This window comes from Lissotriton vulgaris, chromosome 12 (genome assembly GCF_964263255.1).
Source record: "Lissotriton vulgaris chromosome 12, aLisVul1.2, whole genome shotgun sequence".
NCBI classification, from domain to species: domain Eukaryota; kingdom Metazoa; phylum Chordata; class Amphibia; order Caudata; family Salamandridae; genus Lissotriton; species Lissotriton vulgaris.
Genome location: NC_141700.1, coordinates 783,574,321 through 783,714,574, shown reverse-complemented (window position 1 = coordinate 783,714,574; position 140,254 = coordinate 783,574,321). Strand labels below are relative to the sequence as shown.

General features: G+C 43.7%; 1 pseudogene; it reads left to right on the top strand.

Moving 5' to 3' along the window:
* Positions 1–40,352: 40,352 nt before the first annotated feature.
* LOC147678710 (phospholipid scramblase family member 5-like) lies at positions 40,353–131,378 on the top strand (annotated as a pseudogene).
* Positions 131,379–140,254: the final 8,876 nt, after the last annotated feature.

Genomic DNA, 140,254 nt, shown 5'->3' with positions numbered 1-140,254 from the left:
CCCACAATCGGGCAGGAGTGAGTATGCCCCGGGCCTGTACGTTGTAAGCACTCAGCAGTGGCTCTGTTGTGGCATCCATGATTCACAGGCAATGAAATTGGGGAGAGGAGTTGGTCTAATGGCAAGGGCGGTCGACCACGAATCTGGGGAACTGGGTTCGCGTCTCAGCAATGAGCTGAATATCCTTTGATTCTGGGCAAATCACTTAGGTTGCAGATGTATCATCTGTTTTTTTTGTCGCAAACGCTGCGATTCGCAAAAAAGCAGCGTTTGCGACAAAAAAATCAGCAAATGCGATGTATGAAGAAAATCGCATCGCAAAATTTGCGATTCCTTAATTTTGCGCAAGCATTTAAGGAATCGCAAAAAGCGATTCCTTAAATGCTATGTAAGAAGCAATCAAGTTTTGCGATTTCACAATAAGAAATTGCAAATTACCACCAACTTGTAGTTGGTGGTAATTTGCGATTTGTTTTACAAATGCACTTTTTGGCATTTGTAAAGGTGCCATGTGGTGCGGTATGTGCGCCATATGCGCGCACATGTAAATTTCAGGGGTGCAGCAGGGTGTCCTTAAGAAACCCTTGCACCCTTGAAATTATTCTCAAATTGCGATTAGCAAATTGCGAATCGCAAATTGAGAATAACTTCCCATTCCTTTCTATGGGCCTCCTGGCCCATAGAAATGAATGGGAGAATATTCCTTAATTGCGATTCGCAATTTGCTAATCGCAATTAAGGAATATTAAGAAATCGCTGAAAAATTGTGATTTTCTACATACATGCCATTTTGCAATTCTCAAATAGCGATTCTCAAAAAAATCGCTATTTGAGAATCGCAAACATGGATGTTGATACATCTGCCCCCAGATCTCCCCGTGCCTAACAGAAAAAAAGGAATGTGTCCTCATGTAAGGTAGCTGGTGCTATATAAAGCACTCTGATACCTGATTCGGTCAAGTTCACACTATATAAAACTGTTAAAGAAAAAAAAATTACTCGTATTACATGCGCTCTGTGGTATGAATAGGACACTTTACCACGCACACTTCTACTCCGCGTGCCATCACCCCACAGTTTTTACACCGCAAAATCTTTTACGACGCAGGGCTTTCCAACTCAATCCATTACAGGGCAATTTACTATTCTAACTCCACCGGGGCGTTACTTTGGGGAATGCGCTCTAATAGTTTGCGGTGTAAAGCCCTGCGTTGTAAAAGATTTTGCGGTGTAAAAAATGCAGGGTAATGGCACGCGGAGTAACGCATAGGGGGTAAAGGATGATTCCCCTGTGGTACACATACGCTGCTGCAACTCACTGCAGCACATCCGTTCAAATCCCAGCAAAGGATGAGCCTTTTAATCGAGCCAAAAGAATAGTGACTGTGTTTCCGACACAACCGCCCTACCCAGGCGCGGAGCCGCCGAAGTCTCTGCCACCTCTGATAATGCGGCGTCTTCTCTATATATAGAATCTGCTTTCCTTTCCTGCTACAACCTCTATGAGACGCTGTCTGCAAAGACACTTGGAACAAGCTTATTATAGATTTTGGGAAAGTTTCTCACATATTATCGGATATTTCTCAAATGAGGCAAAGTTATGCAGGGCCGGCTCTAGGCTCATGGTGGCCCTGGGCAAGGAGCGTAGGTAGGGGGCCCGGAAGAGGGGGTCCGGGCGGGGCAGAGCGCGCAGGCCAGTAAAGAGGGGAGGGGGCCAGGGTGTTTAGAAGTGGAACAGAGGCGGAGGCCGCCAAATCCCTGCCAGGGGCCACCACGCAAATATGTATCCATCCTCAGAGGATTAATATATTAAGGATATATATTGGTGTGGTGGCCCCTGGGGTGTGGTGGCCCTGTGCAGGTGCACAGATTGCACATGCCTAAAGCCGGCCCTGAGTTATGTATGTGGTATTGTATACAGGCACCTAGCCAACGTCAGCAGAGAGCTGCACATAGTCATTATTAATCAGCAATAAAAAAAAATCTTCGCGTAAACTAAAGGTTTTAAGCAACATAACGTCAGTGGCTGACACAGGCGTGGTACATGTACAGGCATGCACATATTTACACGAGAACATACCAATATTCTAGCGTGCATTCGACAGAAACAAATGTAAGGTCACATTTATGAACATATAAAGAAACTAAAGACAGACACACATGCAAATGCACTTTTTCTAAACATGTATGAATCAATGAATAGACATGTTAAGGGTGGGGGCATGATCTAAAAAATGGGGAACCAGTATTATATCATATTTAGGGCTCCCGGTTTTACGATATTTATTTTTTTAACATTTCCATCTGTATTTATCCATATTTATTTTTTGCCCATCTTATGGTATTTATCTATATTTATTTTGTGTTTTTTTGAACATGTGGAGTCATAAAATTGTATATTTCCACATTTATTTAACTGAGAACATGCACTCATACTTTGTTGTGAGTCACGTTTTACCAAATTAAGCAGCCAAAAATAGCAAACCACTACACTTTCAGGTAAATATAAGCATTATAATACAAATATATGTTACCATGCACCTGCATGTAGGGAAATCTCAAGCTATATTTAGCTTCCCATGCTGCTTATCTGCTCAGCTGTTGTCCAAGTAATCACGAAAAACAGCATGGAGAGTCACCCACAAGAAGCAGACTGTTCTGCATTTTTCCTCTTTTAAAAATAAATACAGGCAGGAAACGCTTTGTTTTCTGTCTGTAATTATCTGTAAAAATCCGTAAAAACTGAAAGGAGCCTTAATCATATCCCAGCCTCGCACATCGTGTGAGTGTGCGCACATTTCTTAATCTGTCTGGAACCCTGAAACAAGGGAATGTGTCGCATGGCCAGTGTCTCTTTAAAGCGCTCAAATGTCCTTGGACTAGGTTCTCGGGAAAATACAAAGAAACAGCAAAATAAATGAACATCTAGTGCACATATATCATAGGAGCATGCTCACTCTTCTAGGAGCTGCACCACAGGCCCTCTCCCTGCACGTTGCAGATACTGCAGGGATGGTAAGGAGAGTCGTGGGTGTCCCCTGCTGGTCATCTCCAGTACTGTCACCATACAATGAGATTCCATAGCTTGCTTCACTTTGATAGGACTCTAAATATTGGCTAGGCGAAGAGTGGGGGCTTTGATGGTAGAGTCTGCAATGCCATCTTCAGCAACTATGCAGATGCCACATGGTGATCACGTAGCGCTTCCCCCGCTCCTTGTGTAATGCATACTCGAAGCGCTACGAGTCCCCAATGCTCATTTTGCAGTTTTATATTTTCAGAGGTTTTATACAGCCCCGTAGGTAAATATGTTAACAGAGAAGGAATTGTAGGAACAAAACTTTAGGAGAGAAGACACACACTCACTATGAAAGTCTTTAATTAAGGGGGTGTACTAATGAAAATACAGGGTAGACACCAGTGACTACACATCGCTATGAAATGTTATAATTTCTGCATGTGTGTCTTGTTCATCCAGCCCTGGTTTTACCCTTCGCATTCGGGTAATAGTAGTTTTTCTTTCATCATGATAATGCAGGACTAGTAGAAAGTGAAGTAATAAACAACCGGGGGGTCATTTATGAGCCCTTGCGTCAGTTTTGCGCCGCCGGTGCGTCCCTTTTTGTGACGCACCAGCGGCGTACAAAATGCGCCTTGTTGCGCCATATTTAAAAAGTGACGCATCTAGGTAGATGCGTCACTTTTTAAACCCCTGCGCCATATTATACCTGCGTCAGGTATAATGTATGCAGAGGGGGCGTTCCCCCGCAAAAAGCCTCGTAATAGTGACGCAGTGAAATCTATGAGACTTCAGTGCGTCACTTTTAGGATGCTGTTGCGTCAAAATCTTGCACCTGCCTCACAGCAGGCGTAAGACTGACGCAAGCCCTTTCACATGGGGCTTTCCCCATGTGAAAGGACGCATTGCTGGAGTTGCGTCACTTTTGTGACACACTCCAGCAATGCGTCACTTTTGCGCTTACAGATACGTCAGAAATACTGACGTATCTGTAAGTCCTTGTTTTCACGCAGCGATGCGTCACTTTTCATAAATGAGGCCCCAGATCTGTAAACTCTCACACACTGCAGCTCATTTCTAGGGATATGGGAACTCGATCATCTCAGAGGAGCAGTGGCCCATGGGGTGAAGCAGAGGCGTAACAAACACCCTGCAGCCCCCAGGGTGGGGGGAGGGCCCAGTCTTCAGTAGATTTAATTACATGAATGGCGCATTCTCTCTGGTGTTTGTCCGTGGGGTACTTGCTGACTGGTCCTACACATGGGATCAGGTTTGCCTTTGACAGGTATGGTTTAGTGGGGTGCATAGTGTAAATTAATGTTGGCGTGAGGAAACAAAACTCAGACCCTTTGCACATTTAATATTGTGTGCATCATGCAGAGGATGAAAAGTAGCAGGAACGGCTTTGATGCCGTAGAGGCCAGCAAGAACTGTTTTGGGGTGGTCAGTTGAAGAGATTGTTTAACATGTTTTAAACTACCAGAGTGGCATTGGGGAGGGCAGCAGCAGAACGGCTCTGTCTTTACTGGTAGGCAGTGGCTAGATGGGGACCCGCCATCAGTCTTTCTGTCGGTGGTGGACAGGGGAGCAGTGGGCGGCGGTCACGGGTTCACAGTGACATCCGAGGGGTGGTTTTAAAGGCGAGCGGAAAAACATAACTGCAGGTTTCGTAGGAGTGAGAGTAGAGTTAATGGATCCGTTAGTAGCAGGCATAAAGACAGTGGTTTGTGTTTGGAGGTGGTTAAATGAGCGGGCTTCGCTTGAAGGTGGGTCATCAAGTAGAAGGATGTGTTTGGTGGGCTGGCTGAGGCAGTGTTATGTTACTTTGCTGGAGGGTCCAGCAGCAGTATTTACTTATAAATGTAAATCGCCCTATGAAAGAGCAGATGTGACCAATGGAGGAACGAGAGTCCCTTTTTATGGCTGGGATGAGCCCCTGCAGTATGGCGGGTTGCTGGCCTGAGAGCTCTTGACTGACGTGGAGAATGGGGGGCCCTCTCTATGTACTTTGCAGGGGGGCCCCCTCAAGTTTCGCTATGTCAGCCCACATTCACGGAACAACACACGTCACAAAGCCATCAAGGTTGACACACAGAGAAAAAATATCCCCATACTCCCCCTTTTCAAAGACCTCACCCACCTTTCCCCCATCCGTTCTTGCAAACGGCGCGGGCAAGTGAAGTCAGCTACGGGGACGCCGGATGTGCATGGATCTTAAAATCATCATTAAAAGATCAGCCAGTCAAGGTTTTATCTTTTGCTTGTGGCCTGGTATATACCACTGGACAAGCAGGACTACATGCCCCAAAATGCAACCTTATCTGACAATGAGCTACTAACGTGGGAGTCACCATTAGTTCTTCCTTTGGCTTTAAACTCCTGACAGAGCAGAGCTTCTGAAATGCAAGTCTCTTGCCTTCCTTATGTCTCCTTTACCTTGTACGTCTGTGCCAAAAACAAGTGACAGCTCTTTACTTGCAGACCACACGAGGTGCCCTTCCTGGTTTTAAGTTCTGCTTGTGCTTTGCGTGGGAGAGCCAGGCAGTGTGCTGTTTTCAACCTGCTTGTCATTATACAACCAAACTTGGCCTCCAGTGTAACCCTTCCTAACCCAGTGATGGTTGTCCAAGGCAATGGCCCTGTTAGCATCTGGCTGACCCTCAAATGGCGCATCTGGCCAATATGTCTCAAAATCAAAACTGACATCAAGCATTAAATCGTTCTAGAATGTCCATTGCTAGTGATTATTGCAATACAGAACTGGGCAAAAAGACCTGTTTTTAATCCTTTATACTGAATGCTTATTTGCATATGATAGAAAATGCATGTATTATCTAAATGATGTCACTGTGCAATAATCACCAAGTTCTTCAGAAACCACCCAGCTGGTTACACTTTAGAACCAAACTGAAACAAAAATGGCGAATTTGCTCTTGAAGTAATCAGTCAATTATCCTCAATCATTTAAAAACACTTTCATCTTATCGAATATAACCGATCCTTGTGAAGTAATCAGACACCAGATTTGAATTCATCTTCAAGTCATCAAGAACAAACTCATCTTGTGATGTTATCAGTAACCCTGGGCGTAGTTCGCGTAGCCGCACTCCGCGAGCTACGCGAAGATGCACTTGCACTCCGCGAACTACGCATAACTCCGCGAACATGCGTAGTAGCTTGCTTGACCTGTTCGCGAGCCGTTTTTCATCTTCGGGAGCGCTGTGGAACTCTGGAACTTGCTCGACACCACATCTCCAGACGTCGCCTTCCTCACGGAAACATGGATGAATGCCTCCTCAGCGCCCGACATCGCCGTCGCCATCCCGTATACAAGATCACCCGGAGAGACCGCGTCAACCAGACAGGAGGAGGCATCGCCATAGTCCACAAGAACACCATCCGCATCACGACCAACTCAGACAACAGCCTCACAGCCGCCGAACATCTTCACTTCCAGATATACACTGACCCAAAGACCACACTCAGAGGCACCCTCATCTACAGACCCCCAGGACCTCGCACACAATTCAGCGAAGACATCGCAGACTTCATCAGCCCGCACGCCCTCGCCTCCGCTGACTACATCCTCCTAGGGGACCTCAACTTCCACCTGGAGAACAACAACGACAACAACAGCACCACCCTGCTGGACAACCTCGCCAACCACGGACTCAAGCAACTGGGGAACACCCCCACCCACTACTTCGGACACACGCTTGACCCAGTCTTCTCCTCCAGCAAGTACATCTCCTTCAGCCACTCCACCGGACTCCACTGGACAGACCACAGCTGCGTCCACTTCAGCTTCAGAAAAACCACGACTCACCACCACCCGCAACAGGTTCCCAGCAGGAGCTGGAACAAGATCACCACCGACCAGCTCACCACTTCACTGAGCCAGAACCCTCCCGCCAGCTCAACGGACCCCAACCAAACAGCCAACAACCTCACACAGTGGATCACCAACTGCGCTGACGACCTTGCACTTCTGAAAAACCATCCCAGCAGGCCCGGCAGCAAGAAAGCCTCCTGGTTCAACAACGACCTCAAGAACTCCAAGAACTGCCATACCCTCGAGAAAGCCTGGCGAAAAAACCTAACTACAGACAACATGACTACCCTCAAGCACGCCACCCGCTAACACCACCAGCTGATCCACACCACCAAGAAGACAGCATTCAAGGAACGTCTCGACAACAACACACACAACAGCAAGAAACTCTTCAGCATCGTCAAAGAGCTCTCCAACCCCAGCGCCGGAAACAACGACATCACTCCCTCGCAAGACCACCGAACCGACACCCCCCACGACCACCCTCCGCGACTGGACCCCGGTCAGCACCGAAGACACCATCCACACGATGAACACCATCCACTCCGGATCACCAACCGACCCATGCCCCCACCACGTCTTCAACAAGGCCGACTCGGTCATCGCACCCCAACTCCGGGACATCATCAACTGCTCCCTCAGCACCGCCACCTTCCCGGAGAGCTGGAAGCATGCAGAACTCAGCGCCCTCCTGAAGAAACCATCAGCGGACCCCGCCGACCTCACGAACTACCGCCCCATCTCGCTCCTCCCCTTTCCTGCCAAAGTCATCGAGAAGACCGTCAACAGACAGCTTGCTGCCTTCCTCGAGACGAACGGATCCCTCGACCACTCGCAATCCAGCATCCGCGCCCACCACAGCACCGAGACTGCCCTCATAGCAGCCACTGACGACATCCGAGCCCTGCTCGACAACGGGGAAACAGCGGCCCTCATCCTCCTGGACCTCTCCACAGCATTCGATACTGTCTGCCACCGCACCCTAGTGCAGCGCCTCAGCAACATCGGAATCCAAGAGAAGGCACTTGAGTGGATCATCTCGTTCCTCACCGGAAGAACCCAGAGAGTCTGTCTCCCCCGTACAGATCCAAGGCCACCGAAGTCATCTGCGGCGTACCACAAGGATCATCACTCAGCCCCACCCTCTTCAACGTCTACATGAGCCCCCTTGCAGCCATCGTACGCCAACACAACCTCAACATCATCTCCTACACCGACGACACCCAGCTGATCCTCTTCCTCACCAATGACCCAGCCACCGCCAGAACTAACCTACACGAAGGGATGAAAGACGTAGCCGAGTGGATGAGGAACAGCCGACTGAAACTGAACTCAGACAAGACGGAACGGAAGTCCTCATCCTTGGATCATCACCCTCGGCCTGGGACAACTCCTGGTGGCCCCCTGCCCTGGGCAGCGCACCGAAACCAACGGACCACGCACGCAACCTGGTCTCCTCCCTCTCGATGACCAGACAAGTCAACGCCGTCTCATCATCATGCTTCAACATCCTACGCATGATCCGAAAGATCTTTCGATGGCTCCCCACCGAAACCAAGGAAGATGGCCACACAGGCACTCGTTACCAGCCTACTAGACTTCGGAACACCCTCTATACCGGAACCACAGCCAAACTCCAGAAAAGACTCCAACGCATCCAGAACGCCTCCGCCCGACTCATCTTGGACATCCCCCGACACAGCCACATCTCGGACACCTGAGAGACCTTCACTGGCTCCCCATCAGCAAGAGAATCACGTTACAACTCCTCAACCACGCACACAAGGCCCTCAACGACCTGGGCCCCAGGTACCTCAACAACCGCCTGACCTTCTACACTCCCACCCGCCAGCTAGGATCGACCAGCCACGCCCTCGCCGCCGTGCCACGCATCCGAAGATCCACCATGGGAGGAAGATCCTTCTCCTACCTGGCAGCCAAGACTTGGAACTCCCTCCCCATCCACCTCCGCCTGACTCAAGACCACCTCTGCTTCAGTAAGCAACTCAAGACATGGCTGTTCGAGCAGTAGCGGACCCCCCTCCCCCAAGCGCCTTGAGACCCTCTGGGTGAGTAGCGTGCTATACAAATATCCTGATTGATTGATTGATTGATTGCCTGCATGCTATGGATGTGTAGCGCGCGAAGTTACCCATGAGGTTTGTCCCGCCCGCTCGCGTCCCCTTATTTCCGGTCACTACTAACGTGTTCGCGAGTTATTCTGTGCCAGATTGCAGTTTCTGCGTGTTCGGCAACTCGATCTTACCGACAAGCATCCTCGCGCACGCGAAAATGCTATTGAGCGCGCGAGAACTACGCTACGCAGCAGTTTGCGGAGTATTCGACAACTTCGCGTTCTCCGCGGAGCGCGGAGTTGCCGAAACTCCGCAAACTCCGTGAACGGAGCGTAGTTCTTCGCCCAGGGTTAGTTATCAGACACTCATTTTCAAGTCATCCTCAAATCATCTGGCACAAGTTTCGACGCTTTGCTGATGATGTCAAGGGCTTGATAATGTCTGATAATGTGAAAATGACTTCCAATGTAGTTGGATGATCATCCGATGACTCTGGGATGGGTTCTAAAGTAATCCTGTTTGGCAGCATTGCAAACATCCTTTGAAGAGCCAGCCCCTGGAGTCCAGCTGTTCGGGACAGCACTTGGAGATGGTGACTACTGTCATGTTGTGAGGACACTAGGACCCTGCAGGATAGAGTTCTCCCAGCTCTACAGTCAGGACAATGGACCACACTTCCTGCCCCCGGGTTTGAACAGGAAGTGAGGGAGGACCAGGGGATTCTTTTGCTGGGGAGTACAGGCGGAGTCAGGGGCCCCAGAAGTAGAAGAACAATTGTGAAGGAGAGGGCATAAATAATAAAATGCAGGTTAATAAGGGGTCTGCCTTGGTGTGGTCACTTACCTGTGTTTCCTAATAGTACCATCAAGGGTAATGTTATGGGGATGAACATTAAACTTGCAGCCGAATGGCAAGTACAGTGTGGTGTGTTCCAGTGCACCAACCTGACCCACTTGATCTGCTGCTGAGCCTGTGTCAGCGATCACACGTGAGGTTCTCCTTTAACCATGAAGACATCCACAAGCCAAGCTATTGGCTTCCAAGAAATGCCACTCAATGATATTCCCCTGAACTTCTGTTACGTTTTACCTAGAATAGACCATTGATGATGCTTTGATTTGTTTACAGTGGGTTTAGAAGCCACTATTGCTTACCATTGGTTGGTTTCATTACCACTCTCATTTATTTGATACCTATTGGTCAGCTGCCGTAGGCTTCCATCCTATTTATGTGTTTGTCCCTCCCCTGGAGCATAGAAGCATTACTTGTGTCCTTTAAATTCTCATGTCTTTAGGTCCTACTTGTTAGGTCCCGCCTAGCGATGCAGCACATGTGCTGTCCCATGGCGAGCTTTACTGTTGCCGATTTTTCTTCCGAAAAGATGACATGAGAGGTGCACTTGCCCGGACAGGAGATGTGCACGCGTAAGATGTGCTGGCATGGCGCGCTTCCACTTTTTTTTTGCATTGCATTCTGCTGAGTTCTCCGGCTGTCTCTTTTAATTACTGCATCTTAGCAGAGCACGCGCATGGCGCGCTTTCACTTTCCCTCCCTCGCCCGTTGGCTACAGATCATCTTGGAAGCGCACTCCCTTCCCCCGATCTCCCTCCTGCTTTCAGACCGCAATTTTACAGCCTCTGCAGTTTGCATATCTCCGGGCTCTCATGGCCCCATTGCAGTTCCGTTTTGGTCAACCAAGTTACGGGGGAATTGCATATTTAGACTATGATCCCAGCAATTCACTGAAAAACCTCTCAGAACTGTCCCCTCTTAGGTTGTTGTCAGCGAATCCCTCTCATTTTGTGATAGAAGTCTTCGTGACTTTCTTTCTCCCCATTGACTCTTAATATTGAATCAATTAAGGCATCCATCCCTTATAAATGTTTCTTGCAGCCTGAACTGCATTACTCAAAGTGATATGATAAGGCCAGCGCTAGCCACGTCATATCGCTTGGAGAAAAAAAAACTTTAAGCTATGCTGCACGGCAGCCAGGCTGCTGTACAACATGGCAACAAACATTGACACAGCCAATACCTCGTGTATGATGCTTGTTTACGCTTCTCAAGTGCAATCGCTATATTTAGTTTCCCAGTTACTCCTCCCCAGAGCATCTGAATCTTGCCAGAGACACATGCTATTGTCTTTACCGTACACACAGGCACACTAAAGTCCAAACACTAAGAGGTCCACATATTTAGTAATTTCCAACTTTTTGAGAGCACTGAACATCACCTTTCGGTCCTTTCTGAGCACTGATAATGAGACAGTCCTGGAGCTCTATCATGATCAGCATGGCTGGCACAGCGCAGAGCCAAGTGCTTGTTTTCATCTGCTTGCAGTGTGTAAAGTGGATTCATTTAATGCAATATTTGTTTGGATTAGTGCTTTATTTTCAAACAATGCAGCTTGGAAACTATGGGAAACGTTTACAGCTTTCTTGTTCTGAGCTGCCCTTTTTGAAAGAAATCATTGATTTAGGGATATATTGTAGAAAATTAATTCACTTTACACACTACAGGTGCCTAACAAGCATTGGCAATTCTAATAGGCCAGGTTTATCAATGCATAGTCAAATAGACCTAAAAATCCATGTATGTTCATGACTGCCTTCCTTCCATCTGTGCTGCTTCTTGGGGAAAACCCATACATTATCTAGTTATCTGAGGCACTTTGAAAACATTACAATGGCATGTGTGTGCCCCTGAATGTTCAAGCTCATGCAGCTGGATAGGTAAATTAAGTTACCACAGCTATGTAGGGGGCAAGCACTTTTGTTGTGGAAGCACACGACTTCTGCCCAATCAGAATGTGTACTCCTTGCTCACAGCATGTGGACGGAGCCAAAGCCCCACACCTGATGACTCTCGCATAATTCTCTGGTGACAGCTGCTCTGCCAAGCCAGACCATATAAACATGTGCTGGGCTCAGGCCCGTAGCCAGAAATGTACTTTAGGGGTGCATGGCCCTCAGCTATGGCCAAACATTTAAAGATGTGCACTATACACGTGTATTCTTTAGCAAATACTTGTAGGGAAAAGATATAGTATGCAGGTTTTTAAGGCACAGGAATCAGCTTTATGGCGCTTAGGAATCGCCTGTGGCAGCACATGTGCTGCATGCGCTCTTGCTTGCGAGAGATATTGTATACAATTAGGGACTTGCAGCCCGCCCCTTGCTTAACATTTGTTGGGTGTATTGTCACTCTTATTTGCTGTCTTCTAATTGGCCAGCGAGTGCTGGCTTCACTTCCGCTTCTTTTGAATGGAGCATGAACCAAGTAACGATTGCTTCAGCTTGATTGCTGTCCTACGGCTGATCATGCTGTGAATGAGGCCCTTCTTCCCCGTCAGACTTGTTGAACCTCTTGCCATTTGTAGCTATATGTACTATGCCACACACACATCAAGGATGCCCTTTTCTCCTTTGAAATGGATGTTTATTGTGACGTTACTTGTTTTTATTGTGACAACAGATGTTATCTGCTTCCAAATGTATTTTCCATAAGACACTGAAATGGGTGCAATTGCTTTCTTTATGTGATAGGATGTTTTGCTAAATGTAATCTGTTTTCTTTTTCACACATAGAGAGATTAACTGATTCACTCAGAATCACAGGGGTGTTGTTCTGACTCTCAACTAGCATTGGCAAAGCCAATAGAGCTCACATTTGAGACTCTTTGCTCTGCCATTACCTTTTGTTCATGCTGAGCAGCATGGGCATTACTGACTTGCGCAATGATTTGTAGCCATGCTGTGCATCTTCGTGGCTGTTGTGCAGCTTGGACAAAAATAATAATAAAAGAAAATGACTGTGATCCAACTAGCGCTCGCTAATGAACTTTTTTTAAAAAGTGTGTCATCCCTGACTGCATCATAGCACTTTTTAAATTAGTTTTAGCCACACTGCAAAGCATCCGCACTGCTGTACGGCATGGCTACATACCATTGCCAAAGCCAGTAGCTCTCATAGATGATACATATTGACTTTGCCTGTGCTTGTTTTATTATTGATGTGATTGGATCTACTACTGAATATCGAACACCAGAATATCAAGGACAGAATATCGAAAGATTTACTGTTCCTACCTCCACATCTATGTACCATGAAGATATATATAATGTGTTGGTACATATACGTGGAGTAGGTTATAGACAGAGCCACTGGAATTATGCGATTGGGTGGCTGCTGCTTTTCTTGCATAGTTTTGGACCTGCCGCATTTGCCACATAATTCATCGTCTGCTGCATAATCTGCAGATTTAAACAAAAAAATAGTTTCTAGCTCAACAGTTAAAATGTTACTAAAATCACAGTGATACGTGCTGCCGCGTTGTAATCTTCGGTTTTTGAGCTGGAGGTTGTGAGGCGGGGGTTGAGAGCCACAGGTTGTGAGCTGGAGGTTGTGAGCTGATGGTTGTGAACCGGGTGTGTGAGACGGGAGTTGAGAGCTGGGGTTTTGTGAGCTGGAGTTTGTGATCTGGAGTTTGTGATCTGGGAGTTGTCAGCCGGGAGTTGTGAGCTGGAGTTTATGAGCTGGGAGTTGTCAGCTGTGAGTTGTGAGCTGGAGTTTATGAGCTGGAGGTTGTGACTCGCGAGTTGGAGCCACAGGTTGTGAAATGGAGTATGTGAGCTGATGGTTGTGAACTGGTGGTGTGAGCCGGAAGTTGTGAGCTGGCGGTTGTGAGCCAGGATTGTGAGAAAGGGGCTTTTACTCTGTGTTATGAGCTGGAATTTGTGAGCTTGGACTTGTGAGCTGTGTTTGGTAAATGGAGGTTGTGAGCCGGGGTTGTGAACTGGAGTTGGTGAACTTGCAAAGATTTCCAAAGACCTTTGCGAAGGGATGAAAGGAGGACACCTAAACTTGATGAACCCCTTTCAACGAACCTTACTATTTCCACAGGCGTGGGCCCTGTGCATGCACCAGGCAGTTGGTGGTTTCATCAGGAGCAAATGGGCCAAGAACTTGCACAACTATCTGTGTAAGAAGAAGTTAGAAGAACATGTTGCACTAATTTCTTCAAGAGGCGATCCTATGGTGAAATGTGGAGATGCAGTGAGACCTTGAAGCTTTCTCCACAAATGGTGGACACAGCAGGGTGGTCTGCAGCTGACCGTGGGCTTCGACTCGAGCAAAAGTAATCACATGGGAGGATGCATTACCCCTTCAGATGTGCAATCAGATTCTCTAGTGCCTGTGTTTACGCTAGCGCCCACCAGGAGAGACGCGCAAACTCTGCCCACTCCTGTGTTACCACTAGGACCCCCCTCAGGGCATTGGTCCGTGTGAACCAGTGCGCTGGGGGTGATGAGGTAGGGCTAAGACCAGTAGTTCAAGTTCAAGTTCAGTAATTTGTATAGCGCACTACTCACCCAGAGGGTCTCAAGGCGCTTGCGTGAGGGTGGGTGTATTATTTGAGGGTGGGTGCATTATTTATCGAATAGCCAGGTTTTTAACTGTTTTCTAAAGGAGAGGTGGTTCTGTGTGAGGCGGAGGTGAGTGGGGAGAGAGTTCCAGGTTTTGGCCGCTAAGTATGAGAAAGATCTTCCTCCCATGGTGGATCTATTGATGCGCGGGATTGTGGCGAGGGCTTGATTGGATGAGCGTAGTTGGCGGGTGGGTGTGTAGAAGGACAGTCGTTTGCTAAGGCATTCGGGTCCTAGGTCGTAGAGGGCCTTGTGTGCGTGGGTTAGGAGACGGAACGTTATTCTTTTGTTGATGGGAAGCCAGTGGAGATCTTTCAGGTGATCGGAAATGTGAGCTTGACGGGGGATGTCCAATATGAGTCTGGCTGAGGCGTTTTGGATGCGTTGGAGTTTTTTCTGTAGTTTGGTTTTGGTTCCGGCGTAGAGGGTGTTTCCATAATCTAGTCGGCTAGTAACTAGTGCGTGGGTGACTGTCTTTCTTGTATCGGTGGGGATCCAGAGGAAGATTTTTTTGAGCATGCGTAGGATGTTGAAGCAAGATGATGAAACGGCGTTGACTTGTCTGGCCATCGAAAGGGAGGAGTCTAGGATGAAGCCCAGGTTACGTGCGTGATCTGTGGGTATGGGTGCTGTGCCCAGGGCCGGTGGCCACCATGTGTTGTCCCATGCAGAGGGGGATGATCCTAAGATGAGGACTTCTGTTTTGTCCGAGTTAAGTTTTAGATGACTGTTCTTCATCCATTCAGCTACTTCTTTCATTCCTTCGTGTAGATTGGTTTTGGCTGTGTTAGGGTCTTTGGTGAGGGAGAGGATCAGCTTTGAGCGAAACATTCCACCTTTTAAACCCTGGGCCAGATTGATAAAGGTTTTGTGTGTGGTTTGCTTTACTTTCATATCACAGACCCGGTGCAAAATCCTGTGAAACTATCCATGGTTTATGCAAAACCTTATCTCCTAACAATAGTACACAAGGTTTTGTACCAAAAATGAACACCACTCGGAAGCAGGCTTAGAAAAGTAGAAATCCTTTGATTTCTCACACCTTTTCCCACTCTGCACATGTGCTGCAGTGTTCAGCACCCTTACAAAGTGGGAGTAGTCAGTCTAAGCGTTGTATTTTGTATTTGAAGCCGACCCTTCCAGTACAAAACTTATGCCCGACTCACAAAGGCACCATTGAACTGTTTTGGGAAGGTGTCGGCACGCCGCTCGGCAGGCTGATTGTGCCGGCACTAGAGAGAGGTCAGGAGAGCGCCATATCTCTGTAGATAGAGCAGTTTCATGCTCTCTTCCTGTCACACCACTCATCATAGCACCTTTGGGTGCTGCACTGCATTGTGTGACAGGTCTGTACCTCAGGTGCCGTATTACAGATGGTGCCCTGGGGCGCAACGGACATTTGCGTCCGCTTTGCGCACCCCGTCGCACTTTGGTATTATAGGAGGGGGCGCAGACACTTGTGCGTCCACTTCTATAATACCGATAGCGCTGGCGCACTTAATGCACCAGCTCTACCTTCAGAGAGTGCTCCCTTATTTGCATAGGGGCGTGCCCTATGCAAATGAGGGAATTTACTTTCTCACCGTGTGGGTCAGTGTGCATTTATTTGTCTTTCTACGTACGTACCTGTGGTATCTTCCACATAATTACTCCCCGGCGCCTCGCATGTAATGGAGCTGCTCGCGGTGACATCACTTAGAATGTCACCGCGACCAGCGTTCCAAGGTGAGCGCCGGGGACTGTGTGGAGTAGCTCGAACGAGTGAGGCTGTGGCTGAGGTCGCAGCAATCTAGCTTTGACAATAAAGACCTTCTTTCAATCACCGCCTGGAGTCCGGGTCTTATGTTGGTGGTTGTCACACTGGCGACGAGGGAAAAACCTTTCCTGCGACCTCAACACGCCCGGAGAACGAGGTGGAGTCACAGCTGACTGAACAACACGGAAGCGGGCGCCTGTTGTCAGTTTCCGATTCCACCGCGGCAAGAGTTGGTGGCAGCCCTGAGGTTATCGGGCGACACGCAGCAGTGAACTGTATTTGGGGCTGCCAGATGGAAACTGCCCTGCTCCTGAAGTAAAGTAAGGCGACTCCTACATGCGCGCATTATAGCAGTATTCTCACGGAGTGTCAACCCAGAAAATAGTCATTTCGCATCGCTGGCATTTATGTAAGGAGGATGCGCCTTAGCCTGGCAAGCAAGGGAAATAAGGAATAATAGAAAGTGCAACGTAGGCGCGAGCTCCGCTCGAGCTCATTCTCTGCCACAATAAAAGAACTGAACAATCTCCAACGCGTGTCTCCTCAACGCGTACAGGGCAGCGATTTGAATCTACTTTACAGAAGCGTGTTAACCCTCTCATCACCACCCCCTCAGAGACTCTCCTCCCTTCTGTTGTGGTGCGTGACAGCTTTCACGCCTACCAATCAAGGGAGTGCGCACAGGGCAGCGTGTGAGAAACGTTTAAGCAGAATGCAAAGGGATGTAGTCCAACTGCGTTGGATGTCGAAGTGAGGCACATCAGGCTGCTGCGAGGTGTGACTGAACCAGAGTGCTGCGGGAGAAGCGAGGTACATTCTCAGTGGTTTGAATGAATGCGAGCAGCACATTGGAAGACATCCATGAGCGCGACGTGGGAGGCTGAGTGATCACAGCGCGGCAGAACAGAGCTTTTGGTGTAGTGATTTTGAACAATGCACTTTAAAAAATTTGTGATTGAGTCACAAAGCAGCGTGGGAGGAGTATAAAACCTTGAGGAAGAACAGCCGGTTGGGGAGCACAAATTATAACCTACAAGCTTAGTGTCTACATGTTGCATCAAAGTGTTGCCTGTATATGGACTCAATACTGACTTTGTGTTCTGTCAGATGCACCGAGGGGTAGTTTCACTCTTTTGCCTCTCCGCCACCAACACAGAGAACGTAGCAGCATTTATCTACACCATCCTACGCTCAAGGTTTCCGCACCGCATTCCCCGTACTCAAAGGATTGTGCAAGCAACTTTTTTGCTGTCTGTTCCTGGTTATAGTCAATTAGGGCACTTGTAGCAAAGGAATGTGGTTTTTTTTTTTGGTCTATGCTAACATACCCTTTTCCTCCTCAGTGTCATTGTGTCTGGTGGGAGTGTTCTTTTCTCTAAGTGCAGCAGAGTAGTATTCAGCGCTTAGCATGCAGAGTGTGACCCCCTCCACCTTTTTTCTTGACCCCCCCAGGGGATCCAAATATCCAGTGGAAGAAATGGAAAAAAGTGTTTTTAAATTACGCCACTGTTTGTGGGCCAAACTTGGGTTTGGAAAGGAAGGTCGCATTATTGGCCTATTATCTGGGTGCAGAAGGTGAAGAGGTCCTGGATCATCTCCCAGATTTAGGAGCACAGGAGGCAAGGGGTCTGAATGAGTTTGAAGTGAGCCTTAAGAAATTAGACTTACACTATCTTCCCAAGACTAGCACGATCATGGAGAGGTATCACTTTGGAAAGAGAGCACAAAAAGAGGGAGAGTCGATAGAAGATTTAGTATCTGACTTGAGGAAGCTAGCCGCCACTTGCAAATTTGGCGGAGCAAGTGAGGAAAGAATCAGGGACCAATTTGTCTTGGCATGTAGGATGGAAAGAGTGCGTGAAGAGCTATGGCTCAAAGACGACCCACCACTGCGGGAAGTGCTCATCATAGCCAAGCAGGTGGAGCATATGCTCCAGTGCGTCAAAGAAATAAAACAAGACGCAGGGGACAAGAAACTTGATGAAAAGGCCAATGTCAGTGAAGTAGTGGCCGAGGGTGAGGCAGTGTCAGTAGTCAAAGGCCAGAAGATAGCAGGTAGAGAGAACAAGGAGGGCAGGCAAGGGGGAACGTTCAAAGGTTCTTGCTATAGGTGTGGCAAGCAAGGGCACTTAGCCAATGACAGAGAATGCCCTGCTCTCAGATTCATGTGTAACAAGTGTGGGAAGAAAGGACATTTCAGGCAGTACTGCAAGAGCGGACAGGGAGTCAGTAGTCAGAATAGAGGAAGGACAAATGTAGTGTGTGACAAAATTGTTGTGCAAGTACAAGAATTACAAGTCCCCAGTCCCAACAACCCTGCATGCGCAGAGATAGTGGTGTAAGTCGAGGGAGGACAAGTTAGTAGTCCCAAGGACACCATAAAAGTTGGGGAGGTCGAGTTGGAAGCGTTATTTGACTCATGTTCTAGAATTACTATAATCAATGCCAAAGAGTTCTCACGAGTGTCAAAGGGAACGATAACTTTGAAGAGAATGGATCTAAGGCCAGGGGGGTATGCTAGTCGCCCCATCTCGATGAAGGGGTACTTCCTAGGGAAAGTAGAATACAGCAACAGAACCACGGTCTCTAAGGTGTACGTGTCCACTGTAGGAGACAACATTTTGGGTTGGCAGGCACAGAAAGAGCTAGGGGTCTATCTGAATCCCAACTGTAACCCCCAGATCCTTATACAAGAGATTGTTGAACACAAAGCAGATGTAGTGACAGAGTTCAAAGAGGTGTTCAGGGAAGAATTAGGGTGCCTGAAAAACTACTGCCACAAAATAAGATTGAAGGAGAACGCCAGGCCTGTCGTGGCTAAAGTTAGGAAGCTCCCAATTGCCATCCAGGAGGAGGTAAAGGCTGAACTGGAGAAACTGTGCAAGGCCGGAGTCATCGAACCGGTGGAAGCTACAGAATGGTTGGCCCCTATTGTGGCAGCTAAGAAGAAGGATGGGTCAGTCTGGCTCTGCATAGACTTAAGGGCATTGAACAAGGAGGTCGTGGTCGACCGTTATCCCTTACCCAACATCACCCAGATGATGAGCATGCTAGAAGGCGCCAAGGTGTTTTCCACTCTCAACCTCACCTCAGCATATTTCCAAATAAAATTACACGAGGAGTCTCAGGAGCTCACAGCATTCGTGACACCCATGGGTGCCTACAAATTCAGAAGAATGCCTTTCGGGCTAGTCTCGGCGGCCGCCGTGTTTCAGAGAATCATGGGCAACATGTTGAAGGGAATTCCAGGCATCATGTGCTACCAGGATGACGTGCTCATATTTGCTAAGAACCATGAGGAGCACGATGGTAGGCTGAGATGCGTGCTTGAGAGATTCCAGTCGCAGGGCCTCACGGTGAAAAGAGACAAGTGTGTGTTCGGCTGTGCTGAATTGGACTTCCTGGGGCACAAGGTGACAACAGAGGATATATGTCCGAAAGCTGAATTGCAAAACACCATCGTGAACCTGACACCCCCCAAGGGCAAGGATGAGATCAAGTCGTTCATGGGGATGTTAGAGTTCTACGGAAAGTTCATAAAGAACCTGGCGGGAAGAACATATGCCATCAGGCTACTGCTGAAGAAGGAGAATGAATTCCAGTGGAGTCAGGAGTGCCAGAGGGAGTTCGAGGACGTAAAGAAGGCACTTGCTAAGGCCCCCAGTTTGAAGTCATACATACCCAACCGGGCAACAGTAGTCACCACCGACGCAAGCGCGAAAGGTTTGGGAGCTGTCCTCACCCAGATTGGAGAAGAAGGAGAAGAAACCACAGCCTTCGCCTCAAGGTCACTCCAGAAGTCCGAGAACAACTACTCGGTGATCGAGAAAGAGGCTTTGGCAGTATCTTGGGCAGTAGGGAAATTCAGAGACTTCCTCTGGGGAACTCAGTTCACCCTCCGAACCGACCACAAGCCGCTGGTGGAAGTATTCAGCAAGAAGGGCTTGGATGCCATCTCCAGCAGGATAAGGCGGTGGGTAGTCGGTCTGCAAGAATACACCTTTGATATCGAATACGTCCCTGGGACACAGAACCTCGCAGCTGACTGTCTATCCAGACTCGTCGGAGATGAAGGTGCGAGAGAGAAGCAGGAGAAGGCGGATGAAGAGGAGGAGGACCTTCAGATGGAAGATGTCTGCACCATCCAGAGGGCGTTGGGAGAAGAAACATGGAGAAAGGCGTTAGAAGAAGACAAAATCTTGGAAGAGATTTACAAAAGAGTAAAAGGCGGTTGGAAGCACTGTGACAAACAAGATGAAAACCTGTGGCCGTTCCTGGCCATTAAAGACGAGTTGTCCATAGTAGACGGATGTCTATTCAGGGGCACGAGACTCGTACCTCCTGCAACCGTGAGAGACAACCTGGTCGAGTTAGCCCACGAAGGACACTTGGGCATCACCAAAACCAAGCAGAGACTCAGGGAGAGCTATTGGTGGCCGAGCATGGATCTAGTCACCGAAAGGAGAATCAGAGAGTGCATCCCGTGCAGTAACAGCGACAAAGTCCTGAGGCAACAGACTCCACCTATGGTGAGCAGGCCGCCACCTTCTGGAGCGTGGATTGAGTTGGCATTGGACATCGTGGGCCCCATGTCTGGCGAACAACGGACACCCTACATTTTGGTGCTTGTGGATCTATATTCCAGATGGCCAGAGATAAAGTTTGTCAGCAAAGTCACGACCAAGACTGTCATCAGCTTCCTAGAGGAGGTGTTCATCCGAGAAGGACTACCCAGCAATATTCTGACGGATAACGGTGTACAACTATGTTCGAAGGAAGTGGAAGAGTTCCTGGAAGGAAGAGGCATCAGACACAAGCGTTGCGCCCTCTACCACCCTGAAACAAATGGCATGGTCGAACGCTTTAATAAAACCCTCAAAGAGAGCATCCAATTGGCCAGAGCCAACGGCATGAGTTGGAAGGAAGAGGCGTGGAGACGGTTAGAAGCTTACAGGTTCACGCCACATCAGACGACGGGAGTCACCCCGTTTGAATTGCTCCGCGCCAGGGTACCCAACACAAAGCTAACCCCAGGATGGATGGAGTGGCACAAGGGTTGGTCAGACCGAACTAAAGAAGCTGAAAGCTTGAAGAAACAAGAAAAGGCCATGGGAAAGAGAAAAGAAGGATACGACCGGCACAAGGGCACACGGGAAGTAGAATTCAAAGTGGGTGACAGCATCAAGATCAGGGCTCCAACAGGGAAGGCAAGTTGGTCAGAGTACACCAACCCTACCAAGATCACCAAACTATTCAAAAATGCAGTCAAGACACAAGAAGGGAAAATATGGAACCTTGGGAGGGTTGTAAAATACCATCCGCCAGTGAGAGACCCTGAGAATTCATGGGGACGGGAGGGAGACCCTAGACAAGACCTTAGTTCCACCACTAAGAGGCAAACCGTGGTCCCCCACCCAAGCATCAGGCACAGCAGAAGGGTGACCAGACCTCCTAGGCATTTTGATCAGTATGTAATGAGTTGACCGGTTTACCCAGTCTGTTCTGGTCCTGCCTCACACTAGACCCAAGATAAATGATGGTTGCACACCCCCGTTGGGTGTCTCTGTGTCACCTGGTGCGTTCAACAGTTTTTGTTATGTTCATGTTTTTCTCTCCGCAGGGAAGGGGGATGTGTGGTATCTTCCACATAATTACTCCCCGGCGCCTCGCATGTAATGGAGCTGCTCGCGGTGACATCACTTAGAATGTCACCGCGACCAGCGTTCCAAGGCGAGCGCCGGGGACTGTGTGGAGTAGCTCGAACGAGTGAGGCTGTGGCTGAGGTCGCAGCAATCTAGCTTTGACAATAAAGACCTTCTTTCAATCACCGCCTGGAGTCCGGGTCTTATGTTGGTGGTTGTCACAGTACCCCTCCTGGGACGTATAATTGCAATTGAAGTATTAAGTACCATGTCAAATTGAACCGTTCCTCCCGACAGAACCATTATTGTGTGTCTACCACACTAGCTTGCTGTACCCACTACCCCCACACTTCCTCCCCAGGTCCAGGTGATCCCTCTATTTCTCTGAGGAACCGAGAGTAGCATTAATCTAGCACAGCTGCAGTGCAGTGCGATCACCCTGAAACTGAATGTGTGCTCAGTCATTCTGGTCTCCTACCCGCTCACAGGTGAATTCAGTTTTCTGAGCTTTCTCTTGGTCAGCCGGTGCTCTAGGGTGTGCCCACACATTCTAAGAAGTGGCAGCACGCTGTCGGGCAGTATTCGAGTACCTCTAACTGTGGGCACAGGGTTGCGTTCAGCAGTGCACCCACTCCGGCAACAATAGCGGGAAGCGTCAGTCCTTCTTGGACTTCCACCTTCAGATCGACTGCAGAATATTGTGCTAGAAGAATATTGCGGACAACTTATCCTGAAAAAATGTATACAAGCATAGGTTTACTTTCTTAACTCCACATATATGTTCTTTGACAATATATGTATATCTTCAAGGCACGTAGATTTTGATTTAAGAATAATCCACACTTATATGCACTTACCATCTCAGTATGTTGGCCCTTGATATCTGTGCCACAGTATTTTAGTAGCACAATGTTTCTGTTGTCAATATTTCGACCTACAATCATGAAGTATTTCAGATCTCTTGAACAGGCTATTCGGTCCACACCCAGACTGGATGGATCAGGGACGAAGTCTCAGAATCGGCCTTGAGACACTAGCCAGTTGCAGACCCCATGTGGGCTGGTCACGAGTTCAGCTGATGTAGCCTCATGCAGGCCTGTCACAGCTTTAGTAGTTGCCATCCTCCACAGACTTGCCACACAGTCGGCAGTTGCTGTCCGCAGAGGCCAATCATGCTTCAGCAGTTACTGCCCGCAGAGGCCAATCATGCTTCAGCAGTTACTGCCCGCAGAGCCCAATCATGCTTCAGCAGTTGCAGCCCCTGCACGGGCCAATCATGCTTCAGCAGTTGTTGCTCACACAGGCCAATCAAGCTTCAGCAGTTGCAGCCCAGCATAGGCCAATCATGCTTCAGCAGTTGTTGCCCGCACAAGCCAATCATGCTTCAGCAGTTGCAGTCCCTGCACGGGCCAATCATGCTTTAGCAGTTGCTGCCCGCAGAGGCCAATCATGCTTTAGTAGTTGCTGCCCGCAGAGCCCAATCATGCTTCAGCAGTTGTTGCCCGCACAAGCCAATCATGCTTCAGCAGTTGCAGCCCCTGCACGGGCCAATCATGCTTTAGCAGTTGCTGCCCGCAGAGGCCAATCATGCTTTAGCAGTTGCTGCCCGCAGAGCCCAATCATGCTTCAGCAGTTGCAGCCCCTGCACGGACCAATCATGCTTCAGCAGTTGTTGCCTACACAGGCCAATCAAGCTTCAGCAGTTGCAGCCCAGCATAGGCCAATCATGCTTCAGCAGTTGCTGCCCGCAGAGGCCAATCATGCTTCAGCAGTTGCTGCCCGCAGAGGCCAATCATGCTTCAGCAGTTGCTGCCCACAGAGGCCAATCATGCTTTAGCAGTTGCTGCCCGCAGAGGCCAATCATGCTTCAGCAGTTGCTACCCGCAGAGACCAATCATGCTTCAGCAGTTGCAGCCCCTGCACGGGCCAATCATGCTTCAGCAGTTGTTGTCCACACAGGCCAATCAAGCTTCAGCAATTTCAGCCCAGCATAGGCCAATCATGCTTTAGCAGTTGCTGCCCGCACCGGCAAATCATGCTTCAGCAGTTGTTGCCCGCACAAGCCAATCATGCTTCAGCAGTTGTTGCACGCACAGCTCAATCAAGCTTCAGCAGTTGCAGACCTGCACAGGCCAATCATGCTTCAGCAGTTGTTGCCCGCAAAGGCCAATCATGCTTTAGTTGCTGCCCGCACAGGCCAATCATGCTTCAACATTTCTTGCCCGCACAGACCACTCATGTTCCAGCCGTTGCTGCCCGCACAGGCAAAAATTAGTTAATTATAATTAATTACCTTCCCATCCTTTACCCCTACAAACCCCATAACCCACACCAAAAAATATAAATCAAAACTTAAATTAATTACATAATTTACATAATTAATTATCAATTAAATCTTTAAGAATGATTAAAAATAGTTACTAATTGATTGTGATAAATTTACTTCCCACCCTGTACCCCTACACACCCAACTTGAACCTAAAACATAACGTACAAAATAAGTTAATTGTACAATTTACATAATAATCAATTAAATAATTAATATTAATTTAAATTTAAAAATGAATTATTTATAATCTAACTTACTTCCCACCCTGTACCCCTACATACCCCACAACCTGCTAAGGGCACTAAAAATTACAATTACCAATAAAATTAAAGTTAAAAACAACAACAAATGTACAAACTATATTTAGTAACATTAACAATACTTATACAAACAATTGATAAAATATACAATTAAAACATATACAAAAATACATAAAGATAATTGAATAACAATATTCTTTACAATAATATATTTGTAAACAATTTTAACAGAGATTTTTTTGTAAACAATATTTACAACATAGATATTTTTAACATCCATATCACCTACCTTAGAATTTTTTTATTTTTTTTGTCAACAATATTCCTGCATCTTTGTGTATCACGATATTAAAAACTCAATATTTGTGTTCCTTGATATTTTTTCTTCAATATTTGAACAAAATATCGGCTCCAGCCTGTAGACGTTGGGGGGGTCTGAGGGATACCTCTTATTCCTTGTCTCCTCACAGATTGTTCTCCTGCAGTCTGCTCCTCTGAGCATCCAACAGCCACTGGGGATACACTGCAGCGTGCTCCTTCATGGACAGACTCTCCCCCTGCAGGGTAGGCAGGCTCATTCCCTTTCACTGCAGGCAGGCTTCTTGGCACTTCAGCAGACATGCACAGCTTCTTCAACAGGAGGTCAACACTTCAGGTGAAGTCCCCTCACCTATGGGACTCAGGTAGACACTATCCCTGCACGGCAGCACTCTAAGTGGTCTGCGAAGCACTCCCTTCCCTCACCAAAGTGGGCTTGGAACTGAAACAACAAGAGGGGTAGTGGGGTTTAGGGTGGTTCTGCTTTGAAGTGTCCTTTCAGGCTGTTCTCCAGACACAGTCTTTGTGTAGAGTGATGTACCTGACAGCCGAGGCATCTCCATCCCATAGAACTAAAATAAAATGCAGGAAGAGGTGCGGTTTCTGCACCTGGACATCATCAGCCCAGCTCAAGTGGTAATCAGGCAAAGACAACGAGAGAGGCCTCATCTAAATGATTCCTTGCCTTTTACAGCAGAGTCTGTAGTCCCACTCTTCACCCCTCCCATTCACCAAAGGACAGTGTTCAGGAAGACTAATCAGCCACCCTTTGCCAACCAAAAGGCTTCATAGAGTATCTAGAGGATACCTTTCTCCTCTCGCTCTCACTTCAGTGTGTAGGTCTCCAGTTACAGCAATAAAAAGCAAGTTATATCCACTGTCTAGGAGCACAGCTCTCACTTCCATCATGTGCAAATTCATGTCAGGGTTTCCAAAATGGATCTGACAGGCCTCATTTACTCCTTGCATTCCCTGTTTCTCAGGTGGGGATGCTGCTGCCTCCTTCCAGCACTTCCTAGTTGCTCATCTGGGGATGATGCTGCATTCTACTTGCCTTCCTGGTTCTGGTTCTTCAGCTGGGGATGCTGCTGCCTCCTTCCTGCACTTCCCAGTCTCTCATCTGGGGATGCTGCTTGTGAGAAGTTGGCCTGGTATATGCTGTCCACTAGTTATAGTGGGCACCTTGCACCAGTCTAAACAACCCCTTATTGATGTTAGGTTAAAGACAACCTTTATTGAAAGCTATCCTAGTGGTAGCTTTGGAGAGCAGCCTTCAGGCTAAGTCTTGAAGGATTGTAAAACTGTTGTTTTACCAGTCTATAATCTCTTGAATGACCAAATAAAAAGAGATCCACACCTTGTATATATATAAATTATATTTATTTATTCTAAAACACACCACTAGTCTCTTTATGAGGCTAGAGGTCGGAGTACACAAGTTACAAGTAAAATATCAACAGTAAATAACACAATACACAATAGGCCCCGGGGGGACCAAACCATATACTAAGAAAGTGGTATAAGAACCACGACTTGACAAGACACAAGGCCTAGAGTCAGCCTGGGCGTAGTGAGCATAGTGGGGCTTCCCTGAGCATCACTGAGTGGGGTCAAATCTACGCACACTCCGCACACGCCGTGTAGCCCCACTACACGCTGCCCGCCTCCCTCCCGCCCTCTTTTAAATGCCCTTACAATCTTTAAAAGCGTTTTTAAAGTTATTAAAGAGGGACTCGGTCTTCCTGCTTTATCGCCGACTTCTCCCTCACAAATGCGCATCTCTGTTAGTGATCTGGTGCTAGAGTCTCTAATGAGAAACATCTGTCTGGTTCAGATTGACTTATGTCTCGAACATCTCTGATAGGGAGGTGACTCTTCCGATGAGTCATGCTGCGATTGAAAGTGACCCTCAGGCAGATCGAGATATTGTCCACATATTGATGGGCACAGATACATTCTTCCAAGACTAATATACCACAACAAATGAATATTTTAATGTTTTTTTACATTACAGATGAAGCCAGCCCACGTAATGACACATTCTGCCAGCACAGGCTTCTTGGTGCCAGACGTGGTCAAACTGCATTAAAATGTGTTGCCATAATAATACCTGTTATGTCCTTCTGATATTTTGGAGTCCCGCCCTGCCTCAGAGAGGCCATTCCTCATACGCATCCAGGACCAGGCACTGGCAAGATTGGTCTCGAAGGATCACAGACATGAAAACAGGTCTCTGTCCTCATGTCTGCACTCTTTTCTCGGACACCGCTGTGTGAGTGTTAAGGTGGGTGTCTGTCACCCACCTCCCACTCCCTGCTATGAGCAGAGCATGCGGCTTACATCACAAGATCTAGTGGGGAGGAGTGTGGGGGGGGGGGAGTGCAACCTGCAGCCCTGGAGTTTCTCCATGGTGGACTGGGGGGCCAAAAGCATCCCTGGCATATATTCTCAAACCAGCCCTGCCCCTTCATCATCTCGCGCAGTGTCTCTCTTTCCACCCAACCATTCCCTCCTTCTCCCCCTGTGATCTCTTGCTCCCTCTCCAATTATCTCTGCCTCCCTCTCTTTCACTCTGTCTTGATGCCCCCCTGTGCCTCTGCAGTTAATCGCAAGGATCTGGGTAAAGTCACTGAGGCATTTTCAGAACCAGCCTTCAATAGCTCTAACCCAACGGGGAAATGCCCGGTGGAATAAAAGGCCAGTCCAGCCCTGTGTTTCTCCATCTTTGACAAAGGCGCGGACCAGAGCACTCACAGCCTTCACGTCATGTGCTTTACATGCTCCAATGTGCTGGATGCAAACTACGTTTACTAAAACTGTGCTATTCTGACGTCACGAAGTACATGTATTCTGCTGCAGCAACTCTTCACTGGAGAAGTTCCTTAACTGCTCCTGACTTTGTCCAACACTTGGTCCGATGACAATTACAGGTAACTGGTCAAAGTCCTCAAGCGCCTCCAGGAAAATGTGTGCTTAGAGCGCTTTGTGCTGCGTCAGGACGAGCAGGCTCAGGGCGCGTCCAGCAGATGCCCATCAGAAGTGAACAGTGGCCAGAGGAGGAGGTTCAGACACCCATCAGAGGTGTACAGTGACCAACCCAGAGGAGGAGATTCAGACGCCCATCAGAAGTGTACAGTGGAAAAACCCAGAGGAGGAGGTTCAGATGCCCATCAGAGGTGTACAGTGACCAACTCAGAGAAGGAGATTCAGACGCCCATCAGAAGTGTACAGTGACCAACCCTGAGGAGGAGGTTCAGATGCCCATCAGAAGTGTACAGCGGCCAACCCAGAGGCGTAGGTGCAGACGCCCATCAGAAGTGTACAGCGGCCAACCCAGAGGAGGGGGTTCAGACGCCCATCAGAAGTGTACAGTGGCCAACCCAGAGGAGGAGGTTCAGATGCCCATCAGAAGTGTACAGCGGCCAACCCAGAGGAGTAGGTTCAGATGCCCATCAGAAGTGTACAGCGGCCAACCCAGAGGAGGGGGTTCAGACGCCCATCAGAAGTGTACAGTGGCCAACCCAGAGGAGGAGGTTCAGATGCCCATCAGAAGTGTACAGGGGCCAACCCAGAGGAGTAGGTTCAGACGCCCATCAGAAGTGTACAGCAGCCAACCCAGAAGAGGAGGTTCAGACGCCCATCAGAGGTGTGCAGTGGCCAACCCAGAGGATGAGGTTCAGACGCCCATCAGAGGTGTACAGTGGCCAACCCAGAGGAGGAGGTTCAGACGCCCATCAGACGTGTACAGTGGCCAACCCAGAGGAGGAGATTCAGACGCCCATCAGCAGTGTACAGTGGCCAGAGGAGGAGGAGGTTCAGACGACCATCAGAGGTGTGCAGTGGGCAACCCAGAGCAGGAGGTTCAGACGCCCATCAGAAGTGTACAGCGGCCAACCCAGAGGAGAAGGTTCAGACGCCCATCAGAAGTGTACAGCGGACAACCCAGAGGCGTAGGTGCAGACGCCCATCAGAAGTGTACAGCGGCCAACCCAGAGGCGTAGGTGCAGATGCCCATCAGAAGTGTACAGCGGCCAACCCAGAGGAGGGGGTTCAGACGCCCATCAGAAGTGTACAGCGGCCAACCCAGAGGAGGGGGTTCAGACGCCCATCAGAAGTGTACAGCGGCCAACCCAGAGGAGGGGGTTCAGACGCCCATCAGAAGTGTACAGTGGCCAACCCAGAGGAGGAGGTTCAGATGCCCATCAGAAGTGTACAGTGGCCAACCCAGGGGAGGAGGTTCAGACGCCCATCAGAAGTGTACAGTGGACAACCCAGAGCAGGAGGTTCAGACGCCCATCAGAGGTGTACAGTGGCCAACCCAAAGCAGGAGATTCAGACGCCCATCAGAGGTGTGCAGTGGCCAACCCAGAGGAGGAGGTTCAGACTCCCATCAGAGGTGTACAGTGGCCAACCCAGAGGAGGAGGTTCAGACGCCCATCAGAAGTGTACAGTGGCCAACCCAGAGGAGGAGATTCAGACGCCCATCAGCAGTGTACAGTGGCCAGAGGAGGAGCAGGTTCAGACGCCCATCAGAAGTGTACAGTGGCCAGAGTAGGAGGAGGTTCAGACGCCAATCAGAAGTGTACAGTGACCAACCAAGAGGGGAGTTTCAGACACCCATCAGAAGTGTACAGTGGCCAACCCAGGGAAGGAGGTTCAGGCGCCCATCAGAGGTGTATAGTGGCCAATCAACAGAAGGAGGTTCAGATGCCCATCAGAAGTGTTCAGTGGCCAACCCAGAGGAGGAGGTTCAGATGACCATCAGAGGTATACAGTGGCCAACCGAGAGGTGGAGGTTCAGATGCCCATCAGAGGGGTACAGTGGCCAACCCACAGCAGGAGGTTCAGACGCCCATCAGAAGTATACAGTGGACAACCCAGAGCAGGAAGTTCAGACGCCCATCAGAGGTGTGCAGTGGCCAACCCAGAGAAGGAGGTTCAGACGCCCATCAGAGGTGTACAGTGGACAACCCAGAGAAGGAGGTTCAGACGCCCATCAGAAGTGTACAGTGGCCAACCCAGGGGAGGAGTTTCAGACGCCCATCAGAAGTGTACAGTGGACAACCCAGAGCAGGAGGTTCAGACGCCCATCAGAGGTGTACAGTGGCCAACCCAGAGCAGGAGATTCAGACGCCCATCAGAGGTGTGCAGTGGCCAACCCAGAGTAGGAGGTTCAGACGCCCATCAGAAGTGTACAGTGGCCAACCCAGGGGAGGAGGTTCAGACGCCCATCAGAAGTGTACAGTGGACAACCCAGAGCAGGAGGTTCAGACGCCCATCAGAGGTGTACAGTGGCCAACCCAGAGCAGGAGATTCAGACGCCCATCAGAAGTGTACAGCGGCCAACCCAGAGGAGAAGGTTCAGACGCCCATCAGAAGTGTACAGCGGACAACCCAGAGGCGTAGGTGCAGACGCCCATCAGAAGTGTACAGCGGCCAACCCAGAGGCGTAGGTGCAGATGCCCATCAGAAGTGTACAGCGGCCAACCCAGAGGAGGGGGTTCAGACGCCCATCAGAAGTGTACAGCGGCCAACCCAGAGGAGGGGGTTCAGACGCCCATCAGAAGTGTACAGCGGCCAACCCAGAGGAGGGGGTTCAGACGCCCATCAGAAGTGTACAGTGGCCAACCCAGAGGAGGAGGTTCAGATGCCCATCAGAAGTGTACAGTGGCCAACCCAGGGGAGGAGGTTCAGACGCCCATCAGAAGTGTACAGTGGACAACCCAGAGCAGGAGGTTCAGACGCCCATCAGAGGTGTACAGTGGCCAACCCAAAGCAGGAGATTCAGATGCCCATCAGAGGTGTGCAGTGGCCAACCCAGAGGAGGAGGTTCAGACTCCCATCAGAGGTGTACAGTGGCCAACCCAGAGGAGGAGGTTCAGACGCCCATCAGAAGTGTACAGTGGCCAACCCAGAGGAGGAGATTCAGACGCCCATCAGCAGTGTACAGTGGCCAGAGGAGGAGCAGGTTCAGACGCCCATCAGAAGTGTACAGTGGCCAGAGTAGGAGGAGGTTCAGACGCCAATCAGAAGTGTACAGTGACCAACCAAGAGGGGAGTTTCAGACACCCATCAGAAGTGTACAGTGGCCAACCCAGGGAAGGAGGTTCAGGCGCCCATCAGAGGTGTATAGTGGCCAATCAACAGAAGGAGGCTCAGATGCCCATCAGAAGTGTTCAGTGGCCAACCCAGAGGAGGAGGTTCAGATGACCATCAGAGGTATACAGTGGCCAACCGAGAGGTGGAGGTTCAGATGCCCATCAGAGGGGTACAGTGGCCAACCCACAGCAGGAGGTTCAGACGCCCATCAGAAGTATACAGTGGACAACCCAGAGCAGGAAGTTCAGACGCCCATCAGAGGTGTGCAGTGGCCAACCCAGAGAAGGAGGTTCAGACGCCCATCAGAGGTGTACAGTGGACAACCCAGAGAAGGAGGTTCAGACGCCCATCAGAAGTGTACAGTGGCCAACCCAGGGGAGGAGTTTCAGACGCCCATCAGAAGTGTACAGTGGACAACCCAGAGCAGGAGGTTCAGACGCCCATCAGAGGTGTACAGCGGCCAACCCAGAGCAGGAGATTCAGACGCCCATCAGAGGTGTGCAGTGGCCAACCCAGAGTAGGAGGTTCAGACGCCCATCAGAAGTGTACAGTGGCCAACCCAGGGGAGGAGGTTCAGACGCCCATCAGAAGTGTACAGTGGACAACCCAGAGCAGGAGGTTCAGACGCCCATCAGAGGTGTACAGTGGCCAACCCAGAGCAGGAGATTCAGACGCCCATCAGAGGTGTGCAGTGGCCAACCCGGAGGAGGAGGTTCAGACGCCCATCAGAGGTGTACAGTGGCTAACCCAGAGGAGGAGGTTCAGACGCCCATCAGAAGTGTACAGTGGCCAACCCAGAGGAGGTGATTCAGACGCCCATCAGCAGTGTACAGTGGCCAGAGGATGAGGAGGTTCAGACGTCCATCAGAGGTGTGCAGTGGGCAACCCAGAGCAGGAGGTTTAGGCGCCCATCAGAAGTGTACAGCGGCCAACCCAGAGCAGGAGGTTCAGACGCCCATCAGAAGTGTACAGTGGCCAGAGTAGGAGGAGGTTCAGAAGCCAATCAGAAGTGTACAGTGACCAACCAAGAGGGGAGTTTCAGACACCCATCAGAAGTGTACAGTGGCCAACCCAGGGAAGGAGGTTCAGACGCCCATCAGAGGTGTATAGTGGCCAATCAACAGAAGGAGGCTCAGATGCCCATCAGAAGTGTTCAGTGGCCAACCCAGAGGAGGAGGTTCAGATGCCCATCAGAGGTATACAGTGGCCAACCGAGAGGTGGAGGTTCAGATGCCCATCAGAGGTGTACAGTGGCCAACCCACAGCAGGAGGTTCAGACGCCCATCAGAAGTATACAGTGGACAACCCAGAGCAGGAAGTTCAGACGCCCATCAGAGGTGTGCAGTGGCCAACTCAGAGAAGGAGGTTCAGACGCCCATCAGAGGTGTACAGTGGACAATCCAGAGGAGTTTCAGACGCCCATCAGAAGTGTACGGTGGCCTACCAAGAGGAGGAGGTTCAGACGCCGATCAAAACTGTACAGTGGACAACCCAGAGAAGAAGGTTCAGACGCCCATCAGAAGTGTACAGTGGCCAACCAAGAGGAGGAGGTTGAGGCACAAACCACCCGGGTGTACAACTTGTTCCAGCTGATATTAGGAGAACTAGGATCTCACAAGCTTGCATGATGTATGTGTCAGGCGCTGACTTGGGGCCAGCAGAATACAGAGCGCCTACATGAACACTGTCGCATACGCTCTGGACTACATCTCCCAGGAAGCTTGGAGGGGAGGAGCATCATCTATTTCACCCAGCAAGGTGTGGGCTGAGGTGCGCGTAATCTGCCGTTGTTCTGGGTTCTCCCGTATCGAGTCTCACACTGATTGTGTGGAGGCTCCCTCGTATAGGATCCAGCTGAGCTGAGAGACTTTCGCCGGACCTTCCTTGTGCGCTGTGGTAGCGCGGGTTCTCGGTAAGAGTGGGCGTAGTTCGCGAAGTAGCGCTACGCAAAGCTACGCGAAGTGCACTTCGCACTACTCGAACTTCACGTAGCACTACGCGAGCGGCGTAGTAGCATGTTCGCACTGTGCAAGATTCGTTTTCAATGATTGCACAGTGCGGACAACCATCCGGCACTGTGCAATCATTAAAAACGGCATTTTGCACAGTGCGAGCTGTAGTTTTCTCCTGCTCGAGTAGATTATTACTCGAGCGGCAGCTTTCTCAACGCGAACTGGTAGTTTCTCATTAAGAGCGGTCGCGAGCATGCGCAACCACTCACAATGAGAAACCTTACCTCCCCGCGTTGAGAATCTCGCCGGGATGTCATTTTGCTTGCTCGCGGTCGCGAACATGACGTTCAGGACCGCGATCAAGCAAAAAATGAGCGCTGCACTACGCTACGCTGCACTACCCGTGTTCGCACTGTGCTACGTGCAGCTCGCGTAGTGCGAAGTTGCGCAAACTTCACAAACTCCGCGAGCGTAGCGTAGTGCTTCGCCTAGGGTTAGTTCTCGGCCTCTGGAGGGTTCCTTTCGGGTGCTGCTGGGAGCGCCTTTTCGTAAGACTCACACATGTAAGGAATGGATGTTCGTTTCCTTTTCCCTTCGTGTGAGACTGTTCCTTGTGGATGTTGATATCTTCGCGCTGAGGGAAGCGCTTACCGACACATCCGTGTATGTTTGCAGCCGGGAGTCACGCTGGTGGAAGCATCTATTGGTATTCTAATTGGAAAGACATTTGTTGTCAGGTTCACGCACTGAAGGAAGCGCTTCGTTATTAGGAGTTCTCTTCCTAAGTAAGCCGTTCGTTTCTTCTACTGTTGGGAGAAGACTGTCTTGACTATTTGCTCTATCGGAGCTGGAAGCTTCTAATTGCCGCGCTGAAGGAAGCGCCGTTTTGGTTGTGTTACTTTCTGCACTCGAGGAGAAATCCACTTCTTTGTATGGACCCTGAGTTTATTATTTTTGCCTCATTTGAACTCATACTCCGAAGTAGCAGAGTACTTTTCTTTAGGCTCATTTACATCTCGTTCTTGGATGGGAAGGAAGCCCTATTCTTGGAGCTGTGTTTCTGTTTAATTCTGTATGAGTGGTTGCGGGGAAGGCTTGAAGTCAGAAGCTGATGCCCCAACATATTAGAAGTAAAACTACAGTATTCTGCGGCCAGTGGAAAGGTACTAGTGAGCTCTAGTGAGACCATATGACAGTAGTAAGCTTGGACAGGATTTGTATTAAAACTGTGTTCTTTTGTTACAGGTCTCCCACTTCCCACTGGTCCTTCCCTCATCCATTTTTCCCTCCCTTGCTTACCTTACTACTCTGAGTTGTTTCTATCCAGAGTTGGGGAAGTCTGGAGGTGGACCCCTTTTGTCATCACCCGGAAACAGAGGAGTGGCCTTGACGCTGACAGTATGAGGGAGGTCACAAGAACTATCTCCTTCTCATTCTGAGGGGTCTTGACTGAGGGTGTGCAGAGTATGTGAGATGGTCTATAAAGGTATGTGGAAAGCATGAGTGACCTCCAAGTGAATGCAGCCTAAGGTTATTCAACTTCAGGCCAGGGGACCGTGGCTACAGGAGAATGACCATCACTCTGAGGACAGGAGGATCTTCTAGGATAGTCCGAGCTAAACTTAAATAAGGCCTACACCCATCAAGCTTCTGCAAGGAGTAGTGATGGTGGACAAAGAAGCTGGAACGTCCAGCAAACCGCACACCAGCTAAGTTCACATTAAACACAATGGCTCACTAGTCCATGCTCACAAACAAACAAACAAACCCTCAACACTTATGTCCCAGACGTGACAGAAAAGATTACGATATTAAAGACTGAGCAGACGTTACAATGAGAGAAGATGGTAGGCAACCCCTCCTAAGGGGTACCAGTTAAAAAGCCTACCTCTGACTAGAGATTAATGCAGCCCTGTTGGAAATAGCCTTGTTTGCAGGGTTATCCCCAAAACGTTTTGCTTCTTCCTCCTATTTTTTTCTGACCTGGACTTGTTGGTTTTAGGACTCTGGGCACTTTACCACGGCTGATCAGTGCTAAAGTGCAAATACTCTTTGGGTAAATTGTGTTATGGATTGGTGTTTCCATGATTGGCATATTTGATTTACTTGTCAGTCCCTGGGAAAGTCCACTGAGTGTGCCAGGGCCTGTAAATCAAATGCTGCTACTGGGCTGCAGCACTAGATTGTGCAACCCAGCCAAGCAGCCTGTAAATGTAACTCTGGCCTGCCATTGCAGAGCCTGTGTGCAGTCTGGGACTGCCATGTCGACATGGCAAGTGTACCCACTTGCCAGGCCCTAACCTTCCCTTTTCTTACATGTTAGTCACCCCCAAGGTGGGCCCAAGGTACCCCTGAGGGCAGGGTGCAGTGTATGTGAAAGGTAGGACATGCCCTGGTGTGTGTGGCATGTCCTGATAGTGAATTACTACAAATTTCATTTTTCACTTTTGCAAGGCTACCTTTTTCCATAGGACAGAACGGGGACTTTGTTTATAACATCTTATAAACATAACTGGCCCTGGGAACTAGGTAGAGAAATAAAGTTTAGTATGCCTGAACTCAGAATCTAACGATGCATCTTTTAGTGAAGGTAGTTTTTACATTCTGTGTTTGAAAATACCCTGTTTAGAAAGTAAGTATTTTCTTTCTTAGCCATCCTGTGTGCCTCTGCTAGGATGTGTATTAACTGCCTGGCTTTGGAGTGACAGACGCTGGGGAGGTGCCATGGCTCCAGAGAGTCTGGCTGAGTCAGGGCTGGGCTGAATAGTCCTGGGCTGCATTCCGAGTAGTGAGATGAGTTGTCACTAGCACTTGAATAGGCCCGGTCTGCATTTAGAGAGGAGGGAGGAGAATTCCCTTGCATCTGAATAGGCCCTGTTTGCCTTGGACAATGCTGTCTCTGACTCTGGGAAGCTGGGCCAGAGAGGACCAAACTGGTTTGGACTAAGCACTGACACTCTCTGCCTGAGAGGACAAAGGAATGTGGGGTATACATTTTGGGGCCTAGACTCCAGAACTTTAGAACTCACTGGACTCAAGGAACCTGCCAAGAAGAAGAGCTGGAAGAGCTGTCAGGAGGAGTACTGCCCCTTTGCTGTGCTGTTGCTTTGTTGGGTTGTCCTGATTGGCTGCTTCTGCCTTGGGCAATGAAAGGACTGGACTGAACTTTCTTTACTTGTGCGGAGTGTCTCGGCACCGTCCGCATCTTGCACTGCAACCCTGGTCTCACCGACGACCACCACCACCATCGCCACCACTGACCCACTGCTTGCACCAAAACCCTTCACTTCGCCATCCTGGTCTCACCAACGCTGTCACTGCTGCTGACTGGACACCCTTGACTGCATCGTGGTGGGGGGCACAGCTTGTAAAGTTTCACAGCGCAAGTGTGGAAAATAAACCTCCTGGTGAGATTCTCAACGCGGGGAGGTCAGTTTTCTCATTGCGAGTGGTCGCGTATGCTCGCGACTGCTCGCAAAGAGAAACTACCAGTCCCCGTTAAGAAAGCTGCCGCTTGAGTACAAATCTACTCGAGTGGCAGAAAACGATTGCTTGAACTGTGCAAGTTGCTGTTTTCAATGAATGTACAGTGTGGACAAACATCCGGCACTGTGCAATCATTGCGAACAGCATTTCCCTACTGCACTACGCAGTTGGCGTAGCGTGCGTAGTGCGAAGTGCACTTTGAGTAGCATAGCGCTACTTCGCACCTAGCCACAGAATACTCTGAACTCACCAAGATTTGCCTGCTGTCCACATACACATAGAAGATCAGGCCAACATAAATGATTAGCGTCTCCGCTGGGACTATGTATGCGAAAAGTAGGGCTTACTGAAGACCTTTGCAGACCTCCACACTCCAGGAAAGTAGAGATTGACTGATGAGGTATCCACGAAGAAACCCAAGTTAGAATAGTGCTAAAAAAATCAGACTTTACAAAATAACACATTTTAATATATGAGCTCCTTCTTCAAGGTTCACTATAATGCTAATGATAGGTTCTTGCAGCAGAAGAACCAACCATATGGAGAGTAGTTTGAAAATGTGAGCAGAATCTAAAACTGTTTATGTTATGCATTTTCTATACAGTTGTAAAAACAATGCATAATTAAAACACTATTACATAATACTGCTGTGTGCTGCAACTATCTAACCTTCTTATTGATTCATATCTGTAATTCACAGAGACAGTATAATGCCCATGAAGTATGGAAAATAAATAACTCAAATGGCATGGCATTATTCCTCGGAAACATGGATCTAGGAACCCTCCTCTGATCCCAGCGAACTCAAAACTTATAAATTGACCTCCCTGCTGCCTTACCCTGCAAAAGGTACTCGAGAAGGCCATCAACCAACAACAGCTGACTGGGTACCTCAAACAAAACTACCTGCTGGATGCTTCACAATCAAGAATGCATGCAAACCACTGCATGGACACAGAGCTGATCGCTGCCACAAACAACATCAGAACCCTCCTTGAATACGGGAAGACCGAACCACTGATCCTCCTCGACCTCTCTGCTGCATTCAACCCTGTATCCCACCACACCCTCATCAACAGACTCTACAACATCGGCATACAGCAAAATGCCCTCAAGTGGACCACCTCCTTCCTTACAGGGTGCACACAGAGCATCCGGCTGGGATGTATGACGTTACAATGCATGCTTTTACCACGCATGCCTTTACAACGCAGTTTTTACAACGCATGCCTTTACAACGCATAGTGCTTTGGGGCGCTGGATAGTGAATAGTTTAATTTACTATTCCAACTCCAGTCCCCGTGGATAGTAGGGAAGGTGTTGGACAGTAAATTAAACCTATTCCCTATCCTAGAGCGCCCCCCAGCACAATGCGTTGTAATGGTTTGCATTGTAAAAGTTGCGTTGTAAAGGCACTGCGTGGCAAAAGTTGCGTTGTAAAGGATGTTTCACATCCGGCTGCCTCCCTTCACCTCCGAACCGAAGAACATCATATTCGGTGTACCCCAAGGATCATCCGTCAGCCCGACTTTGTTCAACACCTACATAACCTCCCTCGCAGACATCGTGAGATCCCATGAACTCAACATAATTTACTACCCAGACAACACACAACTTATACTCTCGCTCACCAAAGACCCCTCCACCATCAGAACACATTTCTGAATGAACAGCCAATTGCCTTAAACTTAACTCTGACAAGACAAAAGTACTGATCTTTGAGAAAAACACATCCATATGGGACCACAGCTGGTGGCCACCAGAACTCGGACCCACCCCAGGACCAACTGACCATGCATGCTACCTAGGCATCATCCTCAACAACAAACTGACCATGGAATGACAAGTAAACACAGTCGCCTCCTCCTGCTTTCACACCCTCTGCACGCTCCGAAGAATCTTCAGATGGATCCCAATCAACACCAGAAAGACAGGCCCTGGTCACTAGCCACATCGACTACAGCAACGCACTCTACTCCAGCATTTCCATCCACCTCCTCAGAAGACTCCAGAGCATACAGAACGCTGCAGCCAGACTCATCCTGTACCTACCCATATGGACCCACAACACCTTCCACCTCAGAAACTTCCACTGGCTCCCCATCCAGAAGAGATACCAGTTCAAGATTCTCACGCACGCATACAGGGCCCTGCATAATCAAGGACCGGCCTACATCAACCGCGGACTTAACTTCCATCTACCCGCAAGACACCTGTGCTCCTCCTCTCTAGCCCTTACTCACACCCCTGCATCTGTTGCATCCACAGGGGGGGGCACTCCTTCTCCTATATTGCCACCAAGACCTAGAATGGCCTGCACCTCCATCTTCGCACAGCACCCTCCCTGGCAGACGTCCGAAAGAAACTCTAGACCTGGCTTTTTGCCTTGGACCTCGCACCACCAGCGATCAGATACTCCTCTCTATACAAATATTGATTGAGTGATCTTGAAACAAATGCTGAAAGGATATAAATAGGATTCCAAACATTAATATTTCACAATTAGGTATGGGGCCATCGCACCCAAGAGTTCACAGCTGATGCACTGGGATAATAGCAAGACCCGTAGGCATTGGGCGCAGATAATGACTAAAGGCCAGGGACTGTGCCCGATACGCTGGCCCCAGGGCTCACTGGGCAAGCCTTGCTGCTGTGCCCAGAGGTCACCCAGACACTGTGGCCAGTACCCCTGCTTGGAGTACAAATTATAAGCTTAGAAGAGGCTTGGCTAATGGTCCTTTACATATTTAGGATATGTAAATTCTTCGGCTTGTCAAAATTAGTAAGATGTCAGAGCCTAAAAGATCAGATCTCCAGACTCCCCTTGTTTCCTGTTTACCTGCTTCCCATGCATCTTCATGGCCCACCGATGCATGTTTATGGCCCACCGTGCTTCTTTATGGCTCACCTGTGCTTCTTCATAGCTCACCCATGCTTATTCATGGCTCACCCATGCCTCTGCATCTTCATGGCCCACCCATGCTTCTCATGGCTCACCTGTGCTTCTTCAGAGCCCACCTGTGCTTTTCAGGGTATACCTGTGCATCTTCATGGCCCACCCATACTTCTTTATGGCTCACCTTTACTTCTTCATGGCCCAGCCATGCTTCTTTCTGGCCCACCCATACTTCTTTATGACTCACCTGTGCTTCTTAATGGCGCAGCTTTACTTCTTTATGGCTCACCTGTGCTTCTTCATGGCCCAGTCATAGTTCCTTTTGGCCCACCCATACTTTTTTATGGCTTGTTTGGGCTTCTTCATGGCCCGGTTGTACTTCTTTATGGCCCACCCATACTTCTTTGTGACCCACCTGTTCATCTTCATTGCCCACCCATACTTGATTTTGGCTCACCTGTCCTTTTTCATGGCCCAACCATGCTTAATTCTGGCCCACCCATACTTCTTTATGACTCACCGATGCTTCTTAATGGCCCAGCTGTACTTCTTTATGGCTCACCCCTACTTCTTTATGGGGTCACCTGTGCTTCTTCATGGTCCACATACGTCTTAATGGCTCACCCATGCTTCTTCATGGTCCACTCACTTCTTCATGGTTCACCTGTGCTTCTTCATGGCCCAGCCGTACTTCTTTATGACCCACCCATACTTCTTCATGGCCCAGCTGTACTTCTTTGTGGCCTACCCATACTTTTTCATAGCTCACCTGCACTTTTTCACAGCCCATCTGTACTTCTTTATGGCCCACCCATACTTCTTCATGGTCCACCCGTGCATGTTTATGCCCAACTGCGCTTCTTAATGGCCCATCTGTACTTCTTCATGGCTCACCCGTGCTTCTTAAAGGCCCACTGCTGATTCTTTATGGCTCACCTGTGCTTCTGCATGGCCCAGCCATGCTACTTTCTGGCCCACCCATACTTTGTTTTGACCCACCCGTGCTTCTTAATGGTCCAACTGGACTTCTTTATGGCTTACCCATACTTCTTTAAGGCGCACCTGTGCTTCTTCAAGGACCGAACATACTTCTTCATGGCTCAACCGTGCATCTTCATGGCCCACCCATACTTTTTCATGGTTCACCTGTGCTTCTTCATGGCCCAGCTGTACTTCTTTAGAGTCCACCGACACTTCTTTATGGCTCGCCTGTGCTTCTTTATGGCCACCCATACTTCTTTATTGCTCACCTATGCTTCTTCATGGCCCAGCTGTACTTCTTTATGGCCCACCCATACTTCTTCATGGCTCACCCATACATCTTCATGGTCGAGCCGTATTTCTTTACAGCCCACCCATTCTTCTTCATGGTCCACTTGTGCTTCTTCATGTCCCAGCAGTACTTCTTTCTCATGGCCGTTCCTGAATTCTGGAGCCGGGTTTGGGCACAAATAGCACTCGTCCTACCATGGGGTAGGTGGCATCAAAGACAGTGTTTTAAATGGGCAGGTACTGTTCAGTACTGAGCATCTGCACTTCTTTAAGTTGAAAGGGAGAGTACTGACACTTCTCGGCACATCTGAGTTAAATTTCATGGGAGAGTACTGACACTTCTCGGCACTTCTGCATTATATTTAACGCGAGAGTACTGTTACTTCTCACCACTCCGGCTTTACATTTAACGCAAGAGTACTGTTACTTCTCACCACTTCTGCATTACATTTAATGAGAGAGTAATGACACTTCTCAGCACTTCTGCATCACATTTAATGAGAGAGTACTGGCACTTCTACGCACTATTGCATTGCATTTAACGGGAGAGTACTAACACTTCTCAGCTCTTCTGCGTTAAATTTAATGGGAGAGTACTGACACTTCCCACCACTTCTGCATTACATTTAATGGGAGAGTACTAGCACTTCTCAGCACTACTGAATTGCATTTAGTGGGAGAGTACTGGTACTTCTCAGCACTTCTGTGTCACATTTAATGGGAGAGAACTGGCACTTCTCAGCACTTCTGTGTAACATTTAATGGGGGAGTACTGGCAATTCTCAGCACTTCTGCATTACATTTAATGGGAGAGTTCTGGCACTTCTGCATTACATTTAATGGGAGAGTACAGTCACTTCTCAGCATTTCTTCAATACATTTAATGAGAGAGTCCTTCTCAGCACTTCTGCTGGTAAATAGAGCACATGTAATGTATAAATGAGCTCTTGTTTAAAATTAATAACACTGGGGGAAAACGGAAAGTATAGCTCATTTGACAGTAGAATTGTCTTTTTAAAAGCAATATTTCATAGATTTTTTTAAATCTAGACCAACCACCGTAGAGAACTGGTTTTTAATTGTTATATTTTAAAAAACGGTTGAAGCGTATTGAGTTACAGAAAGGGTTTAAAAGCGGTAGTAAAGTATACTGCTGACAGAGATATGTTTGTCCTTCTTAATACCAGTTTTTCTATTATTATGAAATACCAAAAAAACAAAACCTTTCAACATGTTAAAAATTCAAAGCTCGTTCCTTTAAATGTGTTTGTCTTTTTTGGAGGGGTAAACACATCTTCCAAGTCCTAAGTTTCACACTTAGGCCCTCAAAAAGTACAAACCTTTCCAGTCAGTCACTTACTCATGGTGTAGTATACCATCCCTCCGACAGTACCCTTTGGCGCCTCGTAATGGGGTATGTAGCACTATGCACCAGGATCGGACTGGCCATTAGAACAATGTGGCAGTGCCAGAAGGGCTAGTCTGACAGGTCAGTGTGTGGACTGTTTTATTTGCTTGCTTGTAGGACTGGTTTATGGGCGAGTGGGCTGGTTTTTATGGTTGATTTCCCTTATATAATTACAAACAAAGCCCCCACCCCCTTCCACCTCTACGCTCCCTTCTTCTCGCCCTCTTCCCCTTTAATGTTTTTCTGTTGAGACCTAGCCATTTGACCGATGCCCGTGGACCTACCTGATAGCTGAAGAGGAGATGGACCGAGGATTCCCCCTCGGCCGTCACCTACCCTGCCGGACCTTGGACACACTTTCCCTTTGTCTCTGCTGTTTCTATACACTACCCCTTTTGCCCTCACCCCCTTTCCATTCCTCACCCCATTTTCCCTTTCTTCTATGCTCCTAAAAAGTTTTTTTCTGGTATCTTGTGTAACTATTTCCCCCTCGTCTCTACGTCCTGTCTTCCTCCTACCCCTTTACCCTATCCCCTTACCCTTCCTGCTCCATTCACCTTGTCCCCTATATTCTTTAAATTCTTTTCTTGATACTTATGTAACTTTTAACTGCTGTAATTTGCAACATTATTGTCCCTCATGTAAAGCGCTCTGATTCCATCGGGTCTAGCCAGCGCTGTATAATAACTCATTAATTAAATTTGTTCCCATTTAGTACTCTTTCTCCCTTTGTCTACCTCCCTAGCTCCTATCCACTCTCCCCTGAATCTCTCCCCTTGCCTGCTACACCGCCTAGCCCCCTGTCCTTTGTGCCCTTTGACTAAGCACTCATTCTCCCCTTGTTGGGGAAAGATCCAATATTTATACTCTGGAGTCTCAGCGAACCCGCTGAGAGAGTCCACTGCGCCAAGGGAGCCCCTCACAGCTGAGTATGGTATGGCACCCCTTGCCAAAGCACTCCCTCTCCCCTTTTTGGGGAAGGATCCAGTATGTAAGCCCTGGAGTCTCAGAGACCCCTATGAGAGAGTCCACTGCGTAAAGGGAGCCTCTCGCAACAGAGATGGGGAAATGATACCACTTCCCCTGGGATCACAGCTTACTGGACTTTGGACGTTGCTTTGACTCGTCTACCAGTTTGTGTTCCCGTCACCCTTCCCCTCCTCTTTCCTTGCATTGTCCTTCACCCTCCCCTCCTCTTTCCCGCCTTAATTACCTGTCTACTTCCCCAGGTCCTGCCCCCTCCCCTGAGTCTCTCACCCCTGCCTGCTTTTCCCCTTTCGTATTTGTGCTTATTGTAAGCATGGGCGGAAAATCCGTTTCGCTCACGGATTTTGCGGATTTTCGGTAAATTCGCAATCCGCGAGATTCGCGAATTTCCCGCAAAATCCGCAAATCCGCGAGCAGCGGATTTTATGGCTTGCTCGCACTGTTCGCGTGAGTTCGCGGCTTCCCAGTTCAACTTCGCGCCCCGCGAATAAGCGCTAAATTGCAGAAATACGATCTTAGCAAAACTGAAACTACTTACCAGGTTCAAAAGTTCAAGCTCATCATTAGTAGCCATTTCCTGTAGTGCTTCCTGAGGGGCCCCTCCAGAGTTCAGTTGCCTACTTGCAACTATTATGTGACCCTGCTCTGACCCTCAGAATAGTTACACATATGCCACAAAGGTCCTGAATTACAGCTAAGGGAGACAAGCAGGAGCCAGGCTGGAAGTTCAAATCCAGTGACACATTAATCAGCCCCAAATTCATTATTGTCAGTTGGGGCAGGGCAGGTGTTGTAACTAATTTTGCAACAATGAAAGCACTTAGCAAGTGCAAAAGATCACTAATCAGGAAGCACTAAGGAAGCAGGTGCCAGCTAAAAAAATATTCTGTGACACATTAATCAGTCCCAAATTAATTCAGGTCACTTGAGGCAGGGAAGGTGTGCTTTGCTTTGCCACAATAATGTACACTGGACAACCAGAGGGTGCTGTGATGAAACAGAGGGTGGCATGGGTGGGCCAGAGGGTGACATGAGTAGTCAGAGAGTGGCAGTGGTGACAGAGAGTGGCAGTGATGAAGAAGAGTGTCCCAAACAGGCTGGACACGTAGAAACAACAAGTTCGCAAAACTTGCGACCCGACAGGTAAGTTCGCGTTTGCGAAATTGTACAAAACCCTCGCGAACTGGCAGAAACCCGCGCGAACACAAAAAAAAAATTTCGCGAGAATTCGCGGTTTTTGCGGATTGCGAGTTCGAAAATCCGCAAAATTCGCGAACACGAGATTCGCAAAATTCGCCCATGCTTAGCTTATTGTTTATCTCTACCTTACAAGTATCTATGTTGCCAGGCTCTAACAACTGTGTAACCTTTGTAACGATGTAACTTGCAACTACGATCTGATACTCATATAAAGCGCTACGATACCTCCGGGTCTAGCTAGCGCTATATAAAACCTTTAAAATTAAAATTAAATAAATAAATAAATGAATCCTTAGGACAGTTACCCCGAACCCCTGCTCTTTGGGCACGCTGAGCAGAGCTGTCTGGGATGTGACAGCGAGACGAGCACATACTGACCTCTGAAGCACGACCCTCAGGGTGCCCCAGCTCTCAGGGCCCCTGAGAGCAGTGCTCAGAGTGGGGGTGCAGCCATCAGTGTCAAATCACTGGAGTCACAGAGATTGTGAAAAATCCAAGCACCACACAAAAGAGAAGGGGTGGCAAGTGTGAGCAGCAGATTGTGGTAAGGCTGTGTAGTATGTAGTTGGTGGCGCACCTTGGAGCACACGGATGCAAATATATCACTGAAGCATGGTGGGTAGCACCGTCATTTACAGACAGCGCGCTTTCCATTGAAAAGACCATTATATTTGCACGGACAGAGTTTAAGTGGGAAAACTATTCAGCACAAGGGATAATGTGTGAAAATCGGGGTTCAGTGAATATTTGATTAGCGCATCCCCAAGTGTATTGATTCGTTTTGATTCTATTAAAACCTTTGTTTCCAACACTCTTCAGAATTACAAAAAAAATGTGGTTTTATTTGTGCTTTGTAACTGCGGACATATTCTGAAATGTATGTACAGTTCATTTACAGATGTTTTCGTGTCAGACAAATTGATTTCCTTTCACATCTGAACTCTGCTAGATCCCACAGTTCACTTAATAAAATCCTTCAGGTGGCAGAGACGTAAAAGTCAACACCAATGTCCATGATAGAAGAACAAGCAGCAGTGTGTTAGAAGACACAGCTTGACCTCTGACCCCAGTCTGTGAAAGTACAGCACATGTGACAAGATAAAAACAAACTTTAAAAGCTTCTTAATTACTTCTTCGCCTTCTGACCTCCAGCGTGGTTATTTTAGGGGTGCTGCAGCCCCCCAACACACCCCTACTTCCAGCGCCTGTGCTGGCTCTCTGCACATATCCTGGCCCGGGGGAGGGGCGACGAACCGCGGGGGCATTTGAGGACTTTCCAGAACGGAGTTAGACCTGGCCCCAGTTCCAGCGGCTGAAGTCACACCTGGCTTGCCCCTGCCAACAGCTTCGAGTGTTCTCTAGATAACAGCCAGGCAGGGCTGCTGTGCTGTGAGAGGACAGCGTTGAGCAGAACTGGGCGGGCTGAGAACAGAGGGAAGCCCTAATACAGCAACCAGCAAAGGCGCAAGAGCACACGGCGAGACACAGCAGCATCTGGGACCGAGGGCACAGACAGGCTCCGGGACTGCCGGCCACCTGCAAGGTGCACAAGATCACACAGAGGGTGACAGCAGCACCCGGGACCGAGGGCACAGACAGGCCGTGACTGCAGGCCACCTGGAAGAGGCCAAGATCACACAGAGAGACACAGCAGCATCTGGGACCGAGGGCAGAGGGAGGCCCTGGGACTGTCTGCCACCTGCAAGGTGCACAAGATCACACAGAGAGACACAGCAGCACCTGGGACCGAGGGCACAGGCGGCAAGCTGCCTTCATGGCCCGGGTACCCGGGGTAACAACAGCAGTGCCTGTCAGGGGTAGTAAAAGGGCAAGCCTCGGGTTACAGGTGCCGCCCCCCCCCCCCCCCCAATATTTGCAACTGAAAGGGCCAAGAAGGGAGAGTCCGTGATAATCACACTATAGGCTGTAAACACACATGCATTATTGAATTGAAATTGCATTTATATAGCGCTTCTTTCCCATGAGGAGGTATTGAAGCGCTTTACGGCGAGCAGCACGCTGCCTGGGAGCCCAGAGTTCGTGGTCATCCGTTGGTGTTGGGGCTGGTCTTATCTCTCAAAGAAACCTTTCCCTGTCTTTACCCCGCCGTCTTTGTGGCGCATTAATGACTCAGGTGAGAACGTTAGAGGTGGTTTGTGAGAAGCTCCTGGAATGAATAGATATTGTCAGTCTTCAGAGAAAGAGAGCTTGAGACAGGTGAGAGATTCGGAGCAGTCTATATGTACAAGAGACGCACAGAAGGGAAGGAGAGGACATTCAAAATAAACAAGGGAAGTAAAAATAGCAAGTTTAGTTCAAGCTTAATTTTTCACTCAGTTATTAGGAGTAAAGCATCAGGTGACATTTGTTTTCAATAGCTTGCAATCTGTGGTTGTAGAATTTTAAATGGCGCTCTGAAGGAATGTGGCTTTTAACAGTCTTTGTATAAACACTTTAACTTTCAAAGAGGCAGCAGATACTTGCCTCGCCACAAAAAGGAACCCCAGTGCTGGCTGTGACCCCGTTACGAGCGACAGTCAAGCACTGCGACATTGAATCACATCCCAGCACTCGTAGTAACCATTTGACAACACCAGCAGTGAGACAGCTCTTGTGCACATCACACCCCTGTAGATTAGGGCACAAGTCCTATAAAAGGAAGTGGGGGACTGACCAAGTAAGACAATATGCAAATGACATCATGACGTCACGACATGGCGCTACAAAAGAAACAAAATAGTGCTATTTAAATTATTTGTGCAAATACTGGGACAGACTAACCCATCTGACAGTCTTACAGTGCCTGCATTTATATACAGGGACAGAACAAAGGAAAAAGCATGCCTTCTTTAAGTACCTGTGAAGAGAAGGCATGCGTAGCTTTGTTTCCCTCTGTGGCATTTACATTTGAATGTAAGGTTCCAGGCGGCCCCCAGTCAGCATACACAAACCACTTAACTTAACTTCGATCCAGCTGGGGATGAAAAAAGGCTCCCTCACTGCGGAGTGGTGAAACTTTTCAAACACTCACCAGGCCTCTTCAGCCAGGCTAGCTTGAATCCAGTGACAAATTGAGCAAGGGACACACATCTGGGCAAACCCTGCCAACTCAGGGCGAACCAAGAAAACACAAGGAGATGATGGACGGAGCCCTGAAACTTTTCAAACAATCACCACCAGTCACAGATCTGGGTTTAATCCATCATCATTTTGTAGCTCACTCCTCCGCCACCACAGTTCAGACACAGATATATGCAAATCAGTCTTGACCCTGTGCCTCATGGGAACAGTCCAGACCGAACTGCCAAGCCATCTCTTCCCAGAACCAGCAATAAGCATCCTGGGACCAGTTTCGGGCTAACAGGCCTCATCAGCCAGGCTAGTTTAGTTTGAAACCAGTGTCTAAGTGCACTGCTTGTGACCTCATATATTATCACTCATGACATGTTTTATGGCATCATTTATGACATCACTGTAGACCGTCCTATTTTTTTTTTACAATTGCTCCCGGATTTGTTTACATGTGTGGTAGTAGCAAGGTTTTTGAGGTCCGTCATCACCAGAAGGAAGTTTTTAATCGATGCACCCTAAATCTGTAACTGGTTTTATTAAATTTGTGTTTAATGATTTGAATAACTTCTTCTTTTTAAACTTGTACTGTATGGCAAACTTTCTTTATATTTTTCAAATAAAGTTATTCTGACTGATTGACCTCATCCCGTGAGTGTGTTAGCCTGTTGTAAACTTTGCATAGTAACAGGTAGCATCCTAGCTCTCCACCTAGTTTTGTATAACCCCTTTTCTCCTAAAAGGGTAAAAGTGTTTGCAAAATGTCTATGCTCCAATTGGGTATATTAGTGTGTAGAGGTATTCAGTGCCCGGCCGAAAAAACTAAAGAAAATTGGCGTAATTGCAGCAAAGATATTAGAATATGGCAGCCCACTAGTTTTTTAATATCATTGGGGGAGGGGTTGTAAGTGACGCCACAAGCCACCTAGCCCCTCTCCCCGATCCACCTAAGGCCCTAGCTCCACTAACTTTGACCCAGGGAACCCACTCCCGGCACACAGTTGCTTTGCCCACAGGAGTGCAGACAGGGACGTGTCTGCTCCCACCTAACGGACCTGCAAAAATGCTCCCCTTGGGTGGGAGCATGCATTTGTTTCCCTGCCCTTGCTCTTGGGGGCAGGGAAACCTATATTGCTCAATACCAATAAGAGAGAGTGAGGGAGATTTATGTGAGGTGGGAACTCCTGGTCCCCGGAACTAATTATGAAAAAACAAAAGAGGAGTAACCCCTCAGAGGCAGAGAAATGTTTCTCTGGATCTAGGCTTGTGTGCTCTAGTCAGCACAGTATGCCCCAACCTGTTATCGGATAATGCATATCCTTATAGAAGACCCCTCACTCACCAACCTAGTTGGTGACATGCTTCATCATCGGGGTCCCACCCCACAAGCCTAGTGCCTATAGGGTGTGCTGCGACAACTGACTACAGTGGAGCTGGTAAGTATTTTTCTTTTATATGTTCAGAACTATCAAGACGTGTATTAAAAAGGTTCAAAACTGCTCACTCCAAGTGTTTATTCTTGAGTACTTGAACCTTGTTAAAAAAGATGTGTGTGTGTGTGTGTGTGTGTGTATGTGTATGTGTGTGTGTGTGGGTTTGTGTTACTATCCTTGTGGGGACTTGAGTGCGATAACACACTCACGCTGTGGGGACTTGATTGCACTGTGGGGACCTGAACCCAGGTCCCCACAAGGCAATGTCTTTTAACCCCTTAAGTGCTGCTGACGGCCAATGGTCGTCAGCAGCGCTACCTCCCCAGTGCTGCGCACGACCATTGAACGTCCATTCAGCACTAGTTCTAATGGACAGCGCAGCACTGGGGAGAAATGTTTACACGCAGCTAAGGTGTTAAATGTTAAAAAATGGCTTCAGTAACATCTGTGTCAATTTTTACAACTTTTTAAAAAATTGCCTTGTGGGGACCTGTGCTTCATGAAGTGTGTTTATTTTTCTGCTCAGCTCTGCCCCCGTAGACAGGAGGTGGTACTGCAGTCTTAAACACACTTTGGATTCTAACACACTTTGCTCACTAAAAGCACACATTAGCAGCAGAAAGGACATACATTTTGACGGGAAAGCTACATAACACCATCTTTATCCAAATATTTTTCATGCAATTAACTTTTTCTCTATTCATTAAAATAAAACTTTTTTTACATGAAGTATTTAATTTAGACGTTTTGAGTCTGGAATATTGTTATTGGTTTTTAAATATTGCTAAAAGCAAATTGAGCCCAGAATACTTCAGTATTGTAATTTGATTCTTAACTGCAATTAAAGAATAATTTTGCACTCGCTGCGATAAATAGAAATTGGTTTCATCGTATTGGGCAAAAAGACTAGAAGCATCAATGCTTATTGTTACATTTGAATGCTTATACCAGGAATTCAGATTCTTTATGTTGCTTTTGTAATTTTAGATTCTTTTGGGGGTAGGTAGTGGCAAAGGGTGGGCAGGGTAATTTTAGTGTTTAGGGGTGGTAAGGCTATTTTTAGGGTTTAAGGGTGGATAGTGGCAAAGGGTGGTAAGGGAAATTTTGAGGTTTAGATGTGGTTAGTGGTAAAGGGAGTAAAGGGTAATTTTAGGGTTTTTGGCGGGTATTATTAAAAGTTGGTAAGGGTCATTTTAGGATTTAGCGGTGGGTATTGGTAAAAGATGGTAACAGAAATCATAGGGTTATGGGATGGGTATTGGTAACGGATGGTAAGGTTAATTTTGGATTTAAAGGGTGGAGATATATATATATATATATATATATATATATCATAGCAGCATGGCCATAATAAACTAGTAACCTGAAATCACCTCTGGAGTGAGAGTCTTACTGGCTTCTCATTGATTCTGAGACACGGGTGCTGCTGTGATATTTAACAGGGTACAGTGTCCTGCAACTCGGCACCGGTCTCACGAGGTGGATGTGGCAGAGTAAAGTCCACAGGGAGAGTGAGATGCACATATATATATAGTGAGATTTACTTACCTTAAATGTACTTACCATTCGAGGTAAAAGCATCTGCATGGTGAAGACATGTGTAATAAAGGCTACATTCAAAAAGCATGTGTGGTAAAGGCATGCGTTGTAATGTCATTCAACCTGGCTAGATGCCTTTAACAAAGCTTGTGGTTAGCATCGCTTTAATCACAAATTTTACAATTTGCACCAATCAAAGGATTATTATTCCCACTGAAGCTAAGCTTGACAGTTTCTTGGCACGTGCAGACACTGAGTATATACAGTGTATCTCTCAGTTATCTCCTTTTCATTGGCTCTACCCACTTTAAGTGACAGCAAATGTGTCAGAGCTTCTGGAACATTGCTGCAATGCAGCACACATTCCGATTCATGGTTCAATAAACTACATGGCATAAAAAGGTACATTATGCACATAGATACACACAGGCTCAGATTTACAAAACTGTCACACAGTGCGCCACAACACCCAAAGTTGCTGCACTGCATTCCATTGCATGAGAAGGAGGGAGCAGGAAAGCACCAAATCTACTAAGATATGGTACTGTTCCACTCCCTACCATGTGTTTGCGCACAATTAGGCTGCTGTGCGCCATGCACACACATTTTCATCATAGTGCATTGTTGTCTGTGTGAGTCTTGCATAGGTTTTGTACTGGAAGGATACCCTTCCAGTACAAAATACTATGCCTAGACAAACTTTAAAAAGTTCCCTCTTAGGATGTGTGCACGTACAGTGCAGTGTATATGAAAAGTGGGAATTTAGGAGAAATAAAAGCATTTCTACTTTTCAACGCCTGCTTCAAAATGTGTTTTTTTTTGGTGCAAAACCCTGTCTATTCTTGTTTGTAAGTAGGATTTTGCATACAAACTGTGGGTAGTTGCATGGAAATTCCCATATACCACCCACGGCACACCCCATTTGATGCAGAGTACTGCAAAGCAGCGGTGAATTTTTGCCTTGTCCAGCATTCCGTCCATTAATTGTTTCTTTTGCAAATGTCGCCCAAAGTGAGAAGGGTATGCCCAGGCGTGAGCCCTGTGCTCACTACACCACTGGATTCAAGCTAGCCTGGCTGATGAAGGGTGATGCCTTGAAACTGGTCCCAGGATGCTTGCTTCCGGTCCAGGTAGGACCTGGCTTCGCAGTTTGGGCTGGACTGTTCCCACAAGGAACAGGGTCAAGACTGATTTGCATATGGCTGGTTCCAACCCGGGGGGGAGGGTGGGGGGATTAGCAAAAAAATGATATGTTAAACCCAGATCCTTGTGATTGGGGTGAAAGTTTGGATTGTCCAGCATTCCCTCGATCAATTGTTTCTTTTGCAATTGTTTTATTTTAAGGCAACTTTCCAGGACAAAACAAGTTTTGTGCTGGAAAGTAAATCAATGAAAAAACATTTTGTGCAGGTTTTTGTCACTTTTCAATTGCTATTGCTATTGATGGTAACACAAGTTCAAGTCCCCACAAAGATGGTTCTGTGCGCGTGATTAAATAATAATATATTTGCAGATTTGAAGCAGGATCCTATATAATTAATTTTTTCTTAACATTTTTCTGTTATTGGTATATTTTTAAAACATTGGGAAAGGTTAGTCCCCACAAGGCAGGTGTTCACACATAGTCCCCACAAGGATAGTAACATGTGTGTGTTTGTGTGTGTGTGGGTGTGTGTGTGTACACAGATATGCAAATCCGTTGTAAGTGTTTGGGGGCGGTCAGGATCAGGACTTGGAAGATGCAGAGGCTGGAATGGGCCATGATGCCCCCCCATCTCTCAATAATGCTAATAAATAGCATATTACACTGTGTGTACATACATACAATGTATGCAATGTCTTTTTTCACATATATTTGTTACAAAGGGTATTTCACCAAGATCAGGATGCAGGGTGTTCACCTGATTGCATGAAGGTAAAGCGCCTTGAAGAGGCCTCCTGAGCTCTCGCCCTGTTCTCCAGTCATTTGTACCCGAGATACAACATGGAGTTCGACCTTTAGACTGCACAAATGCACAAATGTGTTTATTAGTCCAGTTGCTATAAATAACATGCTGTTAGGCCACACCTAACGTTCACAGCCATAGAATATACACAAATAACCCATGTATCTGCTTCTTGGAGGACTTTGGGCGTTAACACCATTTGTGAGGTTTGGTAAATTTAGTACCATATATTGGGTAATAGAAATATAATTATACTTACAGCACTTAGAAATGGATGACGTGGAATGAAGCGCCATGCAACACAAAGATATTAGAAGTGGGATATTTAACCCTCAAAAAAGTTCCTGTTATGTTATAGTGAACATAAGGCAGTAGGTTCTTTCCTAGAGTAAAATACCTCATTTGTAAGAAGAAAAAACAAAACCTCCTAATGTTCACGAACATTGAAAAGAAATAATGTAAAAAACTGAGCCACACAGTGGGAGAGCCAATGAAGTAATATACTTAAGTGGGTGATCCTTGGACCAAGCAAACTCTCCCTGGTGTTTCAGGGCAACCAATGAGGATTGTTAGACCCACCTCCAGGTGTGACCGGTGCAGCTGCACCAGGTTCTGAACTCTGGTGTCAGGGCTGTGTTTAGAAATACCGTAGGTGTTTTTCCAGGCACCTGCTGCAGAGTTCCTTGTGTGTCCAGCAGTTTTTCGGCAACAATAAAAATGCCAAGATAACTCTGATGATGGCTCTGACTGCCAGAGAGAAAAGGAGTTTAGTAGCAGTTCTGACTCCTGATACAGTAGTGCAGGGGTTAATATGCCATATGGGTTACTGGTTTTGCCACAGAGACCTGTATGGGGTTTCAAATAGTGGCCATACATTGTGTCTTGTGGATTGGTGCCTGAATCGATGGGGCCTTGTGGCCGATGTCTGAATGGTGTTCTGTTGAGTAGGGTGTGGGTAGGGCTTTGCAGTTAATGTCTGAATGGTGCTTTGTAGATTAAGTGGAAACAGTGCTGGGCCTTGGTGGGAGTTCTGTAGATTGAGTTGGAGCGGAGACCTGTGTTTAGAGTGGGAAATGGAAAGAAGGGTCAAGCTGGCACCTTTCAGAGGCGGTCTAAATTTGCAATCGGTGAAGGGACATGGATGGGGCTTTTGCCCCAATGGAAATCCCGATCTTCTGATGATTTAGTAAGCCCCCTTACCCTCAACCCCATCTGCTACCCTCAGAAGTTTGAGGGGGCCTGACTCCAAAGCCTTGTGCTCGGCATAACAAAGTTTGAAGACCATTGCTATTGACTGATTTACACACGTGATTAATTCTCGCTGAATAATGTGTGTTTCTTATAAAGTGCTCTGACACCCTACACTGGTAAGAGTAGCACTATAAAACAAATTAAATGTATGTGAGAGAAGGGCTATGAAGAGATAAGGGGCACGGTTGGAGGGTGGTACTGAGGGAATCCGTGGTGATCACTGGGGCCTCGTTTGCCTTATTTCTAAGTGTGCCTGTGCCCTTGTCAGGAGCACATTTCTGCTTGCGCCCCTCATTGTCGCTGTCAGCTCTGGAAACTACAGTAAGAAGACAAGTACCAACCATCATACTTGTTCATGTGTGGCAACTCTGACTATTCCAGGCCACCAAAGCTGTAAGCGTGGCTTTGTGGCAGGTATTAGTCATTTATACTGTAAATTGAATTAACTGTCGTGCTCATCCCTAACTTTGACAAACAGCGCCACCATGTGGCACACTATAATGTGTGCCAGTGTTGACAATTAAATGCCTGAATTGAGCACAGGAAACCACTGCCTCAAATGAAGCACATCACCAAAAAGGAATACAGCACCTGATGCTACCAGTGCTAAAGCCAACTCTGCCCACCTCCTTCTACCCTCCCCTTCCTGGCTTGTACAAAGGCAGGCAGTTTCCTCTACCCTGGCCAGGCAGAGTTATGCATGTGTGCCTCCATACCTTGGAATGTCAATCCCTACTTAAAATGAAAGTGGAAGTTGTCTGGGATAAAATTCTAGAAGGACTAGAGTGTACTTCCTTGAGTAAACTTAAAAAGCAAGTGCCTTAGGAATCCGAGGAGAATAAGTGTGACAGCATAGAGTAATGAGGACAAAAGAGTTGGTTACATGCCATGTTCCCTCTTTTCACTATGAGCAGCAGCCCTGTGTTTGCATGCATATTTTGCTCGACTGTGTGCAGAATCAAGAACAAGAATGAGCTACAACGGGAGTGATTGTGAATCTGCATCCGCGGATTGAATGCGGACGAGGCCGGTGGGTGAGTGTCGGGGGTAAGAAGCTGAAGAGGCCAGCCAAGATGATTATAAAAAAAACCTACCAGATAAAGATAAGCACGTATGTCCTCTGTCGCTTCTAATTACGTGCGTGCAAAATTTCCTTTACGCCACCATAATCTTGTGCCGTTTCTGGAACTCTGTGTTACCTGTAGTTTCTGAGACTGTGCCATTACTCCATGCAAGCAAGATTTTGTGTAGGACCACAGACCATGCGAATGAAGCAACCCCAAGCCGCTGCTGTGTGCATGGCACACAATTTTGCTCTATTTTGTAGCTGCAGGGGACTCCCATAAACGTGCAGGGGGCTCCCATAAACATGCAGTGGCTCCCTTAAACCTGCAACGGCGCCCATAAACCTGCAGGGGGCTCCCATAAACCTGCAGGGGATTCCCATAAACTTGCAGTGGCTCCCTTCAACCTGCAGGGGGCTCACATAAACCATCAGGGTGCTCCTGTAAACCTGCAGAGGCTCCCTTAAACCTGCAGGGGGCTCCGATAAACCTGCAGTGGCTCCCTTAAACCTGTAACGGCGCCCATAAACCTGCAGGGGGCTCCCATAAACCTGCAGGGGGCTCTCATAAACCTGCAAAACCTGCAGGGGCTCTCATAAACCTGCAGGGGATTCCCATAAACCTCCAGTGGCTCCCTTAAACCTGCAGGGGGCTCACATAAACCATCAGGGTGCTCCTGTAAACCTGCAGTGGCTCCCTTAAACCTGCAGGGGGCTCCAATAAACCTGCAGGGGGCTCCCATGAACCTGCAGGTGGCTCCCATGAACCTGCAGTCACTCCCATAAACCTGCAGGGGGCTCCCATAAACCTGCAGTAGGCTCCCATAAACCATCAGTGGGCTCATAAACCAGCAGGGTGCTCCCATAAACCTGTGGGGGGCTGGTCAACGCCTAGTTTGTCCCTGGAGTGGTCCTCCCTCCCTGGAAGGAAGCGATGGTGAAGACACTTCTTAAAAAACCCAGCCCTGACCCTATTGCTCTGGGAAATTACCTTCCCATCTCACTTCTCCCCAAGATCAGCAAAATCAATGAAAAATATATCAACTCAGTGCTGTCTGCCATTTTAGAGACTCACAAACTCCTCCACCCATCTCAAACGGGGTTTTAACCTCGTCAAGGAACTGTCACGGCCTTGCTCTCAGTTGTGGGCGAGTCTGAAAAATCTTGGACTCCAGAGGCACCACTGTGGTCCTCTTCCTGGACCTCAGCGCAGCCTTCGATACGGTCAACCACAATATCCTGGTCCATAGACTTAGAAAACTGGGGGTGACCGGAGTAGCTCTGGTATGGCTACAATCTTTCCTGAGTGACAGTTCCTTCCAGGTCTTTGACGGTGATGTGGCCTCTAAACAGGTGCCTCTTTGCTGTGGAGTTCCTCAAGGGTCATTCCTGAGCCCCACTCTGTTTAACGCATATATGAGCTCGTTAGCGGAGTCGGTGCTACCTTTTGGAGTACACATAGTGACCTATGCAGATGACACACAACTTGTGGTTGGGTTTAATCATGCTGATAACGCCCCTCCTAGCCTTCGGCCTTGCTTGGAAGAAATTGACAAATGGATGAACAACTCCTTCCTGAAACTAAACGGGGGAAAAACGAGATGATGATTCTGGGGAATCGGTCTCCCCTTGACCTTAATACAATATGTCCGACTACCTTGGGTCCCATCCCTATCCCCAAGACTCAGTTAAAAAGTCTGGGTGTCTGGCTAGACCAAGACCTCGCTTTCAAGACACAGCGGCCACAAGCTATGGCATCCTGAAAATGCTCCATAAAGTCCTCCCTCTCCTCCCTTTTCAGGCAAGAAAAATCATGGTTCAGGCACTTATCCTCCCATGGCTGGATTACGGGAATGCCCTTTACTTTTTACGATACAAAACTGGGCAGCCAGAATCCCATGTTGACACTAAAACCTGGGCTTCTATGGGAATTCACAAGGGCATATCATCAAGCCCATTATCGCCACTTAAGCGGGAGTTTCCTGCCGATAAAAGCGGCGATAATGTATCTCCATTTCTTGATAATACGGCCCAAGGTTTCCTCTGAGAGGAGAATCCCGAATGAGAATCATGCCACCTTTTGTGGGTGAGGGATTTCGTCCTAAAAAGGGATCATCCCACAGTTAGATCTGTGTGATATTGTCAGTGTCTTATTCCTTTCTTTGCGTGTTGTTTTTCTAGACTCAAGGATTTATTGGTATATTGGTGTGTAGGAAGTTACCTGAGTGGATGTGGCATAGACAATGCAATTATTGAGGCTGAAATCTTTGGAAGCGATACTGTCCAGGCTGAATTGAGTGGAATTCTTTGTTCGTTAAATGGTATGATCATCATTCCTGAGGCTATAGAAAGATTGCATTGGAATGCTTTCTGGAATAAGAATCACAAATTAGGTTTTGCATATCCTATCTCAAAAAAGAACAAGGCACTTCATTCAAAAGAAATGAACACAGACGTTTCAATTATTGCAAGTGGAATGATTGTCAATGAGGAGTTGGTGCCTGCAGAAATATTTTCAAAGGTATGGGCCATATTGTTCAAGAACCTAAGAGCAAATTGGGGGAAGCTGTCCTTCACGTTGTTAAAATGTTGAATGGGCCTTGTGGAATGGTTCCAATCAAGCCATTGTACTATCAAATGACACAGATGTTATTATTGAGCTATTTAGATTTGTTACAATATTTTAAGTCAAGAATTGTCAGAGTTATGGATACGTTATAGAACAGGCGGGAAAAGACACTTAATCCCGCTTCATATTCTGTATAAGAAACTTGACCCAGAGATGCCCAGTGTTCTTACCAAGGCACATATTCTTATGGGTGATGACACTATGAGCTAATTTGGAACGAAGCTTTCCGCTTTAACTGCTGAACAATGAAGTTTCTAAAAGGATTTGCTGAGACAGAAGAAGAACGTACCTTTAATTGCCTATTGTGCATGTGTGGAAAACCAGTTCTGATTGTCACACATTTGACGATCTTCAGTACAGTGAGTTCAAGAGATCAGTCCCGCTAAGCGACCACCCACCGCCATCATATTCTGTGCGTATGCACATTTAAAGAGCGTTATACTTGATCAAAATATGTGTAAATGTTTTGGATCATGCATATGTAGAGAAAGATCAGTGTGAATTTGGTTTGGAAGATATTGTTGAGGTGCTAAAACCTATGAAATTTCTGAAGCCTCTTCTCATAGAACCTACACGTACATGTACTTGCAACACCTGTGCTACAAAAAAGATGTTTGTGTCGATAAGCTCTTCTCAAATGTTCAACATTCTGCAAATGTACCAAGAGCGATTGCCGAAACAAATAAAGTGAACTATGAATATGTGTCTAAAACAGGAGTGATAAACATGATTTTTTCATTATTGAGATCATAAACATTGGTGTATGCATAAAAGGATCAAAATCATTTTTTTCATTTCTATATCTGTCTCTTCTTCCTCTATTATAGGTGCTATTTTGAAAAATGGCAGGAAGGTTGCTATGAAGAGTTATTTTCTGTCTTTATAAGACTACTTGACCTCCAAAACCTATGTTTTGGCACCAAAATGAAGTATATATGTTTCATGGTTCCTTAAATATTACATAATCACTGCAACACCACCTCCATTTTTAAAAGTGTTGATATCTACCCAAGCTAAATTATTTCTCTAATGATCCAAAAACACAAACTAAAAATGAAAATTACTAGACAGTACTTTTCTTACGGAGGTATATCAGGGGGCCGGGAATATGTGGGTTGTGGGCATCGAAGTACGCCAAGGATATTCAGAGCATTTGACTGTTTATTGCAAACTCTTGAATTTTATTTTGGTAACTACACATCTAGTTGAGAGGTGCCCTGGTTCTTACCACTTTTATATAGATAAATAGATCAACTTATACTTGATTGGGTCTGTTTTATTTCCAGATTTGTGCCATGTCTAATAGTCTGATGATTACCTAATGCTCACATCTTTTATTTCTCCTTTTTAGGCGTCAATGCTAAGTGGTGCACAGACTTGTTAAAACAAGAGTGCAGAGAGGTGACTGGCGACACACTTTGAAATGTCGGCTCCAGGTAAGCAAAAGAGCCAAATGCCCCTCTGTGTCTCTGTAGGAACAGCCTCACTTGAGGGAGTCAAATAGTTTTTTTAATTTTTAATTTCCATCTCTAAACTCTTGCCTTAAAATTGCCTCCGTTGCTGATGCAAAAAAATGATCATTTTTTAGGTGTCGCTTACATATAGATACCTTTAGCTATCTGATAAGAGCCATGTCTTCTTACATCCAAACACACAGATACATGCATATACACATATACAGAGTGTCTTTTGGACAGCTCCTTTCAGCCATTGGCTACTGTGGACCAACTAGCTTGTCACTGGCTAATGAGACTGTCCTTCAGAGATAGTGTCAGCGGATGTGAGCACCTCAGAAGTCAACCACACAGGCATAACCATTTTTTTCTTTATTATTAGGTAATCTTAAGGGATTCCATCCTCCCCTTTCTGTAGATGCCCCCACCTCCTTCCATGTCACTTCCACTGCATGTTTTTTGTTTTATTGTTTATTTTTTTATTCCAGATCCCAGCATCTGCAGAGTGCTACCAATCCACTGGGTTCATTTTATGCATTTCAGCACACATTATTTTTTAGTTTACCATTCAGGCATGTTGGATTGGTAAATTAAAAAAAAAAAAAACAATATTGCTGTTGTTTATCACAAGCATGCAACACAGCCACATGTTTTTTGTTGCGACACTTATGCTTGCCTGCATCAGACATGGTGGCCATCTTGGAATGGTTATGCTTCCAGGATGGCCTCCTTGTTCAACAGACATGCACATGCATGCATGGTTGTATCGTGGTGGCCATTTTGGCAAATGTGTGACTTATTGGCTTTTCCACTGCATTTTCTCATGCTCTTATTTTGAATGTTTCTAGACAATTGTCTGTACAGAAAAAAATTAATACTGCACAGTTTTGTGAGAAAAAACTAAACTTCTTCTATGTGCTTGATAGATTTTGCGATGTTGGATTGGTAATGGTAAATGGCGCGGGATTGAGGCCGGGTAATGGAAGTCCTCCAGAGCCTTGTGTGCTGCTTTCACTGGCCTGTCTTGTTATTCCCAAAATATTGAGGTCACACCTGGTAGATTCCCTAAGTTTCAAAAAGAAACCTAAGCCTTACTGGAGATCAGGATATCTGACTGGTGTCGCTCACACCTCTCCTACTGAGTTCAGCTTTGGTGGCAGGAATGTTTGGAGTGGTATAAGCAGAACCTCACGCTATAAGCTGATATCAGTATGCACTCACAAAATTAGCATTTTACATTATGATTATGCATCATACACTATTAATCTACAAACCATGTGTGTTAGAATGATTGTGAATAGTATAAACACCTCAGCAATAATTATGCAAATTATGGCAAGGGTCAGAGAAGCACCCAGCCTTATTTAATTGCATGTCCTTAACCTCTATGGGTAGAACCTGCATAAGTTATAACCAGCAGTTTAGCAGCATACATATATTAGATTATCAAAATACACCAGGCCACAAAAAGCCTTCCTGCATGGCTTACTGTGCCATCAGATAATGCTTTAAGGTAGATGGCACAGTTGTATTAGCTTATCAAAATGTACTAGGTCATGAAAAGCCTTTCTGCATGGCTTACTGTGCCATCAGATGATGCCTTGAGGCAGATGGCACAGTTGCATTAGCTTATCAAAATGTACTAGGTCATGAAAATCCTCTCTGCATGGCTTACTGTGCCATCAGATGATGCTTTGAGACTGATGGCACAGTTGTATTAGCTTATCAAAATGTACTAGGTCATGAAATGCCTCCCTGCATGGCTTACTGTGCCATCAGATGATGCCTTGGGGGAGATGGCACGGTTGTATTAGCTTATCAAAATACACCAGCTCCCGAAAAGCCTCCCTGCAACTTTACTGTGCCATCAGACGATGCTCTCAGGCAGATGTCACTGGAAGTCAAGGGCACTGATGAAACTGTGACTTCTAAGCCCAGTGTGTTAAGTCTAGCAGTATATTAGAGACTTTTAGTTGCATAACCTGGAAGTCACCCAAATGATTCCCATTTTGATGACCCCGTAGGCTGATGTAGGGCTTCTACTCTTTCTACCCAAGCTCCCCTACCCCTGTTTGCCTCTTTCATCCAGGAGCTGATGAGCTGTGCGGCCTCCAGGGCAAGTCTCGTTCTTGGGGCAGCGGGTGGCGACTGTTTTTCGAGTCACCTGTGCTAGATAAGTGGTCAGGGCATATGAACTGAAGGACAGTTAGAGCTTTGCAATTGCTTATGGGAGCTAAGAGCCTAGAGTCACCTGACAGCTGTCAACTCGGGTTCCATTGGTGGCAGCCGTGAGCTCAAGGGCCACCAGTGACAGCTAAGGGCTTTGATAGAGGCCAGCACTTGTGACTTGTGTTTATTCTGCAGATTATACCAGCCCCCCATCTAAGGGCATGGAGGACAACCAACCAGGCTACAATGCCTTACAGCCTCCAGCGCCAGGAGCTATGAACATCCCTCTTCAACCTCAAGGGCTCCCGCAAGCGCAACAGATGGCCATCATGCCCTACTTAGCGGAGATTCCTGGAGTGCCCCCGGGCTGGAATACCTGACACAGGTGAGGCTTACAACTACCGACCATTCATCAGATTCTCGTTTCTGAAAGGCGACCCCTCTTCCCTTGTATGCTGTGGTTTATCTCTGTCATGCATTTCTGTTGCACCTTCAGAGCATTCATTGCTTCTGCTGTATATATGTTACATTGATACAGCACCTATCTCATTCATTCAATCCGATATATCTCTCTGTCATACGTATATGTTATATCCCCATAGTCCCTGTCGGGTATCAGGCAAAGATACTCTCATGTCTACTGAAGTCTGCCCAAGTTTCTTCAGCAGACTGGGGTTGCCCAACACTAATGTGGAAAGTTACAGCTTTTGCTCCTCCATGGCAGCAAGCATCTAAGGCTGAGCTTTCCCCAGTTTGCGTGACGTTTTATAGGTTTCTTCTGACCTTTGCTTCAGGTGAGAGTCCACGAGAGCGGACGAAAGCTCATTATCAGGTGCCTGGATCTCTCATGAGAAGAAAAGAAGGACCCTGAGAAAGATGGAAGAAAGATAACCTTACAAATGCTGAGCCAGCCATTTATCAATCCTCGCCTTGCAGAGCGAGGCTGACATGTCAGGAGTGAGAGAACTGAACAGACTTTGTATAACAAGGGCAGAATGCGGGAAACGGCATGGCAGTAGATGAACCAACATAGGGTCTGCTTCAACTTTAACTGGTAAGGGATTTTCCTTGCAATGCCACAGTATCGAGCTCTCTAATTGAATCTGTAAACTGTATGTTCTGTTCCATCTCTACTCTTAAGTATCAGCTGTTGTAACTTTGTTACATCTTTGCATTGAATGTTGCATCTCTGTTATATCTATACTCTTAAGTATCAGCTGTTGTAACTTTGTTACATCTTTCCATTGAATGTTGCATCTCACTTATATCTCTACTGTTAAGTATCAGCTGTTGTTACTTTGTTACATCTTTGCATTGAATGTTGCATCTCTCTCATATCTCTACTCTTAAGTATCAGATGTTGTAACTTTGTTACATCTTTGTATTGAATGTTGCATCTCTCTCATCTCTACTGTTAAGTATCAGCTGTTGTAACTTTGTTACATCTTTGTATTGAATGTTGCATCTCTCTCATATCTCTACTCTTAAGTATCAGCTGTTGTTACTTTGTTACATCTTTGCATTGAATGTTGCATCTCTCTCATATCTCTACTCTTAAGTATCAGCTGTTGTAACTAAGTATCAGCTGTTGTAACTTTGTTACATCTTTGCATTGAATGTTGCATCTCTCTCATATCTCTACTGTTAAGTATCAGCTGTTGTTACTTTGTTACATCTTTGCATTGAGTGTTGCATCTCTGTTATATCTCTACTCTTAAATATCAGCTGTTGTAACTATGTTACATCTTTGTATTGAATGTTGCATCTCTCTCATATCTCTACTGTTAAGTATCAGCTGTTGTTACTTTGTTACATCTTTGCATTGAATGTTGCATCTCTGTTATATCTCTACTGTTAAGTATCAGCTGTTGTAACTTTGTTACATCTTTGTATTGAATGTTGCATCTCTGTTATATCTCTACTCTTAAGTATCAGCTGTTGTAACTTTGTTACATCTTTGCATTGAATGTTGCATCTCTCTCATATCTCTACTGCTAAGTATCAGCTGTTGTAACTTTGTTACATCTTTGTATTGAATGTTGCATCTCTCTCATATCTCTACTCTTAAGTATCAGCTGTTGTAACTATGTTACATCTTTGTATTGAATGTTGCATCTCTCTCATATCTCTACTGTTAAGTATCAGCTGTTGTTACTTTGTTACATCTTTGTATTGAATGTTGCATCTCTCTCATATCTCTACTCTTAAGTATCAGCTGTTGTAACTATGTTACATCTTTGTATTGAATGTTGCATCTCTGTTATATCTCTACTGTTAAGTATCAGATGTTGTAACTTTGTTACATCTTTGTATTGAATGTTGCATCTCTCTCATATCTCTACTCTTAAGTATCAGCTGTTGTAACTATGTTACATCTTTGTATTGAATGTTGCATCTCTCTCATATCTCTACTCTTAAGTATCAGCTGTTGTTACTTTGTTACATCTTTGCATTGAGTGTTGCATCTCTGTTATATCTCTACTCTTAAGTATCAGCTGTTGTAACGTTGTTACATCTTTCCATTGAATGTTGCATCTCTCTTATATCTCTACTCTTAAGTATCAGCTGTTGTAACTTTGTTACATCTTTCCATTGAATGTTGCATCTCTCTTATATCTCTACTGTTAAGTATCAGCTGTTGTTACTTTGTTACATCTTTGCATTGAATGTTGCATCTCTGTTATATCTCTACTCTTAAGTATCAGCTGTTGTAACGTTTACATCTTTCCATTGAATGTTGCATCTCTGTTATATCTCTACTCTTAAGTATCAGCTGTTGTAACTTTGTTTACATCTTTGCATTGAATGTTGCATCTCTGTTATATCTCTACTGTTAAGTATCAGCTGTTGTAACTTTGTTACATCTTTGCATTGAATGTTGCATCTCTCTTATACCTCTACTCTTAAGTATCAGCTGTTGTAACTTTGTTACATCTTTGTATTGAATGTTGCATCTCTGTTATATCTCTACTGTTAAGTATCAGCTGTTGTAACTTTGTTACATCTTTGCATTGAATGTTGCATCTCTCTCATATCTCTACTCTTAAGTATCTGCTGTTGTAACTTTGTTACATCTTTGCATTGAATGTTGCATCTCTCTTATACCTCTACTCTTAAGTATCAGCTGTTGTAACTTTGTTACATCTTTGTATTGAATGTTGCATCTCTGTTATATCTCTACTGTTAAGTATCAGCTGTTGTAACTTTGTTACATCTTTGCATTGAATGTTGCATCTCTCTCATATCTCTACTCTTAAGTATCAGCTGTTGTAACTTTGTTACATCTTTGCATTGAATGTTGCATCTCTCTCATATCTCTACTCTTAAGTATCAGCTGTTGTAACTTTGTTACATCTTTGCATTGAATGTTGCATCTCTCTCATATCTCTACTGTTAAGTATCAGCTGTTGTTACTTTGTTACATCTTTGCATTCAATGTTGCATCTCTCTTATATCTCTACTCTTAAATATCAGCTGTTGTAACTTTGTTACATCTTTCCATTGAATGTTGCATATCTCTCATATCTCTACTGTTAAATATCAGCTGTTGTAACTTTGTTACATCTTTGTATTGAATGTTGCATCTCTCTCATATCTCTACTGTTAAGTATCAGCTGTTGTAACTTTGTTACATCTTTGCATTGAATGTTGCATCTCTCTCATATCTCTACTCTTAAGTATCAGCTGTTGTTACTTTGTTACATCTTTGCATTGAATGTTGCATCTCTGTTATATCTCTACTCTTAAGTATCAGCTGTTTTAACTTTGTTACATCTTTCCATTGAATGTTGCATCTCTCTTATATCTCTACTGTTAAGTATCAGCTGTTGTTACTTTGTTACATCTTTGCATTGAATGTTGCATCTCTGTTATATCTCTACTCTTAAGTATCAGCTGTTGTAACGTTGTTACATCTTTCCATTGAATGTTGCATCTCTCTTATATCTCTACTGTTAAGTATCAGCTGTTGTAACTTTGTTACATCTTTGCATTGAATGTTGCATCTCTGTTATATCTCTACTGTTAAGTATCAGCTATTGTAACTTTTTTACATCTTTGTATTGAATGTTGCATCTCTCTCATATCTCTACTCTTAAGTAACAGCTATTGTAACTTTGTTACATCTTTGCATTGAATGTTGCATCTCTCTCATATCTCTACTGTTAAGTATCAGCTGTTGTTACTTTGTTACATCTTTGCATTGAATGTTGCATCTCTGTTTTATCTCTACTCTTAAGTATCAGCTGTTGTAACTTTGTTACATCTTTACATTGAATGTTGCATCTCTCTTATATCTCTACTGTTAAGTATCAGCTGTTGTAACTTTGTTACATCTTTGCATTGAATGTTGCATCTCTATTACATCTCTTCTGTTAAGTATCAGCTGTTGTAACTTTGTTACATCTTTGCATTGAATGTTGCATCTCTGTTATATCTCTACTGTTAAGTATCAGCTGTTGTAACTTTGTTACATCTTTGCATTCAATGTTGCATCTCTCTTATATCTCTACTCTTAAGTATCTGCTGTTGTAACTTTGTTACATCTTTGTATTGAATGTTGCATCTCTCTCATATCTCTACTGTTAAGTATCAGCTGTTGTAACTTTGTTACATCTTTGTATTGAATGTTGCATCTCTCTCATATCTCTACTGTTAAGTATCAGCTGTTGTAACTTTGTTACATCTTTGTATTGAATGTTGCATCTCTCTCATATCTCTACTGTTAAGTATCAGCTGTTGTAACTTTGTTACATCTTTGCATTCAATGTTGCATCTCTCTTATATCTCTACTCTTAAGTATCTGCTGTTGTAACTTTGTTACATCTTTGTATTGAATGTTGCATCTCTCTCATATCTCTACTGTTAAGTATCAGCTGTTGTAACTTTGTTACATCTTTGTATTGAATGTTGCATCTCTCTCATATCTCTACTGTTAAGTATCAGCTGTTGTAACTTTGTTACATCTTTGCATTGAATGTTGCATCTCTGTTATATCTCTACTGTTAAGTATCAGCTGTTGTTACTTTGTTACATCTTTGCATTGAATGTTGCATCTCTCTTATATCTCTACTGTTAAGTATCAGCTGTTGTAACTTTGTTACACCTTTGCATTGAATGTTGCATCTCTCTCATATCTCTACTGTTAAGTATCAGCTGTTGTTACTTTGTTACATCTTTGCATTGAATGTTGCATCTCTCTTATATCTCTACTGTTAAGTATCAGCTGTTGTAACTTTGTTACATCTTTGCATTGAATGTTGCATCTCTCTCATATCTCTACTGTTAAGTATCAGCTGTTGTAACTTTGTTACACCTTTGCATTGAATGTTGCATCTCTGTTATATCTCTACTGTTAAGTATCAGCTGTTGTAACGTTGTTACATCTTTCCATTGAATGTTGCATCTCTGTTATATCTCTACTCTTAAGTATCAGCTGTTGTAACTTTGTTACATCTTTCCATTGAATGTTGCATCTCTCTTATATCTCTACTGTTAAGTATCAGCTGTTGTTACTTTGTTACATCTTTGCATTGAATGTTGCATCTCTGTTATATCTCTACTCCTAAGTATCAGCTGTTGTAACTTTGTTACATCTTTGCATTGAATGTTGCATCTGTTATATCTCTACTCTTAAGTATCAGCTGTTGTAACTTTGTTACATCTTTGCATTAAATGTTGCATCTCTCTCATATCTCTACTGTTAAGTATCAGCTGTTGTTACTTTGTTACATCTTTGCATTGAATGTTGCATCTCTGTTATATCTCTACTCTTAAATATCAGCTGTTGTAACTTTGTTACATCTTTCCATTGAATGTTGCATATCTCTCATATCTCTACTGTTAAATATCAGCTGTTGTAACTTTGTTACATCTTTGTATTGAATGTTGCATCTCTCTCATATCTCTACTGTTAAGTATCAGCTGTTGTAACTTTGTTACATCTTTGCATTGAATGTTGCATCTCTCTCATATCTCTACTGTTAAGTATCAGCTGTTGTTACTTTGTTACATCTTTGCATTGAATGTTGCATCTCTGTTATATCTCTACTCTTAAGTATCAGCTGTTGTAACTTTGTTACATCTTTCCATTGAATGTTGCATCTCTCTTATATCTCTACTCTTAAGTATCAGCTGTTATAACTTTTTTACATCTTTGTATTGAATGTTGCATCTCTCTTATATCTCTACTGTTAAGTATCAGCTGTTGTAACTTTGTTACATCTTTGCATTGAATGTTGCATCTCTCTTATATCTCTACTCTTAAGTATCAGCTGTTGTAACTTTTTTACTTCTTTGCATTGAATGTTGCATCTCTGTTATATCTCTACTGTTAAGTATCAGCTGTTGTAACTTTGTTACATCTTTGCATTGAATGTTGCATCTCTGTTATATCTCTACTCTTAAGTATCAGCTGTTGTAACTTTGTTACATCTTTCCATTGAATGTTGCATCTCTCTCATATCTCTACTCTTAAGTATCAGCTGTTGTAACTTTTTTACTTCTTTGCATTGAATGTTGCATCTCTGTTATATCTCTACTCTTAAGTATCAGCTGTTGTAACTTTGTTACATCTTTCCATTGAATGTTGCATCTCTCTTATATCTCTACTCTTAAGTATCAGCTGTTATAACATTTTTACATCTTTGTATTGAATGTTGCATCTCATTTATATCTCTACTGTTAAGTATCAGCTGTTGTAACTTTGTTACATCTTTGCATTGAATGTTGCATCTCTGTTATATCTCTACTCTTAAGTATCAGCTGTTATAACTTTTTTACTTCTTTGCATTGAATGTTGCATCTCTGTTATATCTCTACTGTTAAGTATCAGCTGTTGTTACTTTGTTACATCTTTGCATTGAATGTTGCATCTCTGTTATATCTCTACTCTTAAGTATCAGCTGTTGTAACTTTTTTACATCTTTGCATTGAATGTTGCATCTCTCTTATATCTCTACTGTTAAGTATCAGCTGTTGTAACTTTGTTACATCTTTGCATTGAATGTTGCATCTCTCTTATATCTCTACTCTTAAGTATCAGCTGTTATAACTTTTTTACATCTTTGTATTGAATGTTGCATCTCTGTTATATCTCTACTGTTAAGTATCAGCTGTTGTTACTTTGTTACATCTTTGCATTGAATGTTGCATCTCTGTTATATCTCTACTCTTAAGTATCAGCTGTTGTAACTTTTTTACATCTTTGCATTGAATGTTGCATCTCTCTTATATCTCTACTGTTAAGTATCAGCTGTTGTTACTTTGTTACATCTTTGCATTGAATGTTGCATCTCTCTCATATCTCTACTCTTAAGTATCAGCTGTTGTAACTTTGTTACATCTTTCCATTGAATGTTGCATCTCTCTTATATCTCTACTCTTAAGTATCAGCTGTTATAACTTTTTTACATCTTTGTATTGAATGTTGCATCTCTCTCATATCTCTACTGTTAAGTATCAGCTGTTGTTACTTTGTTACATCTTTGCATTGAGTGTTGCATCTCTGTTATATCTCTACTCTTAAGTATCAGCTGTTGTAACGTTGTTACATCTTTCCATTGAATGTTGCATCTCTCTTATATCTCTACTGTTAAGTATCAGCTGTTGTAACTTTGTTACATCTTTGCATTGAATGTTGCATCTCTCTTATATCTCTACTGTTAAGTATCAGCTGTTGTTACTTTGTTACATCTTTGCATCGAATGTTGCATCTCTCTTATATCTCTACTCTTAAGTATCAGATGTTATAACTTTTTTACATCTTTGTATTGAATGTTGCATCTCTCTTATATCTCTACTGTTAAGTATCAGCTGTTGTTACTTTGTTACATCTTTGCATTGAATGTTGCATCTCTGTTATATCTCTTCTGTTAAGTATCAGCTGTTGTAACTTTGTTACATCTTTGCATTGAATGTTGCATCTCTGTTATATCTCTACTGTTAAGTATCAGCTGTTGTAACGTTGTTACATCTTTCCATTGAATGTTGCATCTCTCTTATATCTCTACTGTTAAGTATCAGCTGTTGTAACTTTGTTACATCTTTGCATTGAATGTTGCATCTCTGTTATATCTCTTCTGTTAAGTATCAGCTGTTGTAACTTTGTTACATCTTTGCATTGAATGTTGCATCGCTGTTATATCTCTACTGTTAAGTATCAGCTGTTGTAACGTTGTTACATCTTTGCATTGAATGTTGCATCTCTCTTATATCTCTACTGTTAAGTATCAGCTGTTGTAACTTTGTTACATTTTTGCATTGAATGTTGCATCTCTGTTATATCTCTTCTGTTAAGTATCAGCTGTTGTAACTTTGTTACATCTTTGCATTGAATGTTGCATCTCTCTTATATCTCTACTCGTAAGTATTAGCTGTTGTAACTTTGTTACATCTTTGTATTGAATGTTGCATCTCTGTTATATCTCTACTGTTAAGTATCAGCTGTTGTAACTTTGTTACATCTTTGCATTGAATGTTGCATCTCTCTTATACCTCTACTCTTAAGTATCAGCTGTTGTAACTTTGTTACATCTTTGTATTGAATGTTGCATCTCTCTCATATCTCTACTCTTAAGTATCAGCTATTGTAACTTTGTTACATCTTTGCATTGAATGTTGCATCTCTCTCATATCTCTACTGTTAAGTATCAGCTGTTGTTACTTTGTTACATCTTTGCATTGAATGTTGCATCTCTCTTATATCTCTACTCTTAAGTATCAGCTGTTGTAACTTTGTTACATCTTTGCATTGAATGTTGCATCTCTCTTATATCTCTACTGTTAAGTATCAGCTGTTCTTACTTTGTTACATCTTTGCATTGAATGTTGCATCTCTGTTATATCTCTACTCTTAAGTATCAGCTGTTGTAACTTTGTTACATCTTTACATTGAATGTTGCATCTCTCTTATATCTCTACTGTTAAGTATCAGCTGTTGTAACTTTGTTACATCTTTGCATTGAATGTTGCATCTCTGTTACATCTCTTCTGTTAAGTATCAGCTGTTGTAACTTTGTTACATCTTTGCATTGAATGTTGCATCTCTGTTATATCTCTACTGTTAAGTATCAGCTGTTGTAACTTTGTTACATCTTTGCATTCAATTTTGCATCTCTCTTATATCTCTACTCTTAAGTATCTGCTGTTGTAACTTTGTTACATCTTTGTATTGAATGTTGCATCTCTCTCATATCTCTACTGTTAAGTATCAGCTGTTGTAACTTTGTTACATCTTTGTATTGAATGTTGCATCTCTCTCATATCTCTACTGTTAAGTATCAGCTGTTGTAACTTTGTTACATCTTTGTATTGAATGTTGCATCTCTCTCATCTCTACTGTTAAGTATCAGCTGTTGTAACTTTGTTACATCTTTGCATTGAATGTTGCATCTCTGTTATATCTCTACTGTTAAGTATCAGCTGTTGTTACTTTGTTACATCTTTGCATTGAATGTTGCATCTCTGTTATATCTCTACTCTTAAGTATCAGCTGTTGTAACTTTGTTACATCTTTCCATTGAATGTTGCATCTCTCTTATATCTCTACTGTTAAGTATCAGCTGTTGTTACTTTGTTACATCTTTGCATTGAATGTTGCATCTCTGTTATATCTCTACTCCTAAGTATCAGCTGTTGTAACTTTGTTACATCTTTGCATTGAATGTTGCATCTGTTATATCTCTACTCTTAAGTATCAGCTGTTGTAACTTTGTTACATCTTTGCATTAAATGTTGCATCTCTCTCATATCTCTACTGTTAAGTATCAGCTGTTGTTACTTTGTTACATCTTTGCATTGAATGTTGCATCTCTGTTATATCTCTACTCTTAAATATCAGCTGTTGTAACTTTGTTACATCTTTCCATTGAATGTTGCATATCTCTCATATCTCTACTGTTAAATATCAGCTGTTGTAACTTTGTTACATCTTTGTATTGAATGTTGCATCTCTCTCATATCTCTACTGTTAAGTATCAGCTGTTGTAACTTTGTTACATCTTTGCATTGAATGTTGCATCTCTCTCATATCTCTACTGTTAAGTATCAGCTGTTGTTACTTTGTTACATCTTTGCATTGAATGTTGCATCTCTGTTATATCTCTACTCTTAAGTATCAGCTGTTGTAACTTTGTTACATCTTTCCATTGAATGTTGCATCTCTCTTATATCTCTACTGTTAAGTATCAGCTGTTGTTACTTTGTTACATCTTTGCATTGAATGTTGCATCTCTGTTATATCTCTACTCTTAAGTATCAGCTGTTGTTACTTTGTTACATCTTTGCATTGAATGTTGCATCTCTGTTATATCTCTACTCTTAAGTATCAGCTGTTGTAACTTTGTTACATCTTTCCATTGAATGTTGCATCTCTCTTATATCTCTACTCTTAAGTATCAGCTGTTATAACTTTTTTACATCTTTGCATTGAATGTTGCATCTCTCTTATATCTCTACTGTTAAGTATCAGCTGTTGTAACTTTGTTACATCTTTGCATTGAATGTTGCATCTCTCTTATACCTCTACTCTTAAGTATCAGCTGTTGTAACTTTGTTACATCTTTGTATTGAATGTTGCATCTCTCTTATATCTCTACTGTTAAGTATCAGCTATTGTTACTTTGTTACATCTTTGCATTGAATGTTGCATCTCTCTTATACCTCTACTCTTAAGTATCAGCTGTTATAACTTTTTTACATCTTTGTATTGAATGTTGCATCTCTCTTATATCTCTACTGTTAAGTATCAGCTGTTGTTACTTTGTTACATCTTTGCATTGAATGTTGCATCTCTGTTATATCTCTACTCTTAAGTATCAGCTGTTGTAACTTTTTTACATCTTTGCATTGAATGTTGCATCTCTCTTATATCTCTACTGTTAAGTATCAGCTGTTGTAACTTTGTTACATCTTTGCATTGAATGTTGCATCTCTGTTATATCTCTACTCTTAAGTATCAGCTGTTATAACTTTTTTACATCTTTGCATTGAATGTTGCATCTCTCTTATATCTCTACTCTTAAGTATCAGCTGTTGTAACTTTGTTACATCTTTGCATTGAATGTTGCATCTCTCTTATATCTCTACTCTTAAGTATCTGCTGTTATAACTTTTTTACATCTTTGTATTGAATGTTGCATCTCTCTCATATCTCTACTGTTAAGTATCAGCTGTTGTAACTAAGTATCAGCTGTTGTAACTTTGTTACATCTTTGCATTGAATGTTGCATCTCTCTTATATCTCTACTGTTAAGTATCAGCTGTTGTAACTTTGTTACATCTTTGCATTGAATGTTGCATCTCTCTTATATCTCTACTGTTAAGTATCAGCTGTTGTAACTAAGTATCAGCTGTTGTAACTTTGTTACATCTTTGCATTGAATGTTGCATCTCTGTTATATCTCTACTCTTAAGTATCAGCTGTTATAACTTTTTTACATCTTTGCATTGAATGTTGCATCTCTCTTATATCTCTACTGTTAAGTATCAGCTGTTGTAACTTTGTTACATCTTTGCATTGAATGTTGCATCTCTCTTATATCTCTACTCTTAAGTATCTGCTGTTATAACTTTTTTACATCTTTGTATTGAATGTTGCATCTCTCTCATATCTCTACTGTTAAGTATCAGCTGTTGTAACTAAGTATCAGCTGTTGTAACTTTGTTACATCTTTCCATTGAATGTTGCATCTCTCTCATATCTCTACTGTTAAGTATCAGCTGTAGTAACTAAATATCAGCTGTTGTAACTTTGTTACATCTTTGCATTGAATGTTGCATGTCTCTCATATCTCTACTCTTAAATATCAGCTGTTGTAACTTTGTTACATCTTTCCATTGAATGTTGCATATCTCTCATATCTCTACTGTTAAATATCAGCTGTTGTAACTTTGTTACATTTTTGTATTGAATGTTGCGTCTCTCTCATATCTCTACTGTTAAGTATCTTCTGTTGTTACTTTGTTACATCTTTGCATTGAATGTTGCATCTCTGTTATATCTCTACTCTTAAGTATCAGCTGTTGTAACTTTGTTACATCTTTCCATTGAATGTTGCATCTCTCTTATATCTCTACTGTTAAGTATCAGCTGTTGTTACTTTGTTACATCTTTGCATTGAATGTTGCATCTCTCTTATATCTCTACTGTTAAGTATCAGCTGTTGTAACTTTGTTACATCTTTGCATTGAATGTTGCATCTCTCTTATATCTCTACTCTTAAGTATCTGCTGTTATAACTTTTTTACATCTTTGTATTGAATGTTGCATCTCTCTCATATCTCTACTGTTAAGTATCAGCTGTTGTAACTAAGTATCAGCTGTTGTAACTTTGTTACATCTTTGCATTGAATGTTGCATCTCTCTTATATCTCTACTGTTAAGTATCAGCTGTTGTAACTTTGTTACATCTTTGCATTGAATGTTGCATCTCTCTTATATCTCTACTCTTAAGTATCTGCTGTTATAACTTTTTTACATCTTTGTATTGAATGTTGCATCTCTCTCATATCTCTACTGTTAAGTATCAGCTGTTGTAACTTTGTTACATCTTTGCATTGAATGTTGCATCTCTCTTATATCTCTACTCTTAAGTATCTGCTGTTATAACTTTTTTACATCTTTGTATTGAATGTTGCATCTCTCTCATATCTCTACTGTTAAGTATCAGCTGTTGTAACTAAGTATCAGCTGTTGTAACTTTGTTACATCTTTCCATTGAATGTTGCATCTCTCTCATATCTCTACTGTTAAGTATCAGCTGTTGTAACTAAGTATCAGCTGTTGTAACTTTGTTACATCTTTGCATTGAATGTTGCATCTCTCTTATATCTCTACTCTTAAGTATCTGCTGTTATAACTTGTTTTACATCTTTGTATTGAATGTTGCATCTCTCTCATATCTCTACTGTTAAGTATCAGCTGTTGTAACTAAGTATCAGCTGTTGTAACTTTGTTACATCTTTGCATTGAATGTTGCATCTCTCTTATATCTCTACTGTTAAGTATCAGCTGTTGTAACTTTGTTACATCTTTGCATTGAATGTTGCATCTCTCTTATATCTCTACTCTTAAGTATCTGCTGTTATAACTTTTTTACATCTTTGTATTGAATGTTGCATCTCTCTCATATCTCTACTGTTAAGTATCAGCTGTTGTAACTTTGTTACATCTTTGCATTGAATGTTGCATCTCTCTTATATCTCTACTCTTAAGTATCTGCTGTTATAACTTTTTTACATCTTTGTATTGAATGTTGCATCTCTCTCATATCTCTACTGTTAAGTATCAGCTGTTGTAACTAAGTATCAGCTGTTGTAACTTTGTTACATCTTTCCATTGAATGTTGCATCTCTCTCATATCTCTACTGTTAAGTATCAGCTGTTGTAACTAAGTATCAGCTGTTGTAACTTTGTTACATCTTTGCATTGAATGTTGCATGTCTCTCATATCTCTACTCTTAAATATCAGCTGTTGTAACTTTGTTACATCTTTCCATTGAATGTTGCATATCTCTCATATCTCTACTGTTAAATATCAGCTGTTGTAACTTTGTTACATCTTTGTATTGAATGTTGCATCTCTCTCATATCTCTACTGTTAAGTATCAGCTGTTGTTACTTTGTTACATCTTTGCATTGAATGTTGCATCTCTGTTATATCTCTACTCTTAAGTATCAGCTGTTGTAACTTTGTTACATCTTTCCATTGAATGTTGCATCTCTCTTATATCTCTACTGTTAAGTATCAGCTGTTGTTACTTTGTTACATCTTTGCATTGAATGTTGCATCTCTGTTATATCTCTACTCTTAAGTATCAGCTGTTGTAACTTTTTTACATCTTTGCATTGAATGTTGCATCTCTCTTATATCTCTACTGTTAAGTATCAGCTGTTGTAACTTTGTTACATCTTTGCATTGAATGTTGCATCTCTCTTATATCTCTACTCTTAAGTATCTGCTGTTATAACTTTTTTACATCTTTGTATTGAATGTTGCATCTCTCTCATATCTCTACTGTTAAGTATCAGCTGTTGTAACTAAGTATCAGCTGTTGTAACTTTGTTACATCTTTGCATTGAATGTTGCATCTCTCTTATATCTCTACTGTTAAGTATCAGCTGTTGTAACTTTGTTACATCTTTGCATTGAATGTTGCATCTCTCTCATATCTCTACTGTTAAGTATCAGCTGTTGTTACTTTGTTACATCTTTGCATTGAATGTTGCATCTCTGTTATATCTCTACTCTTAAATATCAGCTGTTGTAACTTTGTTACATCTTTCCATTGAATGTTGCATATCTCTTATATCTCTACTGTTAAGTATCAGCTGTTGTTACTTTGTTACATCTTTGCATTGAATGTTGCATCTCTGTTATATCTCTACTCTTAAGTATCAGCTGTTGTAACTTTTTTACATCTTTGCATTGAATGTTGCATCTCTCTTATATCTCTACTGTTAAGTATCAGCTGTTGTAACTTTGTTACATCTTTGCATTGAATGTTGCATCTCTCTTATATCTCTACTCTTAAGTATCTGCTGTTATAACTTTTTTACATCTTTGTATTGAATGTTGCATCTCTCTCATATCTCTACTGTTAAGTATCAGCTGTTGTAACTAAGTATCAGCTGTTGTAACTTTGTTACATCTTTGCATTGAATGTTGCATCTCTCTTATATCTCTACTGTTAAGTATCAGCTGTTGTAACTTTGTTACATCTTTGCATTAAATGTTGCATCTCTCTCATATCTCTACTGTTAAGTATCAGCTGTTGTTACTTTGTTACATCTTTGCATTGAATGTTGCATCTCTGTTATATCTCTACTCTTAAATATCAGCTGTTGTAACTTTGTTACATCTTTCCATTGAATGTTGCATATCTCTCATATCTCTACTGTTAAATATCAGCTGTTGTAACTTTGTTACATCTTTGTATTGAATGTTGCATCTCTCTCATATCTCTACTGTTAAGTATCAGCTGTTGTAACTTTGTTACATCTTTGCATTGAATGTTGCATCTCTCTCATATCTCTACTGTTAAGTATCAGCTGTTGTTACTTTGTTACATCTTTGCATTGAATGTTGCATCTCTGTTATATCTCTACTCTTAAGTATCAGCTGTTGTAACTTTGTAACATCTTTCCATTGAATGTTGCATCTCTCTTATATCTCTACTGTTAAGTATCAGCTGTTGTTACTTTGTTACATCTTTGCATTGAATGTTGCATCTCTGTTATATCTCTACTCTTAAGTATCAGCTGTTGTTACTTTGTTACATCTTTGCATTGAATGTTGCATCTCTGTTATATCTCTACTCTTAAGTATCAGCTGTTGTAACTTTGTTACATCTTTCCATTGAATGTTGCATCTCTCTTATATCTCTACTCTTAAGTATCAGCTGTTATAACTTTTTTACATCTTTGCATTGAATGTTGCATCTCTCTTATATCTCTACTGTTAAGTATCAGCTGTTGTAACTTTGTTACATCTTTGCATTGAATGTTGCATCTCTCTTATACCTCTACTCTTAAGTATCAGCTGTTGTAACTTTGTTACATCTTTGTATTGAATGTTGCATCTCTCTTATATCTCTACTGTTAAGTATCAGCTGTTGTTACTTTGTTACATCTTTGCATTGAATGTTGCATCTCTCTTATACCTCTACTCTTAAGTATCAGCTGTTATAACTTTTTTACATCTTTGTATTGAATGTTGCATCTCTCTTATATCTCTACTGTTAAGTATCAGCTGTTGTTACTTTGTTACATCTTTGCATTGAATGTTGCATCTCTGTTATATCTCTACTCTTAAGTATCAGCTGTTGTAACTTTTTTACATCTTTGCATTGAATGTTGCATCTCTCTTATATCTCTACTGTTAAGTATCAGCTGTTGTAACTTTGTTACATCTTTGCATTGAATGTTGCATCTCTGTTATATCTCTACTCTTAAGTATCAGCTGTTATAACTTTTTTACATCTTTGCATTGAATGTTGCATCTCTCTTATATCTCTACTCTTAAGTATCAGCTGTTGTAACTTTGTTACATCTTTGCATTGAATGTTGCATCTCTCTTATATCTCTACTCTTAAGTATCTGCTGTTATAACTTTTTTACATCTTTGTATTGAATGTTGCATCTCTCTCATATCTCTACTGTTAAGTATCAGCTGTTGTAACTAAGTATCAGCTGTTGTAACTTTGTTACATCTTTGCATTGAATGTTGCATCTCTCTTATATCTCTACTGTTAAGTATCAGCTGTTGTAACTTTGTTACATCTTTGCATTGAATGTTGCATCTCTCTTATATCTCTACTGTTAAGTATCAGCTGTTGTAACTAAGTATCAGCTGTTGTAACTTTGTTACATCTTTGCATTGAATGTTGCATCTCTGTTATATCTCTACTCTTAAGTATCAGCTGTTATAACTTTTTTACATCTTTGCATTGAATGTTGCATCTCTCTTATATCTCTACTGTTAAGTATCAGCTGTTGTAACTTTGTTACATCTTTGCATTGAATGTTGCATCTCTCTTATATCTCTACTCTTAAGTATCTGCTGTTATAACTTTTTTACATCTTTGTATTGAATGTTGCATCTCTCTCATATCTCTACTGTTAAGTATCAGCTGTTGTAACTAAGTATCAGCTGTTGTAACTTTGTTACATCTTTCCATTGAATGTTGCATCTCTCTCATATCTCTACTGTTAAGTATCAGCTGTTGTAACTAAATATCAGCTGTTGTAACTTTGTTACATCTTTGCATTGAATGTTGCATGTCTCTCATATCTCTACTCTTAAATATCAGCTGTTGTAACTTTGTTACATCTTTCCATTGAATGTTGCATATCTCTCATATCTCTACTGTTAAATATCAGCTGTTGTAACTTTGTTACATTTTTGTATTGAATGTTGCATCTCTCTCATATCTCTACTGTTAAGTATCAGCTGTTGTTACTTTGTTACATCTTTGCATTGAATGTTGCATCTCTGTTATATCTCTACTCTTAAGTATCAGCTGTTGTAACTTTGTTACATCTTTCCATTGAATGTTGCATCTCTCTTATATCTCTACTGTTAAGTATCAGCTGTTGTTACTTTGTTACATCTTTGCATTGAATGTTGCATCTCTCTTATATCTCTACTGTTAAGTATCAGCTGTTGTAACTTTGTTACATCTTTGCATTGAATGTTGCATCTCTCTTATATCTCTACTCTTAAGTATCTGCTGTTATAACTTTTTTACATCTTTGTATTGAATGTTGCATCTCTCTCATATCTCTACTGTTAAGTATCAGCTGTTGTAACTAAGTATCAGCTGTTGTAACTTTGTTACATCTTTGCATTGAATGTTGCATCTCTCTTATATCTCTACTGTTAAGTATCAGCTGTTGTAACTTTGTTACATCTTTGCATTGAATGTTGCATCTCTCTTATATCTCTACTCTTAAGTATCTGCTGTTATAACTTTTTTACATCTTTGTATTGAATGTTGCATCTCTCTCATATCTCTACTGTTAAGTATCAGCTGTTGTAACTTTGTTACATCTTTGCATTGAATGTTGCATCTCTCTTATATCTCTACTCTTAAGTATCTGCTGTTATAACTTTTTTACATCTTTGTATTGAATGTTGCATCTCTCTCATATCTCTACTGTTAAGTATCAGCTGTTGTAACTAAGTATCAGCTGTTGTAACTTTGTTACATCTTTCCATTGAATGTTGCATCTCTCTCATATCTCTACTGTTAAGTATCAGCTGTTGTAACTAAGTATCAGCTGTTGTAACTTTGTTACATCTTTGCATTGAATGTTGCATGTCTCTCATATCTCTACTGTTAAGTATCAGCTGTTGTAACTTTGTTACATCTTTGCATTGAATGTTGCATCTCTCTTATATCTCTACTCTTAAGTATCTGCTGTTATAACTTGTTTTACATCTTTGTATTGAATGTTGCATCTCTCTCATATCTCTACTGTTAAGTATCAGCTGTTGTAACTAAGTATCAGCTGTTGTAACTTTGTTACATCTTTGCATTGAATGTTGCATCTCTCTTATATCTCTACTGTTAAGTATCAGCTGTTGTAACTTTGTTACATCTTTGCATTGAATGTTGCATCTCTCTTATATCTCTACTCTTAAGTATCTGCTGTTATAACTTTTTACATCTTTGTATTGAATGTTGCATCTCTCTCATATCTCTACTGTTAAGTATCAGCTGTTGTAACTTTGTTACATCTTTGCATTGAATGTTGCATCTCTCTTATATCTCTACTCTTAAGTATCTGCTGTTATAACTTTTTTACATCTTTGTATTGAATGTTGCATCTCTCTCATATCTCTACTGTTAAGTATCAGCTGTTGTAACTAAGTATCAGCTGTTGTAACTTTGTTACATCTTTCCATTGAATGTTGCATCTCTCTCATATCTCTACTGTTAAGTATCAGCTGTTGTAACTAAGTATCAGCTGTTGTAACTTTGTTACATCTTTGCATTGAATGTTGCATGTCTCTCATATCTCTACTCTTAAATATCAGCTGTTGTAACTTTGTTACATCTTTCCATTGAATGTTGCATATCTCTCATATCTCTACTGTTAAATATCAGCTGTTGTAACTTTGTTACATCTTTGTATTGAATGTTGCATCTCTCTCATATCTCTACTGTTAAGTATCAGCTGTTGTTACTTTGTTACATCTTTGCATTGAATGTTGCATCTCTGTTATATCTCTACTCTTAAGTATCAGCTGTTGTAACTTTGTTACATCTTTCCATTGAATGTTGCATCTCTCTTATATCTCTACTGTTAAGTATCAGCTGTTGTAACTTTGTTACATCTTTGCATTGAATGTTGCATCTCTCTTATATCTCTACTCTTAAGTATCTGCTGTTATAACTTTTTTACATCTTTGTATTGAATGTTGCATCTCTCTCATATCTCTACTGTTAAGTATCAGCTGTTGTAACTAAGTATCAGCTGTTGTAACTTTGTTACATCTTTGCATTGAATGTTGCATCTCTCTTATATCTCTACTGTTAAGTATCAGCTGTTGTAACTTTGTTACATCTTTGCATTGAATGTTGCATCTCTCTTATATCTCTACTCTTAAGTATCTGCTGTTATAACTTTTTTACATCTTTGTATTGAATGTTGCATCTCTCTCATATCTCTACTGTTAAGTATCAGCTGTTGTAACTTTGTTACATCTTTGTATTGAATGTTGCATCTCTCTCATATCTCTACTGTTAAGTATCAGCTGTTGTAACTTTGTTACATCTTTGCATTGAATGTTGCATCTCTGTTATATCTCTTCTGTTAAGTATCAGCTGTTGTAACTTTGTTACATCTTTGCATTGAATGTTGCATCTCTCTTATATCTCTACTGTTAAGTATCAGCTGTTGTAACTTTGTTACATCTTTGCATTGAATGTTGCATCTCTGTTATATCTCTTCTGTTAAGTATCAGCTGTTGTAACTTTGTTACATCTTTGCATTGAATGTTGCATCTCTGTTATATCTCTACTGTTAAGTATCAGCTGTTGTAACTTTGTTACATCTTTGCATTGAATGTTGCATCTCTGTTATATCTCTACTGTTAAGTATCAGCTGTTGTAACTTTGTTACATCTTTGCATTGAATGTTGCATCTCTCTTATATCTCTACTCTTAAGTATCTGCTGTTGTAACTTTGTTACATCGTTGTATTGAATGTTGCATCTCTCTCATATCTCTACTGTTAAGTATCAGCTGTTGTAACTTTGTTACATCTTTGTATTGAATGTTGCATCTCTCTCATATCTCTACTGTTAAGTATCAGGTGTTGTAACTTTGTTACATCTTTGTATTGAATGTTGCATCTCTCTCATCTCTACTGTTAAGTATCAGCTGTCGTAACTTTGTTACATCTTTGCATTGAATGTTGCATCTCTCTCATATCTCTACTGTTAAGTATCAGCTGTTGTAACTTTGTTACATCTTTGTATTGAATGTTGCATCTCTGTTATATCTCTACTGTTAAGTATCAGATGTTGTAACTTTGTTACATCTTTGTATTGAATGTTGCATCTCTCTCATCTCTACTGTTAAGTATCAGCTGTTGTAACTTTGTTACATCTTTGTATTGAATGTTGCATCTCTCTCATATCTCTACTGTTAAGTATCAGGTGTTGTAACTTTGTTACATCTTTGTATTGAATGTTGCATCTCTCTCATCTCTACTGTTAAGTATCAGATGTTGTAACTTTGTTACATCTTTGTATTGAATGTTGCATCTCTCTCATATTTCTACTGTTAAGTATCAGCTGTTGTAACTTTGTTACATCTTTGTATTGAATGTTGCATCTCTCTCATATCTCTACTGTTAAGTATCAGATGTTGTAACTTTGTTACATCTTTGCATTGAATGTTGCATCTCTGTTATATCTCTACTGTTAAGTATCAGCTGTTGTAACTTTGTTACATGTTTGCATTCAATGTTGCATCTCTCTTATATCTCTACTCTTAAGTATCTGCTGTTGTAACTTTGTTACATCTTTGTATTGAATGTTGCATCTCTCTCATATCTCTACTGTTAAGTATCAGATGTTGTAACTTTGTTACATCTTTGTATTGAATGTTGCATCTCTCTCATATCTCTACTGTTAAGTATCAGATGTTGTAACTTTGTTACATCTTTGTATTGAATGTTGCATCTCTCTCATATCTCTACTGTTAAGTATCAGCTGTTGTTACTTTGTTACATCTTTATATTGAATGTTGCATCTCTCTCATATCTCTACTGTTAAGTATCAGATGTTGTAACTTTGTTACATCTTTGTATTGAATGTTGCATCTCTCTCATCTCTACTGTTAAGTATCAGATGTTGTAACTTTTTTTTTTTTTTTTAACATTTTTATTTAGCATCATGAGTAACATCAAATACATATATATACAGTGTCATACAACTCATATAAGATAAGGCATCAAAATAACAATACTGAAAATCAATATTTCTGTTATATCATTAAGACATAATTACTCCCCAAATTTCTTGTATCTTCCGTTTTTGCCTCAATCCCTTAATCATCGCTAAGGAATTTTCCATATTATAAATGTCTTTGACCAAAAGCCACCATTCCATGACCGTGGGGGGATGATTTTGTATCCAGGCCCTGGCGATAGTTAATCTGGCACATGTAAAAAGTATATTCATCAGATCTCGAGATCTATTGTCTACCCCAACGACTCCAATCAAAATATCCAATTGCGTGAGTATAATTGACCTAGCCAATTTAGTCGAGATAACACCAGCTACATCTTTCCAGAAAATAGATAGCTCGGGGCATGAAAAAAACATATGAACAATGTTTGCCCCCTTGTGTGCACATTTAGGACATTTTGTACGAGCATTACATTCGTTCGATTCATTATTAGAAGCCCATTTTAAAATCCTGTCAGGTGAATAATACAGTTGAAACAAAGTCCTAAACAGCTGTAATTTCAGACTAGCTGATTGAACTGCATTATTTAGGCTATTTAGTGAGGAGGTTATCATAGTTGGTGTTACATTCACACCCAATTTTGTACTCCATTTTTCTGCAACCTTACTAATGTCATCCTTGTGTAAGATAGAAAAAGTCTTATAACCGCAGCTGATCAATGCTTTGTCAGATTCCCTGTACATACAGTTCCAGATTTCGGATTCAGATATGCTGTCAAGGCCTGTTCTACGGATAATGTAGTCCTTGATCTGATTGTATTTAAACCAAGCCCTTTCTGGTAATTTATACATCATCTTTAGATTTACAAAAGTAGAGAATCCAGTATGGTCATACAAGTCTCCCAAATTATTTATACCATTATCCGAGAACATAGAAGTAGCTGAATCATGAAAAACACCTGATAACCCTGGATTATACCAAAGTGGTGTTTTGGCATGAAATAAGGAGATGTTATTCCTGACAAGGATAGATCGCCAGATATTAGCTGTGTCTCGAATCGTCTTAAACCGTACTCGTTTAAAGTAGTTGGGGTCGTTGAGTCTGTAAAAGAACATAGTAGCTTCATCCCCTAATATAAGTTTATGAAAGTAAAGGCATTTATCAGGAATGAGTAAGCTACGAAAACGAGTTAAAAAAGCAGCCCAATAATATAATTTAAAGTCTGGTAACCCAAGTCCACCTTGGTCGTAGGGGAGTTTAAGCAGAGATATCGCCCGTCGTGCTTTCTTATACCCCCAAATGAAACTGCTAATTATACCTTCTAGTCTGCTAAAGTAAGTATTACACACTCTTAAAGGTATAGACCTGAAAAGATATAAAAATCTAGGTAAAATCTTCATTTTGATTAAGTTGATTCGTCCCAAGATCCCCATTGGAAGTTTGTGCCATTTTTTGAGAAGAAGAGAAGTTTCTTTTAATAACGATTCATAGTTGAGTGTAACTATTGAATCTAAATTAGAAGAGATTTTAACCCCAAGGTATGTTGCAACATTACATATTCCATCTATTGGTGTTAGTGAGGTAAAATTTGTGATTATTTGCGTTTTGCTGACATTTAACCTATACCCTGAAGCCCTACCGTATTTATCTGCTTCGATACCTATACCTGATATCGCTTCAGGGACATTCGTAGAGAAAACCGCTACATCATCTGCGTAGGCAGTTATTTTTAGTACATTAAGACCATTTTTAAACGGTACAATCATCTCTTGCTTGTGTAATGCAATCAAGAAAGGTTCTATTGCCAGAGCAAATAACAGAGGAGACATAGGGCACCCTTGTCGAGTGCCACGTTCTATTGGAAAAATAGGTGAGCATTGTCCTGAATAACATACTTTACCCCTTGGTTGGTCATATAAGGATTTAACCCATTTCAGGTACTGACCCTTTATGCCGAATGCAACCAAAGCTGCCCAGAGGAAGTCCCATCCCACTCGATCAAATGCCTTTTCCGCATCTAAAAGAATCATTCCGAGTGAGGTGGGACATATCCTAGCAACATCAAATGCCGATATAGCAGTATTAATGTGAGCGGTAGTATCACGTTTGGGGATAAACCCGTGTTGAAATGGTGAAACCATCTGTGGCATTAGTAACGCAAGCCTTGTTGCTAGTATTTTTGCAAATATTTTTGCATCAGCATTAATTAATGATATAGGTCTATAAGACCCTCTCTCTTGTGGGGGTTTCCCCTTTTTCAGAAAGAATATAATTTGAGTGCGATTCCAGGATTTTGGGGCTTGATCCCCTTTACCAATGGCTTTAATGACCATCATCAAGAGAGGAGTCAATTCCTCCGTACACCTTTTATAAAGTTCTAAGGGGATTGAGTCCTCACCTGTGGCTTTTCCCAGTGCTAGGGAGTTAATAGCTGCCTGTATTTCTTCTACTGTTATATCTGCTTCTAAATGTTCTGCTTGCTCATCCTCTATATCCTGTACACCATTTTCTGTCAAATAATCTTTTATAATATCTCCTGTTGGGATTGTTTCAGGCGTATACAACTTTTGGTAGTATATAGCAAACTGATGTAAAATTGATTTAGCATCTTGATGTAACTGTCCATCGTCGCCTTTTATTTCCTTGATCAGCGTTTGGGCTCGGTCTTCTGCCACTTTGTATGCCAAAATTTTTCCTATCCTCTCCCCACTTTCATATTGATTCAGCCTATATTTAGTTAATTTAGATATACTTTTCTCTCTAAAAATGGTTTTCAAGGCTAATCTTGATTCCATCAATTTTAAATTTAAATCTTCTATTTCTTTTGCCCTTGTAGTGATAGACGTAGCTAGCATCTTAGATAGCCTTTCTTCGATATTAGATATATCATCTAGTAATTTTGTATTTCGATCCCTATTGATTTTATTTTGCTGCCAAACAAACTGTTGTGTGAACCCACGGATACTAGCCTTACATGCATCCCACACCATCAAAGGAGACGTAGAAGACCTATTGATATCAATGAAATCCTGTATATGTCCTTTCAGCAAGCTTACAAAATTATTATCAGAGAAGAGATATCTGGGAAAGGAGAAGGACCTAGGTGGTTGCCTATCTGTTTCTATTTCTATTATGAATAAGAGCGGGTTATGGTCCGAAGTCACCCTGGGGCATATAAACATTTTACTAGTTGACAATATGGAGTTAGAAGCAAAGACCATATCAATGCGTGAGCAGAGTTTATGGGCGGATGAGTAATAAGTATACCCTGATAAGTGTGGGTAAAGATATCTCCAAGCATCTTTGATTGCATGTATATTAGCCAAGTCTATGATAGCAGCCCTCGTCTTACGCATCCTTTGCAACGCACCCTTTCTGGTTGTGTCCTTATTATAATCCATAACACAATTAAAATCACCCACCACTATGCGTTCCCCTTCCCATGTAAGTAACTCCATATTGACCTGATCAATTATTCTTGGCTCGTCCTGATTTGAGGCATAAACCCCACAGATTATATATCGGAGACCTTCCAGAGTCACTTGTAGCATGGCCCACCTGCCCGCCTTATCCGTCATTTTTTTGTTGACTTCTATTTTAAGCTGCTTATGTTTCAGTATAGCTACTCCTCGAATTGAGGCATTGAAGTCTGTGCAAACTAGAAGATCATAGCCTAACTGATTCAATAAACTTCTATCCTTATATGCAATGTGAGTCTCAGTTATAACTACTAACTGTGGATTATGCAACCTAAGTTCTTCATATACCAGTCTCCTCTTATTCCGACTGTTTAGGCCTGCCACATTCCAAACTAAAAGTTTTAATTGATACATTTAATTGGCATAATAAAAAACTCTGACATGGTGTTTACCCAAAAAGAAACATAACATTTTTGCAAACCATATAAGCTTATTTTGGCCAAGAAAACACAAATATATTTGTACTCATGATGCATTTTTTTTGTTTTTTCCCCCCCCCCCTTTCCCACCCAATGACTATTTCCCACCCAGTGGCTGCCTTCTGGTCCCCCCATTCGGTGGACTGCCGTTCCCTTGGCAGTCGGAGAGCGGACAGAACACTGATAGGATCCAGGCATTCAACACTAATCATAGTAACACACACAAAAAAAAAAAAAAAAAAAAGGGAAGAAACCCGTGCTGACCAATGCAAACATTTAGTTGCCACAGAAACTTTTAAAGCTAACTAAATTATACCAAAAGGATCACCTAAACCCTATGTGTTAAGCATTAGACGCTAGCTTAATTATTATTTTACTCATTTCCCCTGTCTCCAGGTAGCAATAGCACTTTCAACCTCATTTACTTCCAAAAAAAAATAAGATCGGCCATTTTTAATAACCTTCAGCTTTGCAGGTTCCTGCAGATAGGCTTGATAGCCAAGTTCCTTAATTGGATCAATGAATTGTTTCAGTTTCCATCGTCTTTCTAGCGAGAGTTTACTTAGGTCGGATCTCACAAAAAAAATAATAGAATCAATGGTGACTGGGGTATTAGGCCGTGCTTTTAAGGAAATAGCTTGTCGGAGCAGGTAATTACCTATATAAATCAAAATCGGTCGTGGGAATTTACTACTCTTATCTTTCTGGAATAGTGGTAAGCGATGAGCCCGCTGGATCTGAGAATCCCAATCCCAATCTGAAAGGTCGGGAAATGCCTTTTGGAACAGTTGGGTAATATATGCTCTCGGGTCTGCCCCCTCTGCTCCTTCAGCAATACCAAAAACACGGAGATTCTGTCTCCTCTGTCTATTTTCTAAGTCTTCCAGCTTGTTTTGCATCTGGAGTAATTGAGAGGCATGTTTATTCACCGCTATTTCTGACCGCTGTGATTTCTCCTCTGTCACCACCACTCTTTGTTGCAGTTCCTCTATATCTTGAGACACTGCCCCCAGTTTGCCCGCCATCTCTTGCAGAGAGTTTTGAGTTCTGCTATTGTCCTCCCTCATTTGTTGATAGTGATTTTTAGCTTCTTCCTTCTGTTCGTGTAGAAGTTGTAAGATTGTCTGGAAAGAAGCAGACACCTCCCCTTGTAGACCCCATTCTGTTGGCCCGCTAGCTAGAGAAGAATCGATATTTTCCGTATGTGTTTCTTGTGTAACCCCTTCTGTCGGAGTAATTATTGCCTCGCTTGTAGACCCAATTGGAGTATCAGGCAGGTCTTGGGTTGTACTGCCACTACTGCCACTACTGTTGTTGCTGCTTTTGCTATTGCTGCAGCCAATTGACAAAGGAGCGGAGTTGTCTTCCATGAATATCGTGTTAGGTATTAGAGGGTGTGGCTGATCCACCAGATCCCCCCCTAAGGACTCTGCTGATTGCTTATTCAGGCCAGATTTATCAGATTTGTCAAAACTGTCGGTTTTGGCTTTCGTCACATTTGTCGGATTGGAAGTAATAGTCCGGGTAGGGCTAAGTGGTATGGCGATCTGTTTTGAGTCTTTAGAGATAATATTTTGATCATCGGGACTATTACCAGACAATCTCATTGCCATAGATTTTACACCACCCTTGGCCTGTACCCATTGTCTAATTGGGCTGTTCTCAGCAATTAGTTTCATAACATTTGTTTTGGATTTGCCTGTAATTTTAGTAACTTTATTCTTATTTTTGCCTTTAGATTTCTTGGTGATAAGTATTTTATTCTTGTCTTTGGTTGTTTTTGACATCGTATTATTTCCTATATCATTAAGATCCACATACTCTTCATCTGTATCAGCAATATCTGTATTGTCATTGTTCTCAACTCCCTCACTTTCTTCCACGCCCTCAGCGCGCATGCTAATTGTCTTAGTTATTTCACTGTGGGGGGTGCTCTCAATAATGTCTGTATCAGTATCAATATCCATGTCAGCGTTAATCACTTTGTTCAAAAGTTCTGAGGGATTGCCTTTAGCTGGAATGGTACAAAGATCAATTACCTCTTCCTCTACCTCTGCACCGACCAGCTCCGTAATGCCTGATGTGGGTAGCACAAGTACCCCAGTTAACATAGTCGCATTACCATTATCATTATCATACTGTGCTGCAGCATTGCTGTTTTGTGGAGATTTCGCAAACTCCTCTGTTCTCGTTTGAGTGCTTACAACTGGACTCTTTGTTGTGTTATTAGCGGTGCTATCTACTACATTTCCTTTCATCTGAGTCGGGTTTTTCTCCCCGAGCCTACCTGAGCACAGTTGTTCCGCATCTGAAGCAGCATCCGTCGTATTGCTAATAACTGCTGTCTTCTTGTTTGTTGTAGGCTCTTTTGTGGCCGCAATTGAAACTGGCAGGGGGGCTATTACTCTCCCACTGGCCGCTGCTGTGCGGGTTATCCGCGTAGGAGGTTTCGGCGCCATCCCGCTGTTGCTCCCGCTGCCGCGGTTGATCCTTCTGCCGCTCGTCTCCTCTCGTTGTGCAGTTGCCGGTGCTGCGGGGGAACGCAGACCAAACCAGTTGATCACCGCCAATCTCGTCCACCTCGTCAGGCTCAGCCAGCTCGGCCAGCCACTCAAGGATTCCTGGCGTGCCTTTACGCTAGCAGCCTGAAGCCGACTCCGGATGCGGCTGCCGATCAGCCGTAGCTGCAACATTCAAGATATACTTCCCGATCTTAGTGCAAGTCCTCTCGTATGGCATATGTTTCCAAAAGCAGTGTAAGCTCTGAATTCGCCGTTCGAACACTGTGTTACTGCCTTTTCATATCATTATCTCTGTATCCGCCTGGACCCGTCTCAGCGCTCTCCACTCCGGCGGTGTCAATCCGCCATCTTGGACCTGGCCCCAGATGTTGTAACTTTGTTACATCTTTGCATTGAATGTTGCATCTCTCTCATATTTCTACTGTTAAGTATCAGCTGTTGTAACTTTGTTACATCTTTGTATTGAATGTTGCATCTCTGTTATATCTCTACTCTTAAGTATCAGCTGTTGTAACTTTGTTACATCTTTGTATTGAATGTTGCATCTCTCTCATATTTCTACTGTTAAGTATCAGCTGTTGTAACTTTGTTACATCTTTGTATTGAATGTTGCATCTCTCTCATATTTCTACTGTTAAGTATCAGATGTTGTAACTTTGTTACATCTTTGCATTGAATGTTGCATCTCTGTTATATCTCTACTGTTATGTATTGACTGTTGTAACTCTGTTTCTTTCCCACTGAATATTGTAACTCTGTTGTATGTACAATACAAAGCTCTGCAGAAGCACAGATAGTAAGCTGCTACATTGGGAACCCTGCTCCTCTGATCTTTCCCAATTCTTTTTCAATGTTCTCAATTTGGCCGGATCCGGCATTCCTTTTCCTCACCCTTGCAGCCTCGACTCCCGAGGAATAAATGGGGTATAAATGCAATCCACTATCTTTCCATAGAAGTCAAAATCATGTTTTTATTCCCCCATTCTAGGCATCTGTCTATCTCTACCTTTTGCTTTATTCACGTTGCATCTCTTCATTTCTGTCTATTTAACCAGGGCAGCCCGGGATACACTCAGGACAGGGGAATAAGGCATCATTGCCACACCAGTTTGCACGGAGCCCTTTTCGGTAAAGCTCAGTTGCCATGCATTCCTCCCCCCTCCCAGCATGTAAGGCATCATTGCCACACCAGTTTGCACGGAGCCCTTTTCGGTAAAGCTCAGTTGCCATGCTTTCCCCCCCCTTCCCAGCATGTAAGGCATCATTGCCACACCAGTTTGCATGGAGCCCTTTTCGGTAAAACTCCATTGCCATGCATTCCTCCCCCTTCCCAGCATGTAAGGCATCATTGCCACACCAGTTTGCACGGAGCCCTTTTCGGTAAAGCTCAGTTGCCATGCATTCCTCCCCCTTCCCAGCATGTAAGGCATCATTGCCACACCAGTTTGCACGGAGCCCTTTTCGGTAAAGCTCCTTTGCCATGCATTCCTCCCCCTTCCAGGCATGTAAGGCATCATTGCCACACCAGTTTGCACGGAGCCCTTTTCGGTAAAACTCCATTGCCATGCATTCCTCCCCCTTCCCAGCATGTGAGGCATCATTGCCACACCAGTTTGTACGGAGCCCTTTTCAGTAAAGCTCCACTGCCATGCATTCCTCCCCCTTCCCAGCATGTAAGGCATCATTGCCACACCAGTTTGCTCAGAGTCCTATCAGGTAAATCTCAGTTGCCATGTATTCATCCCCCACCCCAGCATGAAAGGCATCGTTGCCACACCAGTTTGCACGGAGCCCTATCAGGTAAAGCTCAGTTGCCATGTATTCATCCCCCAGCATGCAAAGCATTATTGCCACACCAGTTTGCACGGAGCCCTATCAGGTAAAGCCCAGTTTCCATGTATTCATCCCCCACCCCAGCATGTAGGCATCATTGCCATACTAGTTTGTGCACAATCCCAGTAGGTATATCTCTGTTGCCATGTACTCCTCTCCCCACTCCAGCATGTAAGGAACAATTGCCATACGCACATGCTGAACAGTAATGGAGGTCAAACCTCAAGAATATCCTCCAATATACAAATAAACCCAAAAAAAGTTCTTGAGGATGCTGAAGCCAACACTGTCCTTTTTGGGGTTTGACTTATTAAAGCTGTGGGTCATCAAAAGATTTTTGAGAGGTCATCTTGCCCTCAACTTATAGAGTCATGCTTCATTATTTGACGACCTTTCACACCAAGGTAGGAGCAATGCCACACCAGCGAACTTGACCAAGAGAAGCTAATCTATACCCTGGGAGTTCTTATAAATCTATGGTCAGGACAATTTTCTGGGGTCCTATTTTTTTGGTGAGACAGAAATGTATATCAAATATACCTAGAGGTATACTCCATGATAATCTTTATATAGCAAGTACCTCTGGTGTGATTAAAAACACTAAAAGTTGGTCATAGGGAGAAGTACAATGAATCATTAGACCCAGATCTATAGTTACAAAAAAATCGTATAATTACCAACATGTTTCGACCATTATATATAAGCCTCACTAGGTCTCTGAGTTTCTTCTAGGGTATGCGAATACCAAGCTATGGTATCCAGTCAAACCATGCAAATAAGGCAATTAATAAAACATCACCTGTCTGTCTATTGGATCGGCAAACCCTAGTCTTACTAAACTACAGGCTTCATGCCAAAGTGTGGGGGCGGCGCCTCCTCCATAGTCACACTTTGCCATGAAGCCTGTAGTTTAGAATTACTATGGTTTGTTGATCCAATAGAGAGACTGGTAGGGTTTTACTATTAGTAATCAAACCCTACCTCCTAAAAAGCCCTGAATGCTAAAACCCAACTACTGCCCCTGACCAGTCCCAATGGCTGAACCCTAAGTACCCCTAATTACCACTACCAATTTATACCCCTAGAAACTCCGTACTTACCCCTTGGCGCTACCCATCACTGAAACCTAAAAACACCTTATTACCCCTAATCACCACCCACCCCTGAGCCTTAAAACCCCTTACTACCCCCTATGCCCCACCACCTACCCATCTTAGACCCATTGTAAATGTAATGCAGTGTATCTTACCTCAATGTAACTTACCTCATTACAGTGGTAAATGCATTGTTGTAACTTTGCTGTAGTGGTAATTATTTGTAGTGGATGTGGGGGCAGACATTGCATCGAGCCCTTGGTGTCTGGGGGTTCTTACTATACTGTTTGGGAGCCTGTTGCCAGCATCTTCCCCTCGCCGCCGCCGCACTTCGGACCTGTGCGCGGCCACCAAGTAGGGGAAAACTACGCTTCCCAGCATTCCCGGCACCAGGAAGCCGGACAGGACCACGCACACTGCACGCCCGGTGGCGCTAAAAGTGCGAGAGGCTACCCGCTCACGGGACGCGCGCGGGCGGCGCCGGGTTGAGGCCGTCAGAGGCCGTAGGAGGCTGGGCTGGGCCAACCCCCTTGGCTGCCCTTTTCCATTTCTGTGGACCATACGCCAGGTCAGTGATAAAGCACTTTAAATCTTTGATATAACTGCTCCTGAACTATGGGGAAAAAAACGCAGCTGTAACTAGGCCAAAAGACTCTCTTAAATCGGCCCACCCATTGGTTACTACTACCCAGCAACCAACATTGACCGCAATCGATAAAATGCTTCAAAAAACAATTGATGTTGTCGCCAATGCCATTCAGAACACAGAAAGGCGCTTTTCACTCCCATCTAGCTTGCCCCCCTTTTATTGAATCATGACAATTCTACGGACTCACTACTTGCTGCTTCCTATGCAGGACTCCCAGGGATAGAGGCAAATGAGAACTGCATAATTACGGACATGGCCCCAGTGTAACAACGCAACCCTGGTAGCAGGCTATCATCAACTCCTACCCTGCTCAGGGCTGATACAAACATCAGTCAAGACTCCTGTGCACTACTGGTCGATGACCATCCATGTGTAAACGACATCGATTCACAGGTGGACTCTGATATATCAATCACTGAGGTAGACAAAAGTGAAAGTATCCCCGTGCGAACCAGGGGCCAAAAAGCAAAGAGAAAAACGAAGCATCTAAATACTGAGTCCCCATTAAAAACATATAGAACTAAAGGAGGACGCAAGCGTAACCGGAAGGCCCCTGCCCCCGTAGAACAGGAAAAGATCAGGGGAAAAGATGAAATTACGGCAGCTAAAACTTTACCTATAGAAGCTACTGTAGTACCAGGGAATGAGGCATTCTGGGGGAGGATGGAGACATTATTGTCCACACTCTTAGGTCCACTTAACCAACAAATTTTAAATTTGGACAAAAAGCTGAAAGCGTTGGACGATCATGTATCAAAACTGGGTACAGGGCAGATTTCCATTAATAAAGCTGATAATGGGATATTAGGCTCCTCTAAGGCCAAAACTAGTGGCCCCAATACTAATACTAACACCAACTTAAAAACGGTGGGCCATAATAAACCCACCCTAACTGCGCCCACACCTAGTATTAGCAAAAACCAACCCCCCCCCCCCCAAAAAAACAGGCCTCCAATTCTAATCTGAACTTAACCAAAACAGTAAGTGTGTCAAGGACGGACCCTAACACCGATAACAGTGAAAGGGCCCCAATTCACCAATCTAAGAGTAATCCCCAAAACTGCCCTACAACCCAACCTGAATCCAATTTATCGAATCCTAGGAAGAAGATGCCTTTTCGCATCAACCTCCCTCCTAAATGCAGGGCATATGTGTTGATCCTGGTAAATGTACCCAAATTAAAGAATGAACAAAAGGAAAATCATACAACTCTCAATAATAGGATTCTCCACTGGCTATCCACTAACTGTAATTTCCCAATGGAAGGAGCAAGGGAGATTATCCAAACACAAAGAGTTGGGTGGGTAGGTCCATTGAGAGAAAAAGTTTGAGGGAGACTGTGTTGTCATCAACTTTAGGTCCCCACAATGGGCCCAAAAAACCCTTGCTAATGCACCATTACCCTCACTCTGGGATTTTAATACGACCCTGCTCCCCCTGGGTTACTTTTACAGACATCTAGCCCCAGCTTCCGATTCCATGTTCAAACCGGCTGCACATTTTCAGGATCAAAATCTTGGAATCAGGAATCTTTACCCATTCCATCAACTGAACCAAGATTTCAATCCCATGAACAACCAAGCCCAGTGTTATCAAACAAAATCCATGGGATATCCAACGTCATATCCACAACTCCCTATCATGCCCCGGCAAGATTACAGTGAGAGGCCACACTTCAGCCCTAATGTAAATCCTAATTCAGGGTATAGTGAGTTGAGGCCTATATACAACATACCAACTTATAACCGATTTGAGTATGCTTTCTCAAATCTAGAAGAATAGGACTGACTGGGGATAAAGGGAAGGAGTGATGACCAGCGAGACTTAAGTGCCGATATTGAGGAAACTTCCCCCCTGGTGTTAGACACTGTTACTCGGGAAATACCTGCACAAAGTCACACCACAATATCTGCAATCACAGAAGATGTCACACTTTTAACTTCAACTATCCCTATGCAGAGCACAGCCAACAATGCTATAGGAAAATCTGTTAAACATACCGAACACTGTGATTTATCTATTCTTAGCTGGAATGTTGCGGGACTAGAGACAAGACTAACAAACCCAGAATGGGTCAAGATACTAGATGCTAAAGACATTATTATGTTTCAAGAGACTTGGGCCGTGGAGAACTTATATATTGAAGGGTACCAATGCTTTAGCGTGACAGCACCAAAACCAGACTTTGGACGCGCAGTGGGAGGCTTGTTTATTGGTATCAAGACACTGACTGGTGGTACAATCACAGACCTTTCAAGAGGTCACCCGAACATTCAGATTTTAGAGTTCAAGCAAAAGACCCGGATTTATTTAATTAATTTTTATAACAATGACTTTTGTTTTGCTCCTAACAAGAATTTTGAAGCACTCTCTAAGACTTTACGGAATCTTGAAACTAGTTTTGCCATTGGGGAGGAAACATGGATCCTTATTGTACGGGATTTTAATGCAAAAATTGGTAGTAAATATGGCAACGAGGAGAGGAATCACCTAGATCTGGCGGAACGCAGGGGTATCGAACTAGTTAATATCCTAATTGAGTATAACTTATGCAATGTTATGGACATATGTCATACCTCTAGCGAATTCCACGCCCCTATGTTTAGAGGGCGGGACTGCTCATCCACAATTGACTTTATTTTTATGTTCCCTCAATTATTAAACTGTGTGATAAAATCTATTGTGATAGAAACCCCGTTCGGTGACCACAATCCCCTCAATGTGATGCTAAAACTAGGATGTAACAAGGTTTATGAAAAAATAAATGGGGCAAGAGACATTACACCTACAGGAGATGGCCTGCGCCTTAAATGGAGGGGAGTTGATAGTGGGGTTGTATTAGAAAGCGTAATTAGAGCACACCCTAACCTAATCACTTCCTGCCTAAATACGGATGGGGACTGTCACAGGATAATCGATGATTTCGGTAAACTGTGTTCAGCAATAAAAGCCGCTCTGTCAGTCCCATTACCTAAGGAGCTGAAAGAACCTAGGTGGTTTGACTCCGCCTGCTCACTAGCAAATAGGGAGCTGCGCAGGGCATTAAACACTAAACCAAGATGTCTAGTTGAGGTCCAGGCAGCCAGAAAATTTTATAAACTAAAAATAGCCGAAAGGAAGGCCACACTATTAACAGAACAATGGGAGTCGTTGGTTCGGAGCGCCAATGTGAAAAACAGCTGACTCTTTTGGTCAGCTGTAAAAAAAAAACGAGAAATGGGCAAACAACTGACCCCAGTTAGTTGTAACATAACCAGCAACTCCTGGGAGGCCCATTTCTCCAAAATATATGCTGCCCCATCTGAAGACACACCCGGCTCCCCTCAAGGCCAGCTCCACGGCTTAAAAATAGAACTTCACGAGGTGGTGTTAGCCATTAAAGAGAGCCTTGGAAACAAGGCACCAGGTCCCGACGGCTTACCCATAGACATGATTAAGCACAGTCCAGACCTATGGGCACCAATCCTCCTCAATATTTTTAATAGCCTCCCCACAGTCCCTATGCCCAATACTTGGGCCACCAGCATTATAGTCCCAATCTTTAAGAAAGGGGAGAGATCGGACCCAGTGAACTACCGCCCGATCTCTCTCTTCTGGATAACACACTAAAAATTTTGGGGCGAGTAATATACAATAGGGTGGTAGAGTGGACTGAGAACACGGGCCTGCTGGACCCGTGCCAGATGGGATTCAGGAGCGGGGTGGGGACTGTCGAGCAATGCCTGAACTTGAAACTGATCATCGATAAGTATAGCATTGCCCGATCGTCCCCTATTTACCTTGCTTTTATGGATCTCTCATCCGCTTTTGACCTAGAGAACAGAACTAAACTATGGGCAACTCTTCTGAATTATGGACTGGATGAGGCCCTCGTTAATTTCTTGGCATACCTTCACACAGACCTCAAAGCGCAAGTCAGGGGAAGTATCGGGTCCCATTAAAATAGGCAGAGGGGTAAGACAGGGGTGCGTTTTAGCACCCCTGTTGTTTATTATCTATATTAATGGCCTAGCCAAAGCACTAAAACATGTGACTAGTGATGTACCAATTATCCAGGGGCTTCCATTGCCAGTTTTATTATACGCTGACGACGCGGTCTTGATGGGAAGAACTCCCAACGCCCTTCGTCTATTGGTTAGGGGCTTTGTCCAATACATGGAGGGCCTAGACCTGCGCGTCAATTTAAAAAAATCTTTTATCATGGAAACGCAAACTCAATACGATACATACATATAGGGGCAGATAAATTAGAATCTGTAACTTAATTTCCCTATCTTTGTTTGGTTTTTGCTGCGAACGGCTCATGGAGTGGGCATAAGGCCCACGCCATGAGCAAGTTCTCAAAAGCCAACAATTCTATCTTGAGTCTGTCCCGACCTAAGAAAATAGGTGCCACTAGAGCTATTTTAAATTTTTTTAAGCTACAGTGTTTACCAGTAGCCACATACGGGGCTGAGGTTTGGGGATCGGGAAAAAGCCCCGGGATCCAGCGTGAAGAAGCTCGATTTTGCAGGAAAATCCTGGGTGCCCCAATCTCCTCTTCAGAATTGATCTGTCATGAGGAACTTAACCTCCCCTACGTATGCAACTTCATTAGATCCAGACCAGCTCTCTTCTGGCTAAGGATCTGGAGAAATGATTTTCAACCCTAACTCAAAACATAATAAAAGACTGTCTTAAATGCGACCATGGCATGTCAATTCCCTGGCTCGCGGATGTTTTAAAAGCATTGAGCGATGTGAACAGGGAAGATCTTTTCTCCGATCCCAATAATATTGAACCGACCGACAAAATTGAGGTCAAACAAGCACTGTATGCACTTTATAGTTCAGAACGAATGGAAAAAGAAGCACTCAAATCAACTGTTGCGATTTATCAGAAAAATGACCTAAGCAGGAATAATCTTGCTCAATACCTCACTTTACCCATGACGAACTGGGAAAGATCGTTATTGTTCCGATTAAGGGCAGGTTCTATAAAACTTTTGATGGGATTTCCCCTGGGTTATCAACATACAAATGATTACAACCCATGCCCATGTGATGGTATTAGTAAAGTCAAGTCAAGTCAAGTCAAAAAGATTTATATAGCGCGCTACATACCCATAGGGTCTCAAGGCGCTTGCGGAGGGGTGGGGAATTACTTGTCGAATATCCAAGTTTTAAGTTGCTTTCTGAATGCTAGGTGGTTCTGAGTAAGGCGAAGTTGAGTGGGAAGGGAGTTCCAAGTTTTAGCTGCCAGGTAGGAGAAGGATCTGCCTCCCATGGTGGTTTTAATTGGTTTTTAACTCCGTATTTTAGAAAACACAAACCCCTTTTGTTAGGGGAATCTTATTCAATGCTATTGTCCCTGGATACAGGTGAATTAATTTTCCGCACCAGCACTTTTTTGAGAACTATAACATGTGCACGCAAAACTATGGAAAGCCCTTCATAATTGTTTACTTGTCTTATGAGAAATGCTTCAGTTTTTAACACCTATGATTCTATTGTTTTTATTGTACAAATGAATGTTTTTACTGTGTACTTTTATGAATTTTATGAAATTCGAATAAAGGTCTTTTGAATTGAATTGAATAGTGGATGTGATGCGGTGATAAAACCTAGGAAATGCTCCATTGTGATGCTTGGAGTGGTCCTACTAACCTCAACCTCATCCTCTTCCTTTTCATTCACACGTTCATCCATCACGGCTCATATTATTTTACCTACTTTATGCTGTGAAGCCCAGCATGAAAGGCGTGATGGGATAATTTGAATACTAATGAGATAGGCTGCAGCACCCTCTTCTCCCTAAAATTCCACACGTATATTGTTTAACCAAGTGGCACAGTTTTAAAAAAAATAATTCCAATAGACTATATTTACATTCGGTTTAAAATTGATGGTCTGATGGGCTACAAAGACTTGACTTGGAACAACCTCACTTTACAGACAATGAATTTGATGAAAGAAATTGTGTTTCATAAAGTGAGGAGAGGAGTAGAATCTCACAAGCAGGCCATGTGGGACGCGAGTGTGGGGAATGAGCATGTAATGCGTCTTTCCCACGTCTCTGTCTGTTCCCCATTGGTTTTGGTAAACCATTTAGAATGGTTTTCTTTTTTAGACATGTTTAATTAGAGCTGTAGAAAAAGTTCCAAAAACAAGGTGGAACAATAATTTCCTCAAGCGGCATTAACTTCTCACTTGGCGGCGATGAGAGCTCACACTGGGATTCCAATTCGTAGTCAGTGTTTCCAATGGGATTACCAATCCCTGGGGTATCGGTGAGACCGAGGTATCACATGTTGATCATCATGACTGATCTGCTGTGGTGGTTCATGGCATTGTGGCAGACAGCCATGGCACAACAGTGTCCTTGAGGAAATCCAGGGCATCATTTGCATAATGTGATGGTAATTCCTGGGCTCATGAAGCAGAATCGGTCAGTGTGATGCATTTGTACTAGGAAAATCCCAAGCTGACATGTGGAAACCAATTTGTTTGGTAAAAACTGAGTTTTTCCAAAAGGAGAAACAATTTTGTGAGTGTGTTAACCCAATATGAAATGTAGATATTTCATATGTTTTGAGAGGATCACTGAAATAATATCGAGGGTCAAAATATCGACTTGCAAAAATATCGTGGACAAAATATCGACAGTCAAAATATCGAGTTTGTATCTACAAACAGGTAAGTACAAAAATATTGAGTACAAAATATTGTTTACAATAATATAGTTGTAAAAAATATCGACTTTATTAAGAACAGTGTTAAATTAAATTAATATGAAAATTTAATTACTAAAATATACTTAAAAATACTTACATTAACTTATAATAATAAAATAATAAATGAAAATATTAAAAAAAATGTTTACAATCTTATTTGCTAAAACATATATATATAGTAACATACTATATTTAAATAAGATACTATTATATTACCGTACGATACCAGAAGTGTAAAAAATACTATTCCCACTCCAAAGAGTGCAAGCGTAGGGAAAGTGTTGGATAGCGTAGGGGTTAAAATTACTATTCCCACTCCAGTGGGTGCAACAGTAGGGAAAACTGACCCTGAACCCTAAAAATACCCCTTTACCCAAAAACCCCAAACTGACCCTGAACCCTAAAAATACCCCTTTACCCAAAAACTGAAAACTGACCCTGAACCCTAAAAATACCCCTTTACCCAAAAACTGAAAACTGACCCTGAACCCTAAAAATACCCCTTTACCCAAAAACTGAAAACTGACCCTGAACCCTAAAAATACCCCTTTACCCAAAAACTGAAAACTGACCCTGAACCCTAAAAATACCCCTTTACCCAAAAACTGAAAACTGACCCTGAACCCCAAAAATACCCCTTTACCCAAAAACTGAAAACTGACCCTGAACCCTAAAAATACCCCTTTACCCAAAAACTGAAAACTGACCCTGAACCCTAAAAATACTCCTTTACCCATTTCAATTCAATTCAAAAACTTTATTCGATCATTGATTAATAATCATAAAAGTACATACATAAGTAAAAACATGAGGGAACAGCAAAATTTAAATTGACCACATATCAAAAAAGCATGCTATTCCTCAAGCATATCGATTTTAAAATAAATACAGCAGTAAAAAAACAGATGTCCTGTGAATCAAGTCCAAATAAAAGCCCCATAGCCGATACAATAGTGGATACATTGTATTTTTTGAAAAGCGGTTTCAGATAAATTTTACGAAGGTAGAGATAAAGAGGGCATAACAATAAAAAATGCTCCGTACTTTGCTTTGTAGTCCCATCACACGGACAGGGGGCAGTATTATAGGTCTTCATTACAGGATACGCAACAAGCAAATGGGCAATCCCCATCCGTAATCTTGTCAGTACATATTGGTGGGATCGGATAGTAACCAATTTAAGGTATCCTGAAAGCCCCATTTCTTCCTTAGTATATCTGTCATAAAAAACATGTGTGGAGAACTGAGCAGTAGCTGCGTTACGCTTCACCATGCTAGCCCTCAAAAATTCATGTTTAAGCTCACTCTTCGGGGTATCTAGAACACAGGAAGGGTTATCACGCACATTTAGGTTAAAAACATCATTAAATGTTCGAATAATATAGTTAAGCCAGGGGATGCGGGAACATTTGTCCATGTGAAGACAATCTAAAATGATCTTTCTTGTGAAACCAGTCTGTTCCTTACTCCATATAGATCTCCATACTAACAGGGGTCTTAATCTGATCAAGTCAGATAGATGTTCTAGACCAACCTCCAGATGGATCAACTTTGTTGAGGCAGAAGATGGTAAACACAGGAGTTTTTTGACAAATTTATTTTCCTCAACCTGGAGCATGTTGTTATTACAATGGCCCCACACTCCTGAGCCATATAGGGCCAGAGCAACACATTTGTGATGGTATAGGTACAACATGTCTGGTATCCGTCTTGAGCCTAGCTTGGATGCAAACTTAAATATGCCAAAAGAACACTTGGCCATTTTGGCTCTTACATTAATCATTTCAGGTGTCCACATCCCCCCGCTGTTAAAAGTGATACCCAAATAACAAAATTTATCCACCACTTTTATAGTTTGGTTCATAACTGTAAAGGGCCTTAAGTTTTTAATTTTCTTCCCACAGGGCATTATAAAAGTTTTTGAATTATTGATTTTTAATTTTCTCCCATTAATAAAATCTGCAAATTTATTCATAAGTTTTTGCAGCCCAAGAGGGGTTTGTGAGAGCAGAACCGCGTCATCCGCGTAGAGCAATATTGGGATGGAAAGGCCGTCAGCAGTCGGAGCATCAGCACTGATGGTCCGCAGTTCTGACTCGATTGCATTAATAAAAAGGGAGAAAAGAAGAGGTGCAAGGACGCATCCCTGCCTAATTCCGGAACCTACTTTAATACTGGGTGTACACTCCCCCGATTGCCCGTAGCGTATCTTAGCCGTAAGTTTCCTATAAAGTTGGGCCAAGAAATAGATAATATCCTGTGGGGCACCCATGTCCAGCAAGGTTGACCACAAAAGGCCATGGTCAACCAGGTCGAAGGCACTGGTCAGGTCTGCGAAGCAAAGGAACAACGAGCCTTGTTTAGCCCGTGTATATTTGCCTATAATTAGGTCTAAATTAATGCACTTTTCTATTGTGCCTAACCCCTTGCGGAATCCATACTGAGAGTCCGCAAGGATCCCTTTATCTTCTACCCATTCCTCCAGACGACTCAGTAATACCCTACTCATAGTTTTTAGGGAAGCAGTGAGGAGAGAAATCGGGCGGTAGTTTTTTGCCTCGCCCCTCTCACCTTTTTTATACACCGGGATAATGATTGATTCCCCCCAAATCTGAGGGGCCGCAGTCATTGCAGCTGCAGTAAAAACCTTTGTTAGCAATGGGCTCCAGATGGAAACCTCTGCTTTATAAAGGTCAACAGGTACCCCATCAGGGCCCGGCGCCTTTCCCCCCTTGCTGACCCGGATGGCGGCATCCACCTCAGAAACTGTGATATTAAGAGGTAGGGGCATAAAAGCCATGGTCTCCCTGTCACCCCCCACATCTAGTCCTTCAGGGTTAAAAATACTAGTAAAATGAGCCACCCATTGTTCCTCAGACACCTGGGCAGACATCACCGGGGCTTCTTCATTTTGGAGGAAGGGACTATTGAGAGTGGACCAGAAAAGCTTGGCATCCTTAAGATCAACTGCCTTAGTCAAGTTGTTCCAGGCCTCTTCCCTTAGTTCCTGTTTCCTATTCCTCGGATGAATAGAGTATTCCCTTCTAAGGGTTTTAACTGCTTCCTTATCCCTAGGTTTACCCTTAAGGGCAACTTTAAGTCTTTGTAAGGATTTAGTACATTCCCTGTTAAACCATCCCCCGTTATTCCTAGGGCCCTTTGATTTTCTCCCGGTTAAGATTTGTGCAATGTTTTTATTAATGATGTCAAAACTGGCTAGAATATCAGCATTATCCTTTTCGGGTTCGAGGCAGCATTCCACCTCATCTATACAAGCAGACACAATGGTACATAGTAAACGTTCCTCATTATGCCTACCCCATTTAATTCTAGGGCCATTGGGTCTATGTGGGACAACATCTGTCACTGCACCGTGTAACGCCTTTACTTTATCCCCCCACAGGGAGAGATACATTGTTAGACAGTTATGATCACTTAGGGCTGGATCTACTATTACGGGTAAGGAACACAAAGCTGTAATACTGGCGGAGACAATGAGGTAGTCGATAACGGTGGCACAGTTCCTACCAATAAAGGTCGGTACCGACTTGCCCTCACTGTCTACGTCGGGTAACATAATGCATAAGTCCATTTTAAGCATAAGAGTGTTTAGAGATTCCCCATAAACCGAATGTAGAAAGTGGGTCTGATCTTCCCCTCCCTCACCCCCATACCCACACACCCTTTTGCCAGCAAATGTGCACATGTGAATGTTGAAATCACCACCCCACAAAATATCAAAAGACACATCACTGTGCTCATATAGCCTTTCCACCTCTGCTTCGAGTTCATCGACCATATCTGTTTTTGAGTGGTTAAAGACATTGTTGTAGTGGTTTATTACTAAAACGTTTCGCCCATTCCTGTGTTGTAACCACAACAGCTGAGAGTGCAGACCAACAGTCCGGTGGATTTTTACTCGAACCGGTAACCTCACAGAGAGCAATATCACCATCCCACCACTGGCTCTCCCCATGTTGGATGGCTGAGCATGGCAGTTATAGGCGACATACCCATCAAGATAGACATCTTCGGCCGCCCAAGTCTCCTGGAGACACATGATGTCAAATTGGGTTATAAATTCTAACCATCCTAGACGCTCTATCTTATTATTCCACCCGGCAATATTCCAACTCGCCATCTTATACCCCCGTTCTGTTGAACTAACAGCCTCAATAGATGGTGGCGGTAGGGTATGGATGTAGGTTACTTCCCCTGACACGGGGTCTTCAGATAGTCGGGTCGGAGTTGTACTTCCATTTGCCGGGGTAGGAGTATCTGAGTTACAATGAAGCTGCCCAGAATAACATGTATTATACACAGAGCTACAAATAACATTGTACCCATTGGGTGGGTTAATAACAGTTGAACCTTTTTCCCCCGTGCCTGCACCCATGTCTCCTCCTATATCTCCACACAGTTCCTTTCCCCCCTCCCCTGTGGCTCGATGGCATCAGTCACAGTCTTCCAGGCCGCTAAACACGTCAATCTAGGGGTGTAAAAGGTTTGAGATGGTCCATTCTCCTGTGTGTTAGGGAGTTATACCTTGGGCCTACAGTATTCCACCCATACGGGTCTACCCCTATAGGTGGTTGCGTGTTGTAGACAGGTGGACGATATGGATTTGAGAGCATTTGCCTCAATAACGGGGTGGGGGGAGCTCGCTGTGATTGATGATTGGGTGGGAACACCACTGAGCGAGGGTAAAAATATGTTAGGGGACGGGGGGTAATAGATTTACTACCGTGGTCAGAAGGCCAGTTAAGTATAAAATGGACGGCATTCTGGTCTCTAAAATTAATGACCACTATGTCTCCCTCAATATCTTTAGGTCTTCCTCCCAGCCAAGGAAGGCGGCGGACATGAACAATTTCTCCATTGATATTATTTGCAATAGGTCTGTGTAGACTTAACCAATGCGATATTTTATTTTTCAACTGGGCATAGCCCTCCCGTTTGTTCTTTTCCAGCTCTGGTACCCCAGTAAGGACTACAACAAAGGGTACAGCATCTGGTGGGAGTTCTGGAAGGGGGCCCTTGTTATAGTTACCTCGAGCCGGCCGCTCATTTCCTCTTTCTCTCTTTTTATTCCCTGGGGCTTGACCAAGATTATTCGAATGTCCACAAGACGTTACAGGCGGGGGCAATGTGGGTTTACTCATATTATTTGAGGATTGAGGCACAAGGGTAGTCTGCACAGGGGTAGGTATAGTGGTTATAACAGGAATACCTGATGAGGTGGGTAAAATTGGAGTTTGTAGAGGGGGATTAGGCAACACTTTATTAATCACTAGCTTGATTCCCAGTTCTTGTTCTATCTTCCCAAGTCTATCTTCTAGTTTATTAAGTCTATCTACAATAGCCAGTGTATAGGTCCTCATTATAGATTCTATGCTATCGATCAAGGCACCATTTGTAGGTTCCTGTAACGTCACAACCGCGGGGAGGCTATCGGCAGTGGGGATGACAGGGTCTATTAAGGGGGTTAAGCATGGATGCGTAGGTGATATAACTATCCTTCCTTTGTCTGTTACTTTAACCCGTCCTCCCCTAGTACTGTCGTCCTTTTTAATGCCAAAGTCTGCATGATTAATCTTCCTCTTTGGAAGGTCAGTTTTTTTGCGCCTTTTTGTCGGGGAGGGCCATAGATTTTAACTGGTGTGACTTTTTTTGCCCTACTTTTAACTGCTTTAGGTTGTTTAGGAATAGGGGTAATTTGTGCTTTAGTTATAACAATAGATTTAGTTGTACTAGGAGTGGTAGCAATGGTTGGCAGTTTACTAGTAGTGCCTAAGGGTTCAGGTTCGCTCGTAGATGTTCCCTCTCTAAATATTAGAGGTATGCTGTCCTGCGAGGGGGTACAGATATTTTCAGTAGGGGTTCCGTCCCCCATAGAGCTAATTAACACTGGTGACACCAGGAATGGTCTATTCTTTAGGCTTTCAACCGACCGCCGTCGCTCTGCCCGAAGTTCTTCAAGGGTGGGGGTAGCTGGAGAATCCAAGAGAGTTTTCTTAAAATAATTATCTAGTTTCCCATTTATCAAGCTTACAGGTTTCTCAGGGCCAGCCATCTCCGGGGTTAGTAATACTCCTTTACCCAAAATTAATTAATATTATTTAATTACCAATTAATTATTAATTAACACTAACAATAAAGTAAATATATTAGCACATTAGCTGTAATTAATTTAATTTAATAAATAATATTATTTTTTTCAAAATAATTAATTTACAATAACTAAAAATTATATATATAAATAAATTACTCTAAATAATGTAATTAACTAATTAATATTATTTAATTACCAATTAATTACTAATTAAAAATATGTAAAAAATGATATTAATTAATTAACTAATTAATAGTAATTAATTACCAATTAATTATTAATTAAAAATATTTACAAACATATATTAATTAATTAATTATTATTAAATTACTCCCCACCCATACCCCCTATTAACCCAACATCCCGCTCCTAAACATTAACTACAATTTATATTACTATTAATAATTTTTTTTAATTTTTTAACCTTTTTTCTACATATTATTGAAATTTTTTACTTTGACTATTTATATATATTTTGTCGATATTTTTGTACTCGATATTTTTTTAACATTATTTTAATCGATATTTTGACCAACGATATTTTTGTAATCGATATTTTATTATTATCGATATTTTTAACTCGATATTTTGTCCATTCGATATTTTGGAGTCGATATTTTGTCTGTGCACCGTTTTGAGAAACTGACATGCTGATGTTTGAAGATAAAAATGATGAACAATCCAAAGCATAATTGAAGTTGTTCTTTTAATGATAATTCAAATGGAGTTAAGGGGATTTATAGCTGTATTTCCTTTGTGCCAGTGGGCTCTTTCTTATGTGTCTGTTGTTTTCGTTAGTTGTGTGGAGGCATTTTATGTCGATGAACCTTGCGTGCCATTGTTATTAGTAACCCAGATGTATGCTGGGGGGGGGTTGGTGTTCGACAACACTATCAAGTTTTAAATATTGTTCAGCCAAAATATTGTATTCAGAATACTGACTGCCACATTATCATGTAGATCATTATTTATAGGCAAGTTCTTTACTCTATATATATATTTATCTTGAATTTGTGTGTATCTTCAAGGTCCATAGTTGTTCATTTAAGAATAGTAAATCTATCCTTAAGTATGTAAACATACTTTCCTGATTTGTATTGGTCATTTTTCTAGTTAAGATATTTGGTCATGACAATATATTGTCACTCAGTATTGTGACATACATCTGAGTGGTCCCTACTATTTGTCCTGCAAGGGATGGTCACTATTGGTATTGTATTTGAGGTGATCACTCATGTACTGTTGTTAGCGTACCATGTTTTTACATTGTTCCCTGTTATACCTGCGGAAGGGCCATCACCATGATTTGAAATTGTTAAATGGTAGATGAACTAATGCAGCCTTTTCTGTTTTTACTTTCAGATCGACCAAGTTGTGATCCACGAAAAATGTAAGGTTTGATTTATGGATTCCTTTTGTTCTTACCAATAATTTGTGAGATCATGTCTCACAAGGAATAGATAAAGTGTAGGATAGTCCACGCACGATTAATAATTATATAATGACTTCTTACAGACCACAGATGTAAGACAGATCTTTCACCTAGCCCTATAATATTAGTTGTTTATTGGCGTGAGTTGTCTTGCTTTTACTCTGATGGATGAAGTTGACCATTAAGAGATACACATTTTTTTGTCTCTGCTCTGGTTGATGATGACGATGACTAGGATGTGGTTCCTATTTTCTAAGCCCCGGTTGAGGCTTACCATTTATGGATATGACATATATTGTTCTGTTGCTCTAATGTTTGATGAATACGAATAAGATTTGTTTATTTTTGTCACTCTCCTGATTAATGAGGATTAAAAGTCTTTGATATTGTTGTGTTTGTCCTAGTTGATGGCAATAATGAGTAAGTCTTAGGTATTTTTGTAGTACGTCTGATTGATGACAATAAGTAAGATTTGAATACAGTAGTCTCTGCATTTGATGATGATGAAGAATAAGACTGATTCTGGGTGATAACGACAATGAATTCACCTTGGATATTGCTGTGTATGCCCTGGTACCTGATAAGTATGAAAGACTTGGATATGATGTCTATCTGGTGAGTTATGCAAGTATGTTATGTTTGTATTTACATTACTTAAAGAGGACCATGAACAAGATTTATATAAAGATATTCCTTGCTCTGGTGAAGTTGTCAACCAATAAGACTTAGTTGGTTTTACCTCTACTTTTGGTTGATGAGGATAATAAGCAAGACTTAAATAACCTTTTCTCTGCATTGGTAGTTTGTGGTGAATAAATAATTTGTTGTCTTATTCTGGTCCATGATGTTTTTAAATTGTTGCATTTTTTCCTGGTTTATAACTATCATAACTCATCCTTGGGTATTTTTGTTGGTACATCTGATTGATGACAATAAATATACCTGGAGAGCATTGTATCTGCCATGTTGATGATGATGAATATGTCCTGGATTCTGGGTGATGACGGCCATTACGAAGACTTGGACATTGTTACCTCAACCCAGCTACATAATAATTATGAACAAGACATGGATACAGGTGGCTCTTCTGTAGTTAATGATGGTGATGAATGCTACTGGGCTGTCTTGGTCTTTGCTCCACTTAAAGGTGTCTACAAACCAGATTTGCATAAAGATGTCTTTGTCTTGGTTTTGCATGACAATGAATAAGACTTGGTTGTTTTTGCCTCTCCTTGGCTTGATAATGATAACGATTAAGACTTAAATATTTGTTGCTACCCGGGTGGATGGATAGAAATACGATTCATTCAGTGTGATCTTGCCCTGTTACATCATGAATATGAATAGAAGTTATTTAATCTTTTTGCTCGGCTAATGTGGCCTATAAATAAGTCTTGGACATTGATTGATGACAACGATTAAAGATACTGCTATAATGGCCATGATTGCGGATTACAAATACGACTTGGATACTGCTGTCTGTCCTTGCATATGACTATCGCGAATTGACTGACATACTGTTGTTTCTGCCTTTGCTGATGAAAACCATGAAAACGAGTTGGTTCTTTTTGTTGGTATTTTGTCTTTACTCCAGTTCATAATGATTACAAACAAGACATACTCAGTTTACTCTACCAAGATTGATAGTGACAATGAATACAATGTTCCTAATGTGGTCTCTGGCATGGTTGATGACCCCATAGAACTAGACCATTGTTTTCGCATCACTGGTTGAAGACAAAGAAGAGTAAGACTTGGATTTGTTTTGTCTCTACCCTAGTTAATGGCTACTATTGTTAAGACTTTGATATTGGTGTCTTTCTTCTGACCAATGTCAACAATAAATCCTGGATTTTTATGTCTCTGCCCTGGATGATAACAAATATTTTGATATTGTTGTCTCCGTCCTAGCTGAACATGACTTTCTATATGAATTAGACATGGTCACCTTTTTCCTGGTAGATCACAAAGATCCGACTTGAACATCATTGCCTCTGCTCTTGATAATGATGACCATGAACTAGACTCATTAATGGTGATAAAGACAACACTGATTAATCAAGTGTATGTGTTTGATAACAAACATGTAGCCGGAGGGGTTCCTGTGTGTGATGATGACTTTTAAACATGCATGATTGGTATTAGAGATGATGGAGTTAACGGGATGTGATCTCATATATTTATTTTAAGTTTCCAGTGCGCAAATATGGGGACGGAGTTATGAAATTATAAACACCTTGAACCAGAGGATTTTTTTTGCCAAGCAGGAAGAAAGCGTCCTTTGTCCACTCTACAACCTTCATGTCCTGGACAACAATAACAGAGAAGTGATTCAGTTCTTACTGAACTTCAAGTGTTCCTGCTCCTCAAACGAGGTAAGGTCCCTGCAATTCCAGAGCTGACAACAATTTTTGGGGATGGAGTTTTTTACTGCTGAGGTCACTCACCCGTAGTAGTAAAATAGATGGATTCAAGTGAATGAAGACATCAACTTTGTGTTCTCTTAAAAGTTGAGCACGGTCAGGTTCAAATTCTACTATTACCATGTCATCTTTTCATTTTTCAAACCGAGGTATTCACAGGTGTACAAAAGTGATACTTCTGAACCAGTATCCTCATTGTATACTCTACTATCTCATAAGAGTACTGCACCATGGGCCCCTTCAAGCCTGGACATAGATCCCCTATTGATGGAGGTCTCAACACTCTGAAATGTGATCTTCTGATGACACTTCTTAAAGCCATATAACTAGAAATTGTTTTGAGTGCACACTCTTGTTTACTGACTAATTCTATATTGCAGTTGGAGATCCATTGCCCACCTGGCAACATTATTGGATACAGCGTTTGGAACTACAGCAACGTGGTAACTAGCCTCTACATCCAAAATGAAGCCAAACAGACCGCCCTCGTGACTGTGGGCCCTGGCCTCCAAACCAGCATCTTCGGCGACGTGGTTTTTGAGGTAAAGAAGTAGAAGGGGAAGTTTCAGATTAAAGAGATGGATGAAAAGAAGAAAAGGAAAACATGAGTAAGGAAGGGAGGCCGTAAGGAATTAGGGAGGTAAGGACAGCTTAAAGTAGAGAAAATTGAATGGAGGATGGAATGAGCGAGAGAGGTATGATATAGAAAATATAAAAGAAGCATGGAAAGATCAGTGTGAAGAGGTTGGAATAAGGTGGAGAAATATATGGGAATGAAAGTCAACAGCAATGATAGAAATGAGGAAAGGAGAACAGAATGTTTAAATGGACTGGGAAGAAGGGAGAGAAAAGGGAGAATGATAAAAAAAAAGGATGAAAGTTAATCGGAACATATAAAGTGTCCACAGAATAACAGATCAAATATGAACATAGTTTGACAAGAGAAGCAGGGAATGAGAAGTATGAAAGAGTAGAGGGAAAACCAGAGGAAGGAAGTAATGTAGCTGGTAGACCCCAGTAACTAATATAAAGCACTATACTCACCCTTTAAAAACAACACATGTTTACTGTGATGCTGCAGCAGTAACAGGAGCTTAGGTCTTACTCTCTTGGTGTCTCAGGACCAAGAAAAACTCTAAATATTAATGTGATATCCAATAAATAGACATCAATATCTTCCATTCATAGTTTCTTTTCCTCGAAATACTATAGTGCCTCTGCTCTGTCTCTTAAGTTCTTCTTAGTACCACCTACTTATAAGAGTAGCTCTGTTGAATTGGGTCAGTCTTTCAGTAGCCTGGAATCCTTCCAGTGCTGTTCATGAAAGAGGCCCCAGGTACATTTTTAAATCAATATATATCTGATTCTTCCTTATTATATGAAAGTATTTTCCAGCAGCATAAGGACCACTCTTAATTTACATTCTCCAAACAAATCCCAAGTTCCTCGAACTTCTGCTTTCAGTAAATTAGACGATCATCCCTTGATGACAACCCAGGAATCTGCGACCCTAGCGCGTCCCTTGTCCAAAGCTTTTATAGTATCCCCTCTTTCATACAAAACCAGTCTAAATGTAATACCCAAAAGATGAATGGAGTTCTAGAAGACTCAGCAGTAAGGTTGAGAAGATACAGCAAAGGTTTATTCCAGGATGCAAACCTCCTTCCACAATCCTCTGCAGTCAGCAGTAACCAGCATTTTCAGAACACTCACTACAAGACTCTTATAACAGAACCTTGTTGCTATGCCCTTACACATCAATGGAGCCTCTGTGGTGCATATCTCCTTTCTTATACAAATAACTATATTTTGAAACATTACATCTTTTGGCTTTTTATAAAAAACTATACTGCTGCATGCTGCAGACTACCACACAACTCACACTCCTGCATGCCACACACTCCTGCACGCCACACACTGCTACACGCCACACACTGCTGCACGCCACACACTGCGGCACGCCGCACACTGCGGCACGCCGCACACTGCTGCACGCCACACACTTCTGCACGCCACACACTACTGCACGCCACACACTGCTGCACGCCGCACAATGCTGCACGCCGCACAATGCTGAACGCCACACAACACCACCACATCACTCGAGGACACCACCACATCACTCGAGGACACCACCACATCACTCGAGGACACCAACACATGACTCAGGGACACCACCACATCACTCAGGGACACCACCACATCACTCAGGGACACCACCACATCACTCAGGGACACCACCACATCACTTAGGGACAAACACCACATCACTCAGGGACAACACCACATCACTCAGGGACACCACCCTCCAACTCCAACCTCCAACTCAACCCTCCACCCTCCAACCCCACCCTCCAACTCCAACCCCACCCTCCAACTCCAACTCCACCCTCCAACTCCACCCTCCAACTCCACCCTCCAACTCCACTCTCCGACTCCACCCTCCAGCTCCAACTCCACCCTCCAACTCCACCCTCCAACCCCAACTCCACCTTCCAACCACACCCTCAAACTCCAACCCCACCCTCCAACTCCGCCCTCACTCTATCGCCCTCACTCTATCTATCGCCCTCACTCTATCTATCTATCGGCATCACTCTATCTATCTATCGGCCTCACTCTATCTATCGACCTCACTCTATCTATCGGCTTCACTCTATCTATCGGCCTCACTCTATCTATCTATTGGCCTCACTCTATCTATCTATCGGCCTCACTCTATCTAGCTATCGGCCTCACTCTATCTATCTATCGGCCTCACTCTATCTAGCTATCGGCCTCGCTCTATCTATCTATCTATCTATCTATCTATCGGCCTCACTCTATCTATCTATCGGCCTCACTCTATCTATCTATCTATCTATCTATCTATCTATCTATCTATCTATCTATCTATCTATCTATCTATCGGCCTCACTCTATCTATGTAGAGCCCTCACTCTATCTATCTATGTAACGCCCTCACTCTATCTATGTATCACCCTCACTCTATCTATCTATCTATGTATCACCCTCACTCTATCTATTTATCTATGTAATGCCCTCACTCTATCTATCTATGTAACGCCCTCACTCTATCTATCTATGTAACGCCCTCACTCTATCTATCTATGTATCTCCCTCTATCTATTACCACCCTGCCTCTATCTATCTATCGCACTCACTCTATCTATCTATTGCATCACCACAGCATCACTCAGCACCACCACAGCATCACTCAGGGGCACCACAACATCACTCATGGGCACCACAACATCACTATGCGCTACCACAGCATCAATGAACACCACAGCATCACTCGCCGCCACCACAACATCACTCAGCGCCACCACAGCATCAATCTGTGCAATCATTCAACAACAACTGGTTCAAATATGTTCGCTCAATGTTTCAAGCTTTATTACAAATGTCACAAAAAGATGTTTATATATCACTTCTGTTCTTGGATTTTCTTCATAATAAAATACAATGAACATAATCTTCACAAAAGTTATTTACAAAAGTTTAAGCTATTGCCATTATAAATTACAATAACTTTTTTAAAATTATTAATTATTACAAAAATTACAAGCCATTGTTATTTGTAATATCAATACATCTAAGTCATGTAAATACAACACATATTGCGTTACAAATGCTATAGGTGTCACATTTGCGAAAGTTAAAACTATTGGCATTGTAAATGACAAAGTTAATAATTTCGCTATTTTCAAAACCAACACATAAATAAAAAATGTGTCATTTCCAATACCAATAGCTCAAACTTTCCTAATACGAGACCTATTGCATTGTTAATGCTTGTTTTGCATTGGCACTGCCTCTAAAGCTTTATTGTACCCGTCAGTTGTAATGATAGATTCATTTCTAGAACTAAAGTACTACAAACTGTATGCATTACTCTAATAATGTATTATCTCCACAAATTCTTGGTCACACTGTTCGCATCAGCTAAACCTTGTGTTTAGTGTTTTCCTTTATAATATTTCTTAAATAGGGCTTGATTATGAGTTGCTTGTTATATTCAGGCTGGTGCGTAAAACACTGTTTAAGCACAGGTCAGAATTATGAATTAAAAGGTATTTAATGCATCTGATAATTATCTGATGCAGTTAATACATTGCACTTTGTTCAATTTCAACAATTCAAACCAGGAGAAAAGTGTACGGTATTTACCGTACCATGCCCAATTTGCTGCGTTAAACACAAAAACCTGCATGTTATTCCCCAGTAACTCATAATAGGTGCTATTTATCACACTTGATAAACAACATACGTCATGGCATTATTTATCAGGTATGCTAAATACCACCTATAATTGTAATCTGGCAAATACTCACAAAATTCAGCACCTGTTTTGTGTGAATGTCTGCTATTCCCAAAAAAGTGAAAAAAATTAGGGGTTAGCGAATAATTCTGCGCCGCAGGAATTTTGCCCTTTCCGCGTTTTGCTTGCAACACAGAGTTCTTGCAAAACTCCACCAACCGCCGTGTGGCAGAGTTTTATCTTGCGTGCAGCTCACTAACGTTAGGTTGGCGAGTGCAGGTTAGAATTTGCATCCCCTAGCAGGATTTCTCAACGTGAGCGGGCACGGCAGCTCGCAACCATTCGCATTGAGAAAGCTCCCGCTTGAGCAGAAAATCAGTTGATTCTTCATCCATTTGAGATGGTGGTATGCAGAGGCTACATCTAAGGTTTTAAATATCTTGGCATCATGTACAAGCATCACCATCTCTTCAGTACTGGGTAAAGAATATTTATTTCAACCATGCATTTGTTACTATCCCGCAAGTGTAGGCGTAGCCTAATGTCTTTCCCGGCGTTTTTGCAATGACCAGTGGGGCTAACCATTCTGTTGCTTCACCCGGTTATTTCACCTGGATCTTGCATAACTCATCGAGTTCCACAGAAATAGCCCCTTTTACACTTATTGGCATTTCCTTCAATTGAATTAAACTCCACATTTTCTTTGTACACCTCACCCTCTTCACAGTTGGACTGACACTGGGCTCAAGCTTCATGCCTATTGTTTTTTGATGAGGCTAAATTAAGATAGTCTCCTTTACTAGATATGTGAACTTTGCCCACTGCAAATATTCCTTTAAACTCTTTGCATGCATCAACATTTCCTCTTGTTTTGGCGTGCTCTCCTGCCTAACCACTGTGTTGAGATGAGATTTCCTCAATTTCCTTCCATTTTTTAAAGTGTTTTACAAGATGGTATAGTATGATTTACCTCTAGAATCAACCATTTTTTCTGCAACTTCACGATCAGTCATTATTCTTACCAGCAGTCTGTTTTTTTTATCCCCACCGTTCATCTATAATACAGTATCTTTATAATCCTCCAACACTTCTTTTATATCTTTATTATCTCTCAGACATTTTCAATGTGTCAGAATATCTTGTTTTTCCCATCACTCTTACAAGCAACCTTTACTGCTTAGTGTTCCCTATTAGCCCTGTGCCCTTATCATCCTCAACAGAAATACTGTCCCTTGATCTTTTGAAAAATCCTTGACTCCCTTGAAATCTTGACATTTTTAGGCACCACTTGCACACTTTCACTCTATTTCCATTGCTGATCTCGTCCACACATATCACTGTCTGTATGTTCCAACTCTTTACCGTTTCCTTGAACGCGTGTGAAGTGTCATACCTCTGTACATCTTGTTCTACATTGAGTCCAGTCTGGTAAAAATGACAATAATGACCCTCAACAGCTGCCGCTGGAAAGGTGTCCACAACCCCTTGCTACACTTGGAATACATTACTTTATTCAACAGTAATATAATCTTTTTACTTAATTACTCTATCAAACATATTCATTGTTGAGGTTCACTGTAGCTAGGATCAGCAATGTCAAAAACCACGATTTAAGCTTTCTTTTTATCGGGTCCATGGAATATCTAGGTACACCCTAACTATCAGGAGCACAAATAGAATGTTTACATTTTATAAAAACATAACCACATAGAAAAATCCCCCACACCCAAAAACAGGGGTTTAATTAATGGTTTTATAATTTTTCTTCTCTGGTGGTGCATGTTGAGACTCAAATGCTACTACACACACAAGAGTCACATGCTATCACAAATAAGTGTTTTTAAAAAAATGGTATTAACTTTACCTAATAAGATGAATTTAAAATGTATAACCTTTAAATAAAAGATCACTTCTTCTGACTCTGGGTCTATCCTTTACTTATAATATTACTGAGTTTATTTTTAAACCGTGACATGTCAAACGTCTTGTCATAAATATAGAGCAGTTCTTCAGGTTTACATTACTGAGAACATAAGGCTGTCATGACCTTTAGTCAGTCTGTCAGACCTTTCATTATTTAAAATGAAGGGGGAAACTGAGAAGGGCTTTCATTACCTAAGGCTCTTTAGGAGACAGGATTGAGCACAGTCTTCAGCCGAACCCAAACTGCCCCTTTCATCAGTCTGCATCACCCCAACATTCAGTAATGACATCACAGCTCCCCTTGGCTCTGACTGGCAATAGAATGTTCCTTGACGACACTGAAGACCTAACAACCAGGAATGGGGTGCAAAGCATACTCAGAACAATGTAAAGCCGGGACACAGGCCAGGTACACTCTGATCCTGCTAAACCCTTCCAGGTACAGAACCCTGGTTTCCACACCACCCAGGGGCTCCAACAAGAACTGTACAAAACTAGAACAAGAATAGAGGATTGGTAAGAGAGAGTGATGGAGGGAGGGAGAGCGGGAGAGAGACACACCCCTGTCTGCACACCACACAGGGGCTACAAGAACTGCACAAACTAGAACAAGAATAGAGGATTGGTAAGAGAGAGTGACGGAGGGAGGGAGAGAGACACACCTCTGTCTGCACACCACCCAGGGGCTCCAACAAGAACTGTGCAAACTAGAACAAGAATAGAGGGTTGGTAAGAGAGAGTGATGGAGGGAGGGAGAGCGGGAGAGAGACACACCCCTGTCTGCACACCACCCAGGGGCTACAACAAGAACTGCACAAACTAGAACAAGAATAGAGGGTTGGTAAGAGAGAGTGATGGAGGGAGGGAGAGCGGGAGAGAGACACACCCCTGTCTGCACACCACCCAGGGGCTACAACAAGAACTGCACAAACTAGAACAAGAATAGAGGGTTGGTAAGAGAGAGTGATGGAGGGAGGTAGAGCGGGAGAGAGACACACCCCTGTCTGCACACCACCCAGGGGCTACAACAAGAACTGCACAAACTAGAACAAGAATAGAGGGTTGGTAAGAGAGAGTGATCGAGGGAGGGAGAGCGGGAGAGAGACACACCCCTGTCTGCACACCACCCAGGGGCTACAACAAGAACTGCACAAACTAGAACAAGAATAGAGGATTGGTAAGAGAGAGTGACGGAGGGAGGGAGGGAGAGAGACACACCCCTGTCTGCACACCACCCAGGGGCTACAACAAGAACTGTACAAACTAGAACAAGAATAGAGGATTGGTATGAGAGAGTGACGGAGGGAGGGAGAGAGACACACCCCTGTCTGCACACCACTCAGGGGCTCCAACAAGAACTGGGCAAACTAGAACAAGAATAGAGGATTGGTACGAGAGAGTGACGGAGGGAGGGAGAGAGACACACCCCTGTCTGCACACCACCCAGGGGCTCCAACAAGAACTGGGCAAACTAGAACAAGAATAGAGGATTGGTACAAGAGAGTGACGGAGGGAGGGAGAGAGACACACCCCTGTCTGCACACCACCCAGGGGCTCCAACAAGAACTGGGCAAACTAGAACAAGAATAGAGGATTGGTACGAGAGAGTGACGGAGGGAGGGAAAGAGACACACCCCTGTCTGCACACCACCCAGGGGCTCCAACAAGAACTGGGCAAACTAGAACAAGAATAGAGGATTGGTACGAGAGAGTGACGGAGGGAGGGAGAGAGACACACCCCTGTCTGCACACCACCCAGGGGCTCCAACAAGAACTGGGCAAACTAGAACAAGAATAGAGGATTGGTACGAGAGAGTGACGGAGGGAGGGAGAGAGACACACCCCTGTCTGCACACCACCCAGGGGCTCCAACAAGAACTGGGCAAACTAGAACAAGAATAGAGGATTGGTACGAGAGAGTGACGGAGGGAGGGAGAGAGACACACCCCTGTCTGCACACCACCCAGGGGCTCCAACAAGAACTGGGCAAACTAGAACAAGAATAGAGGGTTGGCAGGAGGGAGAAAGATGAGGCGGCTGAGTATGAGGGATATCGCAAGAGGTGGGAGTCATGGCAGTGATCAAAAAGAAATGCCTCCTTGACTCAGGCATACAGCTCTTGACTAAAGCTTTCAAATGGTGTGAGATGTAAAACAACATGGAAACCCTCCTTTCCACTCAATGTTAACACCAGTGGCCTGACTTACAGCTCAGCGGTAATGGAAAATCCTCTGATTTCAATGCCCAAAATCTTTATACACAGTTTGAATAAGAAATGCCCACTGATTTACATCTCTTTCTCCTTGCAAGATATCAGCACACTATCACAATCTCATGTGGGTCTTACTCTAAAAGTCACTTTGCAAGTCAAGAGCAGGCATCTCCCACAGATGTCCAACAAACATGCCTCTGATTGCTGAACCTCTTGACAGATGTGGCTGTTGCTGACAAAGGAGCATTTACAGAGCCTGTTCCTTTAAAACATGTTTTTTTCTCTTCTGCGACTTTCTAGAGTTATTCAAATAGAAGTGCTGGTGCATCTCAGTTGGAGCTGGGGGCGTGGAACATGGCAGTCATGCTTTGAGCAGGGTGGCATAGAGTTCAGTATAGAATGAGGCATGATGGAAATGAACAGGGTGCCTCCTGGGTGAAGGATGCAAAGAATTCTTTCAGTGCCTTGCCTCTACCATGTGTCTCAACAGGTGAAGTCCAACGATGAAACGCACACCGTGGGTTTGATTCGTCAGGACAGTGGGCTCTTTTCCGTCCAGTTTCCACTTGACCTGGAAGTGAAGTTAAAGGCTGTTCTCCTCGGAACCTGCTTCCTTTTGGTGAGTATTTTCAAATGTGAACAGATTTATTTTAACATAAAACACATAAAAGGTGAAGGGAGGAAGGCTTATGATTCATCTATATATAACACTCTTTAGCACACGTATATCAATTCACAGAGTAACACAGGTGCGTAACGTGTTTAGTAAATGCAAACATAAATATTAGGCCAGAAATGTTTCTTCTTTCTTCTTTGTCGTTCAATTTAATGTGTGCAAATCTTCCCAAATTGTTCTCTGCAGCCAACACGTGTCTGATTCTTCGAGCGTACTCGGCATGATAGACATCGCGGTGACGTCGTGGTGGAGTTTTTCAACACTGGAGTGAGCTCTGAGAAGAGTTTTGACTCGAAGATTCAGATACCAGGAAAATATATTGAACATTGACTCCACCACACCGGAAACCCATTGTTGGTTGGAAATATCACCACATATAAAAACAGCTCTTACACAAGAAATAGCCTTGAGAAAGTCGCAGGACGACCTCCCGGTTGCCACGAAACACGTGTTGGCTGTAGAGATCAACTTAGGAAGATTTGCACACATTAAAGTGAATGACAAAGAAGAAAGAAGAAAAAATGTTTGCCTATTTTTTATGTTTGCACTTGCTAAACACATTACGTACCTGTGTTACTCTGTAAATTGATATATGTGTGCTAAGGAGTGTTATATGTTCTTGAGGGCTGAGGCCTGTCCTGGGGAGTTTGGTGGTTCTCCTCACTTTTTAGCACCGTTAAATAATTGGTTCTTTCACGATATTTTGTGCGATCATTATATGTGGCGGTGTTATACCTAGACTCTATACCATTGTCCGGATTTATCTGATTTATAATTCCTATAACCACTGCCGATCGATCAGAGTAGCATCCCAACCCATTGTTTATTTGCTCACCATGCCGCGACAGTTTTTACCCAGCCATATGCAGATCAGCCTTGACCCAGCCATATGCAAATCAGCCTTGACTCAGCCATATTCAAATCAGCCTTGACCCTGCTCCTCACGAGGAAAGTCCGGTCTGAACTGCCAAGCTGGGCCCTCACCAAACTGTAACACTACCTATGAATGGTTTTGCTCTGGTAAGGGCTCATCGGCCATATATAGCTTGCTTCCAGTGGCATTTATCAGGGCAAAACCAGTCCCAGGATGCTTGTGTTCTGGTTCAGTAAGGACTTTTCCTGTCAGTTCTGGCTGCACTGTTCCCACAAGGAACAGGGTCAAGGCTGATTTGCAATTTGACTGGGTCCAAACTGAGGTGGCATAGTGAGCAAAATAATGATGGGTTGGGATGCTACCCTGAGCGATTACCTATGTGAGACAAATTGTAACCACCCCTCATTACCTTTTGTGGGTTTGATGAGATTTTCTTTTCCCAGTGAAAATCTATGTATTATGTTTCACTAAAAACCTATCCCTCCATTGAATGAGTAATCGACCCGAAAGATTACAGGGCCCTCCCCATCCACTACCCTCCTACATTGACAACCCATAACTGGAGCACCACATGTTCAGTCTTGGGGTCCCAATCTTTGTGTCATGGATCTGCCCAAACGTTGCAAATTTCCTCATCTTTTGCATCTCAGTTGAGTTCGCCGAGCATTTAGACAGATGTTCTCAATTCTTCCGCCATTCAGCACGCGGTTTTCGAAGTGTGCGCCGCCATGCTTGTTGTCATATAGTATTACAGTTTTGTTGTTTCTGGTGTTCTTTCATTGTTCATGAAGCAAAATAAAGCCAAACATGGCATAAAGATGCTCTTTAGCTCAAGAATGACCTTATTTTGTATAGTCTGTCATGGACCTCAGATTTTATAGGCCCCAAAGTAAATACCCATCCATACATTGAGTCTGTTATCAAATCATTCATGGGTATTACAACTGCCACCACACCCAACTCTAGTTTGGTTGCAGAAACCTCCTATTGTGTTGGAGATGCCCTAAAAATAACAAGGTGAGCGCTGTACTCCTTCCGCAAGTCATAAATGTAGGTAGACACGGTCATCGAAGTACATTGGCTCTAGTAGTGGAGGTGAAAGTGACACCCAGTGAGGTTTTGTGATTCTCGAGTCTGACTCCATTTTGTTCTGTGCCACCATTTTGTATTGCCCTCACGTAGGCCTGTGAAGGTAGCCTGGCGAATAAAGTGGCCTGGCCATCTTAGTTCATGTATACATTAACTAGGTTTCTTTTTGACTCTGAAATGAACTGTAAGAAACTGACCTCTTCACCTGAAACTGACCTCGCAAAGCCAATTTCCCTGATCGATCTTTGTCTGAAATTGCCAATCAATGTTCAGGACATCGTTAACTTTTAGTTTCCTTGCACATGCCTTATCTTGTTCAGCATCTGTTACTGTTTCTTTTTTATGTTTCTTCATTTACATGGGTTATGCTTTCAGTTATAGGTTTGTCCGGCTTGTGGAGATTGAATTTGGGACATTCCTAATAATTAACTTTTGGGTTGGGATACTGTAAATTTAGTTTTTTGTTATGTGACACTTTGTTTGAAAATGTACCTTATTGGCTAGAATTTTGTGCAGTGGGTGTACATTCATAATGTGAATATTGGGTATAAAAGGAGACGTCTCGCCTTAGTAAAATGAGCAGTCTCCTGAGAAATTAAACTGTGATGTATTTATAGGATCACTGTTACTTGGTCTCTGATGCCATCCAGAAGTATTCCGTGTCTCTGTATACCAAGACAGGTGAACTCGAAGATCTTAGGCGTGCCCCTGACGCCGCTGGGTTAAACCCCGGTTCTTCACCAGGAAGAACATCAAGCGCCACAAATGACATTTATATTGTGGGATGCCGGATCACTTTGTTGATGTTGACTTTGTGAATCTTTCCTAGCCCCAGGTTACCATAGAGAGCGACTGCCTCTAGGAAGTACCTCTGGCAGCGATAAGTATGTTCCAAGTATAAAGCCAAAAGAGCAGTTCCATCACAGCCATCAGTTTCTATCCCACAGGAAGAGATCAGCACACTTGCCTTTCACCATTAGGATCTGTTCCTCAACACTCACTCTTCTAATCCCCCTTGCAGTTTGACAATACCCGCTTTCACAGCTTGAAGGTGGCAAATCGTAATATGATAGTGTCCCATCCAGTGTAGGGTTTTGTACAATAATTAATTTGGTTGTACAGCGCCCACTGTCGCTGTGTCGTGACCACGAAGCCCATTCTGGTGCTCGCCTTCTATGATAGGAACATCATGGTAGAGCACATTTGTCAGGGTTCCATCGTCTGCTGCCTTTGAGAAGAGTTTTGTCTTCTTCTGGGCTGGAGCGATAAGACCCTGAAAGAGCGGGTACAAGTCATTGAGGTTGCAGATGCTGAGTTAACCTGTCCAGAGAAGAGCTTCCTTGTGAATCAGCAAATGACTGCCTATAAATGAAAGTTAGAGGGTCATGAGGTGCAGTGCATTCCTGGGGCTCAACAGCATTGCCTTCTCTTGACCCGGGTTCTGGCTCTACCCCTTCAGAAATAAACCTGCGAGCCCAGAAGTGGGGCTAAGAGCTCCACCTCTCTCTCTCTGGGAGCAGATTATTATGGAGCAGAAGGGGTGGAGCTTCTACGGGTCACACACATACACAAATCCCTCACACACCTAACTCCACACGCACCCCCCCAAACACTTCCACACAGACACCCCCCCCCCCCCACACACACACACAGACACCTTCTAAACATGGATGTCATTTTTAGGGTGCCCGCGGTTGCAGCTGTGACCCCTGGCTTGCCCCCTGTGACCCCTGTCTTCAGAAGTGAAAAAAGCAGTTCCAAGAACAGATGGGGGCTCCACATTCCTTATTGCCTGCCTATTTGTCACTATATTAATGGTGAAAAATATTCTGTTATTCACTATTAGTATAATTAAAAATGGAGCACACTTAGGATCTGTGGTGGCAGCTGCAGTAAGTCAAAATGGTTTTAAATGTATACTCTGTGTGCTTGCAAGTGAGAGCGTGTTTGAGTGAGCAAGAGAGCGTGCATATGTGTGAGAAAATGTTTCTGTGAAATTGAATGAGAGGCAGGTGACAAGTAGGGGATTATATTGTGTGAGGTTGAGGCCCAGATTCACCATTCTTTGACTCAAGGCAACATTGCATCAAAGTTGCTGAGCTGCCTATAATCCGATATGTTGCATTGTTTTCCCTCCTGGTGCCCTAGCGCACTTTTGGCAGCCATGCCCCAACGCACATACCGCTGTGCCAGAGTGCAAGGTGTGTGCGTTCTCTGAACTATAGGTTTTGTACTCGAAGGAGTGCCTTCCAGTACAAAAACTATGCTTTAAGGCGTGTTTCCCTTTAATTGCATGCTGTGCAATACAGCGCACATGCAAAGCTGTAAAAACAAGAAGAAATTAAACACATTCTCCTCATTATGCCTGCCTTGATGATGCATAAGACTTTGGCATAAATTCCTGTCTACCACTGTCTTTAGCTATGGATTTTCCTCAAAAGCCATGGGTTGTTGAATGGGAATTCCAATGCACCATCCATGGGAGTTTGTGATGCTATTGAACGCAAATCCCCAATTGCTGTGATGTTAGGTCTTATGTCACTTCCATTAGCCCAGGCGTTTTGGTGAATTGATGTCAATGACCTTAAACGACTACTGACGACACTTTGAAGTAAATAGGGAAGTTGAGTATCTGCACAAAGAAATCAAAGAGCTAAAACAACAAAGAGAAGACTATAGGATGAAACATTGATGCTGGAATCAGTCACAAGTACACTGAAGTGCTTGCTAACAAACACCGGTGTGTATATGGCGTCCGCCTCCTTATATGTCATCGCGGACACTGTTTCCAGTCCTGAACTTTTCACCAACTAATAATTGCTATAGGGTTTCTTTGTCTAGTTCAATGGAAGTAAACCATGACTACCAAACACGGAAAGCACTCGGCTCCCATACAAAAACCCAGCATGATTTAGAGTTTGGTGGATGGAAATACTCACAAACATTATGGATATCCCGATCTCTGTATTACTAGTGCATTGTATACTACTATGGCACTTGAAATTCAGTGGGTGGGATATCCGACACTGTTGGGAGGGAGCATTCCCATCTGGCAAACTGTAAATCAGGCCCTTTGTCCGTAATGACGTGTAGTGAGGTGGTCACTCTAGGGGTGCATCTTCTACTGGAAGGCGAGCAGAGTTGAGTGAAAAGGATACTCTTGAGTGCATGTGGCTGCATTGCAGGTTCATGGCCCCAGGCACTGAGAGTGGCATTCACAATATTAAAGCAAGTTAAACTCGAATGCTTCCTGGGATCCATGTGTACTATCAAATACTGTGTGTAGTTGATCCAACAAGCAGAAATGTAAGCAAGGTGTATCTCTGATGATCCATTCTCCCCACAATTTCAAAAGAAGCTCAAATGGTCCATTCAAAAGCAAGAGATCCATAAGACGACTACCACCCTTGACCGCAACAAAACACCTAACCAATGGCTACAAAGGGCTCTATGATAGGAATTGAATCTTCTAGCTCAATTCTGCTCATTCTTTGGACCTTTGGACTCAGTCTCTCCACTCATAAGAGGAGGAAGTAAAATCCCTCGCCCAGAAGCCAAGAAGATCTGTGACACTATGAGCATCTTAGAACCCTCCGGAATCGAGATGCTACCTAAAGCCGTAAATTTCTGCTTACTCAATGATGGACTCGGCCAAAGGATTCACTTTTGTAGAGCCCTTGCTCGACACACATGTCTTTCTGAGGGGTTGAGCTGGGAGATGATATGAAATCTGGGATGACATTGGATTTCCTCTACAATGAAAGATCTCTAGTTTTGCAACTTGTTCATATGCTTTCTAAGGAGTTTGCTAAGAGGATTTTGGCTACAGTGCCTAATGTCACATCTCCGTTTGTTTGTCAAAGCAGGTCGAGAAAACTGAGGATGCAAGTAAAGATGGGGCCACTTTACCTTTATTGCTGACTACGCTACCGTGATGCAGACATAAAGTGAAGTCTCACATAATCTCTACAAGAAGCGAAAGGGAATCAGTGATTTTCCGGATATAAAGTCTCTCTAAATACATCAGGGATGCTTAATATTACTAAAAAGCATATTAAAAGTCAGTTTCATATCCACTTTTTTATAAAACTCACATTGATCCCTTGGGGCAGAACTTTCCAAACTGTGTGTCCCGACACAGTACTGTGTCGTCTGCAAAGGGTAGGTGTGTCGCGAGATGACACCGGTAGTAATGGGCACTTAGCACATAACTGCTGCTAATTAAGTGGCATTCCTTTGAAAGAGTGTCAGCAAACACTGCCACAGCAGCACGGACTCCCCGACACTCTGCTCTATGGGGGCCGGGAGATTCACAACAAAGCAGTAAATGGTCTTTTAAAGACCTGCGAAGTACTGGGGTGAGGCTGTGTGTGTGTTCAGGAAGCTGTCTCTGCCCAGGCTGTCACACACACGGGGTGAGGGGACAGAGGGCGACAGACAGAGAGAGATAGAGGGAGGAAGACAGAGGGAGGGAGACAGAGGGAGACAGAGGAAGGGAGACAGAGAGAGGGAGACAGAGAGAGAGGGAGACAGAGAAGGGAGAGAGGGGGAGAGAGGGAGACAGACAGAGGGACGGAGACAGAGGTAGACAGAGACAGAGGTAGACAGAGACAGGGGAGACAGAAAGAGGGAGACAGAGAGAGAGGGAGACAGAGGGAGAGGGAGACAGAGAGAGAGGGAGAGAGAGGGAGGGAGGGAGACAGAGGGAGAGGGAAACCATGGGAGACAGAGGGAGGGATTCCGGGGTAGACAGAGGGAGACAGAGGGAGACAGACAGAGGGAGACAGACAGAGGGAGGGAGACAGGGAAGGAGACTCAGGAAAGGAGCCCGAGGGACGGAGACAGAGGGATGGCAACAGAGGGATGGAAACAGAGGGGGAGACAGAGAGTGGGAGACAGACAGAGGGAGGAGGGCGACAGGGAGCGAGACAGATTTAGCAAGACAGACAGAGGGAGGTAGGCAGACAGAGGGAGACAGATGTAGATAGACAGAGGGAGACAGAGGGAGAGGGAGAGAGAGAGGGAGAAAGAGGGAGAGGGAGCGAGAGAGGGAGAGGGAGAGAGAGAGAGGGAGAGAGATAGGGAGAGGGAGGGTGACAGAGGGAGGGAGACAGAGGAACGGAAACAGAGGGAGACAGAGCGGGAGACAGAGGGAGACAGACAGATGGACGAGGGCGACAGGGAGCGATACAGAGGGAGACAGAGGGAGACAGACAGAGGGAGACAGAGGGAGGGAGACAGAGAGAGAGAGGGAGGGAAACAGAGGGAGAGAGAGGGAGGGAGACAGAGAGAGGGAGACAATTAGAGAGATTGAGAGAGAGAGAGGGAAACAGACAGAGTGAGTGAGAACCCCCTGAAAGCCCTTGGAAAGATGTGCCTTAGGGGGTACTGGAAAAAAGCTTTTTCAAGGTATTTTTGTCAGGAAAGCAATTATTTAAAATCAAAAATGAATAATTCAACCAGTGAGACTAATCATGGCTTTTTATAATCACTTCCTTAAACACACATAATAATATTTTCTGACAGTCCCAGCAATTTAATTTACATGTACCATTTTGAAATTGCTTCATTGTTTAAAATTGTGTGATTACTAATTACAGTACAGTACATTTCTAAAAAAGATTAATTTGCCTAAAGTCATTCAGAATTGTGAAACATACATATATATTATTTTTTTCTTCTCCACCCTACCTCTGATCACATGTAGGAGGAGTGCTGTATCTTGAGTGTCAACCAGAATCTACAATTAGAGGAACTAGCTGTAATTGTGGTTCTGCGTAAACATTTGTCTGTTAACTGTATAGCAGAAGTATTTCTCAATCCATTTCACTAAATGTGATACCTTCCTAAACTACGAAAAAAGAATCTAAACATTTATTTGTATGATCCAATGTGCAAATCAGCGAGTCCTCTCCAACAAATATGTTGGTTTCAATATTGGACCATTTTGATGACCTAAAACATCTGTCAAACCCCTTTAATTAGAATCTGAAAACTACAACCCAGAATCCCTGAGGAGGGAACAGATTTATGAGTCCATCTTCTCCTTCCAGAAACTCCTAGACTCTTGCCCCGCCTTGACCGATCCTGTACAAAAGGCTTTCTCCATCTGCACTATCCAAAACAGCAACTGCGTCTGATCTTTTGAGACTTGGCACCGTACTGTTCTACCTATATCTCAAATTAAGGAGCCCGCCACAAAGAGAAGAAGGCTGCCAAGCTTTTCCTCCAGCACTTACAAATGAGAGTCAAATGACAAGCACACCAGTCCATTCATATGCTTGCTCTTAAACTGTACAGCAAAACACACAAGATGATGGACGGAATGTTGCACAATGGCAAAACATTCACCCCCAGTCACAGATCTGGGTTTAATCCATCGTTATTTTGCTCACCAAGCCACCCCAGTTCAGAAATGGCTATATGCAAATCAGTCTTGACCCTGTGCCTCATGGGAACAGTCCAGCCCAAACTACCAAGCCATGTCTTCCCTGGACCGGAGTCAAGCATCCTAGGACCAGTGTCTGGCTATCAGCCGTCTTCAGCCAGGATAGCTTGACTCCAGTGGCTTATTGAGCACGGGTCCCACGTCTGGGGGGACCCTTACCACATAGGGTGAAAAGCCAAACCCACAAGATGATGGACGGAATGTTGCACAATGGCAAAACATTTACCCCCAGTCACAGATCTGGGTTTAAACAATCGTTATTTTGCTCACCAAGCCACCCCAGTTCAGACATGGCCATATGCAAATCAGTCTTGACCCTGTGCCTCATGGGAACAGTCGAGCCCAAACTGCCAAGCCATGTCTTCCCTGGACCGGAGTCAAGCATCCTAGGACCAGTGTCTGGCTATCAGCCGTCTTCAGCCAGGATAGCTTGACTCCAGTGGCTTAGTGAGCACGGGACCCACGTCTGGGCATACCCTTCCCACATAGGGTGAACAGCAAAACACACAAAATTATTACAAAAGGTAAATATCCTGAGTTGCTGGGAGTTCTTTCCCTGCATGTTGGGGTCATTTAATGTTTCCTCTGCCTTTGGTGGACTTGAGCAGGTATGAGTGACTGTCAACGCGTCCTCAATAGAGTGAGGATACCACATTTTTGGTGAGGCTGGAGGACCCCTGGTTTACCGTCCACCGAACCCTAAATTGAAGCCCTGAACCTCTTGTAGTTTGCAAAACAAAATCCTATTTAAACTGCTTAAATGAAAGTAGACAATAAAAAGTAACATTTCACTGTTTTCTTTCTCTCTTACAGGATCATATGATTTATACACGAAGGAAACAGGCATTGCGAGCCCGAAGCAGCAACAATTAGTAAACACCTCAAGACTGCCTCAGGCCCAGAGAGAGGCAGAAAAGACAGAGGACACAGGGCCTAGTGGCTTCTACCCCTTCATCGAAACCTTCTTCCAACATTTTACCTATCTGACCCCTACTTTCTGACTGCCAACCATTGCTGGCACTCCGGCACGAGTGTAGATGTATGGGATCTGTCTCTTGAGTGTGGGGCATGAAGGATATAAGTCGTAAGGAGGAGGGATTCAGGGATATCCGGTCCGAACATGAACTTTGGACTTACCTGTCTTCAGCATCTGGGGTGATGCACTGGCTCCTGTCTGGCCATACCACTGAGAAACACTTCCATCTCCAAGTGTTTATTGAGAAAAGATCTAATTTCCTGTGAGATACTTCCACCCCAAGTCTTTATGGAGAAAAGATCTAATTTCCTGTGAGACACTTCCGCCCCAAGTCGTTATGGCGAAAATATCTAATTTCCTGTGAGATACTTCCATCCCAAGTGTTTATGAAGAAAATATCTAATTTCCTGTGAGATACTTCCACCCCAAGTCTTTATGGAGAAAAGATCTCATTTCCTGTGAAATACTTCCGCCCCAAGTCTTTATGGAGAAAAGATCTCATTTCCTGTGAGATACTTCCGCCCCAAGTCTTTATGGCGAAAATATCTAATTTCCTGTGAGATACTTCCATCCCAAGTGTTTATGAAGAAAATATCTAATTTCCTGTGAGATACTTTCACCCCAAGTCTTTATGGAGAAAAGATCTTGTTTACTGTGAGATACTTCCGCCCCAAGTCTTTATGGCGAAAATATCTAATTTTCTGTGAGATACTTCCATTGCAAGTGTTTATGAAGAAAATATCTAATTTCCTGTGAGATACTTCCACCCCAAGTCTTTATGGAGAAAAGATCTCATTTCCCGTGAGATACTTCCACCCCAAGTCTTTATGGAGAAAAGATCTCATTTCCTGTGAGATACTTCCACCCTAAGTCTTTATGGTGAAAATATGTAATTTCCTGTGTTACCTTCTAATAGGACAGAGATAGAGTCCTCTGACTGCCATTAGATGTCATTTCTTGGTGCCTGAGCGACATGTAAGAGATGTGATTTGAAAGCTGCTCTGTACATATAGCCTTCAGTGCAATAAAGTACTAGTCTGCCCATGCAAATGCAAAACTACAGAGCTGAAGTAACATAGGGCCATATGTATCAACAAACCCTTTTGCGATTCCTAAATAGCGATTTTTAAGGAATCGCTATTTAGGAATCGCAAAATGGTATGTATGAAGAAATTTGCTTTTTTTTAGCGATTCCTTAATCTTCCTTATTTGCGAATTCGCATTTTGCGAATTTGCAATTAAGGGATAATTTCCAATGCATTCCTATGGGCCAGGAGGCCCATAGGAATGATTGCGAAATAATTCTCAAATTGCGAATTCGCAATTTGCTAATCGCAATTTGAGAATTATTTCAAGGGTGCCGGGGTGTCTCAAAAGCCTATGACATTCAGCATACCAACATGTTTCTGCCCTATTCTAATGGCCAAGATTGGTCCCAGGCATTCGTCAGGACAAAAGGAATGTCGAAGCCCCAGTGCGATTCTAAGGTTCATTAAACACAAAAATGGCAGGCACGTATAAATTCATGCAACAGGGAAGGCTACTTGCCTCTCCGGGGACTGATAAAAAAGTATCAGAAACACCTAACCTGTGAACAAACACAAACCCTTTGGCATGAAGTCGCAACATGATAGACATATATGAAGCATGCAATATGTAGGATTTCCAACATAGTGTTCTCATGTGGTCCGCATAAAAAACTGTCAAATGTCTGGTCTTATGTTGTACACTGTGAGACCAATGAAGATCAAAGTAATAGCAGGCTCCAAATTGGTCTCTCATGTAGTGACTACATACTAAAGTGCTTGTTTTTGTTCAGAGGTTCTGGGTTTCTTATACTTTTATACCAGTCCCCAGACAGGCAAGTAGCCTTCCCTGTTTTATGCATTTACATGTGTATGCTATATTTAATTCGTAATGGCAGCCCCATCTCAACAAAGAGGAGTGATGGCGCTCCCACCCGTCCACCTGTGTCGTGAAAGCATGGTATTGTGTTTCGGGGTTGCACTGTTGGAAGAACTAGACTAGGAGTAGTCATTGTCATTTCGGCCAGTACTCGGCTGTGTGCATCGCGTCTTCCGTTGCTTCTGGTGCTCTTTCGAACATGCACTGGATGTGTGTCTTGGTCTGCAACAAGTGCTCTTTCTCTGTTGTTCTCAATGAAGGTTTACTGCCAGAGGTGTCCAATGAGATTACGGTTACTACGTGACACCCCCCTGAGCCTAACTCCAGGGATGGAGACTCTTGTCTCCTGGTGCCTCGACATCTTGCACAGAACGCTGCCCGCTCAGCCATGGCCGAGACCACGGGTCGCGTGCTCCTTCTCATCTTCCAATAAGGATCTGCTGGTTTTATCGTCTGCCGAAATTATGTCTATCCTAGATTCCATCTCTACCTCTAAGCTTGATGACCTCATGCAAGATTCTGATGGTTTTTAATCTGCATCTTTTACAAATTGACTTGTTTTAATTCATCCTTAAACTTTTGGCCTGGTCTACTTGCCAACTTGGACATTTTAACTCTTTAATGTATGTATTTTATATTACACATGCTTTTAAGAAGTATAGTCTTAAAATGTTAGATCCTGGACTCTACACTCCCCTACCAGGAAGGGGGAGGTATTGTGGGTTCTCCTTAGTGTCTGGGTTGGACACCCTTATTTCGCATTAGGAGTATTGCTGGTGTCTTGTACATGTGGTCATGGCTTTATGGATTTTCATATTTTTTAGCACAGCCATCTGTCAGCTTGTTGTTTTTATATTTTTAATCAGCTGCTTCTTTCTGAGAAGACATAGTTGTTCACTTCGCACATTATAACAGCCCTTCGTATACATTTTACTCTGTGCCATGTTCAAGGTTGTCATGTTCAGTACATGATATCCTAACTCTTACTGCCACTCCAGGAGATCAGGACCCAGTTCCTAATTATCACGTTGGTCCTGTTCTTAGAACACTGCAAGATTTGTTAAATAAACACCACATGGGCTTAGGGGGAGGTGGTGAGGGGCATTCCAGTCCCGCCCTCCTACAACCTACACCATTCCATTGACAGCTCCGCTGATCCTGGCACTGACTCTTCAGGCAACTGAGAATATGGCTATTCAGATAACCGGCAGACCCTTGCCGGCCTTGTATGGGGTTGGGGGTCTTCCTCTTAGAATGGGATAGGCAGAAGGGTTACCACCACTATGCTCTCAGTTTTTAGACATAGAGTGAAGGTAGGAATCTCTAGGTTTTCAAGATCATACAAAATGTTGGGATTGTTTATCTTTTTCACATCACACTGATAGAAACTATGATCACTGTATTATATTTCATCTGCCTAATTATCGCAGCTCATGCTTTTGATGATAGAATGGAATTGCTTCAATAAATGCATTGAAATCCATTTTGTATCTTCATTCTGTGTTGGCATGTGTGAGTCTTTTGAGTAACTGAGCTGAATGGGTATGATCTGTTCATCATGGCTTCCCTGAGGAGTCAGAGTGGCAGGTTCTAGGTTGCCACAAATCACCTTTTGTTTTCTAAGGTTGGGTGAGGCACTTCGAGCTAGTCCGGAGTTAAGTCAACAGTTTCCAGACGGTGTGGAACTGACTCAGTCACCCACATGCGGTTGTGCTGCCACCCTAAAAAAACATGCAGTCTTATTATAATAGGAACTGCATGACACCCTGAGGACTCAGAAGTGTCCAGTTTAGGCTGCCACAAATCTCTTCTATCCTGATTAGGGTGAGTGAGGCACTGCCAGCTAGCCAGGAGTTAGGTCAACAACTTCCAGACTGTGTGGGGCTGACTTAGTCTCCCACACGCCGTGGTGCTTCCACACTAAACAAGCAATATTATTACCAGAATAAGAGCTGCAAGATATGGCGACCAAAGTTAGGTCAGGAACTTATTTAACGGATCTCCTGAATAACTTTCTCTCGCATGCCAAAGGCACATTAAGCGCCTTTATATACAGACATCCGTGGTGTTGGGGAAAATGTCCTCCTCAGCTATATAGTTAGTACCTATTATAGTCTGTAGGTTGTTCAAGCTTTAACTTTAAAAGGATACCCCATTTGGTGTTTCTATCTCTTAATGCTTTCTTAAAGAGATGTCACAACCAGTACCATTAGTAATGGTTGTAAACTGTAGACAAGCTAACACACATTTACTTTAAAATGGGCTTCTTAATGGGGTTGAGATGTTACGTTTCTGGTAGAGGCACACGATGCGTACAGAGCAGGGTCTATCTATCCAATTGTCCATTTTCCTGCACTAGATGCAAATACTAATGCTTTTCATACATATACTGTAGCTAATCCACTTGCTCAGCACAGAGCTTATAAATTTCTAGAATTACCACTAACATATCAAGAACATCAAAAGTGGTTTCAAGGCACCCTTCCACATGGAATTGATCGTTAGAGTGGGGCCCGTCCACAATGATAGGGTCTCATGGCCAGTTCAGGCTGCCTACCCACCATTTCAAATATACAAAATTTATAGGCAGCAGATCTGCGCCCACTATATACTAATTTAGTTAGAATATGCAGATTTTTACTGCAATTTGTAATGCGAACTCTGAATACTGCCCCTGAGAGGGCTGCTCCAGCTAACCAACAATTGGTGACACCAGGGATAAACCTGGTAACTATTAATGCGATTATGGGTCAGGTTCCCACCAAACGTGAAGACATTCAGTTTCGGATTGCACAAAAAACAAATATTGGTTTAGGAAATATTGAAGGGGAAGCAGCAGCATTGGCAGCACACCAAGAACCTGCAGAAGTTCCACAGATCGACCAGGAATGCGAGTTACCATAAATTATTTCAGAGGTTTATACAAGTATAGGTTGGGATAGTTTCAGGGCCAGACCAAATAAATCACAACTTACAGGTAATTCCGAAAAGGATAATACCATGTAATCGCAGGAGGGTTCTAAAATACGCTGGGTCAAACAAATATCGAACAAAGATAAAATTAAACAAGGAGAATCTCCACAGTTGGAGAAAAGTGATACAATCTTAGAAACTGTGATAATTTTAAACTTCCTGGTAGTATTCAGTATACTGATCCATACCCATCTCCTACCTTTCAGGACTCATCTGACAAAAGACTCGAGAGAGAGAGCTTGGTGGTCAGAAGGCAGAAACGAGTCAGAGGCTCATCTGACGTCACAATAAACAAGCATTTGCAATGCAATAGGTCTCGCATAAGGAAAGTTTGAGCTATTGGTATTGTAAATGACACATTTTTATTCATGTTTTGTTTTTGAAAATAGTGAAATTAATAGTTTTGTCATTTACAATGCCAATAGTTATACCTTTCGCAAATGTGACACCTATAGCTTCTATAATGCAATATGTGTTGTAATCACGTGACTTACATGTATTGATATTACAAATAACAATGGCTTTTCATTTTTTTAAACAATTAATACTTAAATAAAAGATATTGTAATTTATAATGGCAATAGTTTAAAGTTTTGTAAATAACTTTTGTGAAGATTATGTTCAGTGTATTTTATTGTGACGAAAATCTAAGAACAGAAGTGAAATATTAACATCTTTTTGTTACATTTGTAATAAAGCTTGAAACATCGCGAGAACATATTTGAACCAGGTGTTGTTAAATGGTTGCACAGATTGATGCTGTGGTGGCATTGAGTGATGTTGTGATGGCGAACGAATGATGCTGTGGCATTCAGTGATGCTGTGGTAACGCATAGTGATGTTGTGGTGCCCCTGAGTGATGCTGTGGTGGTGCTGAGTGAAGCTGTATGCTATGCTATGTTTTGTTTTGCTATCCTATGTTTTGTTTTGTTATGCTATGATATTTTTTGCTATCCTATGCTTTAATTTGTTATGCTATGCTATGCTGTGTTTTGTTATGCTATGCTATGTTTTGTTATGCTAAGCTATGTTTTGTTGTGTTTTATTATGCTCTGTTTTGTTTTGCTATGCTATGTTTTGTTATGCTATGCTATGCTACGCTTTGTTGTGTTGGTATGCTATGTTTTGCTATGCTATTATATGTTTTGTTTTGCTATCCTATGTTTTGTTGTGTTTTGTTAAGCTATGCTATGTTTTATTGTGGTTTGCTATGTTTTGTTATGCTAAGTGTTGTTTTTGTTTTGTTATGCTATGTTTTGTTATGTTATGATATGTTTTGTTATGCTATGTTTGTTTTGCTATCCTATGCTTTGTTTTATGTTATGCTATGTTTAGTTTTACTATCCTATGCTTTGTTTTGTTATGCTATGCTATGTTTTGTTATGCTTGCTATGTGTTGTTGTGTTTTCCTATGCTATGCTTTGTTATGCTATGCTATGATTTGTTTTGCTATGCTATGTTTTGTTTTGTTATGCTATGCTATGCTATGCTTTGTTATGCTATGTTTTGTTATGCTATGTTAAGCTTTGTTTTGTTATGCTATGCTATGTTGTTTTTTGTTATGCTATGCTATGTTTTGTTGTGTTTTGTTATGCTATGCTATGTTTTGCTATGCTTTGCTATGCTATGTTTTGTTATGTATGCTATGTGTGGTTATGTTTTGTTATGCTATGCTATGTTTTGTTGTGTTTTGCTTTGTTTTGTTATGCTATGCTTTGTTTTGTTATACTATGCTTTGTTGTGTTATGTTATGGTATGTTTTGTTATGTTAAGCTATGTTTTGTTCTGCTATGTTTTGTTGTGTTCTGTTATGCTATGCTATGTTTTGTTATACTATGCTATGTTTTGTTTTGCTATGCTTTGTTATGTTATGCTATGCTTTGTATTGTTATGCTATGTTTTGATGTGCTATGCTATGTTTTGTTGTGTTTTGTTATGCTATGCTATGCTTTGTTGTGTTTTGCTATGCTATGTTTTGTTTTGTTATGCTATGTTTTGTTTTGCTATCCTACACTTTGTTTTGTTATGCTATGTTATGTTCTGCTATCCTATGCTTTTTTGTTATGCTATGCTATGCTGTGTTTTGTTATGCTATGCTATTTTTGTTATGCTATGCTGGTGAGGGTGTGTGAGGGTGAGGGGGTGTGAGGGTGAGTGAGGGTGAGGGGTGAGTGAGAGTGTGTGAGGGTGAGGGGGTGTGTGGGTTGGGGGGGTGTGAGGGGGAGGGGGTGTGAGGGTGAGGGTGTGAGGGTGTGAGGGTGTGTGAGGGTGAGGGGGTGAGGGTGTGTGAGGGTGAAGGGGTGTGAGGGTGAGTGAGGTTGTGTGAGGGTGAGGGTTGTGAGGGTGAGGGGATGTGAGGGTGAGGGGGTGTGAGGGTGTGAGGTTGAGTGAGGGTGTGTGGGGGTGAGGGTGTGTGAGGATGTGTGAGGGTGAAGGGGTGTAAGGGTGAGGGGGTGTGAGAGTGAGAGGGTGTGAGGGTGTGAGGGTGTGAGTGTGAGGGGGTGTGAGTGTGAGGGGTGTGAGGGTGAGGGGGAGTGTGGGGGAGGGGGGTGAGGGTGAGGGGGTGTGAGGGTGAGGGGGTGTGAGGGTGAGGGGATGTGAAGGTGAGGGTGTGTGAGGGGGAGGGTGTGGGGTTGTGAGGGTGTGGGGTTGTGAGGGTGTGAGAGGGTGTGAGTGTGAGGGGGTGTGAGGGTGAGGGCGGGTGAGGGTGATAGTGGTGAGGGTGACAGGGGTGAGGGCGAGGGTGTGTGAGGGCGAGGGTGTGAGGCTGAGGGGGTGTGAGGGTGAGGGGGTGTGAGGGTGACGGGGTGTGAGGGTGAGGGGTGTTAGGGTGAGAGGGTGTGTGAGGGTGAGTGGGTGAGGGGGTGAGGGGGTGTGAGGGTGAGGGGGTGTGAGGGTGAGGGTGTGAGGGTGAGGAGGTGTGAGGGTGAGGATGAGAGGGTGTGTGAGGGTAAGAGGGTGTGTGAGGGTGAGAGGGTGTGTGAGGGTGAGGGGTGTGTGAGGGTGAGAGGTGTGTGAGGGTAAGAGGGTGTTTGAGGGTGAGAGGGTGTTTGAGGGTGAGAGGGTGTGTGAGGGTGAGGGTGAAGGTGTGAGTGTGTGAGGGTGTGTGAGGGTGAGGGGGTGTGAGAGTGAGGGGGTGTGAGGTTGGGTGAGGGGGTGTGAGGTTGGGTGAGAGGGTGTGTGAGGGTGAGAGGGTGTGTGAGGGTGAAATGGTGTGTGAGGGGGTGTGTGAGGGTGAGAGGGTTGGTGAGAAGGTGAGTGAGGGTGAGGGGTGGTTGAGGTTGTTTGAGGGTGAGGGGTGTGAGGGTGTGAGGGGATGTAAGAGTAAGGGAATGTGAGGGTGAGGGAATGTGAGGGTGAGGGGATGTGAGGGTGAGGGGATGTGAGGGTGAGGGGGTGAGTGAGGGTGAGGGTGGGTGAGGGGGTGTGAGAGTGAGGGGGTGTGAGGGTGAGGGTGTGTGTGAGGGTAAGGGTGTGAGGATGAGGGGGTGTGAGGATGAGGGGTGTGGGGCTGTGAGGGTGAGGGGGGTGTTGGGGTGAGGGGGTGTGAGGGTGTGTGAGGAAGAGGGTGGGTGAGGGTGAGGGGGTGTGAGAGTGAGGGTGTGTGAGGGTGAGGTGGTGTGTGAGGGTAGGGGTGTGTGAGGGTGAAGGGGTGTGAGAGTGAGGGGGTGTGAGGGTGAGGGGGTGTGTGAGGGTAAGGGTGTGAGGATGAGGGGTGTGGGGGTGTGAGGGGGTGTGAGGGTGAGGGGTGTGAGGGGGTGAGGGTGAGGGGGTGTGAGAGTGAGCGTGTGTGAGGGTGAGGGGGTGTGAGGGTGGGTGAGAGGGTGTGTGAGGGTAAGAGGGTGAGAGGGTGTTTGAGGGTGAAAGGGGGTATGAGGGTGAGAGGGTGTGGGGGGGTGGGTGAGAGGGTGAGTGATGGTGAAGGGGTGTGTGAGGGGGTGTGAGGGTGAGGGGGTGTGAGGGTTGGGGGGGGTGTGAGGGTTTGTGTAAGGGTGAGGTGTGTGAGGGTTAGGGGGTGTGAGGGTGAGGGTGTGTGAGGGTGAGGGTGGGTGAGAGGGGGTGTGAGGGTGAGTGAGGGTGAGAGGGTGTGTGAGGGTGAAAGGGTGAGTGAGGGTGAGAAGGAGTGTGAGGGTGAGAGGGTGGGTGAGGGTGGGTGAGAGGGTGAGGGGGTGTGTGAGGGTGAGGGGGTGTGAGGGGGTTCGAGGGTGAGGGGGTGTGTGAGGCTGAGGGGGTGTGAGGGTAAAGGGGTGTGTGAGGGTGAGGGTGTGTGAGGGTGAGAGGGTGTGTGAGGGAGAGGGTGTGTGAGGGTGTGAGGGTGAGGGGGTGTGAGGGTGTGTGAGTGTGAGAGGGTGTGTGAGGGTGAGAGGGTGTGTGAGGGTGAGGGGGTAGGAGGGTGAGGGGGTGTGAGGGTGAGGGGGGTGAGGGGTGTGTGAGGGTGAAGGGAGTGTGAGGGTGTGTGAGGGTGAGGGGGTGTGAGGGTGAGGTGGTGTGAGGGTGAGGGAGTGTGAGGGTGAGGGGGTGTGTGATGAGGTGTGAGGGTGAGGGGGTGTGAGGGTGAAAGGGTGTGAGAGGGTGTGAGGGTGAGTGGGTGAGTGAGGGTGTGTGTGAGGGTGAGGGGAGTGAGGGGGTGGGGGTGAGGAAGGGTGAGGGGATGTGAGGGTGTAGGGATGTGAAGGTGAAGGCGGTGTGAGGGTGAGGGTGTGTGAGGGTGTGTGAGGGTGAGGTTGTGTGAGGGTGAGGGTGTGAGGGTGAGTGAGGGTGAGAGGGTGGTGAGGGTAGGGGGGTGAGGGTGTGAGGGTGTGTGAGGGTGAGGGGGTGAGGGGTGTGAGCTTGAGGGTGAGTGAGGGTATGTGAGGGTGGGTGAGGGTGTGAGGGTGAGTGAGGGTGTGAGAGGGTGTGAGGGTGTGTGAGGGTGAGGAGGTATGAGGGTGTGAGGGTGAGGGTCCGAAGTAAATGGTGTCAGGCAGATATCATAAGACAGAGAGAAACACAAATGTTAAGATAACAGTGCTCGAAGGGGTTGTGAGAAGGTGGAAATGGGATTAAAGGAGAAAGGATGAAATGTTAAGTAGGAAAGAGGCCAGAAATGAGAAACAAAAGAGTGGAGTGTGTGGCTGAAACAGTGAAAAGCAGAAAAGAATGAAGATGGATCCGAGAGGGTGCAAGTAGGGTCACATGCGGGAGAAGGAAGACTCATTAGGAGAGTGTGATGAGGGTGATGCTAGAGAGAACAAACAAGAGGACACAAGAGTGCAGAAAAAACTGTGCTAATTAGACATGATGGTAGAGTGAGGGCGGTAGAGTGAGGGCGTGAGGGCGGTAGAGTGGTAGAGTGAGGGCGGTAGAGTGAGGGCAGGAGGGCAGTAGAGTGGTAGAGTTAGGGAAGTAGAGTGAGGGCGTGAGGGCGGTAGAGTGGTAGAGTGAGGGCAGTAGAGTGGTAGAGTGAGAGCGGTAGAGAGAGGGCGGTAGAGTGAGGGCGGTAGAGTGAGGGCATGAGAGCGGTAGAGTGGTAAAGTGAGGGCGGTAGAGTGAGGGTGGTAGAGTGGTAGAGTAAGGGTGGTAGAGTGAGGGCGGTAGAGTGGTAGAGTGAGGGCGTGAAGGCAGTAGAGTGAGGGCGGTAGAGTGAGGGCAGTAGAGTGGAAGAGTGAGGGCGGAAGAGTGGTAGAGTGAGGGCGGTAGAGTGAGGGCAGTAGAGTGGTAGAGTGAGGGCAGTAGAGTGAGGGCAGTAGAGTGGTAGAGTTAGGGCGGTAGAGTGAGGGCAGTAGAATGGTAGAGTGAGGGTGGTAGAGTAAGGGCAGTAGAGTGGTAGAGTGAGTTCGGTAGAGTGGTAGAGTGAGGGCGGAAGAGTGAGGGCGGTAGAGTGGTAGAGTGAGGGTGGCAGATTGAGGGCAGTAGAGTGGTAGAGTGAGGGCAGTAGAGTGGTAGAGTGAAGGTGGTAGAGTGGTAGAGTGTAGAGTGAGGGCGGTAGAGTGGTAAAGTGAGGGCGGTAGAGTGGTAGAGTGAGGGCGGTAGAGTGAGGGTGGTAGAGTGAGGGCGGTAGAGTGGTAGAGTGAGGGCGGTAGAGTGGTAGAGTGAGGGCGGTAGAGTGGTAGAGTGAGGGCGGTAGAGTGAGGGCGGTAGAGTGGTAGAGTGAGGGCGGTAGAGTGGTAGAGTGAGGGTGGTAGAGTGGTAGAGTGAGGGTGGTAGAGTGGTAGAGTGAGGGCAGTAGAGTGAGGGCGGTAGAGTGGTAATGTGAGGGCGGTAGAGCGGTAGAGTGAGGGGGGTAGAGTGGTAGAGTGAGGGCGGTAGAGTGGTAGAGTGAGGGTGGTAGAGTGGTAGAGTGAGGGCAGTAGAGTGAGGGCGGTAGAGTGGTAGAGTGAGGGCAGTAGAGTGGTAGAGTGAGGGCGGTAGATTGAGGGTGGTAGAGCGGCAGAGTGAGGGCGGAAGAATGGTAGAGTGAGGGCGGTAGAGTGAGGGCGTGAGGGTGGTAGAGTAGTAGAGTGAGGGCAGTAGAGTGGTAGAGTGAGGGGGGTAGATTGTTGGGCGGTAGAGTGATAGAGCGAGGGAGGTAGAGTGAGGTCACTAGGTATCTAGTGAGGGTGAAATCAGACTTCCATGGGTGTTTTCTAGCTCAGGGTGGGCGTGGCCTGACAATTCATGTTATGCTGTTCATACTGAAGCAGGACCAATACAGATTTGCATATGGCTGCGGTGAACGTTCAATTAGAAAAATAAAATTGTGTGTTTAACATGAACGGGACGCAAATGGAGTAAATGTATTGTATTTTATTAATGACATTTTAAACTTGCCAGAACAAGGACGGAAGTGAGAGCAATAAAGCAACAAGCTCTCGGCATTGCTGTGGCGGGGCGGGGGAGCGCATTCCTTTGAAGTCTGAAGCGGGCGGGGGAGCGCCTTCCTTTGAAGTCTGAAGCGGGGGCGGGGGAGCACATTCCTTTGAAGTCTGAAGCGGGCAGGGGAGCGCCTTCCTTTGAAGTCTGAAGCGGGGGGCGGGGGAGCACATTCCTTTGAAGTCTGAAGCGGGCGGGGGAGCGCCTTCCTTTGAAGTCTGAAGCGGGGGGCGGGAGAGCACATTCCTTTGAATTCTAATGCCGAGGCTGATGGTGTTTGATGTGCACGCGCCTGCCTCACATGAACTGTACCAAATCTGCAGTTTGGGGAGACTTTTCGGAAGCCTACTATAATCTCGCCGAACAATGCTTTCGCATTGATTCAGCGAGACCTAAAAAGGAAGAGAAACTTCCACAACAAAAAAACCCAATTTAAAAAGATGGTTGCATGGATTTCGACTAAGTATGTCACATTTATTGAGAACATTACTGAAGAACAGGATGTGGGCAGTTACTCTGCCAGACAGCATGGTAGTGTTCACGATAGTTCACTAGAATCTTCAAGAGTTTCTGGAGGTGACAACAGCTAACGAGTATGTTGAAGCCCAAATACCATACAGGTGCGTCATCCCACCCAAGAGGGACTATAAATTATAAGATTTAATTGACTCGCACATTATGCACACAATTAAAGTAATCTATGACATTCTTCTGGCACAAAGAGATTGGCCGCCAGAGTGTGTCCGAATGCTCCCACAAGAGTAAAATCCCATTTTGCCTTTTTCTCAGTCTTCGTTTCAGATCCAGTAAAAAAAATAAAGTATTGTTCGAGGCATGTGAGCTGTAGATCACATGCTTTGCATAGGTCTGCCATCTAGTGTTGGGTCCGGATGTTTGCACTTTGTTTTTCTTCAAATAATCTTTTTCAGTCACAAGGTAGGTGACTCTTCCAATCCACAGGGCTTAAAAAGGTTTGCAAGTTACAGAGAAATCACACACACCCAACAAAAGCATTTATTTAACACACATGACAAAAACTGAAATACCCAAATACACATTTTGCATTTCAATCCAATGCCATCCATGCCCTAATTGATGTTTAAATTCAACAGACACCACAGAAACAGGTGTTTCATGCACCCATGGGTAGCTCTGGGCCTACTGACTGAAAGGCCTATTGGCAGACAACTGGCCGGCTGGTGAATATAAATATGGCAAATTGATTTCAAAAGTTGGAGAAAATGTAGTGAACTGTGCAACATGTTCCCTTTATCAAAGAAGACAAATTACTTGCAAACAAACAACTAGGCCTCTAGTGAAACTACAGGCCACCAACAATACTTTTTTTCAAATATGAAAAGCACAAAAATGTAGGTGCAATGCCCAAATCTAAAAAACAACACCAATTCTCAAACTTACTAGTGAAATCTCAAACTCAAAAGTCCTCAAATCCAAAGATATATGATGCAGCAGACACAAAGAGGGATCCTTACAGGTCAAAATCCAAATGAAAAGTGAACAGGAGATGGACAAAGCACTGGGAGGAGCCTGCTGGACAAGAACAGGTAGCTGGAGACTCTGGGGCACTTCCTTCCATTTAAAAAAAGAAAAAGGACTCCTTGCACAAAAAAGTGCAATCCAATGCCAATCTGAGGAGTTTTTTAAAATACAAATCATTATTTCAAGAAGGTTTTGCTGCCGCTTGAGAGAGCTTCATCTCCAGATTGCAAATTCTGCATGTTCGCGATCTTCACAAAACATCCGCTGGCGGGCTCAAAGGACGTGTTCCCGATCGCAAACTCTCGCAGGCCCATGTGGCCAACTAGCAAATCTCGTGGCGCTCGCGAACGGATGGAAAACCTCATCGGTGAATGCAGGCACCCGGTAAGACGCTCCCGCGCACCGAAAATGCATTGTGGATGCGCGAATAGACAAAAAACTCCACTCTGGTGCTGAGCACAGAGTTTTGGGCAACT